Source organism: Anolis sagrei, chromosome 1 (genome assembly GCF_037176765.1).
Source record: "Anolis sagrei isolate rAnoSag1 chromosome 1, rAnoSag1.mat, whole genome shotgun sequence".
Taxonomy (NCBI): domain Eukaryota; kingdom Metazoa; phylum Chordata; class Lepidosauria; order Squamata; family Dactyloidae; genus Anolis; species Anolis sagrei.
Window position 1 is genome coordinate 288300350 of NC_090021.1, and position 144179 is coordinate 288444528.

Below are 144179 nucleotides of genomic sequence, written 5' to 3' on the forward strand. Positions count from 1 at the left end.
ACAGAAATTAATCAGAAACATATGTATAGAATTGGAGAGATCTGGCTTGCTAGAAGTACATACAGAGAAGACCTGGCTGTCCAAATGAATCACATGATCATAAGAATGTGAATGTCATCTTCAGCAAGGATATATAATGCTATATTCTGCATTAGTTGGCATAGGTTTGCAGTACTGTGGCCAGTTAAGACAGTATTGACAGTTAAAAGGCATTCAGAAAGAAACAACAAAGATGTTGAAGAACAACAAGAATATTCAAAGTCTGAAAACAAACTCCTATGAGAAACAGTTAGGAGAGTTTGGTATACAAGGTTAAGGGGAAAGCTGCTAGCACTATTTAAATTTCAAAGAGACTGATAAGAAAATGGAGCATACTTTTCTACATTGCCTCAGAGAGGACGACTGGAAATAATGTGTGGAAATTGAGGGGGAACAGATTTCAGCTAGACATGACAGTGAGAACTATTCATTAGTAGTGCAGGCCAATTTAGGACATAGTGGGTGATCCTATGACGGGAGGTATTAAAGCAGAGACTATCTATCAGAAGTGCTGTAAATGTATTGCAAATCCTGCATTGAGCAGGGGTCAAAATGAAGGCACCTTCCTATTGCACAATTCTATAGTTTGTGACCCATATACAAATTGCTTCTCAGTGTTTCCTCAGTGTGGAAAGTGCTGAATGGAAAGGAATTTGTGTCTTGGTGTCTTTTGTGTCTTTACCTGAGAAAATGAAAAATACAGTGTTACCTCACTTATTGCGGGGGTTCCGTTTCAGGACCACCCGCGATAAGTGAAAATCCGTGAAGTAGGGACGCTATATTAATTTTAATATTTATACATTATATTTTTATATATTATTTTCTTACCTGAGCTTCCTTACCCACCTCCCGGCCCATCCCGAGGGCACCTCCCTCCCTTCCTGGCCTCTGCAGACTCCGGCAGAGCTTCTCAAGCTAGGCAGGCAGCAGCAGGTCAGGGAGGCAGGCCTTACCCGCCACACCTCAGGCTGCCGCACTTTCGGGGTCCCTGGCCTCCACCGGAAATAAATATTTTATATTTTTAATTAATATTTCCAAAAACCCACAAAACAGTGAGTCCATGTAAAGCGAACCACGAAGTAGCAAGGGAACACTGTATATAGAAACCCTCTATTTCCAATCCTGCTGTTAAGAGACATTGGAAGATGTACAAACCTGCCAATGTATGCAGTTTAACAGACCACATTCTGTGTTTCTGAGGCCAAGATAAAGCAAATTGGAATTGAAAGTATCCTCCCTTCTTTTAATTGAAATCAAAGGATGCTTATATTCAGTAGCTTTAAATCCAAGATTCAAAAACTGTGGTTAAAGATTAGATCAACAATTGTTGATAGGCATGTCAGTTACTAATGTTACTACCTTGTTTCCCTGAAAATAAGACATACCCATAAAATAAGACGTAGCATGGTACCTAAGCATTTGCGCAACATAACCATATTCTGAAAATAAGACCTAGTGATAGGCGTGGCTATGCAGCATACAAGGTTGGCTCCCCATGTTAGGTTCCAAGTCATTCTGTGCATGCTGCAAATTGAGGCATAGAGGGAGACATAGAAAGTGAAAGTCTTCTCAGTGAAGTGAGGAGCAGGACGCTTTGCTTTAGCTATTGCGTGTCCTCAGGGGGAAGAAGTAAAATTGTGGCTACCGTTTTACTCAGCACTGTGGGTCTCTCTCCCCTAGCACCAACTAGCAACAGTCTGTGGGACTCTCTCAGCCCTCACATACACCAGGGAAAGGGGAAAAGCTTCAGCAAGCAGTCGGCTACTGAGCCCAGAGAGATCATCCCATAAATGCAGATTGCTGTACCATACTTAATTAAAAGAATAAGGAATCCCCTGAAAATAAGCCATAGTGTGTCTTCTTGAGCAAAAATAAATATAAGACAGTGTCTTATTTTCGGGGAAACACGATAGTATTATTTAAAGTGACTGAAAATGCAGCAAGTTTTTTTTCTTTTTCTGCTAATAGAAATCAATACATATAGTCTGAATTTCTCATTAGCTACTTAGGCTACTTACATGAGAGCCACTGAATGACCTGAACAGGCTTTTGTTTGATTAGACGAGCAGAGCATTGGTTAATGACCTAATTTCAAATCCTTGCTCAGTCCTGGACAACTTTGGATAAATTAAGGCTGATTCACAAGTTCATTCTTGGCATTAGTTAATAGTAGCATCAAGGACTGGGACACAGGTAAGAGTGAGCTATTATTAATTGACCACTGTAGAAAAATATTTCATATCACGACCACAAATGTAGTGCTTCCCAGTGAAATATTTACACATTTGGCTAAGCATAAACAAGCATTATTCAGTAATCAAATAATGAGACAACATGTGACATACACACAAGTGTGAACAAGGGAGAGTTTGAAATTATCCACATATCCATTTCTTATTGCTTTTTTAAAGGCCATAAAGCATACAAGACTCATAAAGCATTTGATCACCAGATGCTGAGCTCTACCAATTATTGTTTGCATTGCTGTATCTTAAACTAATTAATAATACAGATTGAGTATCCCTTATGTAAAATGTTTGGGATTTTGGAATATATGTATTAGCATATATGTATATAATAACAAACATAATGTATGTTTCATATACATACATAACCTGAAGATAATTTTATACAATATTTTAAAGCAAACGTGTCACTATCTCAGCCACCTATATGGACTATTTTGGATTTTGGGGTGTTTCAGAATTCCTGATAATGGATACTTAACCTATATCTACCTATATGGATCATATGCCCCATTAAATCTGTGTTAAATGGGTTGTCAGAGTGAAAACTGAAGACAACTTTAATGGTTGCATAGAAGAAGGAATTTCAGCAGGCGTTGGTAGTTACCTGGCTACGTGACAAGCAAAATTAGCTGAAATTCCCTCATTTACACAACCATTGAAGCTACAGTTTCATTCTGGCAGCCCTAGTTTTAAGTGATGCTGGCTGTAGCCTGAAAATCAGGAAAAGGACTTGATCTAGGTGACAGGTATTCACTTTCTGATCTTAGAAAGCGTGAAAGAACATCTAACAAGCATCTAACAGTGAAACAGAGAGGAGATGGAAGAACAGAAGGAAGAGATTTTTTTGAAAAATAAAGCAGGAATATGATAGCATTAAGAAAAGGGAAAAAAGCTCTGCTAAGACAGAGATGATGTTAGATGTACCTGAGACTTGTATTCTGCTCTCCCTTCTTTTTATTTATTTATCGTGGCAGAAGCGAATTGAGGCAGTTGTAATGTATTTAAAAACACAAACAAAGTTAAAACTTGGCATTATATTAAATGTCCTTCGTCCATTAGCTGGCCACTTGGAGTGCCTATAAGAAGGTCTTCCATTACGCAAGTGACTTGCAGCATGCAACTAAACTCCCTTCTTTTGAGAAACAACATGAAGAGCAAGAAAGCCACCCTCCTGGACTTGCAGTGATTCTTCCTCTTCCCATATCTCTGAGCATTACTGTAAATCCAGGAGGATGACTTTCTTGCTCTTCATGCTGCTATAATCTGGTAAACATTGCCATGGCCCCATTGTCATATGACAAGAGAACAACTTCAAGACATCAGAACAAGTATATGAAGCAGATTAGCTATGCTGTTTAATAGATATATTTAGTTAACAATACTCTAGCAAGAATAATAGTTTAACTCACTTTTACAGTTAAATGAAATTTCATTATATTTTTTCATCAGCATAGTGTAGGATGTGAAATAGGGTTTTCTACTGAGGATGGGCAAGGATGAATACCCATTCTCTTATCAGCTATTCACGTACCTTGCTCTATTTACAGGAGACATGTGAGATATGGGGATATTAGCTTAAAACTGTGGTCTTAGAAGGAAAACCACTGACTTTTTCTATGGCACTGGCTTCATTCTCAGTGTGATGGTTAGAGAAGGTCACACATTAATGATTTCAAACGAGCATGCTTTCACAATTCCAAAAAACAGGAAAGGAAAAGGAGATAGACAATATGGGAAACCAGGGGCCCTTCTACACAGCCCTATATTCCAGAATATCAAGGCAGAAAATCCCACATTATCTGAGTGTGGACTCAGATAACCCAGTTCAAAGCAGATATTGTGGGATTTTCTGCCTTGATAATCTGGGATATAGGGCTGTGTGGAAGGGCCCCAAGATGAAAGGGTATTTCTGGATGAAAGTGACATGAGATTTAGAGAGGAGAAAGTAAGGATAGTTTTAAAGATTGAGTATCGTTTATCAAAAATTCTTGGGACCAGAAGTATTTTGGACTTTTGAAATACATGTATGTGCACATATGTACATCATGAGATATCTTGGAGATGGAACCCAAGTCTAAACATATTTCATATACACACATATTTATATATATTGCTTGAAGATAATTTTATACACAATACTTTATAAGTAATTTTGTGCATGAAACAAACTTTATGTACAGTGAACCATGAGAAAGCAAAGGTGTCACTACCTTAGCCACCCACGTGTAGATTTTTGAGCTGTTTTGGATTTTGGAATTCTAGATAAGAGATGTTCAACCTGTATTTTGTCTGCAGAGCTATACACAAATGTTTTTTCTGTATGGACATTCAATTGAAAAGTGAGCATCGAAAATTGACTACAGATTATAACTAGATAGGACTGTTAGTTTTGTGTGGTGTCGCAATAGCAGATATGTGTGAGCCTTTGAGGAAAGACACTTGAAATCAAATATTTGATCAGTCTCAAAGCTAATAGCTTGGCCTTGGACAAAGTCATTTTAGCTTGCCTGGGGACTGATTATAAGGTGTAGTGACAGGACAGTATAACATCAAAGACAGTACCCTGAACAAGTTGGAGAAAGAGCAGGATATCGGTGTAATAATTTCATGTTAATTTACCCTTCATTTGAGATTTTATCCTTCACAGATTAATGAGTAAGCATGTCCCCTTATTATGGAGAAATGATCAACTGGGACTTGGATCAGTTACACTGTATCACTGATATTGGGAAATAGCTTTTAGGAAGTGATACTGTCCTCATGGTGTTTTCACAATGAAGTCTCCAGGCAAGATGCCCGGCGGAGGCAGAAGTGCCTCCCTTCCTGCCCTTCCGACCGATGAACAATTAGCACTGGGAAAAAACGGGCATCCTGATAAGTCGGTGGGTTTTCATTGACAGCCAGTTGGCTAGAGTGGGAGCAGCACTGTTCGTCCTGACAGCCACGATCGGCAATGCTGCTGCTGTGACTCCTCCCGAGACCTGTCCTGTGAGAGCCATGAACCCGGCACAAGGAGAAGTGACTGGTGTTGAGAGAGAACTGTGAGTTTCCACTGCAGCTGTGGAAGGCATGGCGAGAGAAGATGGAGGAGGTACTAGAGGCATGATGGCAACGCTCATAGCCATGAGTAATTTCACTGTATCTGCACATGGAGTAGCCATTGCACATGGAAGAACTTGTCAAGTTCATGAGCATGGCTTCTGAATAGCTGGGAATGAGCTGGCGATTGGTGCAAATGTGCCACTCAAGTTCAGTGCTGTCCTGAGTGCTAACTCTGGGTATGCGATATCTATACAAGGGCTCCTCTGCCACAGTGGGCACTCTGTACTCCACCCCAAGGAGCTTCTCCACATGGTAGTGTACATATGCAGTCCGATACTCTATGAAAACTCTCAGTGGCCATGAAATCATCAATAAAGCAGCCACCCAGAAAGCATAATGGGAGATGTACCATGGGAGATGATCTGGGTCCCCATAGGCCATCATGAGTTCCTTGAAGTCTATATTTTTGAGCTTCATTCCTTCTCTGACTTCCATGTAGTCATCCAGCCCTTCGATTTCTGTGAAGAAATGAGTTCTCTGTGTGAGGTAAGAATTCTCAGACTCTGTATTGGCAAAACTGAAACACTTGCTGAACTTTAATTTTGTGGCTGAATACAACTCCAAGCCCATTAGTTCCTTAGAGATGTCCTTGAATCCACAGTTGGAATAATCAAATTCAGCTTCAGCCACATGGGTGTTGACTCTTTCGTGGTAGACCTGGGTGGTTGTATAAGCATCCCCATTACGGTATCGGGTCACCTGCCGAGTTCGCCGGACAAAATGGTAGCTTATGGCTTTCCACCATATACACGGGGTTGCTTGCTTCATTCTGGCAATTCGGTCATAGACACTTTCCACATCAGCCTTGTACTGAAGTTCGCTTTTGGTCCGGCAGTGCCAACATTCCACCAGATAAACCACATACAGCATTGTGAGAAAGGCTAATGGGATATACACATAGCCATCAGAGCAAGGACTGTCATGATAAGTCATAGATTTACCTTTGAAAGAGGTATCAAAACTGAGTTTAGTGACTTTGGTGAGTTGGCACCAAGTGACAGCCCCCAAGCACACATACATAAGGATGGAAAGGAGGAGGCACTTCCAGTGGGACTCTCTGCACATGGAGGAACTCAAGGACTGCTTGACAGGCCGCTGCTGAGAATGACATAGGATAAAATGTGGTCAGGGGAAGGGTGGAGAGGGAGAGGAGGAGGAGGAGGAGGAGGGAGAGGAGAGAAAGAGAGAGAGAGAGAGAGATTTGTTAGATCATTCAAAGTACTACCAGTATATTCAGTCCTATAGGAGTGCTACAAATTGATGTCGGGCTTTGTGAAGTGTATTGATATTACTATCCTAGGCAGTGTGTAATGGAGGCTGGTTCTCCATCAGTTCATTCTATATAGTTGTGGGGAGGTTAGCTTGATTCTTAAAGTAAAGTGGGTCACGGCACAACCATTTCTTGAAGTCACATATTTTGTTGTAGGAACATTTTATTTCAGATTGTTATTGTTCATTCGTTCAGTCATTTCCGACTCTTTGTGACCTCATGGACCAGCCCACGGCAGAGCTCCCTGTTGGCCGTCACCACCCCCAGCTCCTTCAAGGTCAATCCAGTCACTTCAAGGATGCTATCCATCCATCCATTTCAGATTACACAAGTTATTTGTTATTTATAGGTTCCCTCCAATTGCTAAAATGAAATGAAGCAAAGAATTGAAGCAATTAAGATTTTATGGGTAGCCACTCCTGGTTACCCCAAGTTTTTTCTTCCTTCCAATAGCCCAACTAAGGTGAGAAAAGCCACTTGCTGTTGCTGTTGACACTGGAATTCAGAAACTGATGCCGATGTGCTTCATATCACCCAATGATCTACCAGGTGAGCCCATTCTACCCTCTGTCCACACCTGGTTTAGAGAACCTGAGGGCCAGAATACTGATTTCACTGATAGACATTCCGAATAACTCCACCCTTTACTAGAATTAGTACTGAACCAGCTGAATTGAGAGATTGTGCAATGCTAAACAATATTTTATTTTTTATCTATAACTAGTATACATTTTCCAGATTTCTTTGTTATGTTATAGCTTAATGAGATATATTAAAGACTTCTTTAATACAGTAGAGTCTCACTTATCCAACCTTCGCTCATCCAACGTTCTGTATTATCCAACACAGTCTGCCTCCCACCCAGATCCACAACTGTTTCAATACATTGCAATGTTTTGGTGCTAAATTCATAAATACAGTAAATACACAATGTTACCGTGTACTAGACTACTTTTTCTTTTGATTTGTTGTAAAACATGATGTTTTGGTGCTTAATGTGTAAAATCATAACATAATTTGACATTTAATAGGCTTTTCCTCAGGTAAAGGTTTCCCCTGACATTAAGTTTAGTCACGTCTAACTCTGGGAGGTGGTGCTCATCTCAATTTCTAAGCCAAAGACCGCCATTATCTGTAGACACCTCCAAGGTCATGTGGCCGGTATGACTGCATGAAGTGCCGTTTTCCTTAATTCCTCATTATCCAACATTTTTGCTTATCCAACGTTTTGCCAGCCCGTTTATGTTGGATAAACGAGACTATACTGTACTATGTTTTATAACTGAGCCACTTAAATCAATATTGTTTCTTAAGAACCAAGTACCCTGTACAGGGATTTCTCTCATGCCTCTGATTTGAAATGCGGGGGCTCAAACCTACAATGTTATGTAGGGCTGTGATGGACCCTTTCAGCCTCACACTGCCTCTCTATCTTCCAAGATCTTGCACTGGGCATTTTTTCAATCTGTCCATTAAGTCATTAACTCAGTGGCTATGACTGTTATTGAACCAGTCTTTATAATAGTAGCTAAAAGGTTCCCGTTGGCAGTTCAACAGATCTGACATCATTTCCCTTTTAAGCAGGCAATTAAAACTGTTCTTTGGAGGACAAGCTTTGGTAATTAGCAGTGAGTTTAAAACTCTGCTGTTTTAATTTACTCCTTCTTTGTTGTATTTTTCATATATCGTGCATACATTGTGTTTGTGCATTTGCATTTTGCCTTGTGAATCCCAAATGACAAAAAGAAATATACACAAATTAATCAAGGCCTATCTACACGGACAACAAAATAGTTTTCACTTCATATTGGACCCTGTCCTGGCACATTATGTTCTTCACAATTTGCATTCCAACTGGTTCTTTGGTCATTAAATCGCTTTCAAAAGAATGGCCTTTTATAATTCATTCTGGCCAAAGATCCAGATGCATTGTGGGTTATTTTCATGCAGCCATCCCCAGTAAGTGGCTTCCCATCGGAGTTGAGGAGGAGTTTGGTGTGGCCTGGACTGATTGGTGAAAGCTGACAAGGTCAGGAAGTCACATGATTATTGCCACCAGGGAAGTGGATTTGGTCACAGTTGATTTTTTTTAAAAAAAAAATGCTACCATTAAGACACTCACAACATATTGGTATATCAGTATTAGTTCACTTCTGTATATCCAGATGGCTAAAGATATTTTAGGCAGAAATATGTACATTCCCATGAATTCCATAAAATAAAAAGTGAAGCAACCACTGCCATGTGGCCACCAATTGTATGGATAAGAGGTGTGTTCCAAAAGCAAGTTTATATCAAAGCATTTTTACCCACGCGTGGCTGCTTAAAAAGAACTTACCACCATATGGCACTAATGAGGAAAATGTGGGGTCTATGTGGCTGCTTAAGATGCACTTTCCACAATATGGCACTAATGAGGAAAATGTGAGGATCTATGTGGATTGGGAAAATGCACTGTGAATAAGGATTCTTTTCAGGTGTAGAGAAGCCCTCAGACACTATTCTAGGATACACTTGGCAGGAAATCCAAACTAGCATCTCATCTGAAAACACTAAAGAAACATTTGTAGCCTGTAACTTCTCAAATAATCCAACCATGATTTAATGCAAAATGATTTAATTACTTGTGCTCACGTCGGGGTTCAAATCTACCCCTGCTAGAGTGGGAAAATTATTTTGAAACTCACTCAGACATTAAAATGCAAACCCATTATTATTCTGTAGGCATAAGAGAAGTCCATAGATACAGGGTCTCCATATGCATGGGAAAGCTGGAAAATAAAGATGTCGTATCTGCATTTCGGCAGCAAGTAATCTTGGCAGAGATCTCAAAGCAACTGTACAAAGGATGGACAAAGAAATCCCTTGGAAATTTCCCAAACTCCCAATGTTGCATCTATTCAGAGCAATGTGAAATGAGTATAAAGGGTCATTACCAACTCTGGCCTTAACTACACTGCTCTATAATCCAGTTTCAGAATGGAGGAACTACAAGCACTTCATAGGACAGTTTTCTATTGGTCAGTCCATCTCCTGATAATTATAATATCGTTGTGTTTATAATTGATCTTTTTTCAAAATATAGCATGTATTACATTCATCACAATGCCTGAAATTTATCTTTTTTATCCTGCATTTACAATATTAGTTTTTGCCCTTAGCAAAATATATAGGGCCCCCTGGTGGTGGAGTGGATTAAACCGCTGAGCTGCTGAACTTGCTGACCAAAAAGTTGGCAGTTCGAATCCAGGGAGTAGATCAATAGGTACTGCTTTGGTGGGAAGGTCATGGCACTCCATGCAGTCACACCAGCCACATGACGGACAATGCCGGCTCTTTGGCTTACAAATGGAGATGAGCTCTCCCCCCCCCCCGAGTCGGACACGATTAGACTTAACATCAAGGGGAAACCTTTACCTTTACTTAGAATATATAAATTTCAAAGCTCTTTATCCTGCCACAGGGGATTGCATAAGGATTGTTACATACTATTATAAAGGTGCAATAAATAAATCCACTGTTCCAGAATCTTATACAACACTTTCTGGGAACAAATCATTAAAATATAATTAATATGTTAATGAGATCACTTTCACTTGCATCACTCATTATTTGTTTACTATGTATGGTGTGAAACCTTTTGATACAGTACATTGTTCAGGTAGATAATTGAAAGTGTAATTGTGCCTTCAATATTTACAAGTGCTCCACAATAGCCAGATTTATAAGTGGAATTTCTGGTACCGCTTCTACACACACTGCAACACTGGCAACTAAACTCAGAGTCTGATGTACATGATTTAGCACGTTAAAGAAAGTACCTCGTGCCCAATTAAGCAACTGTTCTTTCCAAGAAACACCTGTTAAGGCTTAGGCATGCATTCATTTGTAGCTTATACAACATCAAAGCCCCAGATTGCTTGCACAACTCTAGATACTACTTTTCATTATACAAAGTTTCAAAAGACTTATCAAATTACTGGTACCCAAGATCAAGAACAGGAGAGAGTCGCCTTCATTGCACCTGCTACCAGAGCTTGTAAGTGCATGTCTTGCTGAAATACAGCTATGCATAAACAACAGAATATACATGAGTCTTGATTTATATAGAGGCTGCATTACTCAATTTGCAATGTAAATTCCTATTGGTATAAATGGGAGAGCCAGTCACATAGGGAATCACTGGATCCCACCTATATTCTTACTTTTTGCTGTTCTCAAAGATGGGGCTGTTCTTTTTTGAATCAGATAAATCAACTGGGATTTTTCGGAACAATTTTGACTAACATTTTTAGATTTACACATAAAATATACAGTAATCACTGTTGCTGATATTCTGGAAAGTGATCTGCTCTTAAACAGAAAGTGATCTGCTCTTAAATTTTCTGGAGTTAATGTGTAAGAAGTGGATTTCTCTTCCTCCAAATCTCCAAACTTCTTCTTTCCAATCAGCTGTAGAGGAACTGGAAACTGGAAAAAAGTAACCAATTTCTACCTCTGAGTTGGCAGATAGCAGGTGAGGTGGCTTTTACTGCCCAGAAAAGACATTTCTCTGTCTGTCTAGACCAGTGGTTCTTAACCTGTGGGTGATGGACCACCAGTGGGCCGCAAGGACGAAATTCTGGTCCGCGAGTCTCCTTCCTCTTTATTTATTTATTTAATTTCTGCTCCTTTCACGCCGCCTGCCACTCCTTCCCTGTTGCTGACCATGGCATATGTTCTGTATCAGAAACTAGAGCTGATTGAGTCTATCCAATGCAATTTTCCGAATCAGCACCCCAAACCAAACCTGAAGTTGACCAAAAACTGATTTGCAACCCTTTTGGTACTAATGTTGGAGAGTGGTCCCTGGTCAAAGTGGTCACTGGTCAAAAAAGGTTGGAAATCAGTGGTCTAGATTGAGGGAAGCCATAATCCCAATCTCTTTTGCTTTGGTCAGGCCTCTTCACTTTGAATAATAACCCTGTGTCCAGTTCAAGAAGGAGATGGACAAGATGGAAAATGAATTCTAATATAAAGTACTAATATAACAGAAATGTTGAGACATAGGATAGTTGACATTTGGCTTGATAGACATAAATGTGAAAGGGACCTAGGAGTCTTAGGAGATCACAGGCTGAGCATGGGTCAAGTGCAGTGGTTCCCAATCAATGGTGCATGAACCACAGGTGGTTTGTAAGAAACAGAAAAGTGGTCCATTGGTATTTTGCACAGAAAAATGCATGATTGTTGAGGAAGGGGCCCTGCAGGAATACCCCCCCCCCCCCACACACACACACACATCCTTCTACTCCTGTTGGCCCCATCTCCTTCGTCCCAAATAAAGACATGGCACCTGTTAGCAGAGGCGGCCCTAGGTAATTTTCAACGGTAAGCAAACAGTATTTTGGCGCCCCCCCCCCCCCAACCGATCATTGATATATATTTTCTTTTTGTCGTGGGAGTTTTGTGTGCTATATTTGGTTCAATTCCATCATTGGTGGAGTTCAGAATGCTCTTTGATTGTAGGTGAACTATACATCCCAGTAACTACACTTGCCGCACTTGCTCCCTTGCCAGGCCCGCTTTGGGTCCGGAGGCATGCTTGAAGACCCCAGCGTGTGCACCAAAATTCACCTCTTCTCCTGACTTTCTCCTCAGCCATTGGGACCAAGAGAGAGAGAGAGAGAGAGGTGGAGATGCCCACCTTTCCTGAAGGTAGGCGCAAAAACAAAGGAGAGAACGGAGGTGGGAGATACCTCCAGCCAGAGGGGGGCTCTCTCTCTCTCTCTTGGTCCCAATGGCTGAAGAGAAAGTCAGGAGAAGAGGCGCCTTGGTGCACATGCTGTGGTCTTCAGACACGCCTCCGGACCCGAAGTGGGCCAGGCGCGGTGGCTCCGCCCCTTGGCCCACCCACGGATTGGGGAGAGGAGATGAGGTGGGTGGAGCGCCGAGGGATCAGGAAAGGGAGCTGGTCATGGGGAAGGGATCGAACGTGGAGAACGATTGAGCGCCAGCTCTGCTCGAGCACCTGGTGGCCAGGTGGAGCAGAAATGAGAGGAGCGAGGCGAGGCTCAAGGGCCCGGCCCCTTTGGGAAGAGGACCGCCCGGCAGCGAGGCAAGAAAGCCGAGGCTCCCCCCAGACTGCTAGGGCTGTTGTGAGCTGAGGGGGCGCTCCTCAAGTGACGGCCGAGGGGCATTTACAGAGGCGCCTCTGCGTCCCTGGCAAAAAAAAGTGTTCTGCGACCGCTGACTTCGCGTAATGGATGAGCCGCCCCTGCCTGTTAGCCTGCTCACAGTCTCCTTCTTTCAACCCAGTCACTTGCTCCTGTTGCCTAGGTTTGCAAATGAGGCTCAGGTTGCAGCAGTCTCCTCAAGCCCAGGCAAGGAAGGAAGGATCTAATTCCTCCCTTCTCACCCCCTCCCTTTGCCCAAGCGTTGGACCCTTCCTTCCTTACCTGTTCTTGATGAGGCTGCTGCCAGAGTCCCATTTGCACCCTCTTTCTTGCAATCCAGTCCCCTGTCACCTGAGCCTGCAAGGAAAAAGTGCTCCAACATTGGGCAAAGAGAAGAGGCAAGAATGGCAGCATTGGATTCTTCTTTGCATTGCCTGGATTTGAAGACGCTGCTGCCAGAATCCCAGTTTCAGGTCTTGGCAGCAGGGAGCTGGATTGCAAGGAAGGTATTGCAAATGGGTCCCTGGCAGCAGCCTCCTGAACAGCAGGTAAGGAAGGAAAGGTCCAATGCTAGGCAAACGGAGGAAGCAGGAATGGTGATGTCGGATTCCTTGTTCTTTATCTGCTTTTGAGACAAGGAAGGAAGCCTGTTTACAGGCTGGACTGTAAGGAGGAGGAGACAGCCGAACCTCACAGGTTTCTGAAGGCAAGGGACAAGGGAAGCTCCATCACTGTCTCCTCATGAGGAGGGAAGGGAAGGGAGCATGTGGTTTATCTCGACCTTTGGCTGGCCCAACGGGAGAGAGCAACCTTTGTGTGTGGGTGGTAGGAAGAGGGGTGGATTGATCTCAGTGGTCCATGGTGTATCCGATTTTTGCTGCAGTGGTCCATGGTCTCTTATAGGTTGGAAACTACTGGCCTAGACTCTAAACATTTCCAGTTAATTCTAGATTAGATGATATTAGGTTGGTGAGGTACATTAAAAGAAACAACTTCTTTAAAAACTAAAAAAAATTAACACCATCATCAAAATAAAATTCACAATCCAGTAAACTAAAAATGAAGTCATGACCTTACTGGCCTTTAAAGACTTGGACAAACAACTTTTAAACTTGGCGCCAGAATAACCCCAGTGTTGGTACCAGCATCTCCAGGGTGCTACAACCAAACCTTTGTTTTGAGGCAATTTATGCACTTTTTGGGTCTTGCTAGGATATTATTTAAACACAGTCTTTGGACATATCCATTTTTAAAAAACTAGAAGTCCAGATTGATATTTCGTTAGTAATGCTGAAAGGCTCAGAGTTGACATCTGCACCATCACAATTTCACCTAGTGGAAGACTACATAGGAAATTAGAGCAGCTTGCATTTTATCCTGTGACTGTCATTGCTTGTTCCTTATTGGTGATACTCTTCTGTTGGCTCTGTGTAATTTTTTAAATGTATTTCTCTTGTTTGTGATCGTAAGAAATTTGATCTGTTTGTTGGAATTAGTGTGGTGGCATGGGCAGTTCAGTGGCTGAGTGAATCATTTTGAGACAAAGGAAAGTTATCAGTTTAGCTGGGTGAGATGACAACTACAAAGAGGTTTTGATGAACATGGTAGCAGAGTATGGACTGCCAAAATTATTATTATTGTTATTATTGTTGATACATTCATTTATGCCCCACTTTTTCTCTCCACAAGGAGACTCAAAATGCAAGAAGACAGATAAGGGTTTTCTCTCCAGATTCATCCAAATGTTAAAGACTCACATCCTATTTAGCCTGCATTGAAACTAAGAGAGCGATTCACAGAGCAGATTCGATAATAATATAAAGCTATGGTTCTCAGTCTTAATAAAAAACAGTTCATAGATACAAAAAGTCGACATTGCAGTGCTGTGATTTTCTGGCATACTGCATGACTGCAATATCTGTCGACGTGCACAAATACAATTTTTGTCAAAAGCAAAAAGAAAAGAAAAAATAATGATTCCTTGGCTTTGACTGGAGTGGGCAGAACTCCCATAAGAACTTTTATGAAGCTAATATTTCAAGCTCACTTTACATATATTTTAAGATATTCATGAATGAGAGTGGTGCTTTCATGTTATAGATTATAATAAGCTTTGAAGATTTCTGAAGGCCATGTATTGAAATTGAGTATGTATTCATCATGAAGGACAAAGTGGTAACATTTTAGACTTTCCTGATTCAAAGTCAATTGCGGGTATCCACATATTTTTAAGATTTTCCTTAGAAAAATGTCTCTCACTGCTTCTCATTATCTAGCACAGTGGTTCTCAATGTTCCTAGTGCTGCGACCCCTTAATACAGTTCCTCATGTTGTGGTGACCCCCAGCCATAAAATTATTTTTGTTGCTGCTTCAGAACTGTAATTTTGCTATTGTTATGAATCATAATGTAAATATCTGATATGCAGGATTAATTTTCATTCACTGGATCAAAATGGGCACAAATACCCAATATGCCAAAATTTGAATACTGGTGGGGTTGGGGCAGGGGTTTCGATTTTGTCATTTGGGATTTGTAGTTGCTGATGGATCTGGACCAAACTTGGCACGGATACTCAAGATGTCCAAATGTGAACACTGGTGGAGTTTGGGGGAAAATAGACCTTGACATTTGGGAGTTGTAGTTGCTGGGATTTATAATTCACCTACAATCAAAGAGCATTCTGAATCCCACCAGTGATAGAATTGGGCCAAACTTCCCACACAAAATCCCCATGACCAAAAGAAAATACTGTGCTTTCTGATGGTCTTTGGTGACCCTTCTGACACCCTCTTGCAACCCCCCCCCCCCCCGGGGCCCCGATCCCCAAGTTGAGAAACGCTGATCTAGCATGTCAGGGCAACTTTTCTAGTTACTCTCCTGCAATCAAGAATTTTGCCACAACACTCTTCACATTCTGCCTCTCTCTCTCTCTCTCTCACACACACATTACTTTGTTTTGCAATGTCTTGCTCATTCAGTGGCAGAATCTATGGAGGCAATGGAGAAAATTGTTTCTGCATGCTGATATTCTGCTGCTCTGAAAGAATTTCAGAGGTAAGAGGCATGAGTCTCTTCCTTAAGCACTCTGTCTCTAGAATAGCAATCACTGTTGATAATGTGAAACGAATGAATCTGGGCTCATATCCAAGTATTCCAGTCCCTGGCTGCATTAAACTTCAACAATGACAGCAGCAAAAAAAGAGTTTTTAGAAATAGTTGCTTGTCCTTCCTTTAGACAAATATTCTTGTTGCTGTTACAGCTGCTCCTCTGGATGGATTCCTATGGTACTGAAATGCATTGGTGTTTGCTGGCTCCCATAGAGAATAGAGATGACAACTTAGTAAGTTAGTTAGATTTTCTCACATGAGGGAGGCAAATGGACACATCTATTGCAAAACGCTGTGTGCATCCTTCTGCCAGCCTGCCTCCTCCACACAATTAACTGGGCTGCTGCTATTGACAGGCAAAACAAGTCAATAGTAGCAGATCCTTCAATGTTTCTATCACTTCACATGTGCCACAGGGATGTTCTGCTTCTGTACTGTCATGTTGGCACTAAATTGATGCCAGGAGGTAGAATTCATCTTCTCTCTCACTCTGTCCTCTATTCTTTGCTATTCCAAACTAGTTTTGCTTGAATTTATAGTAATCTGGGGATTTTTTAATTAACCACTGCTGGAAGTATATAACTGCTTTAAGGAGGAGGAGGAGGAGGAGGAGGAGAAGCAGGAGAAGCAGCAGCAGCAGCAGCAGCAGCAATACCAGGGTATGCTGAAGTGCGACCACAGATAGTCAAATCGTTGTTGTGCTAATGGAGAATAGGTGCAATAAGAAAATTGCTCATGCTGGAGTGTATCTGCGATCACTGTTTGTGCGAATGGCATGGAATAGCAGCTTCATGCAATAGTTTTTAGTGTTTATTTTAGTATAAAGTACCCTTGAGACCTAGAACTTCTAATTGCAATCAGCCAACTTTATCATAACTACAACAAGCGGTGCTTCTTCTCATGCTACTTCTGGAAGCCAGTGGGCCCTTCCTGTAAACCTTACTTCCTTCACAGTACTGTTGCATGTGACAATGGCAGTGACTGCCAGCCTCTAGAACTCTTGGGGGCAGTGGATGTCAAAGCCAAGGGTTGGAGAAATGAGGTCTTTTCTCTCAGTGGATGTTGCTGCCATAACAGTGGAAACCAAGCTCTAGAATTCTCTCTCTACAAAGCAGTGGTTCCCAACCTTTGGTCCTCCAGGTATTTTGGATTTCAACTCCCAGAAATCCCAGCCATTTTACCAGCTGTTAGGAATTGTGGGAGTTGAAGTCCAAAACACCTGGAGGACCAAAGGTTGGGAACTACTGCTATAAAGACTAATTGGTTCTCTCTGTGGTCTCCTTCAGGCAGCAGGTAAAGGAGATTTTGTTTCATCATCAGGAAATTGGGAAAGCACTTTGACTAATGGGTTGCATTGTTGGTACTAATATTTTAATGGTTGTGTTTTAAAACAGATGTTAATTATATTGATAGTTTGTTTATATTCCAGCTTTTGAATGTATTTGGGGGTGAGAGATTGTATCTCTGTTTTAATTAAACTGACCTGAGCCCTAGGACCAGGGAAAAGCAAACATAACTTGACCACTCCAATCCCACCCTGCAATTCCCTACTGAGCTTATGCACAGCAAACAGGGGGAAAAAATCTGTTGTCACTGTGAGGCAAATGGCTTCCTTGTAGCTTATGGCTCTGTTCTTTCTCAATTATTCTAGCAAATAAAATGAGTGGCATGGAAAACATGATGTTCAAAGTCCTCCCTCCATAACCTAGATAGTTTCTTTTGCTTAGAGATGCAACAGAATTAAGGAAAAAGAATCAGAAGGTGACAGAATGGGCTCTAACAATTCATATCGCAAATGGTTGGCACCATTTTAATGCTCCATTAAATGAAGAATGTGGTCAAATACACAAGCACATGCATACAATTACACCAGAGAGAAATGTTTTAGCCCAGCCTTCTCCCTGCTCTATTTGACAACTTTTAGGGAAGGTGTGTATGTTGGTCTTTACAAGGAACTATTCAAAGTAGTAATTCCTCACCAGTTAAATGAGAAGAGCAAGTCTTCTCAAAAATGAAGGAAAAGGGATGGAGGCATTTGCTCCTCCAAAACAATGTTTCTTGTCCCCTATAACCAGTCTAGACTATAACCAGTCTAGTTATATTGTTCACAAGATCCCACATTTACAGGTCTTTCTAGAAGATGACAGCATGGTCCACCACATTTAGTTCTTAGTTTTGTATCTGCTTTCAAGTTGGCTACAACTTATAAATATCCCTAACAGATTAATTTAGTGGAGATATGCCATTGCTTTTCTCTAAGGCTGAGAGGGTGTGACTTGCCCAAAATCATTCAAAGGGTTTCCATGGCCAGACAGGTATTCAAACCCTCTCTGAAACCTACTTCAGTGCTTAAACCACTATGCTATACTGGTGCTTGGAATCCCTGGACATGGGTCACAATCGCCTCTCTGGTTCTGGGATCTTGTCACATCCATCCACTTGTAGTTATTTAGAATCTTAGGCTCATTCCATGGCACATAATATTTTTCCACTTGAACTGTTATGTCTGCATTCTTTGAAATGCCTTTTTTTGTAATTTGGCAAGAAGCTAGAACTCTGGCTGAGAATTCAAAACACCTCTTCCTAAATTGCAAACTTCAAAATTTCATAGAACGAAATCTTGGCAGTTAAGACGGAATCATAGTGCTATAATTTGTAGAATGAAAGAGCTTAAAGTCTTTGTGCTCATTTCACATTTGGTATCCTACAGCAGCATTCCCTGTCCCAATGACCTTACAGTTTCTACCAGCTCTACCAGCATGACTTATGGGCAAGTATCATAGGATTTATATTCTAAAACATCCGGAGGACATTGGGGAGGAGGCTATTCTATAATGCAGCCTGCAGGACAGCAATCAACCTCCATTCCCAGCCTCATTGTTCATTGTCATCTGGTCGCCTTCCCATTTAGTAATGTAGGGCTGACCCCTGGTGTTCATGGGTACCAATGTGTTGAGACCAATGAAGACCTGCTTTGAAGATCTTGGGAGTGCCCTGCCATGCATCAGCAAGGCACAGCACCTGGACAAATACCATGACTTACAAACCACTGGGTGTGTCCACAAGCTGTTCTTTGCTGCTGGGGTAAGCTTTTAGTGATCATTAGGTGATAATATCTTCAGTAAGGTGTCATGTCAGATACTGAACAGAAACATTGCTGCCTTTGATCTACAGAAGATAGAAATGACAAGCTTGCACACTCTGTGTCTTTGTAGTTTCACAAAGATAAATGCAATGTACTTATTCTTGATGCAACCTGGATCTATCTCACCCCATTCCTTTTCTTTATTTATATCTTTATTTTCCTTATTCCTGAAATCAGGGAAGGAAACGTCTATGGACTGCATGTAACCCAAACCCATTTTATGGTCTTTGGTGCCCACCAAACAGCCACACAAGCTCTAGACCTCTTGCCCTTAAAATAAAAATATTCAGTTTGCTTTTCAGTGCACAAGCTCACAACTGTATTAAAACTGGCATAAAACACATTGATTTTGCTTCCATCACCTGCCCTAATTCCCAGCTTTCACCCAAAAATAGCTGTAAAATGGCCCAAAATGGAACAGGAAGTGACATCATATCACGGTGGCAAAAAAAAAAAAAAAGCCAATGGGATTTTGTCCTGCATAAATAGTATAGTGTCTAGTTCCAGGGAAGTCATGCTCCCACTCTATTCTGCCTTGGTCAAACCACACCTGGAATCATACTGTGTCCAATTGTGGGCACTGCAATTGAAGGGAGTTGTTGACAAGCTGGAATATGTCTAGAGAAGGGTGACTACAATGATCAAGGGTTGGAGAACAAGCCCTTGTGGCTTAAAGAGCTGCAGAAGAGAAGTCTGAGAGGAGACGTGATGGTCATGTGTAAATATGTAAGGGAAAGTCATAGGGAGACATAAAAAACATAAGGGTAGCTTTTCCCATGTCTGGTGGTCATGTCCAATAGTACCACAATTTTGGAGAGGTATAGTCGTGGAAACAAATAACATGCTCACCAATATGGTCAAGAAAAGACAATTACATCCTAGATTTGATGTATTTCCTTTACATCCCAGAGTTTCCGACTCTCTCAATTGGTGTGTTATTTGCATGACCCTGCCCACTACCTCTCCCTTAACCCTATCCTACCCCTTCCTAAGGCACACAGCAAAAAGAGAGGAATTGATCAGCAACTGAATATACTGGAGGGGTTTTGAGGGACTGACCCAACATGATGAATATTGTAGTTCACCTTGCATCAAGACAGACCACTGTGACTCCCACCAACAATGGACTTCGACTACATTTGGCACACAAGAACCCCCATGGCCAACAAAAAATACTGGAGAGGTTTAGGAGGAATTCACCTTGATTTATAGGAATTGTAGGTACTGGGATATGTAGTTCACCTGCAGTCAAAGAGCACTCTGAACCCTACCAACAAAGGACCTGGAACTAAATTGGCACACAGAACCCCCATGGCCAACAAAAAATACTGGAGGTCTTTGGAGAGATTTCTAGGACTTGTAGTTCATCTACATCCAGAGAGCATTGTGAACCCAAAAGCTTATTGATCTGGACCAAACTTGGCATGCATACATGATATGCTCAAATTTGTTTACTGGAGGGGTTTGGGTTTTGAGAGTTGTAGTTTTCCTACAACCAGAGAAACTGTGACCCCCAACAACGAGGAACCTGAATCTAACATGGCACACAGAACCCCCATGACCAACTGAATATACTGGAGGGGTTTGAAGGGAACTGACCTTCATTTCTGGAAGTTGTAGTTCACTTACACCTAGAGACACTGTGACCACCACCGACACCCGGAGATATTGTGACCACCACCGACAATAGACCGGGACCAAACTTGGCACACAGAACCACCATGACCAATTGAACATACTGTAGGGATTTGAGGGGACTGACACACAATGTGGAAGTTATAGTTAACCCTCTAGCTAGAGGACCCTGACAGTGCTGCATCTACAGCAAACTTGCCCAACATGACAAATGAAATACTGATGGAGTTTCAGCCAGTTAAACTGGCATGATGTGGGTGGTAGTTCAACCACAATGTTATGCATTTTGAATTTTTTTTAAAAAAAACACTTTTCCAAATAATCTTGGCAACACCAGGTACCCAAGCTAGTAAACAAATAAAATGAAAAACTGACTAGGGATGGAAACTCGTGGCTGGATTTTATGATGCCACAGAAACTAGTATGGGATAACAAATGGAAAGACATAAATCAGGAAGCACTAGATTCAAATGTGTGTTAAGCCAGGAAACTATTTTAAAACTTTATGTATCACGTGTGTGCAAATGCTCTCTCTTTCATGAAAATTTGTATTATAATCCTAACAAGGACTTTGTGTAAAAGTTTTTCTAACTAATTTAAGTTTTGGTCATGGCACAAGACTGCTTTAGCACAACTGTTTTACTAGCAACCTGTCCAGCCTTTCAAAATCAGATGTCTGAATTCTATTTGTATGGGAATTTAGACCAGTATAAGGGAATGGAGAAAGGGAAGAACTAAACTTTTTAAGATACTAGCTGCAGCCTTTATCTGCTTGCATGCAGTCCATTGGAGCATAGAGAATTTATGTAGCTGAGATCTGCCTGAAGTTTAGTAATGGAGAGATAATAGGTCATTAAGTGAAATCAATCTTAGGTACTAGTGAACACATCTAAAGCCAGTTCTTCTTTCCTGGCTGAACAGATACATAAATAAATAATAAACAAGGCCTACTTTAGCCATTGAAACCAATGAGTGGTAGAATGATTCTGCTGGAAAGGAACGAGGAGATGTTGATTTTTTCTCCCACTGCACAGCCCCAGCACCCCAAAGTCTACATCGGATGGACAGGAAGCCTCTCAAGTTAGCTTTCAGTTGTTGGCAAGTAGGAAAGAAAATTCTGTCTTGCTAGCAATAAGTTACAAGCATGATAGTGAATTAAAGTCAACCGAATCAAAGGCTGTGGTAAATTGTGGTGTGTTGCTGATCTATACAAATTCACTCAAAAGTAGGGCCCCTTCTACATTGCTATATAATCCAGATTATCAAAGCAGATAATATACATTATTTGCTTTGAACTGGATTATAGGAGCCTACACTGCCATATAATCCAGTTCAAACAGATGATCTGGATTTTATATGGCAGTGTAGATGGGACCTATATCTTATTGAATTCAGTGTGGTTTGCTCATGAGTAAATAAAATGGCATTGTGGCCTTAGGCAGTTATTACCTAGTCTTAAGAAATCCACATTATCAGCTTTGAACTGGATTATCTGAGCCCCTTCTACACTGCCAGATAATCCATGTTATCTGCTTTGAAGTGGATTATTTTAGGGCCTATCCAGGCAAGCCTTATATCCCAGGATTCAATCTTAGGTTTTCTGCTTTAAACTGGATCTAATAATAATAATAATAATAATAATAATAATAATAATAATAAACTTTATTTCTATCTCGCCATATCTCCCAAAGGGACTCACTGCCATATGAGTCCGCACTGCCAGATAATCTGGGATAAACAGAAAATCTGGGATCAGATCCTGGGATATAGGGCCTGTCTGGAAGGGTCCTTAGTCTACACTGCCATATAATCCAGTCCAAAGCAGATAATGTAGATTTTATACAGCTGTGTAGAAAGGGCCTCAGTCTTTTTCTCTAAAATAGAAGAATACTGTCCAACTATACTAAGTTATCCCAAAAGAATGTATGTGGTCCATTTGCAGAGGAGACAGAAAATTATATTTGAGTGCTGTTACTATGTCTTTTCCTTGAGTGATGAAAGGAAAGCTATTAATTTTCATCCATACTTTTGAAACATCTTGCATAGGCTAACTAACAGGCTATCAGTGGCAAACACTTCACTGCAGACAGATATGAAATAATGGTAATGACACAAGATATTATGAACAAAGTGGAACAATTTACAAGCACTACAATCAGAAAGAGGGGGAAAATCAGTTCTTGTTCAGAAATAGAAACTTAGAATGTATCAGCTGCAAAAATGTAATCAAGATCTTGCCATTATTGGTAGAGTAATGATAAAATAAATTAGTTCTTCGCTTCCACAAGACACCAAACCTTTCCTACACAGCTGCTGTCCACGCCGTTGTACCACAGGAAATTAATGATCCCCTGCAAACTCCAATCAATCACATATGCATAGGAACACTACCCCAGGCTTCAACTGGTGGGGGTGTGTGAACAAAAATAATTTAATAGGGAGAGAGAAAGTAATTCAGATTCAAAGATCTCTGCCAGCATGAATTTCAGAAGAGATGGTTTTTGTACTTATTGACCTCCGTGTTTGCAGGGCAGTGAACCTGCTCCCAATTTTAGTATCAACTTCAAAGGGTCTAAGAGGGCAAGTCTACACTGGTTGCCCAAGCTAGAGAAAGCCCAGACCACCAGTCTCCATTTATGCCTGGATAAAACCTGTAGCAACTGTGGTGGCCATCACATGCAATCAAACCCACCATGGTGCTGCATTGGCATCCACATAGTCCCACGGGACTGTCATCTTGTTTTCTGTGTCACCAATACTCTCTGCCAGCTACAGAGCTCCATGACAGTGTCTAGCAGTTATCTGTTGTGACTATGATATCATAACATGTTACTCCAGCTCCACTGCCTGCCAGTTTGCTACCGGGCACAATTCAAAGTGCTGGCTTTGGCCTATAAAGCCCTAAGCAGCCCTGGCCCAATTAACCTGTACATCTCCCCCTATGAACCACCGCAAAGATTAAGATCCTCTGAGGAGACTTTGCTCTCCGTCTTACCATTGTCACAGGCGCAACTGGCGGGGATGAGAGAGAGAGGGCCTTCTCGGTGATTCCCCCCCCCCCCCCCCCGGCTATGGAACTCCCTTCCTGGTGAGATCAGATCGGCCCCCTCCCTCTTATCCTTCAGAAGGATGGCAAAAACTTAGCTGTGGGACCAAGCTTTCGGCACAGTGCAATAAGCAGTGATAGGAAACCTTACCAGGCCAATTAGATTAGACACAGATGATCAAGACAGTTTTAAACAGTGTATTTTAATGTTGAGATAAATGTTTTAATGTTTATGTATGCATATAATGAGTTCATTTCCCTGCATGTTTACCATATATATGCTGTGCTCTGCCTTTAATCCCTTTCAGGGTGAGAAAGGAGAAATATAAATGTTTTAAATAAATAAATAAATAAATAAATAAATAAATAACAGGGCATCCGCATGACCAGCAAGGAGGGGCTAGATTAAGCTCCCCCTTTTTCTGGTAGTGTGGATGCTCCATTCTGACATCACAGGCATGATAACTCGCATGAAGCTGTGTGGCTGACAGGGAATGGCGGCATTGACATGAGGCCCAGTTATCCCCTTCCCCTGTGCTGCTCACTGGAGAGACAAGGGATCTCACCAAATGTAGGGAGAGAAGTGTCTTCTCCCTGCTTCTCTCCGCTGCCCGAAGTCCCCCAGAGCCTATTACATGTCACAGGGCTACTTCCAGTGGGACTCTGCGGTACTCCATGCTGCAGAGTTGCAGCAGCAGAACCCAGAGGAGTCAGGTCTACAGCCGGCTCCTCATAGAAAAAAGCCAGAGGAGTTGAAGAGGAAGCAGGGGCAGATTGGGAAACATTGTGGGAAGGAATACTACAAGCCCCAATGGTGGGGAACACAGCGTGATAGTTCCTTCTGCTGCTTCACGATTTCCCTTGCTGTCCCCTGCTTTACAAATGGCCATCTGGTTAGGTTCAGGGTGATGGCATGGTGTCTGTCTGGACAGAGTATCAGGATGAATAAGACCCAATTCAGCTGTCCAGACTGCTGTGAAGTTCCAGGACACCATGGAGTTTCTAGCAAAGTCAGATTAAAGCAGGAAAACCCATGATACTCACTGGAAGTTAGCATATGTCATGGAGAGGGGACAGCCAGTGTTGGTTTAGAGATGAGTCTACTTTTCTTTGTCTATGTAGACTGCCCCTGAGATTAAGAATTTCCCAAAGCTTAACAAAGTTTAGTTTAGGTTCAAACTAAAACCCACACCTGATTCACCACCATAGTGGAAACTTTGACAATTTCATCAGTCCAGAATACACATATTTTATTTATACTTATGGGCGGTATCTCTTTGGTGCATGTAGTTGACCTACAGGTCTACTCAAATGCTGATAAAGTCCATAACAGCCACTTTCTCTGTAAAACTAGTAAAGTGACAAGAAACAGCTTGAGAAGCAATTATACGTAGAGTAACACAGGTATTGTGCCCTTTTTTCTTCCTCCTCTCATCCTCTGAAAATGTGCCTCTCTTCCATAATGAGTGTTAGGTTTCTATGGATGCAAGAGACTATAGTAAAAGGAATGCTTCCTCTCTCTCTGAATTCTCCTTCACCCTCAGAAACCTTCTTGAGAATTTTTGAAACACTTATTCAACTAACAAAAAGAATTAATTGACAGCTCCGTTCCAAACAGTTGGAACACTGAATTGTCTGCAAGTTGATTGGCCACTAGCCATCTTAGCTCTCTAGGACTGCTATTTCTAGGCAGATAAAGGGTGTTAGTATTTTAGGAACAGCAGTCTCCATTTCCCATGTCATGGGTTCAAAGCTCAAAGTGAACTTATTTTGGTTAATTCTCAGGAGCATGAGTTTTTTGTGCCAGGAGAGACTTCTAGTGTGTGAGAGAATTGGCTGTCTGCAAGGACATTGCCCAGGGGATGCCTGAATGTATTTGATGTTTTACCATCCTTATGGGAGGCTTCTCTCATGTCCTTGCATGGAGAGTTGGAGCTGACAGAGGGAGCTCACCCACACTCTTCCTGGATTCGAACCTCCGACCTGTCAGTCTTCAATCCTGCTGACATAAGGGTTTAACCCACTGCGCCACCAGGGGCTCCTAGGGGCATGAGTGGCATGCAAGCAGAGAACCATTTGCAGCCTTACCTGCCCATTTTTGCAGGGCCACCTGCCAATATAATATCTCTCCAAGGCTGCATGTGGAGGATGTGCCCCATTTTTCCAAGTAGAATAATGTTCCCAAAAGCAAAATTACAGTTAGAACCAAGGTTTCACTTTTCATTTGCCCTCTTTCAAAGGATGCCCACCAGATGTTGTTGGACTGCTGCCTTCACTATTAACTGGGTTGACTTAGGCCAATTACAGTTATACTCCAACAACATCTGGAGTATAACTGTATTTGAAAGAGAAATGGGATGATGGTGTCACCAGCTCTGCTTCACCCCCAAAAAGTGGGACAAGAGCAGAGTATGGTAGAGAGTGAGCCCAACAAGGAGGGCTCTAAAGTCTATACCTCCTGAAATGACCCACTCCACCGTTTTCTCCCTTCTCTGTTTGATTCCTTGTCTAGCAATAAATCTTAGGATCTTTTCCATCTTTAAAGTGTGTACTCCAGACATTGTGTTGCCTGATGAGCTCATCAAATGGCACCCCTGCCCCAACTCAAGGTGCTGAAATTTCTACCTGAAACTGCCAACTGGAATTGGAGATAGAACTTGTGCGCCAGTTGCACCCGTACCTTGGGAAGTCAGACTTGGCCACGGTGGTCCACGCTCTCGTTACATCCAGGATAGACTACTGCAATGCAGTCTACATTGGGTTGACTTTGAAGACTGATTGGAAGCTTCAAATAGTCCAACGAGAGGCAGCCAGGTTAATAACTGGGGCAGCATACAGGAAGCACACAACTCTCATGTTACACCAGCTCCACTGGCTGACAGTTTGCTACCGGGCACAATTCAGAGTGCTGGCTTTGGCCTATAAAGCCCTAAACGCATCTCCCCCATGAACCACCATGGAGATTAAGATCCTCCAAGGAGGCACTGCTCTCCGTCCTGCCATTGTCACAGGTGCGATTGGTGGGGATGAGAGTGTGGGCCTTCTTGGTGATTGCGCCCTGGCTATGGATCTCCCTTCCTGGTGAGATCAGATTGACCCCCTCCCTCCTGTCCTTAAGAAGGACGGTAAACACTTGGCTGTGGGATAGGAAAAATTACCAGGCCAATTAGATTAGATGCAGATAATCAGGACGGTTTTAAAAAGTGTATTTTAATATTGAGGCAAATGTTTTTAAATGTTTATATATTCATATAATGAATTTTTGTCCGGGCATTGAATGCATGCCATATATATGCTGTACGGAATATAAACGTTTTAAATAAATAAATAATAATGATAAAATAAAATCTTACTTCTACAATGGAGAAGCCTCCCACAAGGATGGTAAAACATCAAAATATCCGGGTGCAGATGGCCAATTTCCCAAGTCACTCCTGACACGAAAAAAGGGTTAATAAACATGCCATCTGCCTGATATTCTTGGCCTATATAATCCAGCAATAGTCAATGGAAGGTTTTGGAGATTGCAGTACAACTACAAACAACAATCCACATTTCTCACTCTCGCTTCAGCCTTACTCAGCACAGCCTTACTTTGCTTTCCATTGGAATCTACATTCAGACAAGATTTAATTTGCCATAGTTTTGACATAATTCTGTTGGTTTGTTCTGTAAACATGATTTTGGGGGGAAAGGATCACACCAACAGAAATAAATCTGTAAATGATTTGCTTTCCAGTCATAATATGCATTCCGAAATCATGAATCTGGAGACAGAGACTTAAAAGCACTGCTTTGTGGAAGGAGATAATGGTTGCTGTAGGGTTTAGGATTTAGTTTTCTTGGGGTGATCTTTCCCCCAAATTTTGTGTTTACAGTAGAAATCAACAGGATAATCCCAAAACTATGGTGAAACAATCTTGTCAGCGATATTGACTTCATATCTGGGCTTTGCAATACAGCAGGGAGGATTGTTAAAGTAAAATATCTAAGGCATAGCATCTAAACCAGAACTGCACCAGTGTATGCTAACTCAGAAGGAAGCCTTATTTATTTCAATAGGGCTTATTTACAGGAAAATGGACACAGGATTGCAGTCCTATAACATTTGATTGGCTATTGCCCAGAATCTGACTAATCTCACTTCTCTAAATTCCATCTTCTCCAGCTAGTATGAAATCATAATCTAATATACCCTGAGAGTACCAGGTTGGGGAATACTGAACTAATCCTTCTGAGTAAGCAGCAACATTTTGGCAGGGTAGGAGCATGATAAATTCTTGAAGGCAGATGTTTGGCTCAAACAGCCTTTTTGCTCACTGCTGTTCAGAACGGGGACCAAGATTCATCATTCTGTTAGGAAAATACAGGCTTTCACATTGGCAATCAGTATTTCTAGATGTTGGACTACCAAACAACATTTCTGTGTTTTTTATATTAGAGGAAGTACTCTTACATCGTGTCTCCGTATTGGCTATGGGACATGGGCCAAGTTAATTTTAAATTTCCATTTTTCAATATTTGCAGTATCATGCCTGTGATCTTCTCCCATAGGGTAATATGTGTCCTTGGATCCTTGAAGCTATCTCTTGTTCACTTGAAAAGATTAACTAATTAGATTTTGCCGCTCCCATGTTTGTACTGAGACATAAGAGGCAACCTAAAAGCAGCCCTGGATGACAGCCATTCCATTTTGCAGGCAAAGTGAAGAAAATAACAGGATTCAAAAAAGCCAGGAACAAATTTTCTTATTGTGTTCAGGGGTTTGTTTTTCAGGGTTCCTGAGAATTGTATTTTCTGCCTTGCCTTTGCTATTCTCTTGTGACAGTAGGTTTCTCCAAAAAAAAAAAAAAAAGAAATCTAGAAAGCCATGCATCCTTTAGATAAGGTGTTCTCAAATTTTGTTACTCCAGGTATTTTGAACTCCAACTCCCATAGGTCCCAGACACCTTCATCTATGGCAGTGGTTCCCAACCTGTGGTCCATGGACCACCAGTGGTCTGCAAGAACTAAAATATGGTCCGTGGCCTCACTGTTACTACACCATTGCAATGAAAGTGACTGATCTCGCAAAACCCTCCTATAGTGCTGAGGCAATGGGGCTGTCTGGAGGGGAGAGGCTTTTTTTTTTTGGTCATGTCAGGAGCAACTTGCGCTTCTGGTGTGAGAGAACTGGCCATCTGCAAAGACGTTGCCCAGGGGACGCCTGGATGATTTGATGTTTTTATCATCCTTGTGGGAGGCTTCTCTCATGTCTCTACATGAGGAGCTGGAACTGATAAAGGGAGCTCATCTGCCTCTCCCCAGATTCGAACCTGCTACCTGTCGGTCTTCAGTCCTGCCGGCACAGGGGTTTAACCCTCTGCGTCACCGGGGGCTCATAGGGGAGAGGCTGACTCATAGGGGAGAGGGGAGAGGCTGACTACCTATGAAAGGTGCAAGAACAAGCCTCCTAACCACCGTGTCTCCTCCTCCTCCCTCCATTTCATATGGCTTCTGGAAGCAGGGTCACCTTGGTGTCTTCATTTTTAGGCCTGTTCCTGAGGTTATTTGAGGTGCTGATTCAGAAAATTTCATTGGATAGACCACATCAGCTCTACATTATTAAATACAGTATGATTTTTGTGGGTGAGCAGATGGCAACTACTGGGTGGAATATGTTCTGTATCAGAAACTAGAGCTGATGTGGATTATCCAATGTGATTTTCTGAATCAGCACCCCAAATAACCAAACTGAATCTAAAGTTGTCCAAAAACTTACTCGTAACCCTTTTGGTACCAATATTGGAGAGTGGTCCCTGATCAAAGTGGTCCCTGGTTAAAAAAAAAAGGCTGGGAACCACTAATCTATAATGATTAATTATAGATTTAATTACTGAACTCCAAAACACCAGGAAGACCAAAGGGTGAAACTGCTGCTTTAGACTGGACATGGGGCCCATACTGTTTTAGTGTGAATGTACCTTGGGAAGTCTGACTTGGCCACGGTAGTCCACGCTCTTGTTACATCCCGTATAGACTACTGCAACGCTCTCTATGTGGGGTTGCCTTTGAAGACTGTCCGGAAGCTTCAACTGGTCCAATGGATGGCAGCCAGGTTGCTAACAGGAGCAGCTCTCAGGGAACATACAACCCCCCCTGCTGCGCCAGCTCCACTGGCTGCTGGTTTGCTACTGGGCACAATTCAAAGTGCTGGCTTTGGCCTATAAAGCCCTAAACAGTTCTGGCCCAACTTACCTGTCCAAACGCATCTCCCCTTACAAACCATCGAGGACTTTAAGATCATCTGGGGAGGCACTGCTCTCGGTCCCGCCTTTGTCACAAGTACATTTGGCAGGGACGAGAGACAGGGCCTTCTCAGTGGTGGCCCCTCAGCTATGGAACGCCTTCCCTGGGGAGATCAGGCTTCTTCACTCCTAACATTTCAGAAAAAACTCAAGACATGGCTATTCAAGCAAGCATTTGCAAATATTGAGTAACAGACATAGGAAACGGAACAACTACACGATAGGACTGGACAATGTTTTAATGATAATTTATTGAATTATGTTTTTATTGCTGTTGTTATGATTTTATTGATGTTAACATTTTTATATTGTACTTGTGTTTTTGTGGCATTGAATTTTGTCTGTAAACCACCTTGAGTTGCTGGAAGGCTGAGAGGGGTGTAATACAAATATAGTAAATAAATAAATAAATAAATAAGCAAACAAACAATGTGCTGGATATGCAGACAGCATATGACACTCAGATCCTGGAAACATGACTTTTTTTTTTTATCAAACAAGGATTTTCAGAATTTCTCAACCAGCACAGCTACTGGCCATGTTGGTTGTTGGATTCTTGCATTAAAAATAAAAGGGTTGGTTTGACTAAGCTATGAAGCCACTACATACCATACAAGATTTATTGGATGCAAACATGTCAGCCTAAATAAATAAGAATTCAAATAGATCATTGTTCCAGACACAATTGTGCTACACACATGCCAGTACCAACAGAGAAGTAAGTTAAACCTCTAAGGAGTACTCTTCAGTTCAGATCAGTTGTCAAAGTGCCCTGTCGGCCTTTCTCACTAGATTTGAATACCTAGCTCCCCTTGTCAAATATGCGGACAGACTTGCTAAGATAGAACTCAGTGAAATAGAGGACCAAAATTAGCAATGTTGTTTTAGGGAGGCACTCCTTACTTTGGAAACTCTGATCCTGATTGTTTTCTTCAAGGTTGGTAGAAATTTCTTTGAGGTCTGCTGAGTCTTGCAAATCTCGTCAGAAGGGATTTAAACTGTGTTACATGGAGGAGAGAAGTAGTATTTCAGAGGGCACTGTGGCACCAAATATTGAGAACAGTATGTTCAATGATACGAGGGAATTGGATCAATAGTAAAAGAACATGAGTGTGGGCAGGGAAAAAAAAGGAATCATTGGGGAGGATATCTCTGCATTAATGCACAGAGTAAGATAAGCCTGAACTCTTAACAGAAGATGATTCAATAGATGTGCCTCATGATTGAAATGTAACAATTGAAGACATAACTATTTCAAAGAAATAGACCAAACAGGAAAGTACATGAGCATTATATGTTAAAGATGTGTATAAAGCCATGTGAGATACATAATTTAGAATATGGAGAACATATTGAAATCATTTGAGTAAAAATTAAAGAGTAGAAAAACAATAGTGGCCTCACTGGGGCCATATAGGTGTAATGGGTTAAACCTTTGTGCTGCTGAACTGCTGACCTAAAGGTTGGCAGTTCAAATCTGCAGGATGGGGTGAGCTCCCGCTGTTAGCCATAGCTCCTGCCAACCTAGCACTTTGAAAACATGCAAATGTGAGTAGATAAATAGGTACCGCTTCAGTGGGGAAAGGCAAAAAAGCACTCCAAGCAGTCTTGCCAACCACATGGCAATGCAGGCTCCTCAGCTTGAAAATGGAGAAGAACACCTTCCCCAGAGTCAGAGATGAGTACTGGAAATGAAAGGAGAAGCCTTTGGCTTGTCTGTGTTTGTCTGCACTGAATGTTTGCCTATGTCTGCTGTAAATGCTGTAATCTGCTCTGAGTCCCTTAGAGAAGGGCAGAAAATAAATAAAGTGTATTATTATTATTATTATTATTATTATTATTATTATTAGGATGCATTATAGGTACTCCACACACACTAGAGCTTTGAATGATGCCTTCCTAAACAAAATGAATGATTACCATATTCATAAAGGAGTGATATAGTAACAATGGCAAATTTCAGCCATTTTGATATCTGTTAGAAGTTACACTCTGCCAACAATGTAAGAGCCAATAAATTTCTTACTAACCTTGTGAGCCAATACAGGTTAAAGTGAAGATACCACCTTGAGGACAGGACATAGACTGAAATCACGCTCATAATGAATGTTGAAAAGTTGATCAATTCAAAGAGAGTGGCTTGAAATGTGATTGGAAGAGAAGGGTCTGACCTTTCCCCAGTCATAAGTGTCGTGATAATCATATTTCAATTTGAAACCAAACTGGTGGAGACGGTTGTGTATTTTTGCATTTACTTAGTCACATTTAGTTTCACAAGTTTATTTTAGTGTACCCCATAATGGTAATACTTACATGGGTTTTTTTTATAAGGAGTATATGTGTGTGCATGTGTCTTTAAGTCACCCCTGTCAACATATCTTGACTTCATGAATTTTACAAAGTTATTTTTAAAGGCAATGAATACTCACAGATGGTTTTGCCAGTTCCATTTTCTGAAATAGTAGTTTGTGATAGCCTAAGGTTCCAAATAATGATTGGAGTGAGCTTGCTAACCTTGGAGTTTACCAAGCTTACTCCAGATCAAATAAAATATTGTGCCCTTTTCAGATATGTACATTATCTCAATAAAATTGGAAATGGATTGGAAGCACACAACAACAACAACAACAACAACAACAACAACAAAGTATTACTTATAGTATCTGAGTGATGTACCTCTGAAAGAACTTCATTCGTTTCTTCATATTCTCATGCACTAAATCAGGCATGGACAAAGTGGAATCCTCTAAACATTGTTAGATTGCAATTGCTAAAATTCTTCACCATTAATAATGTTGTCTGTTGAAGGCGTGCATCAAATTCTAGGGGTTTATTTGAAATGTACAATATATTAAAATCAGAATATAAGCCATCAAATATGCACGCTGCTTTGTTGACAAGATTTACAATCCACAGATGGAGACCCAAACATATCTGCAGCATGTCTTACAATCCTGGTAAAGAACAATGATTTGCTGAAGTTCATCCATTCAGCTGCAACACACAGTATTTTGAAAATTCAATTATCTTAATGTTACCCAAGCAGCAGCAATAACACTTGTGTGAGAGTATTGGTGTGTAGTGTATGTACCTTCAAGTTGTCTGCTGACTTATGGCAACCTTGTGCATTTCATAAGGTTTCCTATGTGGTCTTGCCAATTCCCTCCTCTGAAATATAACATTTCGCAGTTTTCATTGGCAGTCTCCCATCCAATTACTTACCAAGGGCCCTCTTTAACTTCCAAGATCAGATGGATCCGGTGCCTGTAGGGGCCTACTAATATTCAAGTCCTCTTCAGAACTTCCTGAACCTCTGAATATGTGGCCATATATTCAGTGCTCACTTCCAAAACAAAAGTTCCAGAACCTTGGACAGCTCTGGTGTCCAGCACTGGGAGACTCCCTTGCTTTTGGCTTCCTGGTGGATTAATTTCAGTAAACTGTTGGGTGATTTTAAGGCACACACACACAGAGTGACAGCTCCAGCTAGACCAGTGGTTCCCAATCTTTTTTTTTACCAGGATCCACTTGACCAGGGACCCCCTTTCCAACATTAGTACCAAAGGGGTTATTAATCAGTTTTTGGTCAACTTTAGATTTGGTTTGGTTATTTGGGGTCCTGATTCAGAAAACTGCATAGGATATTTATTTATTTATTTATTTTAAACATTTAAAATAAATGTTTTATAAATAGTTTTATTTGAGTCCCCTCTGAAGGGGACTCAGGGCGGAGCACAGCATATACACGGCAAACATTCAATGCTGGGACACAGATTCACATACAATACATAAACATTAAAAAACCTACAATACATAAATGCAGGACATGTGCCATCCAGGAGTCGCCATCTGTTCACCCACAGAAATCATATTTAATAAGCCTCAGCACTATAAGAAAGTTTGGTGAGATCGGTTGCTCTCATTGCAACAGTGTAGTAATGGTGAGGCCATGGACCATATTTTAGTTCTTGTGGACCACTGATGGTCCATGGACCACAGGTTGGGAACCACCAAGCTAGACTAATGACAGCTTCCATGTTTCTTCTCCTGCCTTCCTTCCTTCCCTTCCTCTCTCCCTTACCTATACAAAGAGGCATTTGTACAGATCTCTAAATCTATGTTTTCCTTCTGACAAAAACAAGCATGTTTCCATCCCCTGCTGCCATCACTTGATGTGACTTATTTTGCCCCATGTCCCTATTTCAAATACTAATTTGTGGTCATTTTGGGCCCTGACTTCATCACACTAGAGAATGAATCCACTTTAAATCCGGTTTCTGCCTCCTACAGCATTTTGGGATTTGTAGTTTAGTAAGGCCGTTAAGAGTTTCCTCCCTGAACTTTAAAGTGGATTCATTCTCTAGTGTAATGAGTAGGAAAGCCTATATGTAAAAACACAACCTGGAGTCATTTTTGCTTCATTGCCTTTCTCAACCTTTGGTCCTCCAGGTCAAGTGAGTTGGAACTCATCTCCCAGAATGCATGGCAGTTAGCCAAGATGGCTGGGGATTTTGGTAGTTGAGGTCCAAGTCCTAAACACCTGGAGGACCAGAGCTTGGGAACGACTGCCTTAGGGCCACACTTATATCTTGTAGATCTCTCTCTCTCTCTTTCATTTGTTTCAGGTTGTCTGCCTGTCTTCTAACTCCCAGATGTGTGGATGCGTTTAGTGAGTGAGAGAGAGAAGGAGGGAGGGAAAAGAGAGAGATAGAGAGAGAGAAAGAGAGAGAAGGAGGGAGAGAGATGGTTGTTTATAATATAACCCCCTGGCTCCTTACAGGCACTTCAATTGCTTCCATTTCCAGCGTCCCATCAGCACAAACACACACACACGCACAAAACATACAGGGCCATGGACTGCATCCCAGGCTCTCGTTTGCCCTTGGCTTCTCACCTCCTCTCCAGCAGCATCAGGAGCTGCAGTTCCTTCTTGTTCTTCATCTTCTTCTGCTGCTGCTTCTGTCGGATTGGCATCGCTTTCAGCGGCGGGGTCGGGTCCCCCTTCCGAAGCCATCCCTGGCCATCCCAGACCCGGCAGCCCACGCCTTGGGGTCAAAGAAGCAGCCCAAGGGACCCAAGGAAGTTCCTCCACCTCCGAGAGGGACGTGGGGCAAGCATCTCCTGGACTCTTCCTCGGGACTGCAGCTCGGGGTCTTTGGCGGTGCTGGGATCCACCCAGAGGACGCGCTGGGCTTCTCCAGATGCGGTGCAATCCGCAAACAATCCGGATCGAGCCCCCAAAAGCCAGATGCGGTCCCCTTGGGGCTGGGAAGGGGATCCTCCGCCTGTTTGGGAAATACTGCAGGAGGGGGGATCTAAAGGAGGGGCGCCGGGAGGGAGGCGATTCGGAGAGACCCTGGGGAGGGGTGGGCTTCTCCGGGGCCCCTTTGGCCAACGCTCGGACCCCTTTCTCCCGCCGCCTCTTCACCCCCCGGCCGCAGCCGCCTCTGTCAACAAAAGCCGCTGCCTCCGCGCCGTTGCAGTCCCCAACTCTCTGCAGTGGAATTAGTTAGCTGCCAACTTCGCGCTTCCCTTCCCTGCCTTCTTCCTATTTTTTTTCCTCTTGGAAGGAAGAGAGGACAGATCTACTTGGTTGTGTGCGTGGCTCTCTCCTGCTGCGGCTTCTTCTTGGGAACATGAGCAGGTTATTCGAGGGTATGTCCTGTGCCAGCCCAGCTCTGGCAGAGAGAAACCCAGAGGCTCTTCCCAGGGCCCTCCTAGGAATCCTCTTGCTTCAGAAGACACACCAGATCCCAGATATCCCGGATATTATTTTTTTTCTTGAGTCCTTGCATGTAGGAAAACTCCCGCTCTTGCTCTGCTCTGTCCAGGGACTCACTTGCTCTCCAAGATGATTTTGTTGTTGTTGGGAGCCTTCAAGTCCTTGGCGACATTTTTGACACCAGAAATTAGGCGATCTCTCGTTGTCCCAGTAGGATAGTCTTCCAGGATCAGTGTCCTGGCGGTGGGTCCGTAGGTGACTGTGGAGCCCTATTCTTGACCTGCATGTTCTCCCGCAGTGAGGGCATTGGTTTCCAGGTGGAAGGTGGTCCCGGCCGTTTCTCGCTTTTCACTCCATTCGTGCCTCTTCAAATTCTACAGCACTACTGGTCACAGCTGACCTCTTGCTGGAGTGCTCAAGGGCCAGGGATTCCCAGTTCTCAGTGTTTATGCCAGAGTTTTTAAGGTTGGCTTTGAGCCCATCTTTTCCTGCCCACCAACATTCCATTTTGCATTCTTGAGTTCAAAGTAGAGCAACTGTTTTGGGAGATGGTCAGGCATCCAGACAACGTGGCTAGTCCAGCAGAGTTGATGGTGGAGGACCATCACTTCAATGCTGTTGGTATTTGCTTCTTTCAGCACGCTGACATTTGTCTGCTTGTCTACCCAAGAGATTTGCAGGATTTTCTGGAGGCAGCACGGATGGAATCATTCCAGGTGTTGCATGTGATGTTTGTAGACAGTCCATGTTTCACAGGCATATAGCAAGGTTGGGTGCACAATTTATTTATTTATTTATTTACTGTATTTGTATACCACCTTTCTCAGCCAATCGGCGACTCAAGGCGGTTTCCAACAAATCAGTACATATAAAAGCATAATACAGATTAAAACATTAAACAATATAAAACACCACAAAAGCAATAAAAACAACATCATTAGTGTCTCATTATTATCAAGCATTGTCCAGTTCCATTGTCAAATCATTCGACAACAGCTTTATAAACAGGCACTTTGGTATCTCTACGGATGTCCCGGTCTTCAAACACTCTCTGCTTCATTTGTAAAAATGCTGCACTTGCAGAGCTCAGGCTCTGTTGTATTTCGGGGTCTATGTTGACTTTTGTGGAGAGGTGGCGGTCAAGGTAGCGGAAATGGTCAACATTTTCTTATGTTACACCATTAAGATGTATTTCTGGCATTGCAGAGGGATTGCCTGTTGACTGCTGGAAGAGCACTTTGGTTTTCTCAATGTTCAATAAGAGGCCGAGCTTCTCGTATGCTTCTGCGAAGGTGTTCAGAGTGGCTTATAGGTCTTCTTCTGAATGCACACATACTACATTGTCATTGGCATACTGGAGCTCTATAACAGATGTTGTTGTGACCTTGGTTTTGGTTTTCAGTCTGCTGAGGTTAAATAGCTTGCCATCTCTCTGACAGATGATTTCCACTCCGGTGGGAAGCTTCCTGTTAACAAGATGAAGTATCATAGTGATGGTTGGGAATATTATCACAAGGTTCTCTTATAATAAATAATAACAAAACTTTATTTATATACCACTCTATCTCCCTGGGGGGACTCAGGGCGGTTTCCAAGCAACAACATCAAAACATACAGAGTCACAACACACACAAAAAATAACAGTAACAGCAACATAAGCATGGAATTACTCAACAACACATAAATATTAAAAGAAAAAAATCCTGCCTGCTCTTCATGTCTGTTTGTTAGGGCATGGAAAAGTAATGGGTCAGGACAATTAAAAAGGCTGGGTCAAGACTGATACAAACTGAAATAAGATGGGATCAGCATTTAGGTACAGTACTGTAATAGGTAAGCGACAAAATCAGGGATGGGCTATTTCCAGGGGCCTGTTAGGAGAATGACCAGGGTAATATATAGGGGTAAAGTCATGACCGGACAGTGTCTGGCCTGAACCAGCACTGGTCACTCTCGAAGATTTGTTGAAACCACCAAGTCTTCAAATTCTTACAAAAAGAGGGGAAGGATGGGGCCTGTCTTATTTCCCTTGGAAGGTGTTCCAGAGGTGGGGGGCCTCTGGAAGATGATTTCCACTCTGGTGGGAAGCTTCCCATCAGCAAGATGAAGTATCATAGTGATGAAGGTGGAAAATAAGGTTGGGGCATTAACACATCCCTGTTTAGGGATGTATAAGGTGCACCTCCCTCCTGTCCTTTAGAAGAAAACTCAAGACTTGGTTGTGGGACCAAGCATTTGGTCATTGAATAGCAGCAAGTAAGAATAAGACGTAAGCAATTCGAAGTGACAATGAACTGACCTGGACTTTTATTTTAACTGGCGTGTTTTTAACAACTGTTTATTTAATGTTTGGTTTTAATGAATTTGTTGAATGTTTTTAGGATTGTGATGGCACCGAAAGGTGCTTGCTGTGAGGCTGCCCTGAGTCCCCCCTCGGGGATGAGAAGGCCGGGGTACAGGTGTACAAAATAAATAAATAAATAGGTGGCAGGACAGATGAAAAAGGTTGATAACGGGACAGATTTTTTTAAAAAAAGAATGGTACAAAATAGCCACATAAATTAATGGCTAGAATCCCATTGGCCATTAGAATACAATCAGTTCCTGTGTGTCTATAGAAATATCCCCTTGTAATTGCTGGTGGCTTTGATGTCAGGGATGCGATGAATTATCTCTGGGCTTTATTCCAGATGTTAAAGAAGCTATCCAAAGTGTTGAAATGCTTTGGGGGATAGATTTCAGTATCTGAGATAGGATCTTAAAAGACACACCACACCATGGCAGGGAGCCCACTGACTGCCATTCTCTCTTTCTTTCTACCCCACAATATCACTGTGCGTTGGTTTTTTTTTTTGGGGGGGGGGTACTTATTTCTTGTCTTTTTGGTCCATAAAAAATAAAATAAAATAAAATAATAAATTAATAAAGATAAAAAGCATATATTTTTATTTCAGCAAAGCATTTGACAAGGTCTTACGTTATATCATTGTGTTACATCACATCTTCAGTTTAGTGTTGTGGCATTCCAGAGAATTTCTATCAAGCAAGATGAACTTCAATTCCTGGCAAATTTCAAACAGTAACTGCTGTGGCAACAATCACTTTTTATATTACCACAGCTAAATGCATACATAGCCCTTTATGATAAAAAAAGTCAATTTTCTAGTCAAATCAATACAACTGTATTGACTCAATGTTACATGACTGCCCTCCATTACTCAAATTAAACTTTCATTGGAATAGCTCAACTAATGATAGTGTGGTGGATGGGCAACAAGATACTTCCATCTTGTACTTTGTCTATAACAGTGGTTCCCAACCTTTTTTTTTTTTGACCAAGGACTAATTTGACCTGGGACAAGTTGACCAGGGACCACTTGAACAGAGACCGCTTTGACTAGGGACCAATTTGTCCAGGGACCACTCTCCAATATTAGTACCCCCCTCGGGGATGAGAAGGCCGGGGTACAGGTGTACAAAATAAATAAATAAATAGGTGGCAGGACAGATGACCAGGGACCACTTGAACAGAGACCGCTTTGACTAGGGACCAATTTGTCCAGGGACCACTCTCCAATATTAGTACCCCCCTCGGGGATGAGAAGGCCGGGGTACAGGTGTACAAAATAAATAAATAAATCAGTTTTTGGTTAGCTTTATATTTGGTTTGGTTATTTGGGGACTTGATTCAGAAAACTGCATTGGATAAACCACATCAGCTCTAGTTTCTGATACAGAACATATGTCATCCAGTAATTGCCATCTGCTTGCCCACAGAAAACCATAATTAATAATTTAGAGCTGATGTGGTAGTAGTAGTCTTTCGTGGGTAGTCAGCCTCTCCCCTCTCAACATCTCCATTGCTTCTGCACTATAAGAGGGTTTCATGAGACCAGTTGCTCTCATTGCCATGTGGTTTTGAGGCAACAGTATAGTAATGGTTCATTTTTGCAGGCCACTGGTGTTCCACGGACCACAGGTTGGGAACCAGTGGTCTATAAGTATACCTTGTCATTTTTTTAAAAAAAAGCTCAGCTTCATTTGCATGAGTCTAGTACCAAGTCTTCGAGTCTTGTAATATTGTACTATTGCATATGCAATATTACAAATTACACATGTCATCTTGGTTCTAATATGAAAGTAACATTAAAACATTCCTTAATGCAATAAGAATCATGAGAAAACAAATGGAATAGCTCTTTAATAGAAAAGGTTAAAGTATCTAATCACGTTTTATTTTATAGTTAACAACTAAATGAAAATTGGCTTTAGAATCACAAAGGACACAAAGCTGTTCTAAAACAAACATTCGCTTTCAAAGTCAATGGTAAGAAGTAATTTTGGAATTCCATCAACAGAATTCCCTGGCATTGGCTGCCTAGGACACCTCTCTCTCCCCATAAGCTTTTCTTCCTATTCTAACACACATTAATTATGTATTTCATGCTAAATATGTGATAAATGCTTCACATGCAGGCATCTCCTACTCGGCTGCCCATTGCTAATTTTACATCTGAAGAGCTTAACATCAGAGGCAGGCAGTTTTTCACATGGGCAGCAACTCAGGATATGGAATTACATTTGGTGAAGCCAGTGTGGACTGTTATCAGCTACAGCTATTTTAAGACCATAGCTGACAACTTAAAAAGGGAAAATCATTCAATTTGTGATTACAAGACTTCCTGAGAGAGCTTCTCTACATTTTTCACTTTAGTTGATGGGAAGATGATCAAAGGGTAGTGTGTCCTATGCTGAGATTGAACGTAGCCACCAAAGTACTTTAATCTTGCCTTTTACCTGTCAAGAGTGACTTACTAAAAGCGCCTTCTTCCACACTAAGATTTTGCAGGTTCTGTTGCCTCAGATTTGCAGGGGAATTTGTGGATGAGAGCCTAAACAAGAAAGATCCTTTTATTGAATTATGTCCCCTTTGCTTAGCAGGGTCATCATTAAATCGCCTGGTTCTAGCAGAGTATATTGCTATATGAGCACAGCCTATCTGCTCTACACAGAAGTAATACTGCTGGTATAATAATAATAATACTCCTGATCTCAGAATCGTCTTAAAAAACAATGTGGATAGTCAATGTTGCAATCCCAGGAGACAGCAGGACTGAAGAGAAACAACTGGAAAAGCTGACACAATATGACGATTTAAAGATCGAACTGCAAAGACTCTGGCACAAACCTGTAAAGGTGGTCCCAGTGGTGATTGGCATACTGGGTGCAGTGCCTAAAAACCTTGGCCTGCACTTAAACACAATTGGCATTGACAAAATTACCAACTGCCAGCTGCAGAAGGCCACCTTACTGGGATCGGCATGCATTATTCGCCGATACATCACACAGTCCTAGACACTTGGGAAGCGTCCGACATATGATCCAATACAACAGCCAGCAGAGTGATCTTGTCTACTGTGGACTCATCTTGTTGTGTTTCAAATAATAATAATAATAATAATAATAATAATAATAATAATATCTTGCCTATCTTCATGACAGCATCTTCCCTTGCGAACTTGCATGATCTCTAAGATCTTCTGGGGAGGCTCTTCTCTCACTCCCAACCCTGTCTCAGGTACGGTTGGTGGGGTTGAGAGAGAGGGCCTTCTCAGTGGTGGCCTCCTGACTCTGGAACTCCCTCCCCAGGGAGATTAGGCTAACACCCACCCTGTCCATCTTCCACAAAGACCTAAAGACATGGATGTTCCACTGTTCTTTTGACTAGACAATTCCCCAGATAGTTTGGCCCCAGTTAAGACCTAAAATCTTACCATTGCACTTTACTATTGTTCTGTACCCAAAGTTATAATGTTCTATCTTACATTGCCCTCTTATGTCTACTGTTGCCATGTGACTTAGGCACTTTATCCATCGGCCCTATCCTCACAATTGATTTGCACCAGCCCGCACACTCGTCCCCAGAAATGGATAGAAACACAGTGATAACACCCTGCCATAAACATAGATTTACTCTGGCAACCCCAAATAGATTCTAATAATGTCACCCACAGTATCAGGAATAAAGGTATTTGTTCATTTTCTAATGTCTTCAGTGAGGGCTTCTGCCATCACTTGTCTTCTGCACTTTGCATAGTACAAACAGTGCACTCTGTATGAGGTATATGAAACTTAAAATGAATTTAATGTTTAGATGTGTCTCCCATCTCCAATATGTATATGCAAGTATTCCAAGATCCAGAAAAACCCAAAATTCAGAACACTTCTGGTCCCAAGCATTTTAGAGAAGGGAAATTCAATCTGTATTTGTATTATTCTTTCCTTCCACTGTGCATGTATTTGTATTACAAGTTGCATGTCTTTGGCAAGGCTTTAAAAATTGTTCTTCTGCCTGTAAATTGCCATGTACATCAATGTTGCTATATTATATCATTATTATTGCTACTGTTATTGTTGTCGTTATTAGCATTGATGCTGTTGCTGCCACTGCCTAGGGACTAATCACAGCCAACCAAAATATATAAACTCTAAAAAGAGAGCACAGCTGCAAGAGTAAGTCCCCTAATGACATTGTAAGGGATTTTCCTCAAAACTAGTTAAGGGTTAAATTCTTCAAGAGCAGATTTTCCAAGTCTGTTCTGCTCCAGAATAGTCCCTCCAGCTGATATCATTGGCATTTTAAAAAAACAAACCCTCTGTTAATGCAAAAATATATCTAAAGTGACTGTGAGTTGGCAGTTTGATGTGTTAGACATCCATATAACTTTCTTGATCTGACTTGTGCATTCAGCCTTCTCCCTCATATTTTCCTGAAACTATTTCTGAAAAAAAAATATTCAGGGACAAATTACAGAGATATAGGTCCAAGAGCCAATTCTGTTTTTACCCAACTATGTTGGGGAGGGGCTCAGTTAAAGTAAAGAGGGAAAACCATTTTTAACCTAAGAGCAAAATTCAATTTCAGAGAAGCATGGTTGGGGAATGAGATAGAGGGCTAAAGGAAAGGAATGTAGTTTTAGCTTAATTATTACTGACAGTAACTAAGCCATAGGGCAGTGGTTTCCACTTTTTTAGTCATCCAGATGTTTTGGATCCAGAATTCCTGACCTTTGACCAAGTTAGCTGGGGTTTCTGGGATTTAAAGTCTCAAATACCTGGAGGAACAAAGACTGAAAACAACTGCTTTAAAATACGAATCTCAGCATTTAGAAAAGAGAAAATGAATAACTTAACCACAGTACTATGGGAAAGGGTGTGTGGCAAGACTGGATTCTAACTCCAGTTGGTGTTGTTGGCATATTTGATTGTAAGGCCAGAGGTTTCCCAATCCTCACTTAATATGTGAAAGATCTTAGTTCTTTGATAAAGGGTCGCCCATTCAGAATAACACACGGCAGTACAGAATTAACATGTTAACACGAGGAGCAGCTTTGTAAACATGGGACTTCAAATCCATTTTTTCACAACTGATTGATTTTTCTTCAATCCGTTTCATAGCTCACCTTGTCTCTCTGATAATGTGTTCTCAGCTTAAAAAGCTATCTGAGTTTTTATGGTATCATCATCTTCGCTGCCTCTTTTGAAGCTGACATTACTTTCTCTCCTGTCACTCAAACTCAGTATTAAGATCTTTGGCTCTTTCTTAACTCTGGCAATTGGAAAGCGCCCAGATTATTCTGCTTTACCCTCTTTTCTTCTGTCTTCTCTGAATGCTGTGAAAATGCAATTTGACATTCAGCAGCACTTGAATTAATTGGTTTAACTTCCACATAGATACAGAGGTATTTAATTGTCCTCAAAGCCAACATCTCACTGGGTGATTGAATCCTAGCTAAATCTGTCCTTCACAAACAACTTGGGGAAATGACAGTTTTTTTATAACTTCCTAAATTACAAGCAAAGATAGAGCCTTTCTTGATAGCTATGCACATATCTTACTGGCAGGTAAGTCTTGCACCAGCTTTGTTTACTTCTAGACACTAAGAAAACATTTTTTAAAAAATTATTCAGGCATTTAAAAATATCTGAGCTGTCTTAAATATTCAGCAGCAGTTTCTTATGCTGATATACCTTTGCATGTTGGCTGGATGTTTGTGTAGATTTCACATGATCTCATCTTCAACGTGCTTATGGGCTGAAATTGAACTGGTTATCATATAAGTTTTTTTCTTGAAGAAAATACAGTTTTCCCCTTTAAAATCTTGACGAATTAAAAACACAGAAAAAAACATAGTGCTTTTCATGAGCTTTGTTATGAGTGGAGCTGTAATGTCATCTAAAGCTTCAGAGGGTTTTCTGTTGGAGAGAAGGATTGCTGAAACAACACTGGCATCCTGCCTATTTTGGGGGCATGGAGGGATGTTCGCATTTTCTTTTCAAAAAACAACAACAGCAGCAACAAACAAGTATAAGAACAAGTATGGAAAAATTGCAAGGAAGAGAGAGATGGAAGGCATTCCAGTTCTGATTGCTGTTTTCTGTACTAGCTTCTCAGAAAAGGAATGACCATGGGAGCGAGGAGGGTGTGTGTGTAGCATTTAGCTGGAAACATTAGAGGAGTGACTGAACACATCTATCTATCTATCTATCTATCTATCTATCTATCTATCTATCTATCTTCTATACACATAATAATAGTGAAAATATGTATGTGTGAATGTCGCTCACTTTCACAGACAGGCTCCCAATTCCACAAGCAGCTATGGTTCCCACCTACGAGGAGCCACCAAAGGCCCTCCTTCCAATGACATTGCAGGTTACAGCGAGCACCGTGAACTTGTACACCCCTGCCAGTGTCCTCCACAAACACAATACTGCCCACCACCCAAGTGAAGGCTTTCATTTGGGAACAATTTCATCCTAGATTTTCTGTTTTTCCGCTACCACAGACATCCCAGTGTTTCTTACTCCCTCCATCGGTGTGGAATTTGCATGTGGAATTTGATCCCGCCCACTGCCTCTTCCTTAACCCTTTCCTACTCTTTTCTGTGGGGCACAGCAACCAGAGAGGAATTGATCAGCAACTGAACATACTGGAGGGGTTTGGGGAGAATTCACCATGATTTAGAGGAGTTATAGGTACTGGAATGTATAGTTTATTTGCAATCTAAGAGCACTACATCAGTAGTGATACAGGATTCTTAACATGTGGAGGATCCAAAAGAGTCCTCTCCAGTCTGGGAAGGTGCCCATCAGGTTTAAAACATTTTAATTCTACAGCATAGGTTTTCAGGATGGTTTACAAAGTTTTATGATGAGTATACTCATTCTAGGTCTTAAAAACTAAAGCCCATGATGTAAAAGGAAAAGGAGTGTGTGGCATAAAAGGGAGCTGGATGGACAGAAGCACTAAATCTTAGCTGTAAATTTCACACACACTTTCCATCACTGGAAGGAGTAGTAAAGCATGCCAACTATAACTCCTTTTAAACAGTCAGTCGTAGTCCAGCCACATTTGCCCATGCCTGGTAGCCTTAAATGTTTACTATTGTAACTATGTTTTTATTATTTCTTCTTTTCCACATTTATATCACCTTAAAATAGATCTTTTAAAGCTTCTCGGAATTTCACTGGACTGAAAAACAGGGCCCAAAGTGTTAAAAGATTTTTCTTTACAATCTCTGCATGAAACAAATATAACATTTCATTATCAGCCAATTGTGGATACATTATGCAGTGGTGTGGTTCCACTTTGTCACAGAACCATAGAGTTGGAAGAAACCAGACGGGCCATCATCCAGTCCAACAGCCTGCCATGCAATACTACATTTGCAGTTAACTTAGAGAGTCAAAACAATAACAATAATTTTAAAAGAGTAAAAACAACAATGATTCAAGAGGCACCTGAAACAATATGTCAGGGTACAGGTTTTGATGGATTAACTAACTTGATAACAGAATTCTACTTCATGGGGTAAACTAAATAGCTTTCAATTTTCTTGTACATGTTCCCCAAAACTTTGAAGAAACAAATAATTATTTTATGTAACCAGGGTAACTACAACGTAACCACAGCTAGAAGCTTTCAAAAGTCAATCTGGTTGTAATTCATTCATAACTTCATTCATATCTTCTCTTTTGTCTCCCATCTCTCAGGCTACACATATTACTGCAATACAGAATTATATCTATAGTGTGATAATCCATAAGTGCTAACATTCAAGGATACTAAAGTGCTCTTTTGGAGCAAAGAGTAATACTCTTGATTTTAAACAAGGCTTTAAAACCTTTTACAGAGCTTGGAAAACCTTTCTAAATAGTTTAATTCTGATTTTGTTAGATATCTTTTTCTTTTTTTACCCAGCATGATGCAATGCCATATATTGTCTAATGCAGTGGTTTTCAACTTGTGGGTCCCCAGGTGTTTTGGCCTACAGCTCCCAGAAATCCCAGCCAGTTTACCAGCTGTTAAGATTTCTGTAAGATTTCGCCAAAACACCTGGGGACCCACAGATTGAGAACCACTGGTATTAATGAATGCTGGAGTTCATCCTACAAGGTAGGCCATCAGAATGCAGCGATGAGTTCACTGAAGGTGCATCTACACTGTAGAATGAATGCAATTTGATGCCACTTTAACTGTGGCCCCTGTGAGGCAGCAGCATTCTTTATCAGGGAAGGTTAAAGACCTTGATTCCATGGCAGTTAGCGTAGTGTCAAACTGCATTCATTCTAGTGTAGATGCCCCCTCTGCCAGGTTCAGAAGGCCTTAGGAAAAGTAGCATTAGGATCAGGACGAGCATTTGGATCTCTACTGGCTTACTTGTTAGTATGGTGTGCAGACTAATTTACCTGTGAAAGCATGGTCTTTTTGGGGGGATGGGGGAAGGAGAGGAAGAGAGTCAGAGAGGATGCCAAGGAGCAGCAGAACCATGAGGCAACGGAAGAAGTAAGAGAACAGATGAACCCTGGATTGGAATGGAATTGAGGTTGAGGAGAAGTTATTGATTTGCTTAGCAAGAAGCCCTCAAACACACAATGTCAAGCATTTCTCCTCCCTCTATATCGGCTTGGTTTATGAAAAAGTTGTTGGATTTTTTCTGAAGTGCAGATACATTGTTATTCTCCTCTTCTTTTTATTGCATTTTGGATTCAAATTTTTGTATGTATTATTAATCGGGGTGAACTGCAAATAATCATTTCTTACTCCTTAGTGTGTTTCCTAGTTATTTATTTATCATGTCAGAAGTGAATTGAGAATACAGTTATGATGTATAAAAAAATGGCAAACTTGGCATTATATTAAATTTCCTTTGACCAGAAGCCAGCCACTTGGAGTGCCTCTGGTGTCACTGTAAGGAGGTCCTCCATTATGCATGTGGCAGGACTCAGACTGCATTGCAGTAAGTAGTCTATGGTTTGCTCTTCTCCACACTCGCATGTCATGGACTCCACTTAAGATTGGCACTGCGTCTCATGGTGCCAGGGCACAGTCTGTTCAGTGCCTTTCAAGTCACCCAGTCTTCTGTATGCCCAGAAGGGAGTTTATCATTTGGTATCAGCCACTGATATAGGTTCTGGGTTTTAGCTTGCAACTTTTGGATTCTCGCTTGCGAGTATCTCTGTAGATCTTAGAAAGCTATTTCTTGATTTAAGGCATTTGCTGATATTCGAACAGAGGATGCGCTGAAGATGTCAAGGCTTTGGTCCTTTCATTACTGGCTGCTACTTCCCAATCGATGTCAGGTGGTGCAATACCGACTAAACAGTATAATTTCTATAGCAGTATAGGGCGTCGGCATCCTGTGATAATGCAGCATGTCTCATTAAGAGTCTCTGTTTTAACGTAGTGAGATATATTCTACACTAGGCATGCATATTCAGCAGCAGTGTAGCAAAGCACAAGGACTGATGTCTTCACTGTATCTGGTTGTGATCCCCAGGTTGTGCGGGCATAGTTTCCTAGTGCTCGCAGAGAGATTTCATTCATATATATGTAAAATGCTTTCTCCAGCTCTCTTTCTCTAGGTATTCCTTTTCAATCATCCTGTTTTTACCACATATGGTAAGGTGAAGTCAAAAGACAATTGCTAATTCATGTTCTCCTGTTTTTGCTTAGAAAAGTAGAATAGTGGGATTATTAGATAACCAATATTTTAAATAGGAAATATCATGGACTGAACTGGGAATTTCTGGTTTTATCGCATATCCGCATAACCTTCGGAAATCATACTCTTTGAGTGGGAGTTTGGGAGGCAGAAGATGATGCACTGGTGCAGTTGTGCCAAATATGTTCAGGGGCCATCAAAGCATATCTGATTAACAATTCTTCACCCTTGATCTTTTCAGCCACTTCTTGCTGTACTTGTCTATCGATCACCATCCTCTATCTGCAATACATGCATCATTCCTTACTAACTTTTATGATCATTCCATATCATCTTTAACAGACAAGGAATTTGGGAAATTACTGAAATGTAAGTGGAAAGAACAGTGGAGAAATGCAAATCAGTAGCAAAATGGAACTGAGCTATTTGTAAAATGAACTCCCATGCAGAAAGGCAACAACAACAATTTCTGACCATGAATCTCTCCATGAATCGAGGAGGGGAACAACAGCATATTAAAATACAACACAAACCATCGGTTATAAACACTTACTATTAATTAAAAATACATCAACCAGGTAAAACACATATCAGTGTAAAAGAACATATAAAATCAATACATATATAACCATTGGTACATAATTTACAATTCATAATTGAACATTGATAGTTTAAAAATCATCTAGATAGGCCTGCTGGAAGAGACTGTTTTAAATTCAGACAGCATATTCAGCTATCAAATCTTTTCTGTTCATTCCACAGACTATAAGGAGCTTTCCCAACTTGACAGTTTACAGACATGATTTTGGAATCTCACTCTCTCCAGGCCATTCTCTCTCTAATCCCATATCTGTTGCCAAAAACAAGCATTTCAAGTAATGGATTAATTAGTGCTATTTCAATTAATCCAACAAGTTCAGTTATTAACCATTGGGATAAGGAACTGATCTAGTCATTTCTCACACTTAATATTAAAATTGATTTTTCAAACCTAATTTTCCAGGCTCTACCTTTTAAAAATAAAGAGAATCCAGTTCACCCCTGATGATGTTAGTAAACAATCAGGGAGACTTTTTGGTCACTCAAATAACTGATAACTTTTTCCTACAGGATATAATTTTATAATACATATATGACAATATGTGGACATGAATTTTGATTAGGTATGTACCATACTAAACACAGAATCTTTGACTATATTATTAAAAATGGCACTAAAATATTACTGAGAGGAGAAATAAGAATACAGGAAACTGAAGGCTTTGATAGGAAGTAGTCTCTGTGAGAAGCACTTTATAACTAGGCATAATACTAGGCTATCAATGTGTCAGAAAATATTACAGTAGAGCTTCTTGTTCTCTTTGTCACTATAACCTGGCATTTCCATTAAAGCTACATGTACCAAAGCTTCACAAATCAAACTTTTCTACAACACTATTTTTCACACTGAAAACGCTGCATTGATTTCAGTTAAGAATAGAGAGCAACAAGATAATGGTTGAAGTGGTTTTGGGGAGATATGTGTAGGTTTTGTGTCTTAACTATCTGGCTTTATTCATAGAATCGTAGAGTTGGAAGAGATCTCGTAGGCCATTCAGTCCAACTCCCAGCCAAGAAGAAGGAAAATCACATTCAAAGCACCCCGGCAGATGACCATCCAACCTCTGCTTAAAAGCCTCCAAAGAAGGAGTCTCCACCACACTCAGGGACAGAGAGTTCCACTGCTGAACAGCTCTCACAGTTAGGAAGTTCCAATGTTCAGGTGGAATACCCTTTTCTGCAGTTTGAAGACATTGTTCCGTGTCCTAGTGTATTCAGGGAAATGTAGTTTAGGGCAGGGCCTTATGAATTATCTGGCATAGAGCTCCTCTCTTCCCAAACCACATTTCCCAGAGTTCTGTACGGTTCCCAGCAAACACTGCTCCCTCTTTTCTCACCAGTCTTAATGGCAAGATTCCATTAATTTACAGAGGAAAGGCAAGGCACTAAAGCAGCCTTTTTGGCTTTGCTTTCTTCTTTGCACTGAATATGAAACTGACTTTGGGAACCTTCCAAGATTAATAAAACTAAAACAAAAAAAGTATGGGGTAAGTTTTGATTCCTAAATTTTTAGCACGGGCCATGCCTATGTATCTGACATCACCTCATAAGTACAAATTTAACGAATTTGATCTGAATTATGATGAATAACAAGAAAAGCACACCTCTAATACCTCTGTGTGTGTGTGTGTGTCTGTTGCTTCTATAATTTCTATATCATTGATATTATGCATTTTTCTATTATAATTTCTTAACAATTGATCCATCAGATAGCATCCATCTCTTAAGTTTTAACATACCAAATACAGAAATTAAACATATATTATTTATCTTATTTTTACAGATGGGGTTTTGAACGGCTTGTCTCTCCAGTTATACCAGGTTGAAGATTTAGAGGTAAGGATTCTAGATCTCTTTGAGATCTTGATGGGAAAAATCCCAGAATCTTAGTCTCTTTATCCAATCTCCCTTGATGTCATTTACTTTGCAATTTGTTTGCATATTACTCTAATTAGTTGTCAGACCTGATAGGCTTCACAATACAATAAAAAGTGCAGTATCTCTAGTCCACTTGTTTCAATTTTCTATGCATAACAGATCTGGGTTTTTAAAAATATTTTCCCTTGGTTAATACAATTCTAAAGTACTTTTGTCAGTTTTACTAAGGGTGATTTTATGAAAAGTACTTGGAATAGGTATCTCAACTCTGGAAGTAGAATAGTTTTGAATGTTGTTGTTCTTCCTAGCCAAAATACACTGATTTCCCCCCACATCTGACATTTCCATTTGATTGCCTTTACAGGAGGAGGAAAATTAGCTGCAAAAAATCCCCTGAAGACATCCCAAAGTCTCAGAGAAACCCCAGGAGTGGAAAACAAATTTGTGATAAACTTTTGGTGTTCTTGTCTCATCAATTTTGCTGTGTTGACTCAATATCTTAAAGACTGCCTCTAGGCTATGGACTGGGTTAGCCAAGGCAATTGCTAGATCATCAGCAAACAAATCTAGATTTATCGTTAAGTTTTTTAAATAGTAGATTCCACTAACGTCCAGATCTCTCTTGACTGCAGACACCAAAGGTTGAATAACAAGTGGGGAAAGGGGGCCCTTCCACATAGTCCTATATTCCAGAGCATCAAGGCAGAAAATCCCACATTATCTGAGTGTGTACTCAGATAATCCAGTTCAAAGCAGATATTGTGGAATTTTCTGCCTTGATATTCTGGGATATAGGGCTGTCTGGAAGGCCCTTGTTTATACATTTATTCTAATGCTGTTGCTCATAGTATTTGGTTTTGGTATTTGGTATTTGCTTGTATGATGGCATGCATAATAACTCTTATATACATTCCAATCATTTTGGTCAATTTCTGGCCATTCCTGTTTCACCATTGCCTCACCATAAGGTACTACCAGTGAATTCTATAAACAGAAAGATGGAATAACCATGGGGAACCAGTCATAGCAAATTTCTACATGGAACACTTTGAAAAATAAGCCTTGGAAACCACAACAAAAAAGCCCACTACATGGTTCAGATATGTGGATGACACTTTCACTATTTGGAACCATAGAAAAGAAGAACTAAACAAGTTCCTGGACCACCTCAACAGCATCCAATTCACCATGGGAAAAGAAAATGGAGGAAAACTGTCATTGGATTGTTGTAGGGTTTTCGGGTTATATGGCCATGTTCTACAAGCATTCTCTCCTGACGTTTCGCCTACATCTATGAGACCTCACAAGCTCTGAAGATGCTTGCCATAGATGCAGGTGAAACACCAGGAGAGAATGCTTCTAGAATATGGCCATATAGCCCGAAAAACCTACAACAACCCAGTGATTTCACCCATTAAAGCCTTCGACCATACATTAAACTGCCATTTTTAGATGTCCTAGTCATCTGTAAACCCAATCAACAATTGGGCTGCACAGTTAACAGAAAACCTACAAATGGATAGATACCTACAAAAAAACTCCAACCATCACCCAAGTCAAAAAACGAAGCACAATTAAAGTCCTGGCAGACCATTCAAAAATAATCTATGAACCCCACCGCCTCCAAGGTGAACTGAACCACCTAAACTGGGTTTTACAGGCCAATGGATACTCAACCACAGACATCAGAAGAGCTGCAAGAGCAAGAACAAGCCACGAGAATAAAGACAAAGATCCACCAAGAGGAAAAAGTGTTGTTGCCCTACATCAAGGGAATCACTGATTGCATTGGGAAACTGATGAAGAAACACAACATACAAAATATCTACAGACCTACTAAGAAAATCCAACGAATGCTACATTCAGCAGGATCCTCTCACTTCTGCAGGAGTCTACTGTATACTATGCAGCTGTGGACAAGTCATAGGGACCACCAAAGGCAGCATTTCCCAAACACGAATCAAGGAACATGAAAGGCACTGCAGACTACTTCAACCAGAGAAATCAGTCATAGCAGAGCACTTGATGAAGCAAACTGGACACACCATATTATTTGAGAACACAGAAATGTTGGGCCACTCTACCATTTCAGGCTATACAGAGAAGACATTGAAACCCACAAGCATGTGAACAATTGCAACAGAAAGGAGGAAACCATGAAAATGAACAAAATCTGGCTACCAATGTATTTAAAAAAACTAAAATCAGGACAGTAAATAAAGAGCAACTCGAAAAAAGCAGGGGACTTCCAGACATGAATCAATCAGGGCCAGCTAATCACCTTCCAACAAAGGATTCTCCCAGTCAGCAACCAGCCAGGCTTTGAAGCTGCAAGGCCATGCAATGCCAATTGCAACATTCACACCTATCTCAAGCAGCCAAGAGTTCTTTCTCCCACCCTGGAAATTCTACAGATATATAAACTTCACTTAGTTTCCAACAGACCTCACAACCTCTGAGGATGCCTGCCATAGATGTGGGTGAAATGTCAGGAGAAAATGCTTCTGGAACATGGCCATACAGCCCGGAAAACTCACAGCAATCCACTCTTCTGCCAAAGCTTTCTGCTGCCTCCCTAAACTACAGATCTCTGGATTCCAGAGCATTGAGCCATGGAAGTTTAAGTAGTGTCAAAAAGGCATTCATTCTACAGTATAGAGAAGGCAAGGGCAAACTTTGGCCTTTCAGGTGTTTAGGACTTCAACTCCCACCATTCCTAACAGCCTCAGGCCTGACAGATATTCTTGATATTTTATGAATAAGATTCCAATATCTCAAATGTCCTTCACCTCAAACACTATACTAGAAAGAAAAACATTTCAAAAAAGAAACATGGAATCACATGTGACTCACTCTTGTTCAGATAAACTGGATTATGAGTCTACACTGTCATACAATCCAGTACAAAGCAAATAATTTGGATTGTATATAGCAGTGTAAATGGGGCCAGTCGGGGCTGTTTTGGCTGTATTTTCTTGCATGTTAAGGGGTTGGACTACAAGCCCCATGTGGTCTCTTTTAACTTTATGATTCTATACATGCCACCTCACAAACTCTGAGGATGCCTGTCATAGATGCAGGTGAAACGTCAGGAGAGAATGTCACATTAATTAATTCCATGAAATAGTTATATCCCAACAGCTTTGGTCCCTTCCACATAGGTGTATAAAATCCCATATTATTTGCTTTGAACTGGGTTATATGGCAATGTGGACTAGGGCCTCTTCCAGAAAGCTGTATAAAATCCACATTGAACTGGATTATATGGCAGTGTGGACTTAAGATAACCCAGTTCAAAGCGGATATTGTGGATTATCTGTCTTGATATTCTGGGGGCACTTCCAGACAGGGCCTATATCCTAGGATCTGATCCCAGGCGTGAGGCTGTTAGGAATGGTGGGAGTTGAAGTCCAAAACACATGGAGGGAGGGCCCATGCTGTTCTAGTCATAGAATCATAGAATCATAGAGTTGGAAGCGACCTCATGGGCCATCCAGCCCAACCCCCAGCCAAGAAGCAGGAATATTGGATTCAAAGCACCCCTGACAGATGGCCATCTAGCCTCTGTTTAAAAACCTCCAAAGAAGGAGCCTCCACCACACTCCGGGGCAGACAGTTCCACTGCTCAACGGCTCTCACAGTCAGGAAGTTCTTCCTCATGTTCAGATGGAATCTCCTTTCTTGTAGTTTGAAGCTGTTGTTCTGTGTCCTAGTCAGGGAAGCAGAAAACAAGCTTGCTCCCTCCTCCCTGTGGCTTCCTCTCACATATTTATACATGGCTATCATATCTCCTCTCAGCCTTCTCTTCTTCAGGCTAAACATGCCCAGCTCCTTAAGCCGCTCCTCATAGGGCTTGTTCTCCAGACCCTTGATCATTTTAGTCGCCCTCCTCTGGACACATTCCAGCTTGTCAACATCTCTCTTCAATTGTGATGCCCAGAATTGGACATGACTTCCCTAGATCTAGACCAGGGGTCCACAAACTTTTAAAACAGAAGGCCAGGTAACAGTCCCTCAAACTGTTGGGAGGGCCAGATTATAATTTGAAAAAAGCATGAATGAATTCCTATGCACACTGCACATATCTTATTTGTAGTGCAAAAACACTTTGAAACTATACAATAATTGAAATGAAGAACAATTTCAACAAATATAAAATTATTAGTATTTCAATGGGGAAGTGTGGGCCTACTTTTGGCTGATGAGATAGAATTGTTGTTATTGTTGTGTACTTTCAAGTCGTTTCAGACTTGGGTTGACCCTGAGCGAGGGCCGGGTAAATGACCTTCGAGGGCCGCTTCCAACCCCCGAGACTTAGTTTGAGGACCCCTGATCTAGACACTATGTTCCTATTGATGCAGGCCAAAATCCCATTAGCTTTTTTTGCTGCCACATCACATTGTTGGCTCATGTCAGGCCTGTAGCCAGGATTTCGATTCGGGGCGGGGGGGGGGGGGGAGCTGAGTTTGTTTCAGGGGGGCTGAGTCTGAGTGAAAGAGGGTCTACCCTAGCAAACCTTTTGTATCGTTACCCCAATATCCCCATGCATATGGGATATATTGAATATGGTGATCAGATCATGATATGAACAAACGTAACAGTTTAAATATAGGGAGCCCCCGGTGGCGCAGTGGGTTAAAGCACTGAGCTGCTGAGCTTGTTGATCGAAAGGTCGCAGGTTCGATTCTGGGGAGCGGTGTGAGCTTCCGCTGTCAGCCCTAGCTTCTGCCAACCTAGCAGTTCGAAAACATGCAAATGTGAGTAGATCAATAGGTATCGCTCCAGTGGGAAGGTAACGGTGCTCCATGCAGTCATGCCGGCCACATGACCTTGGAGGTGTCTACGGACAATGCTGGCTCTTCGGCTTAGAAATGGAGATGAGCACCACACCCCAGAGTCAGACATGACTGGACTTAATGTCAGGGGACTACCTTTACCTTTACCTATCATATCTCCTCTCAGCCTTCTCTTCTTCAGACTAAACATGCCCAGCTCCTTAAGCCGCTCCTCATAGGGCTTGTTCTCCAGACCCTTGATCATTTTAGTCGCCCTCCTCTGGACACATTCCAGCTTGTCAACATCTCTCTTCAATTGTGATGCCCAGAACTGGACACAATATTCCAGGTATGGTCCAACCGCATCTGTTTTTGTAAGCTGCATCGAGTCCTTCGGGAGATGCTAGCGGGGTACAAATAAAGATAATAATAATAATAATAATAATAACCAAGGCGGAATAGAGGGGTAGCATTACTTCCCTAGATCTAGACACTATGCTCCTATTGATGCAGGCCAACATCCCATTGGCTTTTTTTTTGCCACCACATCACATTGTTGGCTCATGTTTAACTTGTTGTCCACGAGGACTCCAAGATCTTTTTCACACATACTGCTCTCGATCCAAGTATTGTCCCCCATTCTGTATCTTTGCATTTCGTTTTTTCCTGCCTAAGTGGAGTACCTTGCATTTGTCCCTGTTGAACTTCATTTTAGTCCTCCAGGTTCTTTTGGCCTTCAACTCCCAGAAGCCTCAGCTGCCTTGGCTTGTGACAAGGCATGCTGGGAGCTGAAGTCCAAAAACTGCTAGATGAGCAGAGTGTGGGGAAAAGAGTGTTTATACTGCAGCAGAAGGGCTGTCATTGGACTCCTCTTTCACCGCCACGCTCAATGCTGTGGAAACCTGGAAGGTGTACTTTCACAAGGTGAGGCGCCTTCTCTGGAGCCTCACCAAACTACACGTCGCTGGGTCCCATAGTATTGAGCCTTGGGAGTTAAAAGGACCTTCGTTCTCCAGAGGGAGGCTGGCTCTGAGTCCAAAATGGCGGCGGGGGCGGAGTTAGGCCTGAGAGGAAGCCGCCCCTTCTCACTGGAGGCGGAAGGAGAGGCGAGGCCTGGAAGAGCCCGGAAGCAGGGACAGAAAGAAGGCGCCGTTTGGCCTCCCAAAGGCTTGCCGTTCCCTCTTTCGGGCGACCTCGAGGTATAGAGACCACCAGGGAAGGAGGTTCTTCTTGCCCACAGAAGGAAAAGGCTCTCGGCCGCCAGAGGCATGGCTGGCTCTGCTGGGAGGGATGAGCATGGCGCCCCTCCTCCTGCCTCATGTATTTCAGCATATGCAAACTTCGGCCCTCCCGGTGTTTTGGACTTCAACTCCCACAATTCCTAACAGCCGGTAGGCTGTTAGGAATTGTGGGAGTTGAAGTCCAAAACACCGGGAGGGCCGAAGTTTGCCCATGCCAGGTTGCAGATAACCTGTGTGAATGTCTACTTCTGGAACTTGCGTTTCCTATAATAGAAACTAAGTTTTCCCCCCCTTGAATTCTTAGAACCCGATTATGTGCTTGTGTAGATGCAAAGTTTGTGAAAATGAAGGATGTTAAACTCTTCCCTTTCTAAAAATGTAGATCAAGTCATCTATACGCTCCGCACAAGAAGGCAACAGGAGGAAGATGTTGTCAAGACCCAAGCCCGGTGAATCGGAAGCGGACTTGTTGCAGTTCCAGAATGAATTCCTCTCAGTGAAAGCTTCCCCAGCAGTGAAAATAGTCAAGAAAGCAGATAAAAGGAAAGGGGATTTGGGAAGTGGAGATGATGACAGACCCCCATTGCAGCATGGCAGAGATGTGGTGATGTTGGATGGTAAGTCTGTTGTAAGTTATTTTATGTTGGTGTCTTAGTATATTGGGAGGTCAGCTGTGACCAGCAGTGCTATAGAATTTTAAGAGGTACGAATGGAGGGCGAAAGAGAGAAACGTGCCAAGAGGAAGGCGCATCAAGCCAACCCTGACCGGGAAATCAATGCCTTCACTGCAGGAGAAAATGCAGATCAAGAATAGGGCTCCACAGTCACCTATGGACCCACCACCAGTACACTGATCCCGGAAGACTATCCTACTCGGACAATGAGCGATCGCCTAAGTATGTAAGTATTGGGAAAAACCAGGAAACCCTTTTGGAAGTGTGACCCTTTTGGAGATTAATTGGCATTCACATTATTTGGAGTAATCATAAGCTTTTTGGAAAGGCATGACCTTGTTGGAGATCGTAACTTTTTAAAAAGTGTGATCTTCTTGAGAAGAGTTAAAAACTTGCTTGAGTCAACCATCTCCTTAGTGGTAAATATCCATTAGTATCAATGCAAGGCATATTAGGTTTCTTAGCTGTTAGACTGATATACCTGATTATCTCTTTGAAATGTTGGCAGCAAAGATATGCCAATGCACAAAATATATAGCAGATCTTCAGAAGTGTTATTTCAGTTGCCGAAAAATATATCTACTGTCCCATAAAATATATTGCTTTTAATCATGCTTGCAAGAGACCAAAAAGTAAGCAGTCTTCATTAAAAGTTAACCTAATTGATTTACGTACGAACTTATAGAATCATAGATTTGGAAGAGACCTCATGGGCCATCCAGTCCAAGCCCCTGCCAAGAAGCAGGAAAATTGCATTCAAAGTACCCCCAACAGATGGCCATCCAGCCTCTGCTTAAAAACCTCCAAAGAAGGAGCCTCCATCACACTCCGGGGCAGAGAGTACCACTATTGAATAGCTCTCACTGTTCGAAGTTCTTCCTCATGTATTTAGCATACAGTTACATTTCTTATTGGTTTCATGTTATTATTATTATTAAACTTTATTTGTATCCCGCTAGCATCTCCCGAAGGACTCGATGCGGCTTACAAAGGCCAAGGCCTCAACACAACAACAATAGACAATAACAATACGATACAAAGCAAATTAAAAACATAAGCAATAACAAAACATTACACTATTACGCAATAAAACCAGGGCCGGGCCAATGAAGGGTCCAGATTAAAAAGTGCTGGGTGTGAGAGGTGGTATGTTGGAATTCTGGGCAAGTGCCCTGTGCAAGAGACTCTAGTAAAGTGCTACTGGGACATAGTGCTGGGGTTTATCCTATTCTGGAAAGGCATATAATGTTAACTGAATTATACTCAAAACTGCTCTACTGGGGGTACTTTAACTGCTCATCTGCTGCAAACAGACTCCTATATTAACTGAACATCTCACTGCAGCATACTGACTATATTCCTGCTCTAACTGACATCAACATACTTCACTGACTTCTAACTTCCAACTGACTCAAGTCTGAACTGACTTAACTGATTCCAACTGACTTCTGATTCAAACACATTCTAAAGTGGAATTTCACTCTGAACATTCTAAGATCCGGGTCACATGGTCTGTAGTCCCTCCCACAACCACTAACAACATAGAGTTAAGGGAAAAACTGCATACCAATACATACACACACTATAGTAAACAATCACAATGATATACATAACAAATAACTAGTAGAGGAGGCTTGTAGATGGTTGCTATTTCCAAAATAGTACAATTTAAACAAAACAGCAAGACCTTATTTGCCTGGAGATTATTATTTATATTGTGACTGTAGCACTGTCTACATGTGATGTGCTATAATGCCATCATGCAACTCAGTTGAAGCTACAGTGGATAGTGCTGCCCCAATGGCATCTGTATTAAACCCTATCCGTATTGTATGAGTAGTGTGACCATTGGGCTATCTCGTTTAGTTTCTGCTATTGCCCTTAATTGGTGACAGAGTTTAACCCTGTTCTCAGTGTAATATCCACACCCTGAATGAAAAAATATAATTTAGGAAGCAGAATTATATCTGCTACGGAATTTTAAATCAATAAGGGTTTATATGATGTTTTATGTAAAATTGTTATGTAAATTCATGTTGTCATTGTTTTATACGGTCATGTACTGTTGTATTTTATGTGTGTTGCACTTTTGAGTGCTTTTGTGAGTCGCCCTGAGTCTTTTCAAGGAGATGGTGGTGGGATATAAATAAAGGTTTATATTATATTTTATATTATACATTTGGCCTAACTCAGATTTCCTGGTTGCATATACAGTTTGTTCTCATATTGGGCTAAATAGATGACAATCATGGCTGTAGCCCATCAGACATGATTCCTGTTCTCCAGATTTCATACCTCTCAGCGCCCTTCCAGATAGGCCCTATATCCCAGGATCTGATCCCAGGTTTTCTTCTTTAAACTAGATTATATGGGTCTGCACTGCCAGATAATCTGGGATAAACAGAAAATCTGGGATCAGATCCTAGGATATAGGGCCTGTCTGGAAGGACCCTTAATCAGGGTGGAAAAACTATACCCTTGGTGTTGCATGTGACCTTGAAGCCAGCTTTCTTAGCTCCCAATGCATACAGTCTAGTTCTCTGCACATTGTTTTTTTCCTGGCAATACGAAGAATTAAGTGCTTCTTCTGGGAATCTCCAGGAACAGCAGTTCATTTTTTATTAAGTCACCTGCTACTTCTCATAAAAAAAAACCTGAGTTTTTCTTCACTAGAAGTGAACCTGTTGACTTCAGGGGTTTTTGATGCATTTTGTGCAGTCCCCCATGATCCTGGGGCAGAGGATTGGCCTCAGATCCATAGAAGCTGATGACATCCTTGGTCTAGATTTTTAACAGACAGGAACCTGACTAATCTTATATCCACCACTGAATTATCTGATGTCTTCTTTCTTTAATAATTTATAACCTCAACCACAAACACAAATGGCCTGCTAGATTTATTTAAGAACTTAGTTTGTGAGTTTGGCAGTAAGCAAGTGACTAATAATGACTATTGAGAATTGCTACAGAGTTTGGGAAGAGTGTCAAGAATCTAACACATTTTTAGATTGTTCTGGTGTGAGCATACAAAAAAGGTAGATTAAGATTTCTCAAAATAGATTTTAGCAATTTGAAGTAGCTGTTGACACTTATGGTTGGGAAGAACAAAAGATCAGATGTCTGCTAATGGTATCACCACTCCCACCAGTGTATATTTCCAAATCTACAGCAGACAGCTCCCTCTGAAATTTGTTCAGAGCCAGATCTCATCTGATTAGGAGAATGGGTCTAGGTTTGTTATTTTTTCCTTTCAAAACTCTGCAGAGGAGACCTGGTCCAAATGAGGGACCTCTTGTTTAGGCAATGTGTTCTCATGGTTATTGAGACTTGTTATGGTATTAGTCTGGATTATACTTTCCCACAATTGCAATTAACATTTCTAAAAAGAGCATGACTAAAAGAAGAAGGGGCAAAGATTTAAAACCTCCAGCTTTCCAGGGTTCAAACCTATGGCCCTGAGCATAATTGGATCAATTGTCTGTAATTTGTGTATGTAACACAAAGAAGTAGTTGAATGTGGGTTGCTGTGAGTTTTCAGAGAAAGCTCCAGAAGCATTCTCTCCTGACGTTTCACCCACAGCTTTGGCAGGCATCCTCAGCAGTTGGGAGGTCTGTTGGAAACTAGGCAGGTGGGGTTTATATATCTGTGGAATATCCAGGGTGGGAGAAAGAACTCTTGTCTGCTTGAGGCAAATGTGAATGTTGCAATTGAATGGCTTTGCAGCTTCAAAGCCTGGCTGTATTGCTGCCTGGGGGAGTCCTTTGTTGGGAGGTGTTAGCTGGCCCTATTGTTTTATGTCAGGAATCTCCCTGTTTGAGTGTTTGTCTTTATTTATTGTCTTGATTTTTGAGTTTTTGAATATTGGTATATTAAATAGTTGTTGTATATTAAAAGTAACATAGGCTTTGTTTGCAACGAGTGTTTACTTATATTTTGCTTACCTTGGAGAGTAAGATTGTCTGGGGAGCCCTGCTTTCGGACTCGCCTTTTTTGAATGGTGGGGACGAGAGACAGGGCCTTCTCAGTGATGGCCCCTCGGCTGTGCAACACCCTCCACAGTGACATTAGGTCACCCCTCTCCCTCCTGACCGTCAGAAGGAAAGTGAAGACATGGCTTTGGGATCAAGTCTTTAGAGAGTAGTTGCAGTGCAATAATAGATATGAAATATGTGCAATGACTATTGGAATGACCCTGGACTGTGATTATGGATGGATGGTGTGATTTTAATATTGAATGTAATGTTTTTAAATGTTTAATATGTATTAATTTTATTTTTTAATCTTATTTTAATGTCATTAGAATTGTTTGTCACTCTAAAGCATTGAATAATTGCCAATATGTAAATCGCCTTGAGTCCCCTTCGGGGTTGAGAAAGCTGAGGTATAAATCAGGTACATAAATAAATAATATCTATCCCTTGAATTGCCCATTCATTTTAGGCCTTCCGGTATCTTTTGGCTTGTTCTTTGAGCTCTTTCCTTGAGTTCAATCCACTATCAGAAAGCATTTGATATACTTATTACATTTTTAATAATTTGAATAATTGTAACAGTGTCTCATTATCATGAAAGTTACTAAATGGAACATTTTCAGCTTTTTCTATGTTTCTGGAAGAGGAAAAGTACTAGAATTGCTAAGGTTGTGTACATGAACTCTTTTTCATCTGTTTTCCAGACTTTCCTGATGAGCCACCACCTCTGACACCTGGTCCTCCAAAGAAATCCAGATTCAAAGGTACCCGTGTTCATTTTGAGGAGGACCCAGGAGAGCAACTGGATCGTGCTGATCAGCACATTACAGCAGTCTTCAACAAAATAATTGTATGTCCCTTATGTAGGAACTATTGTTAAAATGATGACAGCATCACACAGTGTTGATCGATGTGTTCTAAAGCTGAGTTATATGCAATAAAAATAAAAATGAATTCTCTTCAAGAATAACTTAAAGGCCTAAAGTGAGGGTCAAATAATTGTTGCAGTTAATCATTAACTGGAATGCCTCATACTTCTTGTGTTAAGCCTAAATCCATTTGTTAGTCCCAGTTAAAATAGGCCCATGAAATAATAGGAATTTAATTGGACTAAGTAGTGGAGCCAGGCCAAATACTGCACTTTCCAAGAATCAGATTTAAGAAATTTAGCAAAGTTATTCAAATTTGCATATGTTTATTCATTTTATTACATTTATTTTAATTTTATTCATTTTTGTCCTGCTTTTCTCCCATGGGTGGGATTTTCACTGCTACTAATCATAGAATGATAGAGCTTAGTGGTAACAAATTGCACATAGCATAGGTAAGGTAAAGGTTTTCCCCTGACGTTAAGTCCAGTTATGTCCAATTCGGGGGGTTGGTGCTCATCTCTAAGCTGAAGAGCTGGCATTGTCCGTAGAAACCTCCAATGTCATGTGGCCGGCATGACTGCATGGAGCACCGTTACCTTCCCGCTGGAGCGGTATCTATCTACTTACATTTGCATGTTTTCGAACTGCTAGGTTGACAGAAGGTGGGGCTGACAGCGGAAGCTCATGCTGCTCCCCAGATTCGAACCTGCGACCTTTCAGTTAATACGTTTGGCAGCTCAGCGGTTTAACCCACTGCGCCACCGGGGGTTCCCTCAAATAGCATAGCTCTATTTATGTAGTAATATTTTTGCATAATGAGTGACCAAGTCACATTTCAAAAGTAGTGTGTAATGTCTAGTAGTTTAACATTCATAATTCCTCATTACTTTCTGAACTTACTTTGAAAGGTGTTTTTAGAGACACGGTCATGGGAATTTTTCAGGCTTTGGTTCAAATGATGGTGTGGATTCAGTGGTTGGTTGTGAGCAGAACATCATAGGTGGATTCAATCATTTCTTATGTACCTTGTAAAATCCCCTCTGAAAGCTTGAGGGAAGTGTTTGGGGTGGGGAATCAAAGGCATTCTAGGAGGAGAAGAAAGAAGGCACCCTCGGTTACACAAAATTGAAGCGTAGATTTATTCTTGCGAAATGATTATGAACTGGTGCCTGTTTCATTCATATAGGTTGGCCATTATAAATCAAGTGTAACGTCATAACTTAAGGGCTGGGGGGACCTCTACCAGAGCTATTATCTCATAGCTCAGGAGAGATCTGAAGTTGGGCTCAAACTGTTTCTACAGGGTCACACTTGCGTGTAACACTTCAGTGCAATGAATGTTCAAACACTGCAGTCTCTTTGATTTGTGGCAGGAACGTGACACAAGCTCTGTCAGGGTGACCACGCCGATATTCACAGGAGGGCCATTTCCAACAGTTTTTCACAGGTCTGAAATAAAACATGAGGTAAGAAAAGCAAGTATATGTCAACCAGCTGGCTCTCTGTCTTCTGTTCTTGCTCTTTTTAAAAAGGTTTTGCCTTTTAGTGCTGTACTTTATGCTGGATTTAAACATTTGCTGTTGTCAGATTTCACCATATTCTTTTTTATTGCTGTGGTAATTAATAACAGTTTTCAACTAGGGGTTCTTAACTCAGGGTTTGTGGACCTCTAATACAGGGGTCCTCAAACTAAGGCCTGGGGGCTGGATACGGCCCTCCAAGGTCATTTACCCTGCCCTTGCTCAGAGTCAACCTAAGTCTGAAACGACTTAAAAGCATACAACAACAACAACAACAACCCTATCTCATCAGCCAAAAGCAGGCACCCACTTCCCATTGAAATACTAATAAGTTTATATTTGTTAAAATTGTTCTTAATTTTAATTATTGTATTGTTTTAAGTGTTTGTTTGTTTTTTTGCACTACAAATAGGATATGTGCAATGTGCATAGGAATTCATTCATGTTTTTTTTTCCAAATTATAATCCGGCCCTTCAACAGTTTGTGGAATTGCGACCTGATCCTCTGATTAAAAAGTTTGAGGACTCCTTCTCTAGCAGGTTTGTGGATGAATTTCAGGGCATCTGTGAACTAGCGCAATCATGATTTTTTGAAAATTTCCTTTTTTGTTACATTGGCGTTTTTTTGGTAAATGTCATGCAAGTTGAAAAAGGCATGAGTTAAGCATAATTAATATAATTTATTCCTGTGGAAATCTTGCCCTTTTACGGTCCTCAAATCATCAAAAATTGCCATTCTGAAGCAGTGAAGTCTGTTAACTTTCTGAAATGGAAAACATTCAGATAAGCAGATTCTTGGATTAATTACAGAAAGTTATTTTTCATGCATGAGGGTGGAACAAGCTCTCCAGAATTTACCTGTAACCTGGTTGTTTGTTTCTCCAGCTTTGTCAAGAAGTATATGTTGTCAAATATGCTGTTTTTATGATCTAATTTATAGTTATAGGTTATGGTTGCTCTATGGTTGTTATAATTTTATGTGGCTTGTTTTATGCTTTTGTACCATTTTTATCTGTTGTATGTTATATGTGCACCCTGGAGTGCCTTGTAAGCTGCCCTGAGTCCCTTCGGGGAGATAGTGGTGGGATATAAATAAAAATAATGATGATTATGATTATGTTAGGCTTTATATGTATGTGAGGCATTACATTTTGCCATAAATATGTTGAAAACTGCTTTGCGTCCCCGTCCCCCGTCCCCGTCCCCCCCCCCCCCGGGTGAGAAAAGTAAAGTAAGTAAATAAATAAAGATGTTCTCCTTTCTTTTTAGTATACGGCAGCAAAGTAATGAATTGTATGTAGGAGAAAGTGGTTTGCAAACTAAAACACCAGCTTTTTTGTACAGAGTAGTGGTTTAGTCTTTTTTTTAATGAGTGATGCTGCACTGACATAAGTAGAATTGAATGAAAAGGTAATTGAGTATGTTTGCAGATATGTTATGAATAACTTTCCCAAATTGGAAAAGAATATCCCACTTCTGACACCAATTTGTCATGAATGACTTTTCAATAACTTTAAAGCATAAATTCTTTTTATTGCAATTTCCAGTGTGAGAGGGTACATCAGATTACAGAAAAACATTTAGACAGAGAATGACATTAAACATACAGACATATAGATTATATGCAACTACATTGGATTCACTATTGCATTGGCTAACAAAGAAACAAAGGGGATTACATTTTCACTCAACATTCACACACATGTACACACATTCATTATCAGGCATTCAAATATTACCATATCATTTTCTCCCTCCTTGGAGAAGCACCTGTTAGGTCAGACCCTGTTTTCCTGCAGCCTTCCAATGCATAGTTCCATAACTTAAAAACACTGAATGCTAAAACTTCTTTCCCTAAGAACAATGCCAAGGACCACATCTCTGTTTTCCATACAGTAGAATCTGACTCCCTGCACAAAATCCAAGATTCTAAAAGCGCACTTCTTCCTCTTCCCTTGAGAAAGAAGCCCCACATTGTCCAGAATCATGCTTTCCCATAGCATATCTGACACTCTGCGAATACATCATCTCTCTCCTTCCAATGGAGTAGAGCATGGCGGGTGGAACAGACTCCTCAGGTCTGCCACACTTTGAGCATTATTAGATTGAGTCTTTTATAGGAATATTCTGCTGATGTAGTCCCAAAGTTGTAAATTAATGATAGACTTCTTCCATCCTGGAAACATCTCAGTTTCCTGGCCATATATCTTCTTGATTGGTATTGAGAAACACAAGGCTTGTGTTGACTTCTTAACATAGGAATGCTGCAAACATTTCCTTAACTTGAAAGAACCATTGTCACAGTTCTTATCAGAGTTTACTTTTCAGTTCTTATTAGCAACTTTTAATTATAGTCCAGCAAGCAGGTTGTTAGTCATCGCAGGCCTTAATATTGTACTGGTGTCTCCAAAATTATTAACTCCATCCATACATCCTTCCATTCAACTCATTCATACCCACACATCATTATATCATATTAAATTCACATTTCTCAAATCTGCATATTAATTTTTTGTGACAAATACAGCTTTCCAAATAGTAGGATGGAGGGTTGTTGCAGGCATACGTACATGTAAGAACAAGGATCGGTAAGGTGTTTTGGTCCACATACAAAGTACTTATTTGAGAAGAGTTGGAAGGAAGCTGCGTTTCACTAGAAAATAGAAAGGAGTCAACGTCAGTTACACAGTGCAAGATGCAATTCCTACCAGCTTGGTTGCTTTCCCACCCAGCATACAAACCACAGCTCAGTTTTGTGCATGTATCTGTTCTCATGCCTTCAAAGTGCACCTGAGTTCTATTCAGGTTATATCAAATATTTTTAAATAGTATTTTGTTTTAGACAGGATGTAAGAGCAAAAGCAGCATGAGTGAGGAACAATGTGGGCTGTACTCAGCTCATATTGTGGAGGCTTACCTTTCCTGTAGGTTCCATTGGGCACAGTGGGATTTACTTTAAAGTAAATAGGCATTGGATTGTACTTTTAAGCAGAGAGCATATCCAGAGACATGCTGGACTTATCAGAAATTCTGGACAGCAGCTTTTGGCCCAGTTGCCTGTCAGTAGAACTGATGATGTTAAGAAGGGTGAAATCTGCCACAAAATGTTGCAGTACAGGATGTTACTATTCATGGTATCAGCTATGGATGTTTTCCCAAAAGCTGCTCAACTTTCCATTACTGTTGATCATGCTCACTGAATTGCTTAGTGATTTAGTTACTCCTTAGTGCCTCTCTCATCATTTTCTGGCTTCCTTCATTTCTGCCAACTCTTTGGGTTAGCTTCCTTTGGTAGGGAATTCAAGAGCCTGGCAACAGCTACTGAGAAAGACCTTGCTTGCATTTTCATCCAACTGTATGGCTTAAATTAATAACTCTTGGAAGGTATGTTTTCTTTTTGTATATATGATGCAAACCTGAAAAGATAGAAGGATATCTATATGGCCTCTTGTCTTTCTGCAGGCAAAATCAGCACCAGGAAGAAAAAGTATCTTTGCTCAGAAGATCGCTGCAAAGAGGGCAGCTGAAGGGACTCAGATTTCTGTCACTATAGACTGTGATGCAACTGAACGAATGAACGCAGAAGTTCTGGAGGGTGCCTCACATCCTGAATCTTTGAGGGCTCCATTCTTTGGAGATGAAGGTGAATATTTAATTCTGGAGCAGACGTTCTCAAGTGCCTCATGACTTAAACATGTTTGCTGGTTGACAAACATATGGAAACAAATATCTTTAAATGCAAAACCCTCAAGTGTCTTCTGGCATCTAAACTTCTATCCTATGCATGTGTAGAAAGTGGGATGATCTCTGAGTGCATAAAATATTAAATCAATCTAAGAAGTTTGTAACTTTCTGGATTACTGTACGTATAAATTGAAGTGGGGCTGTTACAAATGTCCCAGTATTGCATATCCAAGTTGCCAGGCTATACTTCCTTGCATTGATTGTATTAGCAAGTCTTGTACTCTTCTGTGCTGCCGACAATTCCTGTTGTTCTGTGGAATTACATTTTGAATGCAACAAGGAATTAATTTCCCATATAGACATTTTACTATTCATAAGTTGACTAATAAAATATAGATACTCATGAAGGCATTCTAGTACAGATTGTTGACAATATATGGAAGTACATAATAGCTTTATCCCCCTTCCCTAGCATCCAAAATATTCATGCCCTCTATAACCAATGTTAATTGTAATATTTTTGTTTACATTTCTTCATATTTCTTAATTGAAAAAAAGAATGGGTACAGAGTACTTGATTACCTGTGTAATGGGTTCATTCAAGGGGTCCCCTATATGAATACAAAAGCACTTCTGTAATCTTAAGGGTGGGTATTTGGGTTTTTTCTTTACCGATTACAAAAGGCCATTCCTTAATACTGTTCCTTTTATTATTGGGATTAGATTTTCAAGGCCAGGTGTTCACTCAAACATACTTTAAGTCTTAATACCTCTTTTTATTTTCTCTTCTGTCCTCAACTTAGAGAAACGATTTCACAGGCCTGTTTTGAGTGCTTTGTCTGAGAAATCTGCTAATGAACCACTAAATTATCTACTGTTGAGTAGTCTTTGGGAAGGCAAGGTTCAACAGACAACAAGTGCTTTCCTTGTGGCCCAATGATGCAGATAGCTTTCTGTCATTATCTACTTACTATTTTTGTACATTGCTTTTAGGTATTCACTGTTACTGTCAACACTTTTTAATTGTTTGTACACTTGGGAGGCATGGTCTTACAGTGGCTCTGATCCTTCCTGGTGGGCTGTACACAGAAGTGCTGGGGTACTCCTGTTCAAACCCGTGGCTGTTGACTTGTGGGGTTCTTAGGGTACCGTTTTGTCCCCCATGCTGTTTAACATATAAATGAAACCGCTGGGAGAGTTCATCCAGAGTTTTTTAGTATGGTGCCATGTCTATATGCAGATGACATCCAACTCCTCCTACTCCTTTCCACCTAATGCCAAGGAAACTGTCCTGACCCTAAACCAGTGCCTGTCATCAGTAATGGACTGGATGAGGACAAACAAATTGAAACTTAATCCAGACAAGACAGAGGTACTATTGGTAAGTCGGAAGGCAGACCAGGGAATAGGGACTCAGACTGTGCTGGATGGGATCACACTCTCCCTGAAGATAGAGGCTTGCAGTTTAGGGGTCCTCCTGAACTCGGCACTGAACCTGGAGGCCTAGGTATCGGCAGTGGCCAGAAGGGCCTTTGCACAATTAAAACTTCTGTGCTCATTCCTTGAGAAGCCAGATCTGGGCATAGTGGCACATGCCTTAGTTAAATCCCATCAGGATTACTGTAAAGTGCTCTATATGGGGCTGCCTCTGAAGAGTGCTCAGAAACTTCAGCTGGTCCAAAGAGCTGCAGCCATGTTGCTCACTGGGGCTGATTACAGGGAGCTAGCAACCTCCCTGTTGCAACAGCTTCACTGGCTGCCAGTCTGCTTCTGGGCACAATTTATAGTGCTGGTTATGACTTTTAAAACCCTAGACCAGTGGTTCTCAGCCTCTGGATTCTCAGTTGTTTTGGCCTACAACTCCCAGAAATCTCAGCCAGTTTACCAGCTGTTAGGATTTCTGGGAGTTGAAGGCCAAAACATCTGGGGACGCACAGGTTGAGAACCATTGCCCTAGATGGTTCAGGTCCAGGCTATTTGACTGACGACATCTCTTTGGGCCTGGGCCCTAAGATCCTCAGGTGAGTCTCTTCTCTCGGTCCCACCCCTATCTCAAGCACGATTGGTTGGAATGAGAGAGTGGGCCTTTTCGGTGGCTGCCCCTCAACGCTGGAACTTCCTGCCCCAGGAAGCCAGAATGGCCCCCTCCTTGCTGTCCTTCCAGCAGCAAATTGAAACCTTTTTATGTATACAGGCTTTTAAAGATGAAGGTGTTTAAGATCAGTTCAGGGGGTGCTGTGGTTTCTAACTTTGAATTTGTTTTAATGATGTTTAGTTGGGATTTTTAAAATACTCTTTATAGTCGTCTTTTATTGTTTGCATATTTGTATATTTTAAATGGTTATGCTGATGCTTTTATGTTAAGCCACTTTGAGTCCCCTTTAGAGGAGATAAAACAAGGTATAAATAAATATAATAAAAATGAATAAATTTACCTCTTGGCATATATCAATGTATAATCTTGTATACACTTTCCCATTGATTTGTGCAGGGGAAAGGAAGAAATCACTTCCTGAACTACTATACCTTTTTTCCCTTTTCTGTTATATTTTAATGAGATTGTATGTTTGGGGGCAGGGAACTTCTTTTATTAGTAAAGCACCATGTATAGTAAAGGTGCTGTATAAATTAATGATGATGACAAAGTCCATTAAGCAGGATACTGGTTATGTATTTAAGACAAATGGGTAATGTAGAGAATGCCTCTAGAACATGGCCATATAGCCCGAAAAAACCCACAAGAACCTAGTAATTTCAGCCATGAAAGCCTTCGACAATACAATGTAGAGAATGTTTTCCATTTAGAAATATTTATCAAACTTACTGGCAATGTATTTGTTTTCTAGAGAAGTCTCCTGGTAGCTTATCCAGTGGGTGCCCTCGCATTGTTACTGGCGAGGGACTTAGAAGCCTGGCTGGTGAGCAAGAGGCCCAAAATATTCACAAAGAGAACTTGGAGAGGCTGAAGTCTATGTCCAAAGAACAAATCCTGGAGGAGCAGAAACAGTTGCTGGCTCAAATAGGTAAAGACTACTTGCTGACTTCTCTTAAACTGTAGGTATATTTTGGTGAACCACAAAAAAACTGTGTTTATATTTGTGTGAACGTTTTTAAGTTCACTTTCCTTTTAAAGTCTAGTTCTTACCATTTTAAAAACCCAGTACATAATGGGTTTATGTACTGGGTTTATGTACTAAGCACTGAGCAATGTTTTTCACATTCTGAAAAGATTTCATCCTCGTGTTTTGAAAGATTTGATTCTGGAGGGCTGGGCTGTGTTGTAAAGAAGCCTCAGGTCAGAGGCAGCATGTATGTTTTGCATGTAGTAGAGTCTATATTCAGGACCCTTCCACACAGTCATATAACCCAGGATATCAAGAAAGAAAATCCCACAATATCTGCCAAATATTCCAGTTCAAAGCAGTAAGTGTGGGATTTTATTCATCTGTGTGGAAGGGCACTCAGTCCCTATTTGTTGGATTCGGGCCCTTCTGCATTCAAAACATATACTTTGCCTTTGAGCTATTGCTCCTCTTCAACATTTAATTTATTCTATTTGTATCCTGCCTTTTTCTTGTCAGGGAATTCAGGGCAGCTTGTCGAATTTGAAGTGAAAATTTAGCTAAGAAATGTACTATTACAATAGTTAAAAACTAAGCATCAGTTGTATTAAAATACATCATTAAAACAGTTTACAAAAAACATTTAGAGCATAGGTGAAATCATACAGAGTAAAAACAGGTCACATCTCTTGAACACTATTCTGCCATATGCTTAAAGCCAGTCTAATTAAAAAGATCCTAACATGCTGGTAAAAATAGAACAGGTAGGGGGCTCTACAGGAGGTCTGTCCTTCAGGGAGCTTTATAGGGGCTTTTCGGGAGGTCTCTCCTATAGACCTCCTGAAGGAGAGAATTGAAGAGTCTGAGAGCAGCAACTCAGGGCCCTTCCACACAGCCATATATTCCAAGACAGAAAATCCCACATTATCTGAGTATGGACTCAGATAACCCAGTTCAAAGCAGATATTGTGGGATTTTCTTCCTTGATATCCTGGGACATAGGGCTGTGTGGATGGGCCCTGAGAAGGCTGCAGACAACTTGTAATAATAATAATAGCAATCATCATCATCATTTATACCCCACCACCATCTTCCCCAACGGCGACTCGGGGCGGCTTACATGAGGTCAAGCCCAAAAAACAAAATACAATAAAATAAGATACAAATTGCAATAAAATAAACAACATAGCATTAAAATATAAAACATATAAGCATATAAACAATATACACAAAACATAAAGAGAAGAAAAAAAAAACTGTAAACCAAACAAAATGACAGTGAGTGGGCCGCATGTACATAAAATGATTTAAAAACTCAGGGTGAGATAAAGGAGCAGGATTATTTGTAAGGGAGAAATCATAGAGAGACAGGGAAATAATCGGACCTTCGAACAAGGGGAGGTGTACTCCTAGGACAAAAATGTTGAGGGAGCAATAGCATAAGATTATGTGACTGCTCTCCGAAAGCGCAACAGCAGAGCCAGGTCTTGAGATTCTTTTTGAAGCTTTCTAAAGTAGGGGCTTTCCTAACTTGTATCTGTGAAAGTGGTGGGACTGAGATAAAGCTTTCATCAGAAGATCTCATGTAGTGAGAGACAATGTTTTAGTTAGTTTGGATTCAAGCTGTGCAGGGTTTTAAAGGTCATAACCAGAACTTTGAATTTTGCATGGAAATGAATTCTACTTGGTAGCCAGTTTCAATGGGGGAAATCTATTTATTTATTTTCTTTATTTATATTCCATCTTTCTCAACCCTGAGGGGTAATCAAGGCGGCTTACAACATACAATATCCAACTAAAAACATGGTTTCAAATTAAAAACATAATAAACATAATTAAAATACATTTCAATGAATCACATCATCCAGAGTTAGAGTCCAAGGCCATTCTATAGTGATACTGCACATTTTCCATATGAAAATTTCTGCGCTGCTCTATTTTTCAAAAACATACTCCCAGAGCCAGGTTTTGACTCTCCTTCTGAACACTAGAAGGAAGGGGGCTGCCCTGTTCTCACTAGAGAGGGAATTCCACAACCGAGAGGCCACTACTGAGAAGGGCCTGACTCGTCATCACCAGCTGTGCTTGTGAAAAAGCTGGGACTGAGAGCAGGGCCTCCCCAGACTATCTTAATTTTCGAGATGGTTCATAAGAGGAGATACGTTCATAAGGGGAGATGGTTCATAAGGGGATATACGTTTGGACTATGATCCCTGTAACCAGTTCCATTCGGCAGCCTGGCTGCAGTATTTTGGGCCCATCTGAGCTTCCAAAAGCAGCCTCATGTAGAGTACATTACAGTAATCTGAATGGGATGTCACCAAAGTATGTGTTACTGTTGTGAGATCTTATATCTCATGAAATGGGCACAGCAGGCACACTCGTTTAATTGTTCAGATGCAATCTTGGCCACCGCTGAAACCTGAGCATTTTCAGGTTAAGCTTGAACAGAATCCTGACTTGAAATCCTAGAGGATTACTGTTGGTAAGTGTCAAAAGTTCAAATAGACAAAAAGGAAAAGTAGACTTCTGTTCAAAGGCCTTTGGCAAAAATAATATCCTCAGTACATTTGATTTAAAAAATCAAAATATAAAAAATGGACAGCGTTAAAGGAGACTGTTAATGTTGTTTGCAATTTGTTTCATGTTTTTATTATCAGATCCCAATTTACTGGCTTTCCTAAAGTCACGACATAGTACTGCTACAACTGAGGGAAGAGAGGAAAAAAGGGAACATGAAAAGCCATGGAAAAGTATGCATTCGGAATTACAGCCTGCATTGCAGCAGGAAAAAGGAGAAATTCTGAACGCTAATTTATCTCAGGAGTCAATCATTGAAATGCAGCCAGACACAGAAAAGTCTCTAAGGACTGAAGTCTCTACAAAAATTAATGTCACAGGTAATGAAGTGTGGAGCTATTGGTGTGATAAATTGCTGGCTTGAATCCAATTGTTAGTCCCAACTAAATTAGACTTGTTGAATCGATGGGATTTACATAATGGTTGATTTACCATTCAGCAGGTCTACTGTAGCTGGAATTTGCAGTTTCACTTTGGCTTTCAAATCTAAAGCAGAGCTACCAGGGAGCAGATCACATTGTGGCTCATTTTTGTAGGATTTTCATTGCCCAGTTTTTAGAGACCACGAAATCTCAATTCATATTTATTACCCAAAAGCATTTTGAAGATTATGACTTATCCTGGCAGTAATTTAGCGATGCAGTCCAGTATATCCTCTGAAATACCACTGGAAAGTCATGGAGGATGTCTCATTGCCTTCTCTTCCACTGTGTTTTCACATCTGTGCTGGTCAATAAAAGGGCGTGATGTGGTAGAAGGGTTGCAGTAGGTAAAAGGTAGGTTTAGAGATAGCCGAGCCAAGAGATGTGGCCTAATTCCTCTCGGTAGAATTTATGCCACATCACCCTGATCCTGAATATTGCTCTGTGTATTGTGATTTGCCCTCTAAGGAGAGAAAGATTGTTTCAGAATAAGAATGGAGCCAGCTAGAGTTGCAAGTGCTGATAGAGTAAATTTGAATGGCACCTTCACTTCTTGGTGGGTCATATGTCCTTTGGGAACAATCACTGTGTTTGAGGTTTTTCTGCTGATTCACTCATAATGTTACCTAGATGGTTCCAAATAGCAATATAACCTGCTCTTTGTAAGTGTGCACATGTTTGGGGAACACTTTTTTATACATGTGTTCCTTTTGAAATTCGTGTTTCTACTCTGTGAGAATCTAACAGAGAACTCATCAAGAAATCTATAAATCTCTCTCTCTCAATCATTGTACCCTCTCTACCCACACCCCAATTTCTGGATTCTTTAGTAAAATTAGTGTGTGCGTGTTTATACATATATATCTCATAAGATCATCTTATGAACAGTATTAACCCAGTCAACATAAAACTATCAAATCTAGCAGAAAACTACTATAAAGGTAACATAAAAAGAGAATTCTCAGTTCATTATAGGTGAAAAAATCTTGCCAGGAGATAGGTTTGCACTGTGTATATAACTGGGAAGCCTGGGGGAAATAAGATAAATATTATATGGCACCAGAAAGCCCAGAATATAGTAATCAAGCAAGCTTCTCGTGGGAGAGTATTTATTTGGGTACCAGCATAAAAATGCCTTCTCTCTAATCTGACTTTCCTCATTTGTGTGTGTTTGGGGGAGGGGTATCTGGAGAAGGATATCTAAAGAAGATTGTAAGAATTGGATGGGTATATATATATATATAGAGAGAGAGAGAGAGCAGAAGGTAACCCTGGCTCAAAATGTTTCTGGTCTTTAATGGCTAATACCAGAGTTTTGAATGAAAAATCTCTGGCTTCTGAAAATCTTTTTTTTTTGGCTCTGTTTTTTGGGCTTAGCTTTATCTCTGATCCCCAGCAGCTGTGTGTTTGAAGTTAATATGAAGCTGTCAAAATTACATACCCAGGCAGCAGCTTCGGAGGAACGATCAAACACTTTTCTGCATGCAAGCATAAGGGACTGGCCTGTGAAATGGAGGAACTGCATAGGAAATTGGGCCAAATTCGAGAAATGTGTACGTAGTGTGGTGGTGGTTTGAGGTGTACTGACAGCTAGTCATATAACTGCCATTCGCAGTGCTGTTTGACAATGGAAGGGGAAATATACCCGAATGAATGACTGACATAACTGGCTCCCATTATGGCTACTTCAATAATGTAGGATTTCTTAAGGGTGAGCTGTGGCAGCAGCAGGTTGGCTGGCAAACTGTGGTGTTCCCCTCAGACCTAACGTGCTGTGAACATAAAGACCTTTCAGAGCTGCTTAAAATTAGCAAGATAGATGAAGCTTACAGGATATAACAATCCTGTATGTTTAAATAATATTTTCCTTAGCCAGGGTTACTTGCTTATGCTTGAAGGCATGTAATGTGATATGTCAGTTGACAAAAAGGCTGTAGTTATTCATGCTTTCCAACTTCTCCAGATTATATAAAGGGAACTCAGTAAAAGCCAAATACATGTCATGTGTGAGGTCAGATATACTCTTTTAGGTTCAAGTTTGTGTGTGAAAAACCATGAACTCATGCTTGATTTTGTCTTCCTTGCTTTAGAGTAGAATTGGCAAAATTTGGCCACTGTGTCACTTGCATGCCACAGACATTTTTATAGCATTCAGACTTTCAAAAGTCTTCCCTTTTTTTTTTTTTTTTTTTTTTGCAAAGGCAGACAAAAACTACAGAGGGGCATTTCCCCCATTGTGTACCTCAGGACAATGTAAGGTTAGAGCTGTCCTTTTTTTGAAATAGGAAGACCCTATCCTGGAATTAGAAGCATTTCAATAATGTTCTCTTAGAGCAGTGGTTCTCAACCTTTGGGTCCCCAGGTGTTTTGGCCTATAACTCCCAGAAATCCCAGCCAGTGTACCAGCTGTTATGATTTCTGGGAGTTGAAGGCCAAAACATCTGGGGACTCACAGGTTGAGAACCACTACCTTAGAAGGTGCTTGTGGGCAGACTCCAACATCTTGTACAGGCAGGGGGCTCCACAATTGCCTCTCCTTGTAGAAGGTCAAATCAAAAACCTTAAGATTTTGGTTGTGATGTAATTAAAAACAAAATAGAGACACAGAAACATAGAGTCATATGATTGGAAGTGACCACAAGGACCATCCAGTGTAGCCCCCTGCCATGCAGGAACACACAATCAAAGCACTAAAAACCCTAAAGAAGGAAACTCCACCACACTCCGAGGCAGCTCTTCCTGTCAAAGACATCTTACCATAAGGAAGTTCTTCCTAATCTTTTTCTGTAGTTTTAATCTGTGTGTTCTAGTCTCTGGAGCAGAAGAGAATAAGCTTGCTCCATCTTGAATATGACATCCTTTGAAATATTTAAACAGTTTGCTGCATGTTCATATTCTTCAGTACTCTGCATCATTCCAAATAAAGTACAGGATTTCTGCCTAAGCACACAGATATGTTGTGAATACCAAACTGAACACAGCCATTCTAGCCATGTACAGTGATGTCTCAAAGTGTGAGAAACCTCTGGCTTTCAAAGCCTTTCTGACTGTGACATCAATGAGATTGTTAAATACCTGGTAGTTAAGAGTAGACCAGTGGGTCATAGTGAATACTCCTGGCTGTCTGTAGCTCAGTGGGTCACAAAGCCCACTATTTAGCTCCAGTTTAAACCCTATAGCTTAGAATTGTTTTCCCTTTTTCCTTACACTTTTTCTTCCTATCTTGTTGCCTACCTTTCCCTATGCATCCTGCACGTCTTCTCTTCGGATCTTCAGTCCGTCTCTACTTCTTCGTTCTGCTGTATTACCTGGATCTCACTTCTGCATGGAGACTACTTAATGAGATCTTTGAATCATTTTTGGATTTGAGTGGTGTGGTTTAGTGAGATAAGACAGTGTTTGCTGCTTACTTTTTAAGAGAGCTGCTTTAGTGTGTAAGAGCAGAGAAAAGGTGGATTAGAATTGCCAGAAGAGCGTGTCGCCAGATAACTTGTCTCTGCCACATTTCTTTCACATCAGATTTAATTATTTAATCAATAAGATGCTTCTTTAGGGAAAATGTTAATGTTCCCTCTCCACCAGGAAAAAAAAAACATTGTTCTTTGGGCCAGGCCATCCTTCAAATTGTGGAGAGTGACAGAGAACATCAGAGATTTGATGAGATTGTATATTTGGAAAGGCTGTATACAATGAGACAAATAGAACTTGCTTCCAAGGAATGAAAGGTGTGTTGAACCAGGAGGACAGTCTCTGTGAGATGACTTAGCATATCACTGCACAAAAGAGGAGCAATTATAAAAATCAATGGTGCTTTTCAGATTGCCTAATGTTATACATGCAGCACATTGCGCCTAGCAGGAGATGTAATATTTATTTCCTTTAGCACTTCACATTGGAAAGCCGCCGCTGTTGATGTCAAGAAATGTATAAATAAACTAACAGCAGCCATTGCTCCAGAAGGAAGAAGTTAGTCTGCTCTTGCAACAGGAGGAGACTCAGACAGTCAGTAAGATAGATGACTTTAGTTTTTAAAGTGTCATGATCCTGTATTTCCCCTCCCCGATGGAACCAACCTATGTGCTGTGCCTTTCTCCACTTCCGATTTGAATCCAAAATTATCTGTTCTTACTGGTTTGAATCCATGGCTTAGAGGTGAGGGGACAAGGTGAGCTCCCACTGTTAAACCCAGCTTCTGCCAACCTAGCAGTTTGGAAACATGCAAATGAGAGTAGATCAATAGGTACCACTTCGGCGGGAAGGTAGCGGTGCTCCATGCAGTCATGCCAGCCACATGAGCTTGGAGGGCGTCTACAGATAACGCAGACTCTTCAGCTTAGAAATGGAGATGAGCACCACCCCCCATAGTCGAACTCGACTAGACTTAATGTCAAGGGACAATCTTTACTTTACTTGAGAGAAAGATCTATGCTTTTGTGAACAGATGTTTGAATATGTGCTTTGCATGTAGAAGGCCCCAGATTCAATTTTGGCATCTCCAACTAGGACAACATAACTTAAAACTACCTCTGCTTGATTTCATAGAGGACAGTTACAATTGTTCAGTAGAAGACTGAATAATTCACACATGCATGGTATTTGCTTTACAGCAGATGTGAATAGATGGAATGTCTCAGATGGGTTTTTGATATTCTTTCATTTCTCTTCATTTGCTGTAGTTTTCAAAAGACACTTCACACTCTAGTTAGGTTTGCGTTATAACCATTGCTTATTGTGAGCACTGGGTCCTTCTTATTTCCTCTTTCAACATGGCTACAAGGAGGAAAGTTAAAACATACATTTGCATTTTTGGCAAAACAGATTGCTTCTCTTCTAACCAGAAAAACTGTTGTTATTCTTAATTGAGGTTTATTGGAGATAAGCCAACTTCTACATCTCAGATCAGAGTGCTGTCTTTTTAGAATAAATCCTAGTTAATGTTATCCACATTTTAAAGTTTAGATTGTGTATTTAACTTTGATTAATGAAAAATAGTGGTGAAAGCTACTAGTCTCATCCCAGCCACTCTGGTGAGGTGTGGTGAACCATAGTTTATTGTGATGACAAGTATGTAAACTGAAATTTGAAAAAGATTGCCTTTAAGGTGATGCTGCATAGAAATTGTCCTAGGACTTATTGTTATGATATAATGTTGTTAAAATGAGTGATATTAAGTGTGAAATAATCATCCAGGAGGTATATGTTGGGCAGCCCTTATCTGGAATTCCAAATCGTCCCCATGAATGACTGAGGTAATGGCTGAGATAGTGTAACATTTACTTTTGGTTCATGTGGTGTACACAAAGTTTGTTTCATGCTCAATATTCTAAACCTTCTGTATAGAATTATATTCAGACTATATGAAACCTAAGTGAAATTCATGTTTAGATTTGAGTGCCATTCTCCAAGATATCTCATTATGTACAGACATAGTCCCCAAATTACGAACAAGATAGGTTCTGTAGGTTTGTTCTTAAGCTGAATTTGTATGCAAGTTGGAACAGATAGCATAGGGAAGGGTTAACACCCCTGTGGGGTTTGTTTTGCTGCCTGTGCCCCTATTCAGAAGATTTCACCTCACTTTCTGTCCCTCTGATAATTGGATTTTGAAAAATGTGGCTTGTTGTGGAAAGCTTCAGTGGAGACACCTTTTACACATGGTAACTCTTTCAGGAGTGGATTTCCCTTCCTAGGGCTAGATATCTCTCACTTCTTCTTGTCTCATCCCGGTTCTTTACTATGAATCATTTGTAATTCAGATGTTTGTAACTCTGGACTGCCTGTATATGTAAATACTGGAAAAACTGAAATCCGAAACAGTTCTGGTCCTTGGCATCTTGCATTGGGGAGGCTCAACAATCCGTGCTCCCTATGTTGGATGATAGATTGATTTATGACACTTGTATCCTGCCTCTGCTTGAGAGAATTCAGCACAACAATCTTCAAAACAGCTCTGTGAGACTTTTCCAGGGCTTACCAAAAGTCAATGAGGCATTGAGTAATGGATCTGGATTTCATCCTCGCTTCCCCATGCCAAGGTTTTTGTTTCATTCATTGCATCCCACTGGCCCAAATGTGCATGTGAGGAGTGTGGTAGAAAACAAGGTAATGAGTTGTGTGTCATATTTTTAAGGGTTATTTTGCTGCCACCTCTTCCTCCTGTGTGCTTTATGTCACTGTTGTGGAGGAGATGAGTCTCTTGCTGACTCAAAGATCAAGGGGCCTAGAACTGTGATGATCCAGCTTGGCAGGCTATCTTTATCAAAACATCAGTATATGGGAGAGCCAAGCTGCAGGAACTGGTACTGTGAAGCTGATTGTATGTTATATTGCCTCAGTCTGTCAAACAGAACGTAAGCTTGGAAATAGGCAGTGTATACCCACTTTCAGCATCTGTTTCTGTAAAGGAGGTTTTCAACAACTGAACAATCTGTTTATAACCCTGGAATAGACATCAACCGCCTTCTCCCCTTCCTGTTGACAAGATTGCAATTCTTATATCTGATGATGCACGTTAGCAATGTAACTCAGCTTATGGTTCAATCAGCCATCTCCATTAATGATTAAGGGAAATGAAAAAAACAAATGACTTACAACACCAGAGGAGTCTAGTTTTCCGCTAACTGTTGCTTCTTCCTGCTTCACACCCACCTCCATCCTGGTGCATTCAGTCTTTTAGCATTTGGAGAGAGAAACAGGATGATCATGGAAATATGTATGAATTAGGCTAAAATATAGGGATTTTTCTTCTAGCCACAGCATTTATGTTTAGATTGGTTCTTCTATTGTGTGTGTGAAACTTGAAATGGGAAGAGTTGGGGAAGTTAAACAGGTATGTGGCTTTAAGTACAGAGAGTTCAGAGGGCCATTGTGTTCTGGAGGTTTAGGTTTTACAGCAAGAGTTGATAAATATCAAGGAGTTGGAGAGCCATATTGAACTCTGAAGAGCCATTAGGGCAGTGTTTCTCAACCTTCCTAATGCCACGACCTCTTAATACAGTTCCTCATGTTGTGGTGACCCTCAACCATAAAATTATTTTCATTGCTACATCATAACTGTAATTTTGCTACTGTTATGAATCATAATGTATCTGATATCCAGGATGTATTTTCATTCACTGGACCAAATTTGGCACAAATACCCGATATGCCCAAATTTGAATATTTGTGGAGTTGGGGTGGTGGTGGTGGTGTTGATTTTGTCATTTAGGAGTTGTAGTTGCTGGGATTTATAGTTCACCCATAATCAAAGAGCATTCTGAACTCCACCAACAATGGAATTGAACCAAACTTGGCACACAGAACTCCTGTGACCAACAGAAAATACTGGAACGATTTGGTGGGCATTGACCTTGAGTTGTAGTTCACCTACATCCAGAGAGTACTGTGAATTCAAACAATGATGGCGCTGGACCAAACTTGGCACGGATACTCAATATGCCCAAATGTGAACACAGGTGAAGTTTGGGGAAAATAGACATTGTCGTTTGGGAGTTGTAGTTGCTGGGATGTATAGTTCACCTACAATCAAAGAACATTCTGAACCAGGTTCGCAGTTTGGGTGTGATCCTGGATTCATCGCTGAGCCTGGAGCCCCAGGTCTCGGCGGTGACCAGGGGAGCATTTGCACAGCTTAGGCTCGTGCGCCAGCTGCGCCCGTATCTTGGGAAGTCTGACTTGGCCATGGTAGTCCACGCTCTGGTTACATCCCGCTTAGACTACTGCAATGCTCTCTACGTGGGGTTGCCTTTGAAGACGGCCCGGAAGCTCCAACTGGTCCAACGTGCAGCAGCCATGATACTAACAGGAGCGGGACATAGGGAGCATACAACTCCCCTGCTGTACCAGCTCCACTGGCTGCCGATCTGCTACCGGGCTCAATTCAAGGTGCTGGCATTGGCCTATAAAGCCCTAAACGGTTCCAGCCCAAAATACCTAACTGACCGCCTCTCGGCCTATGAACCCACGAGGACTTTGAGATCTTCCCGGGAGGCCCTGCTCTCGATCCCGCCTGCCTCACAGGCACGGCTGGTGGGGACGAGAGATAGGGCCTTCTCGGTGGTGGCTCCTCGGCTGTGGAACACCCTTCCCGTGGACATCAGGCTAGCCCCCTCCCTGCTAATATTCCGCAGGAAGTTAAAGACCTGGCTATTTAAGAAGGCATTTGATCAATAAGTGCAATGACTGGCAATTGACCATAGGAATGGAACAGCGGAAATGATATCGGATTATGGCTTGATGATGAGACGATTCGGAATGTAGTAGTAATTTTGTAGTAATGTTGTTGTCTGATAAGATGTTTTTATGATTATGACGAATTGTACACTGTTTTGCACTATACTTTGTAGATTGCACTTGTTGTTCTTCATGTTGTACACCGCAATGAGTCGCCCTTGGGGCTGAGAATTGGGGTATATAAGCACAGTAAATAAATAAATAAACCACACCGATGATAGAATTGGGCCAAACTTCCCACACAGAACTCTCATGACCAACAGAAAGTACTGTGTTTTCTGATGGTCTTTGGCAACCCCTCTGACATCCCCTTGCGACCCCCCTCAGGAGCCCCGACCCCCAGGTTGAGAAACACTGAATTAGGGGGTTAGTCTCCCTCAGCAAGCCTCTCAAAAGAAAAACATTATAAAAAATACCCCATTCACCTGCTAGCTCTCTGATAACTGCATGGGAAGGCATCTTGCTATAGTTTAGGCTCAACATAAGCCTTTTAAACAATTGACTTTTAAACAATTGAAACAATTATGGAGTGGCAGTTTAAAACATGGCTTGCCACATTTTATAAATAATATAAATATAACATTTTGATAGCACTTTCAAGTGTTCAGAGTGTTCCATATACACTATATAAATGTAATATTTACAACAATTTTGCAAATAAGCCAATGTTATTTATTCCCCATACTAACAGAGGAAAGTGAGACTGGATAAGGAATAAATCTTTTTCAAACTTGGGATTTTGTGTAGAAATCTCTTAGCCAAATAACTATGTCTGCATTATTAATGATACCAATTTCTTCAGTTCGTTTTCAGGGGGATTTTGTTCTGTCTGCAGTTGTAAGTAAATTGACCTAATACACAATTCCTAAGCCAATAGGCAGAAAAGGCATTTATTGTAACTACTGTGAATTTTGTAAAAAAAAAAAAGCCTTTTTGTTATTAAATGTTTTTATGTATATTAAAATAAAATTTACTGCAGATTTTCTATCCCTTATCTGAAATGCTTGGGACCAGAAGTGTTTTGGAATTCATTTTTTTCCAGATTTTGGAATACAGGCAATCCCTGAGTTACATCTGATTTGTAACTATATGACTCATAGTTACAAACGGGGATGAGACAACAGAAAGTGAAAGGCCCATCTAGACTGCCATATAATCCAGATTATCAAAGTAAATAATCCATATCTGCTTTGAACCAAGATTATATGAGTCTACACTGCACCTCTAGCATTCCCCTCAATAAGATTGATCTATTTTAGGTTTCTTTGGAGTTATGTAGCTTTTGTGAAACATTTTGTACATACTTCCTCTGATGGATCCGGTTATTGAAAATTTAAATCCTTTTTTTGCCATAGACGCTTGATACTCAGGTGTCAGCAGTGGCCGGGAGGACCTTTGCACATTAAAGCTTGTGCGCTAGCTGCAACCATATCTCATGAAGTCTGACTTGACCATGGTGGTTCATGCCTTAATTACCTTCAGACTGGACTACTATAATTGGCTCTATGTGGGGCTGTCTTTGAAGACAGGCCGGAAATTGCAGTTGGTGCAAAGGTTGGCAGCCAGGTTGCTGGCTGGAGTGAATTACAAGGAGTGGTCAACCTCCCCCCCCCCCCCCCCATTTAAACAGTGCCACTGGCTGCCAATAAGTTCTGGTCTCAATTCAAGATGCAGGTTATCACCTACAAAGCCCTAAACAGTTTGGGACCTGTCTATCTTTGAGATCGCATCTTCCCCTATGAACCTGTGACCAAACCTGTGACCTGTGACCAATTTGACCAAACAGTTCACAAGATCATTCTGCCCCCTCAACCATAACTCAATATTGTTTCCTGTATATAGTGTTCTAACTGATATTGCTCTTCTAGACCTAATTTATCATCTGGCTCCTGCACTTTTTCCCAACTGCCCTGTCCTTACAACTTTATTGCACAAGCTCCTGCCTGCCCGAGTTTAGTATTTGATTACTTTGTCAGGCTATCAGCTGCTGTTGATGATATTTTATGTTGCTTGTCTTGTTGCTTTTATAAATTTTATTGTGTTATGTTTTTATGTTTTAATCTATGTTTGACCAGGCTAGTCTCCATGTAGGTCGGCCTGAGTCCCTTCGGGGAGATGGTGGCGGGATACAAAATAAAGTTATTATTATTATATTATTATATTCTCAATTCTCCACATCAGTTTTTCCCCTAGATCTTTAGCCCATGGAACCATAGCTGTTTTTATTCAGTTATCCTCAAAGTTTTATTCTAAGATGTATTTATATAGTCCGGAATTTAATCATTTATTACCCTTCTCAAAATGTTCTGCAATGCTGATTTCCTTTTGGAGAACCCTACAGTAGCATCTATATAAATAAAAAAGTAATGTTCATTTGTGGAATTAACATAACTCAAAAACCACTGGATGAATTGACATCAAATTTGGACACAATACACCTGTCAGGCCAACGAGTGACCATCACGCATAAAAACACTGAAAAACACAGCAGAAGAGACTTAAAAAGAAAAGAAACCCCCCCCCACAAAACCACATATATACGCAAACACACACATATATACACATATACACAAATATATACACACATTATATACACACATATACACACACAAAACACATATACACAGACTGGGCCACAGCAACACGTGGCAGGGGACAGCTAGTCTTTTCATAATTCGATCGACAGTAGTGAAACCAGTAATTTATCCCCATCTCTTCTCTCTCTTTTAATTTCCATTGCTCTTTTTCTTTGATTAAGTACTCCCTGTAAGTTCTTATTTCTTCATTAAACGCTGCCAATGGATGCAACCATAGAAGGGGGTTTGGGTTTCATCCCCTCCCTATATCTCTTCCAAATCATCAGAAAATTAGCTCTTATTGGGTGTCTATTAAATTCTTTATTCCTCTTACATACCACAAATGGGGAAATTGCATACAATTTCAAACGTTCAAAGTTAGATAGTTGCAAGCTGAGTTACTAAAATTCAGTGGTAGCTGATTGCCTCACCCCCAGTCACTTGATGAATCAATTCCAGGTTTTACTCTGGGTTTTAAATCAGCTTGAATGCTGGACTGTCTACTCAAAATGGGTTCTTCACATGAGAGAGGAGCTCTTTTTTTTTTTTTTTTACAGTTCTTCGTAAAGCCCTGAGCAGAATTACTGCCTTGCTAAATGAAAGATGCCAGCTGCCACCCCCAAAATCACTGTATTAAAAACACTGAGATGCATGCTTCATTAGTCATTAAAACTATGGAAAATGGAATGCAGTTGTCAAGAGCTGAGTTTTAAAAAAGAGTATCTGTGACAGTAAATAACCAGTAAGGGTTCTTTTATGTATTAAAACATTTAGCCGTTGATGGAAGGACAATGGGGAATATATGTCTTGATTCTTCTCAGTACATCACTGCAAACATTCAGGAAGATTGATTGTAGAAGCACTATTGAGGCTTCAGTCTTACACACACTTTCCCAAGAGCAAGATTAAAGTCAGTGAGGTTTCTTTTTAATTAGACATGTCTAGGTGCACACTGTAAATCAGAATCTGGGCACTTGTTAGAACATTCAGTCAGACAGCTGCTTTATCTTACCTGTTACCCAAAATAACCAATGTGGAAGGGTTGAAAATAAACCCCAGGATGGTTGTGTGAAGTGTCCATTACTATAAATGTACTAATCCATTGTTTTAACATTGCTTAGATACTATTCTTAGAAAAGGTTTAGAAAAGGCAGAGGAACGAGACCAAATTGCCAATATCTGCTGGATAATGGAGGGAAGTAGGGAGTTTCAGAAAAACATCTACTTATGTTTTATTGACTAGCCTAAAGCCTTTAACTATGTGGATCATAATAAATTGTGGCAAGTTCTTGGTGGTATGGGGATTCCAGTCATCTTGTCTGTCTCCTAAAGAATCTGTATAATGACCAAATAGCAACAGTAAGAACAGACCACGGAACAATTTATTCATTTATTTACAGTACTTGTATACCGCTTTTCTCACCCCAAGGGGGACTCAAAGTGGTTTACACATAAGTAATGGCAAAAATTCAATGCCAGTACAAACAGTTACAATTATACACTGTGATTAGACATAAATCAAATTAAAAAATACATCCATGAACAATAAAACAATCATTAAAACAATAAAACAGACTGGTTCAAGATTGGGAAAGGAGTACAGCAGGGCTCACCCTACCTATTCAACTTGTATGCATCATGCAAAGTGCACGACTTGATGAATCCAAGATTGGAGTTAAAATTGCTGGAAGAAACATTAACAACCTTAGATATGCAGATGATATCACTTTGATGGCTGAAAGCGAGGAGGAGCTGAGGAGCCTTATAACCAAGCTGAAAGAAGAAAGTGCAAAAATTGGGTTGCAATTAAATATAAAAAACCAAGATTATGGCAACCAGACTGATTGATAACTGGCAAATAGAGGGAGAAAACGTGGTGGCAGTGACAGACCTTGTATTTTTAGGTGCAAAGATTACTGCAGACGCAGACTTCAGCCAGGAAATCAGATGTTTACTTCTTGGGAGGAGAGCAATGACCAATTTCGATAAAATAGTGAAGAGTAGAGACATCACACTGACAACGAAGATCCGCATAGTTAAAGCAATGATATTCCCCATAGTAACCTATGGATGCGGGAATTGGACAATGAGGAAGGCTTAGCAAAGGAAAATAAATGCTTTTGAATTGTGGTGTTGGAGGAAAATTCTGAGAGTGCCTTGGACCGCGAAAAGATCCAACCAGTCCATACTTCAGAAAATAAAGTCTGACTGCTAATTGGATGGAAGGATATTAGAGGCAAAGATGAAGTACTTTGGCCACATAATGAGAAGACAGGAAAGCTTGGAGAAAAAATTGATGCATGGGAAAATGGAAGGAAAAAGGATGAGAGGCTGACCAAGGGCAAGATGGGTGAATGTTATCCTTGAAGTGACTGGCTTGACCTTCAAGGAGTTGGGGATGGCCACGGCTGACAGGGAGCTCTGTGGGCTGGTCCATGAGGTCACAAAGAGTCAGAAGCAACTGAATGGATAAACAATAACAAAGATACTATTCTAATTACTCCCCCAGGAGCCTTCATTTTCAGATAGCTGAAATTAGTAATTTACTTTTCTATCTGTTTTTCTTGCTTGCTTGCTTTCTTTCTTTTCCTAATCTGTAGGGCTAAATAACTAAATCCCTTGATGTTCAATGTATTCAAGGACTTGTTTAGCTGGTGCTGAGCTGAAGAGCCTCTTCATTTTGATTCTTTGCATTTTCTTTTCATTTCTGGCATATTCATCAAGGGTTTTTAGTAGGAACAAAATGACATCTCTATTTAAGTAACTCACACAAGTTTAGCTTTTTCAACATTGCTTTTTTGTGAATTGCCACTTCTCTCCTTGGTATCTTTATTTTCAGGTCTTTTTGTTTTGCTTGGAGTGTTGTTTAAATCATTAATCTCATTTTTGTGATCTGCTCCTGATGTTTTAATCTCATATTATTCCACATCCAAATTGATATTCTTCTCATCTTCATTTTATCTGTGAATTTCATTACCACGGTCCACTTTCCTTCTCTAGATCTTCTGGAAGATTAAATTGTAGGAAGAGCTTTGATTTTTATGTTTTGTTGATGAATCAGTTTTGAGTTGTCCCCCCTGCTCTTTCTCCTTGTTGTGCAGTGAAAACAGAATTTGAAGTGCTTGGCAAATCCAGAAATATCAGCAAAGAAAGTGATGTGTTCTCTTCTTTTGCATGCAAAAAGAATAACATTGTCTTCTGTTTTCCAAAAAGATGATGACCTTCCTGTGAAGCCTCAGAAAGAATGGCTCCACATGGACAGTGTAGAGTTTGAGAAGCTGGAGTGGATGAAGGACCTTCCTCAGCCTCGACAGAAGAAAACCAAAAAGGTCGGAGAATAAAATGCAACCTTTCTTGTGTTCAGATTATGTTTTCATAGGAGATCCATCCTTATCTGTTGTCCTCTGTCAGAGTAAAGCTCTCATAACCCTCAGCCAGGATTCTGACTCTTGTTTGGGGATGATGGAGCTTTTATTGGTAGCTCAGTATATTGAAACAGTGACAGATTAGGAAAGGCTGAGGTCAAACAGTAATTTCAAGAGTTCTGAGGTCAAGCAGTAATTTCAAGAGATCTAAATCCTACTAAATTTGATGTATCTGGATAACATAATCAGCAAAAATGATGGTCTTTTTTTTCTTCTTCCCCCCTTATAGGGTATGCAGGCACGCTTCAGTCTGAAGGGAGAACTTATTCCTCCTGATAAAGATTTACCTACACATTTGGGCCTTCATCACCATGGAGAGGAAGCAGAAGTAAGAAAAATGTATATTTGACACTGTCCTAAATCCTACTGATAGTTCCAGCTGGTTTAGATCTATTGACTGGTGTCAAAGTGGAATCCTCGACATGCGAGTGTGGAGAGGAGCAAACCACTGACCACCTGCTGCAATGCAACCTGAGCCCTGCCACATGCACAATGGAGGACCTTCTTGCAACAACACCAGAAGCACTCAAAGTGGCCAGATACTGGTCAAAGGACATTTAATCAACTATCAAACTCACAAATTTTGTATTTTGTCTGTTTGTTTGCTTTGTTCTGTTAGAAATGTAATATAATTCGACTGGTTGTCCTAAATAAACTGGTGTCTTAATATCTATGTAAATCCCATTGTGCCAAAGCATCTAGTTGGGACTATTAAAGGGATCTCTAATTCTGTCATTCTTTATGTAGTCTTGGACTAGATAGGCAAGGTCTGATGAATGAATCTGAGCTAGAAGTGAAGAGCAGTTCTTTATTTTGTATATATTAAAAGAAGAAGCAAACAAATAATTACTGTAAGAGAAAATTATTTGAATAAGAAAAATAAATAAAATAAAAAATTCCTTACCACCCTACCAGCACTTGAAATAGTCACTTTTGTAAGTCCCTTGGTGTTTCTTACATACATATAATTTCAACTGTAAGAAGATGTCATGCAATGGAAAATAATATTTTTTTTAAAAAAAAATCTTTTTGATTAATTTTTATTTTATAAAAGTGTCTTTGTGACATTCCACATTACCTCCTGGTGGGTAAGAAATAAAATTGTTATTATTATTATAGCTTAGAAATTTCGACACACTTATAGAATACAATATATATAGTCATTTGTACCATATTGGGCTTGCTTAGATATTTTATATATTTATCTTTTACCGCAGAGGGCTGGCTACTCTCTCCAAGAGCTCTTCCATTTGTCTCGCAGCCAAGTCATTCAGCAACGGACTCTGGCTTTACAAGTGCTGGCTTGTGTTGTCCAGAAGGTGAGTTAACTGTGAGATAGAATTGTCTCTGTGTTTGTTTGCCTTTTCCTAGAGGCATGCATATCAATAGGATCTAATGAATATCAGTGCATAAATACATTAGTTATTCAATTAGCCTCATTGCAAAAACTACACGAGATTGAGGGGAAAAAATACACACATCTGAATTCAGCGTGAAAAAAACTATAAGAATGATCTAAAATTATCTCTGATAAAAAATACTTGTTGCCTTGCGTTACATGAATATGATATGAAATGTACAGACTTTACAGTAGTTCGCTGTAATTCATCATATTTTAAAAAGTTGATATGATGGAAAAAATAAAGACTTATTTAAAATCAGCAAAAAAATTGATTCTAACTGTGCTACTCTCATTTCTGATTATTACAAAAAGTTTGATTTTGTTGGCTTGTGTAATTATATGTTGCTATAAATCACTATCTTCGAATGTTAGTTGCTTCAGTGACCATTCGTAGACTCCCATTATTAGTTCCGATTATAGAAAACGTGAGTGACGGTAAGGCCTTCTTCCCTATTTCATTTGTGTGTACTTTGCGAAAAACATAGTTTTCCTTCAATGATACTTATTTCATCAAAGAGCAGAATGAAAAAGAATTTTTTTTACAAAAACTGGATTATAAAATGGAGGGGATGTAAGAGTCCAGCAACATGTTTGAGACTAGTTGGTTTATTTTAGCATTAGATTTTGTGGGTATAAATCCCATCACGTCATTTTTTTAAAAATGGTGAAACAGACTGACACATATTTCTCTATAAAATCAGAAACACCAGATTTGCTTTGGTTTTGTTGTAATTGTTTTCATTTCAGCTCAAGGTAAGGTTACCTTTTAATGGTGTAGGAGGTATTGTTGAGTAGGAGGTGCTGCCATTAGCACAGGGAGGAGGTGCTGTCGTCACTGTGCTAATGGCACTTTAGTTTCCCAGTTATTAAGAGGCTATATTTCAATGGCTCCACTGCTGATAAAAGTAATAGTGGAAGAGGTTAGTGTGCTATACTGGTGACTATCCTCCAAAATAGCCACCCCCTCCTCCTCTTCCTTTTTTTTAAATGACTTTTATCATATGTATTTCAGGCCAAGGCAGGGGAGTTTGCCACCCTTCTGAAGGGAAGCGTCCTGCAAGTCCTGCTTGATGCTGGTTTCCTCTTTCTGCTCCGTTTCTCCATAGATGACTCAGTGGAAAATGTCGTTGCAGCTGCTATCCATGCACTCCATGCTCTTCTGGTCTCTTCAGAGGATGAGGTTATATTTCTTTGAATCTATTTGAAAACTACTTGTAAACATTGGTATCTATAGCAATTAATTCCTGACTTTCCACTCAATTTTTTATGTGTCCTGCATTGAATCCATCCTTAGGGATAGGAAGCATATGGCCATCCAGATATTGGTGGATTGTAACTGCTGCCAGCTGTCATCATCGGCTTCTATAGGTAGGGCTGATGGGATTTCTAGTCCAAGAACATTTGGAGACGCACATGGTTCCAAAGCCCTGCTTTGTTTTCTGTTGGGCTTGTATTTGTTCTCACTGACACTCCATGTGCCTGTGCTTTCCTTTATGTGCTTGAAAAATGTTACTTTATATTCCTGTCATTCTACTCATAATTATTTTGGACCCATGCAGAGCACATAATAGATGGAAATGACTACTTTTAAGGACCTGTTATATTTCTCATATTGTGAAACTTGTGAGGAAAAAACTGCTGATTAAAGAAAATAGCTTGAAATTGAAATTGAGGTTTTTGAAAGCTGTTAAATAAATGAGACCACATACATGCAATTTATTTTCAGCTAGAATGGATGAGCTTTGTTCAACAAAAATGTAAAGCAAAGGAAGTAATAACTATGGTGGCCACATTCAAATCCCTTCTTAGAATATGAGTTGCTTCCTTTTGTGTCATTCTGCTGATAGAACTGTCTCTGCCAGTGCAACCATGAGGTGGATTGTCTCCTAGCCTGTCGCATTCAGAGCAAAATTATTTCTGGAAAACATGCCAGACCAGAGTTTTGAATAGCAGAAGTCAGCCAGATAAATGGAGAAAAGAAGAAAATCCCATCCCATTAGAGTCTTTCTATTAGTGAAGTGGTACCTTTAGTCCCATATGTCTCAAAGAATATTAAAAAAATGTTCAAAAAAGATAAATTAGTAACATTTTGCAAGCTGTTTTCACCCATTTGTTCAATAAGAGACTTACATTTATTATTCTTTTTGTTCAATAATTTTTATTCAGAAAAACTAATTTACAATGATAGAAAGCAAGAATGCAAACCATAAGACGAAATCAGTAGGAATACATTTTCTTAATAGAAAAAATATACTACTACAACCACTAAACACTGGCAAATCTAAAGATCTACAGATCTAAAGTACATGGTCTAAGGGCTTTACTTTCTCTGCCTGATGGTTTTATCCAAGCCCATTAAAAGAAGAAACATCATTTATACATCCTTTCCCTATGAGATGACACTCTTCTAACTATGGTTTCTCCTCAGATCATATAAATCTTTCGACATTTACTTAAATGTATTATTCTGTAGCAAAGCCATGAATCTCCATCAAATGTATTTTAATGGAAAGGGCACAATCTAGTTTATTTTATTTATCTGATGAATTTGTACTCTGTCTTTCCTCCAGTGATCTCAGGGCAATATTCTCTGAACGTGGTCCATCAAGATCTATCTTTGATTCATTTCTAGAATCATAATGTTGGAAAGAGACCACACAGGCCATCCAGTGATTGCTTCTTGGAATTTTCCCCTTCCAGGAATATCTTGACAAGACTTTTTCATGGTATCAGGGTATGACCTTTCACCCTTTCACCCCCAACAAAGAGGAGGAGGAGGATGAAGAAGAGGAAGACAATGAACTTAAAACAATCCAGAAGACAGTCGGGAGAAAATCAAAGGATGAAAACAAACCAGATCCAGAAATTGCACGATATGATGTTGTGAAGGTAAGTTTCTCAATTCCCCCCCCCCAAAAAGCCATATATATATATATATATATATATATATATATATATGAATGAATAAATAAATGAATGAATGATAAGTAGTCAGAGCTTACTTAGCTAAAACCCTTTCAGATCTCACTTTCCCTTATGGCTCAGTGACTCCTTTTCCTCTCTATCTGCTTAGGTGGAGGTTCTTTTGAATACCACTTGAGCAGATATGGGGCTTGAAGTGCTTGACCCACCCAGTCACAGGTCCATGGCAGAGAGACATTTTAAACGAGTTTATTATTTTATGATGTCAGAAAACGAAACAAAATAAATTGAAGAAGAGTGAGTAGCTGTCAAAACACATAACTTTTGTCCTTTAAGTCCTCGGGAGAATGTGAATGTAGTTTATTAAGATTAAAAGAAAGGCCCTTGTCCATCATCATATTTTCCATAATATCCAGCCAGGTGCCTGGGGGAAAACTACATGGAGGCCATGAGAGCAATAGTTTTGTCCTGTTATTATTTCCTAGCAACTGGGATTCAGAGACATTTTGCTTCTGTTGGATATATCTGTTTTATGTCCATTGATAATCTTATCCTCCATTAATTTGCCTACTAGAATTGACCATCTTGAAGTTCTGAATCCTACTGTTTTTAACAATGCACTGTACAAAGAAATAGTCTTTTAGTCTGGCTTGAAAGTCCTTTTGTTTGGCTTGATTGGGTGTCTGACCCTGGGTTCTCATATTTTTCAAGAGGGGAAATATTTATCTCAGCTATTTTCTCCATACCTGAAAATAATTTTATACATTTAAATGGCCTTTCAGAAGAGTTGGCTCTATGCTTATATTATATTTTGGTCTTCCTTTTCCAGTTCTACAATACCCTCCTGCCTTCACTTTCCTTTACTATTGAGACAGGAAAACTGGAAAGTTAGCTTGTTTTGAATACTTAACTTTAAAACATTTGGCTGAAATTGCAGATAAGCAAAGGGATTTGATTAGCTTAACTAATAACTTTATATCAGAGAGATCATTAAATCGTAAACAGAAATCCAGATGATGGTAATGATAATGATTCACTTTTTTCCAAGGGGCTTCTGAAGACCAAAATTCTTCACCGCTTTAGGTACCTTCTGGAAGTCATGCAACCTGTTCCTTTGGTAGTCCTGGAAATTCTAGATATCCTCACTTTCATCACAAGGCACTCCATTGAAGCATGCAGCCAGGTAGGTGCTTGTGTATGTCTTGAGACTTGGGGAAAAACAAATGGAAAATTGTTCAAAATGTTTATTACTATAATACATAGAATCATAGAATCAAAGAGTTGGAAGAGACCTCATGGGCCATCCAGTCCAACCCCCTGCCAAGAAGCAGGAATATTGCATTCAAATCACCCCTGACAAATGGCCATCCAGCCTCTGTTTAAAAGCTTCCAAAGTAGGAGCCTCCACCACACTCCAGGGCAGAGAGTTCCACTGCTGAACGGCTCTCACAGTCAGGAAGTTCTTCCTCATGTTCAGATGGAATCTCCTCTCCTGTAGTTTGAAGCCATTGTTCCGCGTCCTAGTCTCCAGGGAAGCAGAAAACAAGCTTGCTCCCTCCTCCCTGTGGCTTCCTCTCACATATTTATACATGGCTATCATATCCCCTCTTCATATATCTCTTCTTCAGGCTAAACATGCCCAGCTCCTTAAGCCGCTCCTCATAGGGCTTGTTCTCCAGACATTTTATCATTTTAGTCGCTCTCCTCTGGACACATTCCAGCTTGTCAATATCTCTCTTGAATTGTGGTGCCCAGAACTGGACACAATATTCCAGATGTGGTCTAACCAAAACAGAATAGAGGGGTAGCATTACTTCCCTAGATCTAGACACTATGCTTCTATTGATGCAGGCCAAAATCCCATTGGCTTTTTTTGCCGCCACATCACATTGTTGGCTCATGTTTAACTTGTCCACGAGGACTCCAAGATCTTTTTCACACGTACTGCTCTCTAGCCAGGCGTCCCCCATTCTGTATCTTTGCATTTCATTTTTTCTGCCAAAGTGGAGTATCTTGCATTTGTCACTGTTGAACTTCATTTTGTTAGTTTTGGCGCATCTCTCTAATCTGTCAAGATCGTTTTGAATCCTGCTCCTGTCCTCTGGAGTATTGGCTATCCCTCCCAATTTGGTGTCGTCTGCAAACTTGATGATCCTGCCTTCTAACTCTTCATCTAAGTCATTAATAAAGATGTTGAACAGGACCGGGCCCAGGATGGAACCCTGCGGCACTCCACTTGTCACTTCTTTCCAGGATGAAGAGGAAGCATTGGTGAGCACCCTTTGGGTCCGTCCATTTAACCAATTACAGATCCACCTCACCGTAGTTTGGCCTAGCCCACATTGGACTAGTTTCCTTGCCAGAAGGTCATGGGGGACCTTGTCGAAGGCCTTACTGAAATCCAGGTACGCCTATCGAAAAAATAGATCAGATTAGTCTGGCATGACTTGTTTTTGATAAATCCAAGTTGACTATTAGCGATGACCGCATTTGTTTCTAAGTGTTTGCAGACCACTTCCTTTAGAATCTTTTCCAGAATCTTGCCTGGTATCGACGTGAGGCTGACCGGACGGTAGTTGTTTGGTTCATTCCTTTTTCCCTTCTTGAAGATTGGGACCACGTTGGCCCTCCTCCAATCTGCTGGAACTTCTCCCGTTCTCCAAGAACTCTCAAAGATGGTTGCCAATGGTTCCGAAATGACTTCCGCTAGTTCCTTCAATACTCTTGGGTGTAGTTGATCTGGCCCTGGGGACTTGAACTCATTTAGAGCGGCCAGGTATTCCTGTACGACTTGTTTCCCAATTTGGGGTTGGATGTCCTCAAATCCCTCATCCACTCCGTCTTGCTGAGGTTGAAGATGACTTTCGTTTTGTGAGAAGACCGAGGCAAAGAAGGTATTAAGTAGTTCTGCCTTTTCCCTATCCCCTGTCAGCATTGCCCCATCTTCTCCTCGAAGAGACCCTATCGCCTCCTTGTTTTTCCTTTTTCTACTGACATAAGAAAATAATCCCTTTTTATTGTTTTTAATGTCCCTGGCAAGCCTGAGCTCGTTTTGTGCTTTAGCCTTGCGGATCTTTTCCCTACAGGTGTTGGCTATTTGTTTGAATTCTTCTTTGGTGATTTCTCCCTTTTTCCACTTCTTGTGCATGTCTCTTTTGTGTCTTAGCACAGTTAGAAGTTCTTTGGACATCCATTCTGGCTTCTTTGCACTTGTCCTATTTTTTCTCTTTGTTGGCACGGTTTGCAATTGCGCCTTGAGTATTTCACTCTTGAGAAACTCCCATCCATCTGTAACTCCCTTGTCTTTTAGTATCTGTGTCCACGGAATGCTGCTCAGTGTTTCCTTCATTTTTTGGAAATCAGCTCTCCTAAAGTCCATAATGCGGGTTTGACTTGTCTTAGTTTCGGCCTTCCTTTGTACCTCAAATTGCAGGAGCACATGGTCACTTGCCCTTAAGGATCCTACCACTTCAACCGCATCGATCAGGTCCTCCGCATTTGTTAGGATGAGATCAAGAGTAGCCAATCCCCTTGTTGCCTCTTCTACCTTCTGGACCATGAAATTGTCTGCAAGGCAAGCGAGGAATTTGTTGGACCTTATGCTCTTGGCCGAGTTTGTTTTCCAGCAAATATCGGGATAGTTGAAATCGCCCATGACTACTACATGACTGCTAAATACAGTTATTTAGATATTCTGAAAGGTCACCTAATACTCTGGTAGCTTTCACGTTCTCAACCAAGATCCTATACAAAGTAAAATTGGGGTGGAGGATGGGAACACGTGGATTATTTTAATTTATGGAGTCTTCATCTGGTTGCCAAGAAAGATTATATAAAGTATATCTGGTGTACTGGTATAAACTTGTGTGTGCGTTACTTGCTTTCTGTAGTTGCCTGTAATTAGCTGATAATCCTTAAAAAGGAGCAGCTTCTGTAACCTAATTACTCGCCAATGGAAGTCAATAGTATTCTACCTTGTGTTGAAATCTCGTAGCAGAGCCATTTGTTTAGTAAGTGGAAGTAAGTATGTTATTGTATCAAATGAGTTATATAAGGATTGTCATATTGTAACTGGGTGCTGGTTAGCGTATCTATTTTGTCCTCTTTAAATTTAGTTTATAAAGCCTCAGAAGATATTATTGCAAATGAATGAATGGACCCTTTAAAAAAACCTGAAGAAGAGATACTCCTCTTGAAACAAGGACACAAAAACACCTGGGAACCTTGTTGTATTCCCAAGACTGTTTATCACATTTTGAGTTCACATGGGACAATATTGGATATGTTGAAGTTTGTCCACACGACCTTTGGAAGATCTGACAAATAATTTAGAAAAACTTGTATATTATGTTTGCTACATTGTTGTAAATTGTCCCTGAAGGTTTGCTGCCCATGCCTGTGTATTTTATGAGTTAGTTGGGTATTTTTCTCATTACTCCAGTTGGTATTTGTGCTGAAGTTTATCGTAATAGGACATTTGTGTATTAACATCTCTGGATCCTGGATCTGTAATTTCAGCTTACCTCACACTGTCAGGCCTCATATTTTTGAATGGTATTGATGTCAACATTGACATACTGAAGCATTCACTGATCATCCATAGTTTTTCATATCCAGTGTGTCCTGGAACCAAACCCCCTGCCTGCACAGCAGTTTTACTGTATGTGTACAGTTTACTATATACAGTAAAATTGCTGTATAGGCAGGGGTTTGGTTCTAGGACTCATTGGATGTGTGCATATTTGTGTATTTATTGATCAAACCAATGTGTATGGAGCTGTAGGAACAAACAAGCTTTGAATGAAGAAAAATGGGAAACATGAAGCCATTAAAATCAAACTAATTGGTTGCAGTTATAAGGATTGCATTACAGGTTTAGTCTCCTTTATCTAAAATGCTGGAAACCCGAAATTTGAGGTTTTTTTATTTTGGAATATCTGTATTTGCATATAAATGATGAATGAGAGATAGGAGGAAATTGGGTTGTCACACATCCAGCACCTACTGAGTTCCCCACCTTGAGGAGCCTCCACTCCACCACTGATAGAAATCCCAAAGGGTAAAGAGAAGAACAGGAAGTTAGGGGACTCCACTTACATAAGGCCCCTGAAAAAAGAAGGCATCCCACATCCCAAACCCTCTCCCATGTTCCCACCAAATGTGCTTGAGCAGGTGGTGGGTAAGAGAGAAAACCTTCCCCAGAGGATCATAGATTTCTAACAGGTTGGTGGTTAATGGCCCTTTGCCCTTATGTCCTATGCTCTTGCTCACCCTTTCCACATGCCATTGTTGGCTTAGTGGAAGGTGATAGCAGAATTGTCTGGAACGGCTTCCTCTCTTCCTGTATTTTCCCTTCTTGTTAATTGATACAGTTCTTAGTTCCTTGGTCCAAATTGGTCAAACATATCTCTCCAGAAGTATGTCTAAGAGGATATTATGCCAATTTACATGACCTGCAAAAGGGTTACAAATGGTAGAGGGAATTCTTTGGGTATACTTTGGCAGATTACAAAGCTTTGTACCACTATAGACTCCATGTTTCTCACTATTCATTTTATTCCAAAATGTGCGTTTTTCAGGTCTTGAATTGCCCTCGTCTGATTGAAACTGTTGTCAGAGAGTTCCTGCCCACCCAGTGGAGTCCAAGAATAGCTGAACCTGGGCAACTTCTTACAAGCCTTCATGGAGTTCCATGTGCAACAGCCATGAAACTAATTCGAGTCTTGGCATCTGGGGGGCGAAACGCAGCAGCCAGGCTGGTGAGGACAACAATTGGTCACAAATCTCAAACTAATTAAAGTTAAATTAAAAGGGGAAGAAGTGGAATTTGTAAGACATTATAGTTGATTTCCAGGACTACCTAACAAACAAAAACACATTTAATAAATATCCCCACAGTCTAGTTTGCTGCCATTCTTTCTGACTTACGGACACAACATTTAGATTCTGAACAGTGGAAACAAATGGTAGACAATGCAGATATTTATGATAAAGGTTTCCAGAAAACCTGCATTCAGGTTTTTTTTATTGTGTCAGAAGCAACTTAGGAAACTGCAAATTTCTTCCGATGTGAGAGAATTGGCCGTCTGCAAGGACGTTGCCCAGGGGATGCCCAGATGTTTTGCCATCCTGTGGGAGGCTTCTCTCATGGAAGCTGGAGCTGACAGACAAGAGGTCACCCCATTTCGTGGATTCAAACCACTGACCTTCAGGTCAGCAGTCCAGCAGCACAAGGGTTTAACCCATTGCGCCACCGTGGTTCCATTCCATTCAGGGTGGAATTCTAGAAGGCAAAGAGGTTGGAAGCACGATGACAGTGGGTAGTATGTGAAATGGAAATGCTGTTTTTAACTCTTAATCCTTTGGCATTTCTTTGGCTTGTTTAGGAGACATAAGAAGAATCCTGCTAGACTCTTGTAGACCCAAAGGTTGTGACCTCAAAACCTCTCAAGATGTCTGCCATAGATGCAGGCAAAACACCAAGAGAGAATGCTTTGAGAACATGATCATATAGCCCAAAAAACTTGCAACAACCCAGTGATTCTGGCCATGAAACCTTCGACAATACAAAAGTAGTTTTTCTCAGTCTGGCTGTTTGATAGATATATCCTGTTTTCAAACTATTTGATGGTCATAGCTAGGTGTTCTTTCTGTTGTCCATGAGGTCTAGATAAGTTCCCCTTCTGACAGGTCTTGCCACTTGTTCACCTATCTACTTATTACTTGCAGCTTAATAAGTTTGAGATGAAGAGTCGACTGAGCCGTTTCATTGCTGAAGAACCTCAAGACCTTCCTCTGAGAACTGAGGATGCCATGAGGATAAACACCGAGGCTTTCCGCTTATGGGCTGTGGCGGCTGGCTACGGACAGGCCTGTGACCTCTACAGGTACACTTCCAACATTAAAAACACAATCTCATGTTTCTTCCTGTATAAAACTCACCATTGCGTACTGTAACATAATTTCAGTCTTTATCCAGGGAAATATTTTGTATTTTTAAAAAGCCACTGTGGTGGAAAGGAGATCTTCTTGCCCCCACCCTTTTCCACCTACAAAGAAGATTTAGATTTGTCATGTTGCTTCTCAACAAGCTAAAAGGGACAAATTGGTTAAACTTGTAATAGATTGCTGAACTCTTCTTCTATAGTCAAACCTGCAGCTAAATTAAGCCAGAAGCAAGTGATGTTCTATTTCTGTAAAAACAGCTGATTTTTTTTTATCACCACTACCACCCCAGCATCAGCAAATGTGTCATTCTAATGTATGTTCATGGAATTTTCCATCGTGGGATTTTGGTTTTTGTTGAGAGTAAACTAGGAATTTCGGACTGTTAGTTAATACCTCTCCTTTCTGTGATGGCTGTCCCCACCATACTTCTCAATTTACAGGGATCTCTATCCTGTGCTAATGAAGGTGGTCCCTTCTCTGTCTCAGCTGGCCAGTGATTTTCTGATTAATAAATCTACATTTGAGGTTTCTATCCAGCGAGCTGCAGCTGTCATGACTCTGCTTACCCAACTGACACAAACAGCAGGCTGCAGAGCAGAACTACAGGCCCAGTTAAGCAGGTATAACCACTTTTGCTCATTTGACGATTTGAAATATATAGCCCTCTTATTTAACAATTCCAAGCTGGTGTGCAACATTTGTTAAACTAAATACAGGTTGAACATCCCTTATCCAGAATCACAAAATCTGAAATACTCCAAAATTCAAAATTACTCACATGGGTGGCTGAGATGTCAATATCTTTGCTTGATAATGGTTAATGTACACAGACTTTGTTTCAAGCAAATTTTTCTACAGATATTGTGTATAAAATTGCCTCAGGCTGTGTGTCTAATTTGTGACTGAGATATCAGTGAAGTTTGCATTTAGACTTGGGTCCTATGTTCAAGGTACCTTGTGAAGTACAAATATTCAAATACATATATTCCAATATCTAGCAAAAAACAAACAAAAAAAAAAACTTCTGGTCCCAGGCATTTTGGATAAGGGATACTTGATTTTTGTTACGCTGAAATACAGACCTTCAATAAAAACTAAAAGTCATGAAGCTTGGTGCTATAATCAGCAAATGCTTGATTAAACAAGTAAGTTTCCAGTTGTGTTCTACAAATCCCCATGCCACTTATTTGTACTTTCTGCCACAACAAACATTATGAAGTTTGTCTGTCGAAATTCTTATATTCTTAACATGATTTTGATTATTTGTCTGAGTGGTTATTTTATGTACCAGATTCTGTTTGGAATGTTTTGCATCATGTTTACATGTTTAAAATAATTGCAGGGTGACTTGCAATATAACAAGCAGTTAGAATAACAATATAAATCTAATTAAAACAGATAATAGAGGGAAGAAAGAGGAGATAAGACTCCAAAATCCTTATTTATACACAGTCCGACCCTTGCATCCATGGGATCGTTATCTGCAGTTTCAGTTATGCACATCCAATAAAACATGTCCTCTCTAGATATTTTCTAAGTCCTCCTGGGAGACTATGTGGTATTTTGAGGCCAGAAATCCTTCATTTCAGTAGGGTTCCCATTACCTGTGGTTTTGTGAATCCAGGCAAAGTCAGGGAATGTATCCCCATGAATACAGTATTGTATGAAAGGAAATTGAAAAATGTAAAATCTCACCAAATAATGCCCCTACAAAGGTTTGCAAAATAGTAGAAAGCAATCAAATAGTTTATTCTCTGCCTTTTTTCCCTATCAAGAAATTATGGAGTTGGAAGAGACTGTAAGGGACAATCTAGTCCAATGCCATTGTCATGCAGGAAAGCACTCTGAAGAAATGGCCATCCAGTTTCTGTTTAAAGATTTCCAAAGGAGGGGAGTCTGTTGCCCTCTGAGGCAGACTATTCCACTTTTTGGGGTTGCTGTGAGTTTTCTGGACTGTATGGCCATGTTCCAGAAGCATTCTCTCCTGATGTTTCCCCTACATCTATGGCAGACATCCTCAAAGGTTGTGAGGTATATTGGAAATTAGACAAGGGAGGTTTATATATCTGTTGAAGGTTCAGAGTGAGAGAAAGACTTCTTTGTCTGTTGGAGGCAAGTATGAATGTTCTGATTAATCACCTTGATTAGCATTGCAAAGCCTTGCAGGTTCAAGGCCTGGCTGATTCCTGCCTGGTTGAATCCTTTGTTGGGATGTGTTAGCTGGCCCTGATTGTTTCATGACTGGAATTCCCCTGTTTTCAGAGTGTTGTTCTTTATTTACTGTCCTGATTTTAGAGTTTTTTTAAATACTGATAGCCAGATTTTGTTCCCCTGAAAACATCTTAAACTTGCCTAGTGTGGAATGTTAGCTGCCTTGAGTCCCCATGGCAAGAAAGGCGGGGTATAAATAAAGATAATAGTAATAATAATAATAATAATAATAATAGTAATAGTAATAATAATAGCCTTTCTGGCTTAATTCTACTATCCATGTTTGGACAGGAAAATGCCTGTGCCAGAATGACTATCATTTGTTTTGCTGCACTCCCAGTATGCATTATTGAAAGTTAGTTGTTAGCTGACTTGAGTCCGTATATTGGGAGAAAGGCGGGATAAAAATTAAGTAAGTACTGTATTGTGAATAAATAAATAAACAGCTTTGTGCATTGTAGTTTAGTCAGTATTTCTTACTACACATGTTGTTGCAAGGATAGGCAAATAATACATTTATTATTATTATTATTATTATTATTATTATTATTATTATTATTTTACTGACACAAAAACACAGTATGTCAGAGCAAACGAGATCTATATGCTGGATTTCGTATCACAAAATCACAAGTCGAACATTTCCCAAGCATCTAGGACTGTGATGTATTTTCGAATGATTCGTGCAGATCCAATTAAGGTGGCCTTTTGCAGTTGACAGATTGTAATTTTGTCATTGTTGATTGTTTCCAAATGTCGGCTGAGATCTTTTGGCATGGCACCCAGTGTGCCGATGACTACTGGGACTACCTGTACTGGTTTATGCCAGAGCCTTTGCAGTTCAATTTTGAGGTCCTGATAACAGCTGAGTTTTTCCTGTTGTTTTTCCTCAATGCGACTGTCACCCAGTATGGTGACATCAATAATCCAAGATTGTCTTCCAAAATCATCATCATCATCATCATCATCATCATCATCATCATATGTTCAGGGGCAAGGGTTGCCTCTCTTCACAAAACCATTCACTAGAACAGTTTTTTCTTCTCCCCTGATAGATAACTAGAAGGAATAAGGAGTGATTAAATACAGCCTTGTTTTCTTTTTTATATTTGTTTTCAGACATTTCATCTTTGCCCAAAATTATGACTTAGTAGTTTTTAGTCTCTAGATTGCCATCTTGTTTCATTTCTGTGTAATGCTTGAATGACATCTTCTATAAGTGTATGCTTTGCAGATTTTTTCTTTGAACAGCTGTATGATCTAGGAAAAAAGTGCAGTTTGTTAGCATAGGTCCCTTATGTGACTGTGGGTTCAGAATTCACAGTCTTTGTTTTGAGGAGAACCCTTGAAATAGAAGAAGAGAGGATTTTAAAATGTCTCCTATATATGATACCTGCGTAGCTTTGGTTTTCTTTTTAAAAGAAAACCGTTAGTAGTGATAACGATAATGCCCCAATTGTACAAATGTTGGTATAGGACTAATGTACACAAGTTCCCCATGAGATTGCCCTTGAAAATGGTTAAGAAATTGTATCTGGTTTGTTGCAACAAGCAATTCGATGGGCTATAGCTTACTCTGTCTGTGCCCAAAGTGATATCTATTTCTTGTTGGTTATAAACAACTTCCATTTCCCAAGATATTGTCACTAACCTTAGATGTGTCAAGGAGATTGAAACAGCGGCCTCCTGTAAGAAAGAAACTTCAAAATGAGATTAGAGTTGCTGAGTTACATTTCATCAAAAGCTCCAATCCATTTCCAAAGGCTTGACTCAAAATAAAGGCTTCTTATCACATTGCACATGTTTATCCGCTCACCTACTTTTAGGTTTATTGTGTTATCAGCAACAACACTTTGGGTGAATGGCCACACTAATAATGTTGTTGGCAGTAGTTCATATGATTTTCTTTACACATCAGTAAAAAAGTGCCATAGATCTTATTTTTGCAACAGATTATCATGGCTATCATGGTAGAAATCCCTTTTAAAAACACACTCCTTCATTCTTTACCTCATCGTAGAATGAGTGGGCTGAAAAGTCTTTGTAGAAGAACAGTTAATAGTGGTATTCCTTAGGGATACAATATTGAGGCCAGCAAATGTCAGTTTTTATTCCTGCTGTAGAGGCAGACAGTGAATCTGACTGGAAAGATAATCAATCAGGTGGGTGTAAATACCCAGCTCAGTCGAAGAGTGGTAGGTTGATCTAATGAAACTGTGACTATGGCAAGTGTGGGAGCGTTTTGAGGTAGAACAGATAAGAACAAGTAGGGGCAGAATGAAGAAACATTTCACTATTATGCCGGACCAAGCAGCAAAGAAACTTTAATTTAGCTTAAGGTCTGCTTTGTACACATGACATCCAGTGATGATTTGCATGTATGAGCAGATATAAAGCAGTTGATGGAACCCTCAAGCATCTCAAACTGTGATTTTCAGTGGCGTTTATTATTTATTTATTTATTTGCTACATTTCTATACCACTTTTCTCACCCCTGGGGGGACTCAAAGCGGTTTACAACATAATAAATGGCAAATTCAATGCCTCACATATATATAAAAATATCACATATCTAAATCAATAACATATAACTGTAGATAAAAACTGTTAAAACTATAAAAACATCAAACATAGACATAAGCATGAAACACATTATTGCTGCAATTAACAATGTAGGCCCTACTCCCCAACTTTCTTTCCATAGCGTTTCAGCCCTTCTTTTTATACCCTCCCTGCTTCCCCCACATCTCAACAGACACAAAGTTATTTAGGTACAGAATGAATACAAAATGGGGTGGGTAAAAAAAAAGTCCTGGGCCTTCTTGGGGGATGGTAAACGTGATATGAGGTCCTTGGGGCAGGTGAAGGTAGAATCATATCTGATGATGGTAGTAGGCTACTGATCAGTTTCGTAAAAGTCCAGAGGAACATAGATTTTATCAGTTGTGGTGTCATAAGTCAGGTGTGGGCTATCACTTGCCAGTAGACTGAGGATGGGGAAGGGCAACAAAGTGCAGCAGCCCCTGAGGAGAGTTGGTGTGTAGACTGCGCCTTCCACTATGGAGGAGCTGAAGTCTCCTGGCTGCCTTTTCACTTCCTCCTTGCTGGGTTATTAATGCGTTGCTTTGTATATAGAAGAACTTCAAATCAAACTGATATAGCAGCTTGTGCGATCCAAGGACTATGGCCTATTCCTTTCCTTTTTTGCAAACATCTATTCTGCTTGTTGTACAATCTCTGGGCACCTCATAAAACAATGGGAAACATATAATAAAGGCACATAATAGATTGTGGTTATTACTACTTAAACTAATTAATCCACTAAGCTAGTTTAACCTTTCTGAAAATAATACATTTGATCAAGGGACCAATCAGGTTCATCTGGTCATCCATAGTTCCCTGTCTCAAGCAGTAATCGGTGATGATGCATAATTATCTCCCTTAATCCTACATTCTTTTGCAAATTCAGAGGTTGCAACAAAACACACAAGAGTTGCTGCATATTTAAAGCAGCTCTTCATATGTTATTAAACTATAATATCCATCAGCTTGTTTCTTAGCTAGAATGGAAAGAGAAGATGGGACTTCCAACAACATCTAGAGCTTCTCCCACTCAGTTCTGGGAAATTGTGTCTTGCATTTCCCTTGGTTATTGTTGTTGTTGTTATTATTACTATATTATTATTATATTTATTTATATCTCACTTTTTCTCTCCATAAAGACTCAAAGTGGCTTACATTAAAAGTATTTCAATACAATTTAAATTCTTCAAATATATGAATATTAAGTATCAATGGTATTAAAAATTCACAGTTTAAATCCATAAAAACTGATTAAGACATATTCAAAGATAAAGCTTTAGTACTTTAGTACTGTAACTTAGAATTGGTGGGCAGGCATCATTCGTTAGAATAAGTAGGCAAGTTTTAAGAATGTGACTACTTATTTGAAGAATTTACATCTTCAAATAAAAAACCCAATCCAGAGCTGGTTAAGCCTAAACTTACTCCACTGCATGATGGAGCATCAGAACTCCCGCAGAAGGAAATTGCAAGACTCCAAGAAGAAAATAAAAAATCGAGGAGCAGATAAAAGACAATAGGAGTTCAGGCTACCAGTGCACTGGATAAAAAAATCAAAGTTAGAGAAAGCTCTTCAAAAGCTTGAGATTGTTCAAGGAGATCTCAAGTTAAACCCTACACAGGATCTTTGTGAACTAGAAAGTAATATGGCTGATTTGAAGTACAAATTCAAAAAGACTTTGCATGATAGTACTGCAAGCCAAAAATCCCTGGAAGAGAATCTGGTTTCAACAAAGCATGACCTGCTTAAGGTTCAGGTCCAGCTGGCTGTGGCTGAAAAGGAACTGGAAAAGAAGTTCCAGCAAACAGCTGCCTATTGCAACATGAAAGAGATTCTGTCCAAGAAGAATGACCAGGTCAAGGAGCTAATAAAAAAGCTTTCAAAATATGAACCAGATGATTAAGATAAGAAAACATTGGCCATGTCAAGGCACTGCCATATTGGATAAGCAGACAGTTGAGGAAATAAGGGATCTATTTTTGAATATGTTGCAAGTTACACTTTTCAAGAAGTTTGTTTCTAATGTTCTTTTTCTCTTTTTTGGGATGAAGTCATAGCAGAATTGAGAACAAAGAAAAGGGCATAGTCTTATTTCTGTATTTCAAGCCTTTGTTTTAATAGTTATTACTCTATCTATTGCCTATAAACACAGAGCACCTATAGTAAAAAATATTCTTATTTTAAACAAAGGATAAATTTTTAATTCCTTACATATTTGTAAGATGCATGCCCAAAGAATCTATTCCATGCATCTATATGTGTCCTAAATATGGTTTTATTTTTACAATTGTAGTAGCAGCAGGAGAGAAAAAAACAGTTTTGTACAGTAATAACAGAAACCCATTGACTTCTCAATTTCCAATAAAGTTTCATCTCCAAGGGAAAAGGCAAAAAAGAAAAAAGAAAGAATGTGGCTACCATTGCTTCCAAGATGGCATGGAAATTTTGAGCTCTGAAGTTAATACTTGTGTCTAACACTTATTGTACTCATTTGGATATTTCTCCTTTCTCCTGTTTTTGTTGCTTTTGTTGCTTTTTTATTATGCTTCTTGCTTCCTCTTTTATTTGAGGCAGTGCCCCATTTTATTTTGAAGTGGAGTTTCATATTATAGCATTGTGCTTTCCAGTTATACCATAAGATTTAAAAACCTTAGGAAAAAGCACCAATTCTGCTTGTTTATCTAGACATGTGCTTATGACTGAAATCTCTGTTTTGTTTTGGATATTTCAGTGTTTCACATTGCAACAAAAGGACTTCAAAACTGCCCAACATACTAAAAGTGACAGACAAATAAATCTGTCTAAACAATCTTTACAAGTTCTCATGTTCATTTTCCTCTATTATCTTTAAGCTTCACTGGCCTGTTACATTAGCAATTTAACACTATTCTTCATATTTTACCTTTGGTTCTGTTGCAGGAGTGATCCAGAAGATGGTGACCCAATTCCCCCTCCACCAATCACCTGGAGCCAGGTGTCAGGTTTCAGAGCCATCATTGAATCTGTCTTGAAGCAATGCCTTAAGGATCTATCCCATCTGAGTTCCTGGCAGGCACTGCAACCTCTGAGTGCAGCCTGCATGCTCTACCTGGGGGTGTATTACAGTCATTGCCGTCAACAGGTGAGCCTAGCAGAAACAAAGCAACATCTCTTCCAAGTTTCTTGTAAGTTACGTATTTAACTTTTCCTTCAGTGCAGCTATCTTCCCAAAGAAGACTTGAAGCATTGTCAAAAGAAGGTTGTAATAGAATGTAAGGGTCTTTTATTCTGGCCTTTTTTTAGTCAAGTGCTCTGTTAAAAGAGTTTTTTATTAAGTGTAAGCAAATTTCAAAGTTAATATCAGTGATTTTGAATGTTATGATTTGCCCAGGATTTACATATGAAATTTGCCCAGAAATTACATATGAATTCCCCATCTTTGTATAGGTAATATTTGCTGCAAGTCATACTGCAGGCCCAGAGTAGATTCACCGTAAATTAAGGTAGGCCCTCCAGTTGTTAGATCGCAGCTCCCAGGACATAACTGTCCTACTCAATTTAGCTAATTGTGAGCAATGCTGAAAGTTGCAGCCCAATATTTGGAGAATCCTGCCAAAAATCCTCTCTTAATAATCTTTAACCCCATAGGTTGGTGTGGTGGAGGGGTGTGTGGCCTCCACGTGTTGCTGAACCGTAACTCCTACCAGTCCTTAGCAACATAGCAGGGGTGAGGGCTGATGGTATTCAACTGAGTGACACCTGGATTATGGGAATTGCAGTCTAACAACATCTGGACAGCCACAGGTTCCCCATTCGTACCACAACACTGCATCAGGATAACTGGAACTTGCCCAGAGGAGGGTGGTGAAAATGCTGGGGGCTAAGAAAAAATAAGTCTTCTGGGGAAAGGCTTGAAATAGTTGAATATTTTTGGTAACAATATTACTAAAAGGCAATTGTATAATCAATCAATTATCCTAAAGGACCAAGAAAAATTAAAAATTTAGTATTGTTAATACCTGGGATTATATAATTTGCTGATAGCATCTGAGTCTTTGCAGTACAGTGGGGAAAGTTCAGTCCACAGGCCACATGCCTGTGTGGTAAAAAATGCTTACTTCAAAATACTTTGTGTGGTGGAGAGCCTACATGGGTCTTCAAGGGATGAAACACATTGTTAACAACATTTTGCCATTTTTCTTTCCAAAACATTTGTCTTCCAAAACGTCCTCTGGCATTGGAGGCATGAGACAGGTCTCATTTTTCTGAAGCAGGACGTGAATAGGAAATGATGTCTACCTTGTTCCTGTGGTTAAAAATTATCTCTGGGGTGTTAAATGACCCAGGAAAGGCCAAAAACATAAAACCAGGATCACGTTTCTTTGTGGGGATTAGTATGGCTCTCCAAGGTTTCTTGAGGGGGTTAATGGGGCACCTGCCCTTCCACCTGTGCTGTACAGAATAATAAATGCTGTCAATCTCTGCTGTACAGAAACATAGCAATTTCAGAAAGATTTATTTCTTCTTGGAAGGAGCTGGAAGGAAAGTCAGGTTTTATTTGATAGGAACATTGATGGAACTTTGTACCAGACATTGCATTTGACATTAAAGGCCTCTTGCACTAGTTCCTCACATTGCAAGCCCAGCCATTGTTGGAGAGGACAACTTGACCTTCATTGCTTTAATAAGTACCCCAGGGGTAAACATATTTGTAGGCATTGCCGAAGCATAATGAATATTGGGTTTTATCATCAATCAAAATAAATATCAATGGCACCTTGAACTGAAAAGGAAGACAAATCAATTGGTCTTACTCTTGCTGGACATGGATTGTTGACTTCATTGAAGTGTTCATAGACTTCCACCCCTTGTCCCATTTTCTCCATAGCCCTCAGTGAATGCTGTTGACTGCTTAGAGGAAGTGGAGCATTTGAGCTCTTCAGTCCTTTTACCTCTCCTCAGCCAGCCAGCCATGCGGACTCTGTGGGAAATGCTAAGGTAAAACTATTTCCAGGCATGTAACTATGTCAAGTCAGCAATCTAGACTGATAATCAGACTGTGAAACAGTTACTTTCCCAAGCTTTGGTATTTCTTTATTGCAAAGGTACTGTAGCATAGCTTTGAGGAACAGCTGTGGGTGATTGACATTCATTTGAATTAACAAGTCTGGGAGTGTGTGTTCTTGATTCTGTTCCAAATCCTGCTTTTCTTTCCCCATGACAGTCTGCAGTCCTCTATGAAATCAAGCAAAGGCGGTTTTAAGTAATGTTCTCCTAGTAGGAGATGCCAACATTGGATCTGAGGCCTTCTAAACACAAAGCACATGTTTATTTATTTATTTTATTTATTTCTGGTATTTCTATCCCATTCCTTTTCAACCCCTGAAGGGGGACTCAGAATGGCTTACATTTGGCAGCAATTCGATGCCAATACATATATAACCCAGCAATATAATAACAATTAAAACAATGAGTAAAACATTCATTAAAACAGTAAAAAACAGTATTAATAGCCGTAACATTATTCCAGTCAATTCCATATTCAAATACATGTTCAAATACATGTTCATAAAAGCATAGCCTGTTCTTTCTCTCCAGTAAAGCAAAGGTAAAAGTTGCCCCTTGACATTAAGTTTAGTTGAGTCTGACTCTGGGGGGTGGTTCTCATCTCCATTTCTAAGCCAAAGAGCCGGCGTTGTCTGTAGATGTCTCCAAAGTCATGTGGCCGGCATGACTGCATGGGGCGCTGTTACCTTCGCACCGAACTGGTACATATTGATCTCACATTTGCATGTTTTTGAACTGCTAGGTTGGCAGGAGCTGAGCTAACAGCGGGAGCTCACCCCAGTCCCCGGATTCGAATCTTCAACCTTTTGGTCAGCAAGTTCAGCAGCTCAGCGGTTTAACCTGCTGCACCACCAGGGGACCCCAAGACATGGGCATTTAATGCTAACTCTCCACATCTGAGGATCTTAATTAGTTCCTTCATACCTGTTCTTCCAAAACTCAATCTTGGTTCTGTAGCTGCTGCCTCCCCTTTAATTGATGACTGAGCCAAGTTGTAGAAGATTTTTAAATATTTCCATGATTTCACCATTGACTTTAAAGTTAGGTACTGTAAATAATTAAATTGTTTTTACTATTCAACAGTAGTCCTGCTTTTGCAATATCTCTTAATTTTCATCAGAAGTTGTTCCAAGTTTTTGCTGTTTTCTGTTAGTCATATGTTGTCATCTGATATCGTAAAGGACTGACATTTCTTTCCTGAGTTTTCATGCTTCCTTTCTCTGAATTTGATTCTTATCTGATTCTTATCTCATATGATGTTCTGCACATAAATTAAATAAAACCCAGCCTTGTCTGACTCCCTTTATAATGGGAAAGCATCCTGTTTCTGTGTATTATATGTTGACAGTGGCCTTTTGTCCAGTGCATAGATTAAACATCAAGACAAACAGATGTTGTGATACACCAATTTCTTTTAGAGTGAGCCATATTCCTTCATGATCTACACTCAGCAGCTTTGTTATCATCTATAAAACATAAGTTGATTTTCTCCTGAAATTCTATTGCTGGTTCCATTATCTAGCATAAGTTTGCAATAGAATCTTTAATCATTCTTCCTTTTCTGAACCCACCTGAAACTTCTGGGAGTTTTCACTCCTATATAGTGAAATTATTTATTGGATAATATTGAGCATCACTTTGTTTTCATGGGAGATCAGTGCAATAGTGCAACTATGATTCTTGGTGTCCCCTTTCTTCAAAAAGTATCCCAAATGTTTTTATTCTGTGGGCTATTGTTTCCTTTTCCTTATTTTGGGGCAGATCTTTATTAGAGTTTGAATGAATTCTGTCTCTATCATTCAAAACAGCTCTATTGGTATAATATCTGTTCCTGGAGATTTCTTTCTCGAGTGCTCCCTTTAGTTTTACTTTCTAAGATTTTGGATTCATCAAAGAAAGATTTTTCTTTGAAATAATCTATCAGTGTTTTGTCTCTTTTATTTAGTTTCTTAGTATATCATTTTTTGTAATGTGTCCACCTGTTCATAAAGCATCCTTACTCTTAATTTGAATTTCCCTTCAATTACTTGGACCTTGTAGAAGAGGTGTCATGTTCTACTTTTGTCTTGTCTTCTGTTTATACTGCTTATTATTATTATTATTATTATTATTATTATTATTATTATATTAAAAACAAGGGTGAGACAACAGGAAATGAAAGAAATCTACCCCTAGGAAGGGAAATTCACTCCTGAAAGAGTTATCGGGGGAAATGTGTCTCCACTGAAACTTGATCACCAATCCTTGTTTTCACAAGAAACCAAATTTCTCAGATTCCAGGGACAAAAAGTGAGGTGAAATCTTCTGAACACAGACAGCCAAACAAACACAAGAGGAGTGTTCACCTTTCCTTATGCGATCCAAAGTGTGTATATGTGTACGTGCACGTCTGTGTGTGTATATATATATGGATGGAGATGGGCTTTAAAATGTACAGGTTCTTTTTTATTAAAAATTTTTTAAACCTAGAAGGATATATACATGTTCTGACTTGCATACAAATTAAATTTAAGAACAAACCGACAGAACTTATTTTGTTCATAACTTGGGAAGTGTCTGTACTGCACTATATTACTGATGGGCCCTCAATCAATTAAATACCTATTTTAATTCCACCATATGGCGGGATTTAATTTAATTTAATTTAATTCCATTCTCCCATATGGCATATTTAAAATACAGATTATAGTGCAGTTCTGTAAATGAGACTAATAAAACCTTCTTCATGGTAGGTATATAGAAGGTTGCTTATTTATGTTCCTCACTGCATTTAAGTACACATTTTTGCTTATCTCACAATAGATTCCTTGCTTAGATTTTTCGAAATGACTTGGGTTTTTTACTATGTAAAATGAATGCCTGTGGTCATATCATATCATATCATTAGAAATTAACTTTCTCTGTCTTTCTCTTTGTGATGCAGGCCATGTTCGGCTGTGTGCAATCCTTTGTCCTGCTCTCAAGCACCAGAATCCCTCCCCAGCATTAGTTCTCTGAGCTGCATAGGAGGCAAGCCCCCAATGAGCTTATTGGGCTCTAAATCGCCTTTCCCTTTTCTTACGGCCCTCCTGGTCCTGGTTAATAACATCACTCACATCCATAAAGGACTGGTCGGCAAGGTGAGAACAGGGATCTCCTGTTGTATATATACAGCCAGGTTAGGAATCATGCAGCCTGCTAGATGTTGTTGGACTGGGGCGAGGTGGGGGGGGGGGGGGGAGGGTTACAGTCCAACAACATGTATGGTTGTCAAGCCTGATGTAGAGTGTTTCTGCAGAGAACCTGTTTTGTTTGCCTGAAAGCAGAAATAAACAGGGGGCTACTTCTGCTGGTCATAAGAATTTGACATGATGGCAGGAGCCAAGTGCAGGAGATAATTTTGTGATTGCCAGGTGTTAATACCTGCCTCTTTTTAAACAGTATGCTGCTATATTTGATGAAAAGGGTCTGGAAAACTATCTTGTCCAGTGCTCAACCAGTGGACCACCTTATCTAGCCCCTTCTTCTGCATGGCTCTTGCGACTTGAGTACCACTTCCAATATTTTGTACTTGCACTGGCTCAGAAAATGGTAAGCTCTCTGCTTCAAATATCTCCTGTGGGTTGTTCAATTCATCTGCTAATTATAGAACCTGTGGGGGAAGGAGGGAGATGGGGAAGATGCATGTGACTTGGGCTTCTTTAACAGAATCTGAGGCCAACTGTTGCACTTTCCCAGTGTACAGGCACACATGTGTGTGGCCCTCTTTTGATATAGGTATTGAGAAAAGAACATGTGGTAATGGTATCTCTGACATTAGTCTAAGTCTGTACTTTATTATGTCCTAAACTATGCAACCTCTGAGCAATGTATAATGTGTATTGAGTTAATGCTAAGTTGACAAAGAGTTCCTTCAGATTATTGAGGGACATTCTGATGTGGTGGTCACCAGAGAGACCCTTGATTGGTGTGATATCAGAGGTATTACAAAGGTTAAAATGGTGGAGAATTTTCTGAATCGAAATACTCAGTGAGAACAGGACCGCTGTGCAAGATGAAGAAATGAATAGAGCAAGAGTTAGCAGCAGAACCTGGTACTCCATTGAGAATAACTGAATCTCAGCAGCAACAGAGACACCCTTCCTTTTGCCAGGAATGAACATGTATGTGATCTGTAGATGTATTCACCTTACATGGCATGTTTTTGCATTATAATTTTGAACTAAGACAGATTCACTTGATATGCACAAGATACACAACATTATTATTATTATTAGGGTATCAATGTTAAGCCTACAAAAAGAGATTATCATTTATTTAGTTTATCAAGTATTCTCTTCCCCTCTTTCCCTATTAGCATTGTTTTTATAACTAATTTTTCTTCCAAGAAACAAACGTACAGCCAAACAAAGACATATACAGCAAGACAGAATTCACAAAACAAAAGAACCAGACTCACCTTACAAAACTAAAACACACACTTTTCATAATATAAAACACTAACCTACAACAACTCACAAATTCAATCTAAAACAATCATCCTTACCATTACAACACATACCTACTAAACACATCCTACATTTAGAACAATTAAAACTAATCTATAAGCCTCAAACTCTGCCTATTAGTCTTAGGCCCCTTCTACACTGCCATATAATACGGATTACCAAATCAGATTATCCACATTATCTGCTTTCAACTGGATTATCTGAGTCTACACTGTTATATAATTGAGTTCAAAGCAGATAATGTGGATTGTTTATAGCTGTGTAGAAGGGGCCTCAGTTTCTCAATGTACTGTTCTCTTGAAATATCCCTATATGGCCACCTTTCTACTTTTAATAACATTCTAAGGTCCCATCTACACTGTCACATAAAAGGCAGATTATGTGCTTTGAACTGGATTATATGGCAGTGTAGACTCATATAATACAGTTCAAACTGGATAATGTGGATTATATAGCAATTCAGAAGGGGCCTAAATCAACATTGTGAAGCAACCAGATATTAGGGCATATAAGTTAAGTCAACAAAAGTAGACTGCCATTTTTTTAGTTTAGTATACATCCATTCCCCCCCCCCCCCTTCCCCATCGGCATCTCTAACAGTGATGAACATTAGGATCTTTCATTTTCTCACATTCTTCTTGACAGAATTGCTTTAACTCTTTCTAGTTGAATAGAAACTTGGACCTACTCTTAGGTTTTGCTGTAGAATCATCGATGGGATTGAAGTTGGGTTTTCTGAGTTATTCTGAAACATTTGTATTCTTATTTTTAAGCTTTTCCAATATTACTTGGGTCGCTGTCCTACTGGAAGGTGACCCAGATTTTGGTGGACAGCTCTCTCTAGGTAGAACCATTGTTTAGTAACATTCTTTCCATTTTGTAATGTTAAATGTAATAATTCCCAAAGGGAAGTTCATTCTTTGGAGTATTTTTTAATAATCAAGCTCTGAGTGGTGCTTATAATCAATCATTGCCTTTTTTGGTCTTCATGGTGTTAAAATCTGGGACCTTCTATAAACAGGTTTAATCTGAAATCATGTGGCACTAAAACTGCACACAAATTAGACTCCATTCAAATAAACTCTGTTGCAACCCAATGTAGGCACTGGGTTGCAAGTGTTTATTTACCTACATCAAAGTAAAAGGGGTGAACTCTGGGAATCAAAAAATGTTAGTTTGACTGTGTTTACATCACTTTTTGGCACAATAAAAATACTTTATAGCTTGACAGCATTGGGTATTTTGTGTCTAACATGTCATAACTGAACAGTTCTAGATTGGAAATTTCATTGAGACCACCCAAGCCTCTCAAAATCTTCAGCATTGCCACCCCCCTAAAACCTTTCTGTTAGAATATGCTAAAATGTCTTGATTGGTGAAATATACTGATAAAGGAGACCCACATCCTGTTTGGGGGTAATTTGCAAAAAGGAAAAAAGCATTCAAAAATAGTAAAGCAGCAACAACAGCAATAGCAGCAGTTTGGCGGATCAGAAACAGACAAAAAGGCCAACAGACAAAGGGCTTTTCCCTACCGTCTAACTCAGTGGTTCTCAACCTGTGGGTCCCCAGGTGTTTTGGCCTACAACTCCCAGAAATCCCAGCTAGTTTACCAGCTGTTAGGATTTCTGGGAGTTGAAGGTCAAAACATCTGGGGACTCACAGGTTGAGAACTAGTGAGATTCTAACTCATCTGTCTATCCCAGTCCTTGATGAGGACTGTAACCTTGTGCTGGATGTGGTTGAGTTCTAACACATTCCTCATAATAAGTACTGATGGGACTTGCAAACTAGCAGCCTGTGGAGTGTGGATGTTGGTGGTCAGCATGTATAAACCCCACATTACGAAAAATCAAATTTTCGATCCAGTTTTTTCTATCACCACACTGAGCATCCAGAGTTGGAGTTTGGGTAGAACTATTAAAAGCTGTGGGGCATGAGTGCTGAGGCCACATGCACCTGCACCAACACTGTCCCCTGTTGCAGCTTCCCATAGATTCTGTAATGTTTTCTCCCTGCATGCCTGTATGTCTCTGTCAGCAGAAAGGATGGTAACACTATTATGTACTGAATGTTTGTTTCCTCTCCAGGCAGATACTTGTCCAGATTACAGCCAGCATGCTTCGCTCCATCACTGTGTTGCCATGGCACTGTTAAGTCGTTTGTTGCCAGGCAGCGAGTACCTGGCTCATGAACTCCTACTAGGCCTCATTTTCAACCCCAAACTGATTCCGTAAGTTTTGTTCACACCTCAGCCCCCATTGCTTCAATTGAATAACCTTTTTTTAGAATTCAGGTAGGATGTGGAGAAGCTATTTAGGAGAAAAAAAAGAAAGAGAATTTCTAAAACAAATTGTTAAAGTGGCCTAGTGGAAAAGCAGGCCTGGCCTGTTCTAAGTCTCTGCTCTTGACTTAAAAAATATTATGTTTCGATTCCATTATGCTGAAGCATATAAATCTTGCTTTTTTGACCTTCCCAAAGCCATCTAAGGATTTTTATACATCTCCAAGCCTTCCTTACTGCTTTTCTGTTTGTAAGCTGTGTGTGCTGTGTGAAAGCTTCCATTTTTTTCTGGGTGTTTCCTATGATAGTGGTGTGTCACTGTTATTTGCCCCAAACTGGGAGTTTGGAAATACTCCTGGCAACATAATGAGCTCCTGCTGTTGCCAGTACTATTGGAACTGTACTGTACTGTAGTGACAATATGAATTATGGATGATGGGGTGATAGTTGAAGAAAGCCATCCAAACATTTCCCCCCCCCCCCATGCACGCACACACGCAAATCAGTATATTATTTTTAGTAATTTATGGCTTAGAAAAATGATGGCTTAGAAAAATTGAAATAGAAATTATAGTAAGCTTTTAATATTCAACAATGTGGAGGTAAGTTGAGGAAATGATTTGATCCCAGCATAAGGACCACGGAAGATTTAAATGTTGCCCACACTCAGCATTTCTCTATTGTCCAGCATATGAGTCAGTCTTATCTGAAATCTGGAAAGCTGAGTTTCATTCTGGACTATACTGAAACCCCATCCTTCAGCTCTGTCCTGATCATGTAGCTTCTTTTTAGCATTTCCCTGGGGTTATGCTGTACCTGTGTCTGTCTGTCTATGGTTTGTAAACAAAGTATTAATGCTTATCATATATTTCCTTGTTTTTGTAGAGAAGGCAAAACAGGGGGACCTGAAGCTGCTGACTTGTCAGATCTTCTGCACTTGGATTCAAAAGCAAAGTCAGCACAACCGGGCTCAGCAGCTGTCCTTTCTTCACTCCCTAGTCGTGGAGCTTTACTGGAGGACGCATTTAACCACCTTCCACTTATCCAGTCCTGTTACCGCTCTCATTTTGTTTACTTGGAGCCGGCTCTTGTTCGTTCCAGAAACCTTTATCAAGGACGAACGCACCTTGTCCAGTCCATGCTTCTTCCTGAGGCCAAAGGACCCATCTTGCCTTCTGATTGGCCTTACCTTCCTCTTATCAGCCTCTATAACAAAGTGACTAGTACAGAATCACAGTGGGCTGTATTGCCCTCCCTTCCTATGGATTTAGTGAACACTGTAACTCGGAACCTTCAGTGGGCCCTCCTCTTAGAAACTTGGAGAGCCAGTGTCCTTCAGGACATTTCAGCAGCAGCCAGACTTGCAAGGCTCATGTGTATCTTCCTCACAGGCAGCAATTTGTTCCTGGAAGGGCCTGTTCATTGCTACACTGCTGCCCTCCTTTCACTTTACTGCCAGTCTAAAGTGTTAGACTCCTTAAACTTGGATGCTGCCCTCCCTGGCTTAGCTTCTTTCTATGACCTCTACATCAACCTTCTGGAACAGTTTGAGAGTGTTTCCTTTGGAGACTCTCTCTTTGGAATCTTTGTGCTTCTTCCTCTGCAGAGGCGGTTCAGTGTTCAGCTGAGGATGGCTGTCTTTGGAGAGCATGTGGGCACCTTGCGGGCACTAGGAGTCCCATTCCAACAGGTCAGTCCCATTTCTGCCACTTGAGGTTCCCCCAGTTGTGTCCATTTTCAGTTTCATCCAACTGGTTACACACATATAATGTTATGAAAATTGTGGGAATGCATGGGCATCTTTTTACTTTGTTCGAAAAGGCTTCAGTCTTCTGCGCATTGGGAATGAGTTTCATTCAGACCAGAACTTAGGAAAGTTACTTTTTTGGATTGTAACAGGAGGAACATGATGGCTGGAGGATTCTGAGAATTGTAGTCCAGAAGATAATCTCTGTAATCTGGCTGCTTCTCGGCCCTGAATTTAAGCAGACTAGCATACTTCTCTATCCAGTAGGGGCACTTTAGTCCTCCCAACCAAGGGCATTCTTCCTCACTCGCTCCTCTAATAAATATGGATCAAGCTCTTTGCATAACCTGGTATTTTGATTACAATAATTTTGCTTTCCTGGCTTTGTTTCAGTTCCCCTTACCTCTGGAAAAGTACCTTTCTCCCCCTGAGGACAATCTCAGCCTCTTAAGACAGTACTTCCAAACCCTGGTTACAGGTATCTTGCAGCAGAAGCGATGCCCTATTCTTTATGTGGTTGCTGTGGGCCACATCAACAGCTTCATTTTCTCCCAGGACAGCACTACCCAGGTATGTGATCATCTTTCAAAGTTGGGGCATAATGCATCCTATTTTTCCACCACAATATCCTCCCTGTGTTGCTATACTCCACCAGTAGTAGTGTGAACACCAGTTGAGATGTCTGGTGAAAGATAATGAATCATCCTATCTTCCAGTGTCAACAAGGTTTACAAATGGATTTTGAAAAATAAACAAAATGGGCAGTATCATTGTGAGATCTTCCTTTGAAGAAGGCCTGGGAATTTCTCTTTGTTCAGGATACATTTCCCAGGGCTTTGTCCAGGATCACCAGCTCAGATTGCATTATGTCAACCATATGGTTCACTGATTGAATTCTGGAATCAGTTAAAGGCTATTTAAAGCTTCAAATAAATTGATGCCTTCTTCATGAATATGCCACAAAAACATTTTCTCTGCTTCATAGAGCTCTGCATTATGACTTTTCTGGTCAGAATAAAATGCATTATAATGTTTGAAGATTTCTGCTGCATGACAGCCTCTCTGGACATTCAGTGGTTCTACAAGTGAAAAGTCACTAATAGAAGTGATCTCATTTTTGGCATCCACTGTGTTTCCCCAGTCTCTGGAGAGTCAGGCAGTTTTAGCGCTTGTTATTGACTGTGTTGTAGTAAGCTGTACTGGAGGGGAGGAAGTATCAAACAAGGAATGGAAGCACAAGCAGAGCTTCTAATTGGTTTTCATTCACTTATCTCTCCTGGGAACATACAATAGTGCCAGTCCCTGTTGTGTAACTTAGCATCCCTTGGAACATTCTTACTGTGCCACTGAAACAAAGAATGTGTGGGCAAGTGCTGTGTTCTGCACAACTTTGCCCATAGTAAAATGTGAAATATTTCAAGGAATCCTGAGTTACAGCTTCTGGCTTTCTTTAACCATCATGCCAGTAAACTGAATTCTTAGTGGACCGATTGTGTCACATTGTCCTGCTCATTAAACATGCCAGCAAAAGCTAACATGGAAAGAAATTGTTCCAAAGTAGCAGTCCAAGAAACAATATGCTCAAACTTTTCACTTTATTTATTTATTTAAAACTTTTATATCTCGATCTTCTCTAACCTCCGTAGAGGGACTCAGACCGGCTCACAGCAAGGATTCAATGCTAATAATACAGCCTAAAAACATCATACAATAACAACAAATTAAAATACATATAGATTAAAATTACAAATAAGCCAAATTGCCAAGATAAAAGCATGTCCTACTCAGTCTGTATGTGTGGTCGATAACTTTGTTCTGTAGCCGGTCTCAGTCTTGATGGTTCATAGGGGAGAATAAGTTTGGACATGTAAAGACTAGTAAGAGGTTGATATGCAGGGGTTGGGTATTTCATAGAATCACAGAATAACAGAGTTGGAAGGGATCCCAAGAGCCATACAGTCCAACCCCCTGCCATGCAGTAATACACAACCAAAGCACCCTTGACAGATGACTATCCAGAACCTGCTTCAAAACCTCCAGAGAAGGAGACTCCTCCATGGTCCGAGGCAGCATATTACATTGCTGAACAGCTCTTGCCATCAGGAAGTTCTTTCTAATGTTTAGGTGGAATCTCTTTTCCTCCAATTTGAATCCATTGCTAGTCCTAGATTCCAGAGGAGTAGAAAACAACCTTACTTTCTCCTCAGTGTGACGTCTTTTCAGATATTTAAACCTTTTTTTATCCAGACTAAACATACATAGTTCCCTAAGGCATTTCTCATAGAGCTTGGTTTCCAAAACTTTGATTATTTTGGTCATCCTTCTCCGAGTTTCTAGTTTGGAAGATTAAAGAATTAGCACTCTTATTCTTAACAAAGTTCTAAAAATACTGTACATCTGGTGCCTTATTTTCTTTTACAGGAGATTGATGCTGCCCGAAAAAATATGCTGCAGAAGACCTGGCTCCTGGCAGATGAGGTAGGCTGTCTGCCTCAACCCCTGTGTTCTTGTATTTCCAATGGAATACTGAATTGTTACATCTCCCTTAACAACACCAACTCTGAAAATCTGTCCACATGGAATATTTGGTTGGGGGTTAGATACTCTGAACTGCACAAAATTCTGCTGATTTTCCATACTTAGCCGATTTTCCAGTTCAAAAATGAAAGAGCCATAGTTTCTAGGGGAATAGTACAATCCAAGTGACAGAACATTAAGCAAAATCCTAACCAGGGCACAATTCACAGTTCTGGTTATGACAGATAAAGCCTTATATGGCTTGGATCCAGACTATTTGAAAGACCATTGCTCCCAACATTTCCAAGGAAAGTTACCAGCAACTCAGTATTGCTGTTGTTACAGCACTGCTATGATGGAAATACTCCTGGCAACATAATGAGCTCCTGCTGTTTCCAGTACTATTTGAACTGTACTGTACTGTAGTGACAATATGAATTATGGATGATGGGGTGATAGTTGAAGAAAGCCATCCAAACATTTATCTCTCCCCCCCCCCCCATGCACGCACACACGCAAATCAGTATATTATTTCTAGTAATTTATATTAATATGAGGGCCAAATATTTTTCTTGGCTGAAAAGCTTGTCGTCCTTGGATTATACTGCTGGGGAAATGTGCTTTGCTTTTCAGTTATACTCAGTTTCTTCTTACTCTTTTCAGGTGCTGAAGCGACATCTTCTCTACTACAAATTGCCAAATAAAGACAGCCCAGTGGGCTTTGACCTTTACAAAGAGCTTCCTGCCATTCGAATGAAATACCTATGCACTACGACTAAAAAGGAACACAGAGGGGATGCATCTGTATCAGATTCATAAAGAAGAACCATGGCAGCTGAGTGGAGAAAAGAGAGCCAGTTATGTGATTTTTTTTTTTTTGCATGGGTCTACCCAAAGCACCAGGACTGTTAGCCTTAGAATGGCCTGACCTTGCTAGAACCTTCAACTATCATTTTATTGCCTCTTTCTATGTAGGTTTCATATACATGAAATTACAAAAGTGGAGGAAAATATGAAAAATGATTATATGTATCAAGATGGAGAACTATTTTTTTAATAAAAATAAATTATGGTAGTAATGATTGGGTGTTGGTAGCCTTTATTAACATTGATATCCCATATTGGAAGAGAGATAATAAATAGGATACCTTATTTATATTCCACTCTATTTCCCTGAGGGGACTCAGAGCAGAATATAGAACACATGTATGGCAAACATTCAATGCCGATGTACAATTAAGAGGGACAACAATACATAAACAGAGGTATAGGCTTTCCCATCTTTTTCCATCTCCGGGATCTGGCCATAGGGAGGTGTTCCATGGCACTTGGTTGTTCGTATATGTCCTCCCAATCAAATAGCCGGCATGTCCTTATGGGTGGCTTTTATTACCTCTCCACTTAAAGCGGGACCTATTTATCTAATCACACTGCTGTTTTCGATCTGCTAGGTGAGCAGAAGCTGGGCTGACGGCTGGGAGCTCACCCTGACTCGGGCTTGAACTGTCAATCTTTTGATTGGCAAGGTTTTCTGCAGTTGGCGGTTTAACCTGTGCTAAAGCCTGCCCCAGAGATTATCTTCCAGTCTGAACACTTAATTGCCACCGTAACCAAAATGCTAACCTGAAGAGAATTAAAGTATCCTGGAAAGAGTAAAATCCAGTTGTTAGTCCAAAATAGAGTAAATCCAATGAATTAGTGGGGAGCTTAATGACATGGGGATTTATCGAGTGCCCATTGATTCATTGGGGCTGTTCTAAATGGTGCTAACAATCAGCTTTAAGGTGCGACTCTCCAGAATTGTTCTTGGGGGAGTGATTTAAAGCTTTATATGTACTGGATTGCATTTCATGCATGTGGAGAGAGACTCCTGGTCACCCAAGTTCTATGTATGTTGAATGCAGTGCTAATAACCCAGAAAAAACCTAAACCTTTTGACATGACTACTTACATGATACAATGGGGGAAGTGTAGAGAGTATGTCTTGAATCCTGATTCAGCCACCTTGACTCCTACTTTTGGAGGAAAGGCATGCTGCAAACAAAAGTTCAAGAACCAATGTGATAAAGTGGTTTGTGTGGTGGATTTGGACTCTGGAATACAGGGGTTCAAATCCTTGGTCAGCCAAGAAAACTGACTGGAGAAAGGCAATGGTAAACAACCCTGAATAAACCATTCCAAGAAAGTGCCAGCATATGGTTACCATAAGCCAGAGTTGAAATGAAGGCCCATAACAAGTCTACTGAATGCTGCAGCTGTTCTGTGCCAGACATTTCATGAAACACCATTAGAAGTTTTCATCTTTTTATAAAGCCACCTGCCTCTCCCTCCTTCCCTGTCTCTCTGCATTAGCTGCTGCTTCTCTCTTTATTTTTGTAACCTTATTATTTTTAATAAAGTTATCATGTGCAGTACAGGATGTTTTGGCAGCTGCAACCACTCTATGGAAAAGAAAAGGAAACGTGTATGCTTGGTTTTTGGAAAGACAAACTGCAATAAGTGGAGCTTCCACAATCTCAAAGTATGTCTAAAGCTGCCAACTTTTTGTTGGGGAAACAATTTTTATTCAGGCCAAGATTCATAGCCGGGTTACAAGCCTGCTCTTTGATCTTTCCACGATTCAAATGGAGAAAATGTGTCAATGACTTGTTTTGTTTTTTCAAAGCCCCAGCTTATTGTACTATTAGCAGTATTTATTTTGCACAGTTGTAAGATGTAAGTTGTCCTGCTTCTTTGTATTTCTTCCTAGGAAATGCCTTAAAATATAATTCTTTTGTGTGCTAGAAGTAGGATCGATCAATCTGGTATCAAGACTGAAACACCAAGCCGTCTTCATGGTCATGATCTTCTATAAAACATCCTAGAAATGCTGGTTTTCTTTTTCACTCTTTAAGCTCCTGCATTATGCTAAACGTTAGCAGAGCTGCTATGCCTGCAAAAGTCTTCCGGGGCTGCGAATCAAAGCTCATTTCACTGTAAAATCCTCCTAAGCTTTAAAGGTACTTCTCTCTATAGATACTAGCCCAAGTTTCAACATCTGCTGGGGAAGATGTATGTGCCAAAGAGCAAACTCAATGCACCATGTTGAGTCCTGGCTGTTGGAACAGGCGTTCGGATAAATAGTGCAATGAACACGATGAATATAGGAAACGGAATTATGGATGATGAATTGGATCACGATTTTAGTTACGAGACGTTAATGTGTTGTTATTGAGATGTCATTAGTTTGTATTTTATACTGTTAATGGTTTTAATACTGTATGTTGTTGGACTGACTTTTGCTCTTGTGAACCGCGTTGAGTCGCCTACGGGCTGAGAAACTGCGGTATACAAGCAAAGTAAATAAATAAATAAATATAACAGTGATTCCCAACCTTTTTTTGGCCATGCCCCACCTAAGCAACTCTAAAATCCTGATGCCCCCCCCCCCCAGTGACATATTCTTATTATTGAAAAAGTGAACTCTTATTCACACTGAGAAAGCCTAAAAGGTCATTTACTTGGACTAAATAAGCTTCCAAAAGCATGGCATCCATGAAAGAGAGAAACAAAAGAATGAATTGATTGAGAAATCTGCATCGTATTCAGGGTAACAAGTGTCCAACTTCATTGTGTATATTTGGTGAGAACATGCAAGGATATACTGTCACCTGATGTCAATTTTCTTGCAGCTAACAATATATATATATATTTTAATTCATACAAAAATATTGACTTCCCTATAAAAGTAATAATTGTGCTTTGGATTTTGTCCAAGGACCAGGGAAGTGCCACCCAACTCCCAAAAGGACCTGTCATCATGACCAAGGACAAAGTAGAGACCACCATAACATGGAGGATGGTGGGGACCTCAGGGAGGTTGACCAATTGTGTTGGACCATGTTCAGCACCGTCGGGCAGTAGGGACTCTCTCCCACTTTTTTTGGCCATGCCCCACCTAAGCAACAAAGAACAAAAAGACATTTTAATGTATTTTGTATAGCTTGCCATGTTAAAAGAATACTGAAAGGAGTGGGATGTTTGGAATGAAAGTGTCCTCCCATTTCTGTTCTCCTTCACTCTCTTCTTAACTCCATGCTCTCACCACTCCTCCATATGAAGGGATTTTCCTCCTCTCTGTTTCACCAGCTGACGGGCCTGTACATTCTGATTTTGATTCTAAAAATGTCTATGCCACAATATATATTTATACACTGTATATGAAGCCCCTAGAACCATAAGAAATGCAAAAAAGAAAAAAAAAAACACTGTTAATAACTCATTCTCAAATTGCCACCCTTAAAAATTAAATTGCTCCTGTGAGACACATGCTTGATGTTGGGAACCAGGGGTTTAGAGTGAACCCCTTTTCGCTGAGGTATTCTGCTCATGGAATGCAATTTCTAGAGGTCCAATTGGCACTCCACTAGGTATTTTGAGGTGCAGTATCTCAGAACATGGCATAAAAAGGAAGAAATGAGAGGGAGAGGAGGGAAAAAAGAAAATACATGTAATAGCTTTAAATGTTTTTATTTTAGAGTAAACTTTTTTGATGCAAGTTCACTTTTTTAGAAGCAGTTTGTTGTTGTTCATTCGTTCAGTCATTTCCGACTCTCTGTGACCTCATGGACCAGTCCACGCCAGAGCTCCCTGTTGGCCGTCACCACCCCCAGCTCCTTCAAGGTCAATCCAGTCACTTCAAGGATGCCATCCATCCATCTTGCCCTTGGTCGGCCCCTCTTCCTTTTTCTTCCATTTCCCCATGCATCATTGTCTTCTCTAAGCTTTCCTTTCTTCTCATGATGTGGCCAAAGTACTTCATCTTGGCCTCTACTATCCTTCCCTCCAATGAGCAATTGGGCTTTATTTCTTGAAGTATGGACTGGTTGGATCTTCTGGCAGTCCAAGGCACTCTCGGAACTTTCCTCCAACACCACAGTTCAAAAGCATCTATCTTCCTTCGCTCAGCTTTCCCTAAGGTCCAGCTCTCACATCCATAGGTGATTATGGGGAATATCATTGCTTTAACTATGCGGATCTTCGTTGCCAATGTGATGTCTACACTATCTTATCAAGATTGGGCATTGCTCTCCTCCCAAGAAGTAAGTGTCTCCTGATTTCCTGGCTGTAGTCTGCGTCTGCAGTAAGAAGCAGTACCAAATGATATTAAAGGTGTCGATATAAAGCATATTTATACAACTGTATGCTTGTTTTGCATGACTCCCACCATTTATAGTGTCTCCTATTCGTTTGAGACCCAGAGAAGGACAAGTTGCTTGCAATGGGCCCTTAGTATCTGCTGGGATTTTAGGGAGGGGATATTTTCAAACCAAGATTGATTGAATCCATGGGTGCAGATTCTGTATATATGGAGGACAACAAGTTCTTTGAGGGGTCATCTGTGAACGCACAACACGCCACCCGCCCTTCCTCCCTACACTGTTTTGTCCTGCTCTCCCAAGATGCTACTATCATGTTCAGGAAACGGGAGGGTTTGAACAGGAATCATGCTGGTTATATGCACCAAGGTAGGGGGGCTACTGCCAAAATGCTTACATGATACTGCCCAACATACATTTTGGAGCCTCAAATGATAGTCCAGTTTCTGGATATATTTAATCTGCTGATTCCAGTTCCGTCATCAGCTCTTGTTTTTGAGATACAGAACATATGCCATCTACAAGTTGCCACTGGCTCGTTTATAGAAAATCATAACTATATCTAAGAAACAACAGCTGATGTGATCTATCCAATACCAATTTTTGAATAGTTACTCCAAATAACTCCAGGAATATGTCTAAAAATCAAGATACCCAAGAAATTATTTTAGTTTGGCTAGAAGGTTCAGAATGGTGCACTATGTAGGTGCAGAAAACACAATTTGTGTAAGTTCAAGGGGATTATTCAAAGAATTTCAATTACAAGTAAGTAACTCTACTAAGAACAACTCTTGAGTATGTGAATATTCATGCAATCAAAAAATGTCAGTTTGTTTTTGTTTACTTAACTGTTGTCCCCCAGTAGGGCAACTGTTGTTCACAGACCTGAGCATCTTGCCTATCTGAAATGGTAATAATTTCAATGAAATCAATTTGAAAAGCAAAGTTAAAATGAAGCAAAATGTCAAAGGTGTGTTTGTATCTACTTCAACAAGGTCTGACAAATATTTCAATAAAACACACCAAAATAAATTAGTTCCTTATTTCCAAGCACCGGTCACTGATGGAAGAACTTCCTGATCCCACAAGCTGTCTCTGCCTGGGAATGTGGTGAAAGCTCCTTCCTTGGAAACTTTTAAACAGGGGCTGGATGGCCATCTGTCAGGGATACTTTGTCCTTTTCCTGCATGGCAGGGGATTGGACTAGATGGCCCAAGTGGTCTCTTCCAACTCTATTTTTCTATGATTCTATGGGAAATAAAGGCAGAAGAGGCTGGATCATCAACTGTTCCCTTCCTCTGTGTTAGGATTTAGTAAATGAGTGAGACTCCATTTTGGTATAGGTGTAATAAGGTATGATTGGGGGGGGGGGGAGAGTTTCGCAATGTATTCTTTCTGTAAATCACTAGAGGGTGCTGCTGAACAAAATATTCATAACAATCCAAGGTGTAGCCTCTTCTGGATTCAGAGAAGTTTCAAATCATTGCAAAACTTTGCTGAGAAAATAAGCATTTAAAAGTTTTAAGTCTTAATAATTGGTAGGAGAGTGATCTTAGTAATTGTTAGGAAGTGATCAGTGTCTTTGCCTATGTAATGAATATCTTCAAATCACTTTTAAAAAAGAAACTTGAGTCAAAATGTTTTCACTAAAATATTGATTGTTTTCATAAAATTAACAGAGTGATTAGATATGTGGCAGGTGTGCCTTTTCATTGGGGTAGATGTAATGGGTTATGTTAGATGACAAGAGCTCTTAAGGACTTCCATTTGTAGAATTGTTGCCAGACTAGACCTAATTTGTTCATCATGTTTTCTGCTGAGGATTTTGAGTTTGAAAAATTCCACAGGTGATAATATCTTAGAGTTCTGTTCTAGATGTATTTTAAAAAAATTGTAAACAACTCACAAAGACAATTCTAATGTATCTAAGAGTATAAAAATGGAGCACAAAGCAAGGTTAAGAACAAGATTGCACCCGCTCTCATTCCAAGTACATATATTATTGACTTCATAAGTAGTTGAATCATCTTGCTTAGAGGGATCTGCATTGCCCATGCGACATGCATAGATCTATCCTCCAGCATCTTTTTGTCATTTTCTGTCCTCTGCCATCTGCCGCCCGAGGCAGCTGGCTTTCATTGTCTAGTGGCGGTGTCACCTCTCTGAGTACCTAGTATCTTCAAATATTCATGCATCATTTCCTCTTTGGTAAGATTTTACATATTTATTTACTTATTTTACATATTTATTACTTATTTAATAAGTAATATATATTATTTATTTAATATCCTGTCCTTAATCTGCAGATCTGAGGGTTGCTGTATAATAAAGCTAATCTGACAAAGTTAAACATTGTCAAAATTAAAATTATTATTAATAACTGAAAATATATTAAATATCTTAAGAGAAAAAGAGAGACTAAAATCGGTTAAAATGCTTTAATACAATTTACACCCAAGTACATGAGAGATTTTTGGTAAACAGCCATGTTTTCACTTATGCCAGCTAAGCCAGGAAATCCCAAATAGATGGCCCTCCACGAGGGTCTGCCTCCAGGGGCAAACCAAAAATGAGCAACTTGGAAGTCCCTGAACAGACTCAAAAGTTGAGTGGGCAGATCAAAACACAACCTGGCAAAATGGCACTATCTAAAAGAATCCTCCACCTTGTGCAACTGTGGAGCAGAATAGACAACTCTGCATCTGTATGCTTGTCTGCAATGTCCTGCCTCATGTACATAGGAAGAATTGTTTAAGGCTACAGACAATGTGGTCGCTGTTGCCCATTTTTGGTCAAATGATATTTAGCCACTTGTACTGCTTCTATTTTTTTCAGTTTTATACTAATTTATGCGATGTTTTGATACTAAATAAATAAATAAACTTGTGCCAGAACGTTGGTAGCATTGCTGGTGATTAGGCTTCCAGGGGTGCTTTCTATTGTGGCATCTGGAATGGAATACCCTCTACAACATCCTCCCGTAGGATATTGCTATGACTTGTTGAGAACTGGGATCCAGAGGACAGCCCTTCCACCAAATCTCAATTCTTAGGCAGGCATATACACAAAGAGCACCTCTTCAAAGTATCATGGTCCTAATCCATTACACTTTGAACCCAGACCAGAAATATATTTGCAGCTAATACAAATTCTTTAATCCAGTGTTACATCGTTTTTGTATGATGTCCCGGATAGCTATGTAATTGCATGGAATACTGTGATTAACTTACTGCTGTCCAGGAAACTCTGTAGGTGTCATACAGTACTAGTAAATCTGGCCCCAATCACTCCAAGCCACATAGTCCACCACGATCTCCAATGATAAAGCTACATACCTGCTTTTGCAGAGGGAGTGCAACCCTGTCCAGGACATGTTGCCTATTTGCTTTACAGACCTGAGGAACAAAAGCCACATAGCCTCTCTCTTTTGAATTTATAATACATGTTATAATTCTGATCCAGCCCATTACAACATCTAGACACTGATCCACCACCTGCACAGTCACAGCCAAGTTCAATGACATAGAATTTGCTTAGGAAAGAGAAAAGGACTGTAGTTCACGAAATATTTAATTGAAGGTAAAGTTCAACAGCAGGGTGATGAAAAGGATTGCATCATCAGTGTTTCAGAGAAAAAGTCAGCTTTATTTAATGTGCTTTGCCATCTAAAAAGATGATAGTAGCCAACTACAAGGAATACCAGAGATAGAGAAAATAAAAGGGTTAATTTGTTTAGATAATAATGAATAATAAACTGAATATCCAACTCAATGTCATTTATGCAATTGCAAAAGAAAGCCGCTGTGATTGGTTCATTTTAGGATCACTATAGGGTAGAAGTAACCTGAAGGCATAGAACAACAACAAAGAAAACATCTGTGGTCATTATTTTTGTTAATGTTCAGCTGTACTTTCTTCATGTACCACTCCAGGACTTTGTTTTTCCGTGTTAGTAGTATAGTGTGATCAATAGACCATAAATTGTTGAAGTTTTTCATGCTTCCTTTCTCTGAGTTTAATCCTACTTTACATTTTTCGTATATGTTCATTGTACAGGTTAAACAGATAGGGAGATAAAATACAACTTTTCCTGACCCCCTTTCTTCTGGACTTCAACACAGAATTTTTCAATTTCTTCTTCTGCCCCTGTAGTTGGAGCATACATTTGAATTATGTTTATATTGATGGGTTTTCTCTGAAGTCTTATTGGTCAGTCTTTGCATTATATCATTTGACTGCTTTTGCTACACCCCTCCTCACTGTTAATGCCACTCAATTTCTTCCTAGATATCCATTTTCTGAGAAAGAAACCTGATTTAGAATGCCCCATTGCTCTCTCATCCAAAGTATTACAACATTTATATGTTCAATTTCATGTTTTACTATGTTTAGCCTCCCCTGATACATACTTCTCACATTCCTTGTTCTTAAAATGTATTGTACAGTTTCAAACATTCAACAGCTGGACACCCCTTTGACTTGAGTCCAGTTGCATCATTAGCTCCATCACTACTCATAGTTGTCATCTGCTTTACTCCAGAAGCTTGTTGAGTACCATCTGATCTTGTAGTTTCATTTTGGATTATCTCATCAAAGGGTTTTGGTAGTAAAGGTATTCAAAAAGGCTTACCATTCTTCCACACAGTACAAATAAGTGTTGGCTGTGCTACCATTGTTGTTGTCTCTGGGACATCCTCCACCAATGTCGTACATGCACACTCCCACTGCTATTGTTGCCCAGTAGAAATCACGCATTTAGTGTGGTTTCTCGGATGACGTAGAACATCAACTGCCATTCAGGCAGTTTTCTGTGCAGGATGGGATGATGGTGATGTGGAGGAACTTGCCACAGTCCCATTGTCATAGACTGATCATTACCTGGTCAGGTTTAGATTCACTGGACAGGTTTATACTTCAAACCTCTCCAGGGGTAGGGGACCAAGTAAGATGATCTGCCTTAGGATGTTGTGGATCTCGATGGATTCCTGACAGCTCTCGGGGATTTTCCTGTCACTTTGGCAGGCAATTCTGTTGAAGCTCCAACTAACCTTTGGAATGGGGAAATGGCCAGGGCAGTAGACACAATAGCTCCTGAGCGTCCCCTCTCATGGAGCAGAGACAAACCAGCCTCTGGTTTTTCAAGGAGTTGGCAGTGATAAAATAAGTGAGACATAGACTAGAACAACATTGGTGGAAAACCTGAAGCACATCTGACCGAGCATGCTAGCATGTTTTGAGTGGCCAGAGGGCTATTACATACTGGTCCTCAAGGAGAAAATACTGATCATTCAACAGCCCACTGTGAAGAATTTGCATAGCACTTAGAAGATAAAGTTGCTCAGATCTGTTCTGACTTGGATGCTGTTATTGATACAGTCCCAATGGATGTAACTCTGGTTCCTGCTTATCCAGTGTTGATGGATACCTTTTGATTTGTGCAGCCTGGGTATGTGGACAGGGTCCTTGGAAAGGTGAGAACTACCACATGTATTCTAGATCCTTGCCCTCCCTGGCTGATCAATCAGACTAGCGGGGGACTGGCACAGTGGGTGAAGGTGGAAGTCAATATTTTAAATTGTATTGAAATGCTTCTAACGTAAGCTGCTTTGAATCTCCTTGTGGAAAGAAAAATCAGAGCAATAATAATAATAATAATAATAATAATAATAATAATAATAAATCTATATAGCCTCTTGCTTCACAAGTTTATGCAATCCCACCCCTACAGAAAGGTAGTGCCATTGATGGGATCCATATATTACATTGGCATATGTAAATATCAGTATTCCTTTCTATATGGTTCCAGTGATATGTAAATGCCAAACCAACTTCAGATCCTACAAAGCTGAATGATCAGTTTGATTCCATGATTGTCAATGGCTCCTACCCAATATTTCAAGATTTCCTTGTGTTTTATCTTACATAATATTTCCTCTTTTTTGATTTGGTGTGGCACCCACCAACAATTTCAAACTCCTTCCTTTTATGCTGTGGCTTTTGGTTTGGTTTTGAATATAGCCATGCCAGGACCAATTCAGATCAATGCCCACAAGGATGGTTTGGTTTTCTCTTGGGGTTCTTGCTTTCCTTCTTGATATAGTTCAGCTTCATATCATAAATAATCCCCTCTTCTGTTTCAATATTTGAGGTTTAATGAATGTATAATGTCCATAAATGATATACACAAATAATGTAGGCTAAGGCATGTATTGGATTAATAACCATGTATATATCATTTAGATCACCAAACTGAAGCAGAGAGATCAAATGAGCTGTATCTGCCATGGTTGTTTAATTAAATCTTATTCATGAACTCCATCCTGTTCAAAAACATCAGACTTATAATCAAATTTAGTTACAAAATATATTTGTGCATTGGTTATACAATCTTTCAATTTATAGGCTATTGTGTGTGTCTTCTGATTCCTCTCATGTAAATAATTTAATGCCATCCACTACTTATTATTATTATTTTTTAAAACAACACTTGCCCTTGGTCGAGTTGTCAGGAGGCTTTGGTTCAAGCTCCCCTTTCCCCAATTATTCCTTAATTCTAGCTCTTATATCCTGCTCTGTGTTCATTCTTTTCCCACATCATGAAAAATGTATGTTTTGAAATTACTGTTGCAGGTTTTTTTCCAGACATTAGCTGAATAATCAGTTAGACTAGGAATGCCCAATATAACAGGTTGGATATCATAGCAATACTTACAGTAGATACAGTGAAACAATTGTGCTTTAGCCTAGACTTTGGCCAATGGTTAATTTTTCATAAGATCTGAACATGGCAGAAACGTGTTTTGCTTGTTTCAAAAAGCCAAGAAAGAAGCCAAGGAAAAATCCTGAGTTCTTTTTCTGGCATGTAAGTAGAGAGACAAGCCAGAGCATCAGCTGCCATTTTGGTTTGATGTCATGAAAAACATGAAAAGCAAATGAGAGAACAAAACTTTGATTATCTTCGCCTACTGCAAGTGAGGGTGATTATTTTAAAAAATGGGAACCAACAAGCTGGCTCATCCCTTTCAAACTTAGCAATCTACTGAATTTTAGCTTGACTTGTGGGAATTTGACTGAATTTGTAATTCTTGTCTATGTGTTAAGAAATATAAGGGTCATGGTCTATATTAGAAAACCTGGAAGTAGGAGATTTTCATGCTTTGAAAAAAATAAGAGGAAAGAGGGCCTCTCTCTTCTTTTCTTTTTTCTTTTTTTTTTGGACTTTTTGGACATTCCTAGTTGTGTTATTATTAGATTATGAATTTTGAACCAAGAACCTGTAACATGCTAGTGAAACATAACATGACATGACTTACCTGTCTGAACGCATCTTCTCTTATGAACCTGCTAGGACTTTAAGATCGTCTGGAGAGGCCCTGCTCTCGATCCCGTCTGTGTCACAAACACGTTTGGTAGGATGAAAGACAGGACCTTCTCAGTGGTGGCCCTGGGCTATGGAACACCCTTCCTGGGCCTCCTCCCTCTTAACATTTCAGGAAAGAGTCAAGACTTGGTTGTTTGAGCAAGCGTTTGAAAATGCAAGGTAAAAGACATAGGAATTGGAACAACTGGACAATGAGATGGGACAATGTTTTTTATTAAGAGACGCAAATGATCTGTTTTAATATTCTTTTTTAAAAAAAATTAATTTTTTCAATGCACATAAAATTTTGACTTCATAGGATACAGGGAAAGTGTGGGAACAATCGGTTATAGGACAGTAGGACAGTAGGAAATGGGAAGACAAGAAAGGCAGAAGGGAGAAGGGGAAAGGGAAAAAAATCAGAAGAGAAAAAGGAGAGAGAGAAGAAAGAAGAAAAAGAAAAAAAATGGGAAATCAAATCAAATTGGGAAAAATTCACGGAGTACATTAAGAACGAGAACCTAGAAATGATCCAGCAATAGGAAGAGTAATAAAGATAAAATAAGAGACAAGACAACCGGAGTCATCCTGGAAGTCATCACAACCTCCTCACTGTTTTTATCTCCCCTGTCACCTTTCCCATCTTTTTTCTGTCTTGCTTCATTTCCCTTTTCTCTCTCTCTATGTTTTAATATTCTTGTTATGGTTTTATATTATGTGTTAACGTTTCTAAATGTTTTATGGTGTTTGGGGGCATTGAATCACTGGCATTGTAAACCGCCCTGAGTTGCCTGAGGGCTGAGAAGGGCGGTATACAAATACAGTAAATGAATATAAATAACATAACATAACATAACATAACAATGTATATAACAGTTAGCCCCAGGTGAAAGAATGGAGGCAGCTCCCCTTTTCTTGCTGTTCATTGGGGGTATGTTTCTGGGAAAGTATGTTTCTTTGTCCCCAAGGACAAAGGATCAGCTTCCAGTCTCAGTGTGGCTCTGCTAATTCAGAACTGTTGGAATATGTAGGTCACACCATAGGGTTGAAATGTAGTGCTGGAGATGGTTTTATGGATACTGTGGACTACAAAAAAGACAAATAAATGATTACCGGAGCAAATCACGCCTGAACTCTCTCTAGAAACCGGGATAGTGAAAGTGAGGCTGTTGTGCTTTTGACATCTCATCAGAAAACAGAACTCTCTAGAAAGGACAATAATGCTTGATAAGATAGAGGGGAGCAGGAAAACAGGAAGTTTGCATTGCAGATGGACAGACCCAATCATGAAAGCAATGGTCCTGGATCTGAAAGAGCTGAACAGAGCTGTTGAAGATAAGGTGATTTGGAGAACTTTCTTTCATGTGACTGCAATAACAAGTTCTTTCTCCCATCCTGGACATTTTACAAATATATAATTCCCACTTTCCTGGTTTCCAACAGACCTCACAACCTCTGAGGATGCCTGCAATAGATGTGGGCGAAATGCCAGAAGAGAATGCATCTGGAACATGGCCATACAGCCTGGAAAACTCACAGCAACCCAATGATTCCAGCCATGAAAGCCTTTGACAACAACTTGAAATCAGTGTGAAAGAAATTAACAACAGCAAACAAATTATGAAGGAGAAGGAGAAAACATGATTCAGGGAAACGATTACCTGTTCCTGTCCCAAGAGACACACAATGTTCAGTTCTGGCTATCAGAACAAAATGTCATGTGTTGATTAAATAAAGGCTTGGTTCTTCCTTCCAAGCCATGTGTGAGCTATTCCTTTATTTTATGGAAGAAGAAACTCCCTTGCTCCCCAATTGATGGAAATATTACCTTGGAGACGAATGCTGGGCCCTTAGGGTAAGCTGAGCATGGAGTAGGGGAAAAAGATGGTTAGTTAATGGTCCAGTCTCTGTGCACAGTCTTCCTAATTTTAACAGGGCCCATGCACTCTCACCTTCCCTGTTTTCTCATTCTCAATGGAATTGTATGCAGGCTCTTCAGTTTTACTTTGTGAACTATCCTCTTTGTGTTATTCATCTTATGTAAGCTCTCATTAGTGCTCAATAAATGATTCAAACCTTGATACTCCATCTCTTATAACTCCAAATTATCGTTATGCTTTTTATATTAGAAACTTTGTGAAACTTTTGTGAAAAGTCTTTGAAAATGTTGCTTATAGAGCAGAGATAGACCTAATAAGTAAAATTGCCTTATACACTATTCATTTCCTTCCAGTAGACAGTCTTTGTAAAATTTCTATCCAACACCATCTTCACTTCCGCCTCTGAAGATGCCTTCATTTCATTACAAACTAAATGGCAATATCCAAGTGGCAATCATTAACTAAATTGTCCATTACTCTCAAAGGCTACAATTCTATGCATGTTTTGCTGCGAATAAGCCTTGCTGAACCTTGTAGGTCTTGCTTCTGAGTAAACATGTATAAGATTACACTATACAAGTGGCTAGCAAATTAGTTATATGGCAAGCAGGCTACCTGAACATTATGGGTTTCACTAAGTAGTGCCAAGCTTCATTAAAATTGAATTCTTTGGCAATATCTTCAAGCAAATACAGAAAAGGGATTGAAAACAGATTGGGGTGTAAATCTTCTCTTATTTTGCTCTTGCATGAAGGAATTCATAATTTCAAAAGTTTTTACGCAACTGGTTGGGCTTAGAAAAGCTTTTGTGCCTATTTTATAATATTATTCACTTTGAGATTCCCTCTGCCATAAGTTCTTTGGGGAAAAAATAGCAACTGTTTTACACATGAAGCAGTATTTTGTTTTTGTATATTTTTTGGCCTAGTCACATATTGGGGGGGGGGGGGGGGGGACGGACTTGCGGCAGTTGACCATGTTCCCTCCCAGGTGTCTCAAAGTGCCAAATTGTCTCTTTATTTATTTATTTATTTATTACATTTCTATCCCGCCTTTCTCAAGCCCAAAGGCGACGCAAGGCAGCTTGCGGATTGGCAGCAATTTGATGCCATAACAATCCACAATATGCAATTAAAATATTTAAAACAGCATTGTAAAATCAATATAAAATCAACACAATACAAAATCCATTAAAACCATATAATAACCAATGTCTTTCTGTTAATCTCACTTTCCAGTAGCAATACATGAAAATCCGAAATGTATTGACATAACTAAAGGACAGATTACATCTCAAAAGGTATTTCACAAGTATCCAAATGATAGATCTCTGGTGCATGGCAGTGGAGCGTTTATCTATCTGAAAATCACAACACTGAAAGAAATAACTTATGATAGACTAATTAGTATTTGCTTAGAAAACATGAGCAACAACTGGAGCCACACGATTCCTATCCTAACACAGGCACTTCCAGACAGCACCAAAATATGTGTTTTATAACTGAGTCAAAAAATCTCAGGACCTGATACCACATCCAGACACAGACCTGTCAGTACCAGGATATGGTCCACCATCCTCACAGCCTTCCTCTGTAGTGGATCAAGATGAAGTTTTTAAAGTTTTTAAAAAAACATTCATTCTATTATACACTGGACCTTATATGCGCACATGCGAATATCTTCATACAAAAACAAGCTGATTCACATGTGTCCATATGAAATCCAGCACATAACTGAGGGATTAAAAAAAAACAACTTCTAACGGATCACTCTCTTCCCCCAATTTTTAACTCAACTCCTGTTTAAGATTATAAAGTATAAAATAAAGAGTTTCAGAGAGTTCTAATTGTGCTTCCTTTGAACCACCCGTGTGCCCATTTGACAGCCCGATCAGCTGATCAGTTATTTTGGGCATTTAAAAAGAGCGCATGAGCTTGAGCAGTCTACACATGGGGAGGGAAGTAAAGCACATGTTTTACATGAGTACAGGTAGATAGTCATGCAAAGGTGCACATTTTCCAGGCGTAATTGGGTTTTAAGCACACCTTTTAAACTCTTAACCCAATCTCTCCTACATTTTGGTAAAATGTTGTTTAACTACCCCCCTCCCCCCCTTTTTTTACCTGATTACTTTTGGGTTTTACAGCATGTGTTAAAGGGCCCACAGACTAGCTGAGAAATTAGGCTTCTTTATAAAAATGTTTAGGTCTACTTACAAATACTAAAGCTTTCATAATACATGTTGAGAGCTTTGTAATGTGCCCTTCAAACATGGAGGAGAGAGAACGGTGGACAATACAATAGAGGATTTACAAACTCAGATTGAGGAGTAAATGATGCAAAAGAGATGGTGTATTAAGACAGACAAACAGAAAATTGCATGAATATTTCTCTATACACTCAGAGAAACACGCAAACTTCAGCAACTGAGTATAGACTAAATTTTACAAAATATAAAATATATGTGCATCTCATTGAGTGAAAATATTGGTATTAATAACCCCCTGGTTGTGTTCTTTCTTAGCATCATTCTGGCCTACGCTTACCTAAGCCACTTTTACCTTATATCCCAGGTTATCTGCTTTAAAGTAGATTACCTGAGTCTCCACTGCCATATAATCTGGGATAAGCAGATAATCTGAGATCAGGTCTTGGCATATAAGAAATGTGTAGAAGGGCACTAGTCTAAACAGCCCCACTACATCTTCTGTTTCATTGTCATTTCAACAACAGTGAATATGGTGGGATGAGAACTGCACAGCAAACATAATTTTCTGATGTCGAATATTCAAACCAGGGATTGAAGTGCTTGGATTTCTCCATCCTACAAGGACCAATTGTGCAATGAGGGGGCCATTTCCATTCTGTGCAACAGTTTGCAACGGGCGTAACAATTTGCAGCATTGCAAAGGTTTTTCTTTCTTTCTTGCGGTTACTTCTAGTCTTCCATTAGGACACTCAGAAGTAGACCCCTGTGCACCCATCTTCATAATCCTCAGGTCAATGGAGCTGCTTTAAAAAGAGCTGGCATAACTTCTTTTTAATAGATTTCCTCCTTAAAACATTTTCTGAAAAGATATAGGTAGCAGTGGGGTGAAGGTAGGGAAAAGGGTGAAGAGCATAGCAATTTAAGTGTGCACATTTTTAATGCCTCTACTGCTTAAAATATTGATAGAAAAACATTTTGGCCTGCTGACCAGGCTGGTTTGTTTGGCATGCCTATCAGTGACAGCACACACTGTCCCACATTTAATGTGAAACTCAGCATAAACAGGAAATGAGTTAATTCACTTTAGATATGTAAGAACCTGTCAGCAGATACATGCGCAAAGTCTTTCTTACCCTTAACAAGACCTTTATTGGACTAGTATTAAGTCAGTTGCAAAGGTCTTCAGTCATCTTTGTTTACTAGAATGATGATTAAAACTTGATTTAAAAAATAATCTTATTTATTATTATTTCTGTCACTTTTACCCCGCCCTTCTCACCCCCTAGGGGGGACTCAGGGCGGCTTACAGAGAAAGGCACAATTCGATGCCTTATCACATATACATACATATATAAAAACAATTAAGCAATTACAAATTAAATTAAATCATCAATACATAGTAACACCATAAACACAATAGTAGGCTAATCCTGAGCTCAGAGTTCGGGGTTCCGTAAATCCTCTTGTCCAGTTCCAGCTCGTCATCAAATCTTTCTTTAACTGCCTGAGTGTCCAAACGCCTGGTCCCACATCCAGGTCTTCAGCCTCTTCCTAAATGAGAGAAGGGACGTTGCCGATCTAATCTCCCCGGGGAGCGAGTTCCACAGGCGGGGGGCCACCACCGAGAAGGCCCTGCTCCCCGTCCCCGCCAATCTCACTTGTGAAAGAGGCGGGGTCGCGAGCAGGGCCTCCCCAGAGGATCTTAGGTTCCGAGGTGGGACGTAGAGGGAGATCCGTTCGGATAGATACACTGGGCCGGAACCGTTTAGGGTTTTATAGGTCAAAACCAGCACTTTGAATTGTGCTCGGAATTGGATCGGCAGCCAGTGGAGCTGACACAACAGGGGGGTGGTGTGCTCCCTGTATGTCGCCCCAGTGAGCAATCTGGCTGCCTCACGCTGGATCAGTTGGAGTTTCCGAGCAGTCTTCAAAGGCAGCCCCACGTAGAGTGCGTTGCAGTAATCCAATCGGGATGTAACAAGAGCGTGGACCACCGTGGCCAAGTCCGACTTCCCAAGGTACGGGCGCAGCTGGCGCACAAGTTTTAGTTGTGCAAAAGCTCTCCCGGCCACCGCCGAGACCTGGGGTTCCAGGCTCAGCTGTGAGTCCAGGATCACTCCCAAGCTGCGAACCTGTGTCTTCAGGGGGAGTGTAACCCCGTCTAACACAGGCTGTAACCCTATACCCTGTTCAGCCTTCCGACTGACCAGTAGGACCTCTGTCTTGTCTGGATTCAATTTCAATTTGTTAGCTCTCATCCAGTCCGACACAGCAGCCAAGCACCGGTTCAAGGTCTGGACAGCCTCCTTGGTGACAGGTGGGAAGGAGTGACAGATTTGGACATCATCTGCATAGAGATAACATCTTAGTCCGAAACTCCGAATGATCTCCCCCAGCGGCTTCATGTAGATGTTAAATAACATCGGGGACAGAATAGAACCCTGTGGGACTCCACACAACAACGGTTGTGGGGCCGAACAGGTGTCACCCAGTAATACCTTCTGGGATCGACCCTCAAGGAAGGATCGGAGCCATTGCAGAGCAGTGCCTCCGAGCCCCATATCCATGAGGCGCCCCAGAAGGATACCGTGATCGACGGTATCGAAGGCCGCTGAGAGGTCCAGCAGAACTAACAGGGACACACTCCCCCTGTCTAGCTCCCTGCGCAGATCATCTACCAAGGCGACCAAGGCTGTCTCAGTTCCATGTCCCGGCCTGAAGCCAGACTGTGCCGGATCTAGATAATCAGTGTCTACCAGAAACCCCTGGAGTTGTGCTGCCACGACACATTCCATGACTTTGCCCAAGTAGGGGAGATTGGAAACTGGCCGATAGTTGTCAAATTGAGTGGGGTCCAGTGATGGTTTCTTCAACAGCGGTTTTATAACAGCCTGTTTTAGACTCGCTGGAAATTTTCCTTCCTGTAAGGAGGTGTTAACCATCACCTTCACCCACTCTGCCAAGCCCCCTCTGGCTTCTTTTATTAGCCAGGATGGGCAGGGGTCTAGGATGCATGTGGTGGGTCGCACCTCTCCAAGGATCCTGTCCACATCCTCAAGCTGAACCAATTGAAACGAATCCAACAAAGCTGGACAAGCAGATGTTCTCGTTACATCCCCAGAGACTGCCGTTAACATGACGTCAAAGCCTGACCGAATCCGCTCAATTTTAATCTTTTTAACAACACCAGTGGTCCTGATGGCTGAAGGATTTTGGGAGTGGTATTCCTAAATATTTTTTTTCCTGAGCTCTGGATCTGAAACACTTCACATATTATATGAGTCTACACTGACCATAGATCGATCTTCTACTTGCTTAACAAGATTTCTGAAAATTGTTCTTGTAAACTAATGGTTCTCAACCTTTGGTCTTTCAGATCAACTCCCAAAAGCCCTAGTCTGTTTGGCCAGCTGTCAGGAATTTTGGGAGCTGAAGTCCAAAGCACCTGGAAGTCCAAAGGTTGGGGACCATTGTTGTAGAATAATGCTGATGGGGTGGATTAGAGAGGGATGATGAATGGGATGAGTTCATAATTTATATTTATAGATGAATTGTTTTAATTTCCCATACTCTTCTTGTGTGTGTGTTTCTTTTTAACATCAGTTATTCCCTTTTGATTACTTATTTAATTATTTTGTCAGAAATGAATTGAGAATATAGTTATGATGTATTTCAACACACTAACAAAATTAAAAACCTGGCATTATGCTAAATTTCCTTTGACTAGTGGCTGGCCACTTGGAGTACCTCTCGTGTCACTGTGAGAAGGTCCTCCAATGCACATGGGGCAGGGCTCAGGTTGCATTGTAGTAAGTGGCCTGTGGTTTGCTCTTCTCCACCCTTGCATGTCATGGATTCCACTTTGTAGCCCCATTTCCTAAGACTGGCTCTGCATCTTGTGTGCCATAGCGCAGTCTGTTCAACGGTTTCAAAGTTGCTCAGTCTTCATTCCCTTTTGATGAATGTGTGGGTAAGAGAAATAGTGTTTTCCCCAAATTCATTGTTGCTTCCTCCTTTTTCAAACTCAAAACATAGATGAGGTAGGGAATAGGCTTGGTTGATTTAAAAAATGGTTCAAAACTCGTTTCTGATGTAGGGGGCACTGGTGGTTTGATGCAGAATTGAATTCCGAATTTTTCTTTTTAAAAAAATTGGAACTTTTTGAACTTTCAGAAGTTTCCAAATCACTTTGTTAATGGCGGACGTAATTGAGCAATATGCTGGAAAGTATGAGATTTTAGTGTCTCTTTAGGCAATACACAGCAAACAAAGGATACAAACAGCCAGCCCTGAGAGCTTTTGGGGCCTTGGAAGCTGATTTCACAAGTTAAGTAAGGAGAGACTTGAAAATATGGGATTGTAGTATTTTTTAGGCAACTCACAGCAAACAAAGAAAATAACAAACAGCTTCCTTTTTGCCTTGGAAGGAGGGTTTGTGTTCAAAGTTGTGTTCACAACTTTAGGAAGGAGGGTTTGTGTTCAAAGAGTGGCTTGAATTGATGGGAGATCTAGCTCTTTTCAGGCAATGTTCAACACAAACTAAAAATATATTGAGGCCAGAGAGACCTGCTACAATGTTGGCTTTTAAAAATGTCGGTAGTGAGTGCTTTGGTTCCTCCATGTTGCTCTTTCCACACACGCCACTCACCCACACACTACCCTTGCAGTACCCACCCATCCCAAACCCCAACAGCAACAACACCCAAGTGGCAAGGCAGGCTGGCATGGCAGGCAACAGCCCTTCTCCCGGCCCTTCTTTTCTGCTTGCTTGCTTGTCTGCCATCCTCTTCTTCCAACCTCCCTTCAACACAGCCTCCCTTCCCTTTGTCTTTCTCTTTCCCTTCTCCCTTCTCCCTTCTCTCTTCCCGGCTCCAAATGAGCCTCTGAGCCATGTGCTCCCCCAAAACTTCTCCCCAGTTGGCTGGGAAGCAAGGAGCTCCCAGCATGCAAGCTGCTTGCCTCCCAGCAGGCTAGTAGAGGGCTAAAATCACGTTGAATTATTTCCGACTCACTTCAGGAGTTGTAACAAAAATGGAGGAAAAAGCTTCGGAAGGGCAAAAGGACTTCAGTTTTTTTTAAAAAGCTTCAATATTACTTTGAAAAGGTAATTTTAACAAAATTATTACAAGCAACGGGTTATCCGACGTGACTCTATCCATGCCTAATAGGAAGGAATAAAACAATGGATGCCATTTTCTCCATTTTAATCCAGTTTTTAGTGTACTAATATTAAATGTAAACTTCAAGTTAAAAGCAAGATAATAAAAATAAATGTCAACATAAATATAATAAATGTATGATTTCTGTAGTTTTCTTTGTGTGTGTGTGTGTGGGGGGGGGGGGGGATAATATGATTACACTTGTCCACTAACTTTTGTATGTCTAATGAAACATAAAATAATCTCATAGTCCTTTTGAAACTAACTAAGGGGAAAGAAAATCTAGGATAGTCTTTCATGGACAGAGATAATTTCATTACATTCAGATATCGGCAGTCCCCAGGTTACAAACAAAATAGATTCTGTAGATTTGTTCTTAAGTTTGTATGTAAGTCAGAACAGACACATTTTTTAAAGTGTGACTCCAGCCAAAGATATATATATTTAGCTTTTGATAGCATAGGGAAGGATGTTTGTGTTGCCGTCTGTGCTCCAGTTCAAGAGATTTCACCTCACTTTCTGCCCCTGTGATAATTTTGAAAAAATTGGCCTCTTGTGGAAACAAGACTTTGTGAGAAAGCTTCAGTGTAGACACCTTTTCCTCATGATAACTCTTCCAAGCGGTAGATTTCTCTCACTTCCTGTTGACTCACCTCCATTCTTAAGTATAAGTTGTTTGTAAGTCAGATATTTGTAGCTTGGGGATTGTGTGTATATAGATATTCTGGTGTATGAATAAGCTGAACACTAGGCACATTCAGTCCTGATGAAGTGAGAGGGCAAAAGATCAGTCATTGTCAGCTACTTCCAAAACTGCTGTAGAGGAACACTATGTTTTTCTTACTAACATTTTAAATCCCTGAACAGATTTATCTCAACTAGTAGAAAAAAGGAGAAGTCATCACTGGTTGTACATGGGGAGGTGAGGAAAGAGGAAGTTATTGAAAAAAGTTTCTAAATTAGCCTTAGGGTGGTAGACGATGGCATTCTATTGCCAATAATGAAGAAAGAATCAGCTGCCAGTCTAGTTGGCTTTTGTACAGTTGAATGGGTCAGGGTGCCCTCTTGTTCTTTGCCTTAGGAAAGAAAATATTTTAACCTAATATTTATTTTGTCCTCCATGGTGATTTTCTGCACGCATAATTCCCATTAATTTGTTTTGCTTTCCTCACATTCTTGGATTAGCCTCAGAGCAAACGCTTGACTTGACCAGGTAAAATATATCTACTTCTTACCCAGTCTTTTAAAAGAATATTCAAATCTTCTAAAAGAATTAGCACTGCTACAATACTATTTGGGCCTTGCTTTTTTAAAAAACCAACAAACCTTCATATAGTTCTTACATAGTTGCACATTCTTTCCCCTCTTGGGTTGCTGGGACCTAGCTGGGATTGTCCCAGCATGGTGTGACAGGAAACAATCTACACATTAGAGTAATTTAAAGAAGATTTTATTACAAGTGGCAGGAGAGATTATAGCGATTACAGTAATTTCTGATCATTCCTGCATCAAGGTTCATTAATCACATCCCTTCCAACCTAACATCACATTCACAAGTTTTAGAGGACTAGTTGGGAGTGATGTCATTAAATCTGCATTTTAAAAAAGTATATCCTAATACTCACTCCAGGAAAAGTAGTTTAAAAATGGCCGAGAAAGCCAGGTTTCCAGCCAGAAAAATCAACAATAGTTAGAGACCCATACTATTAGAATTGTGATGCAGTGCAAGCTGAGTGTCCATTATCCAAAGTTTTTTTGGATAATGAAGGTTTTTTTTTGAGTTTTGAATACTTGCATTTGCTTATAACAACTAATAAAATACCTTGGTGATGGAACCCAAGTCTAAGGGTGCATACAGATAGCGCCTTTATTATGGGAACTTCTGCAATAAAAGGGGGCTGTCCAGATGATGTGGGCAAACCACAATTAATTCACCATAAACCAGGAAAATCCTGGTTTGTGGCAAATAAATTAGATAGTGGATTTATTCCGTGCCTTCATGGAAGGCGCAGAATAAATCCACTACTTCCGGTGTCTGGACTGCAGTCTAGACACCATTCCCACAGTTTTCCAGACTAAATTAGTCCAGAAAACTGTGGGAAACCCAACCTACTACCCCAAAGCCCTAACCCCCCTCTTAAAAGTAAGGAAAACATACCTGGCCTCCAGGATAGTGTTGCCGGAGTTCTCCCAGCACGTAGAAATGACACACCAGGAGAGTGGGGAGGGGGTGCAAAGGGGTTTTAGGGCTTTGGGGGAGGGGAGTTGGGTCTCCAGGTGTTCTCCTGGGCCAGTCCTGGGACAACATCTGGACACCCATCCCAGAAAGTGTGTACTTTGTGGTGTGTGTGGATAGGGACCCAGGAACATCTGCATTTTTAAATGCGAATGCTCCTGGGATAAAGGACTGCGTGGAAGCGCCCAAAGACAAAATTCATTTTTGCTTTATATACACATTCTGCATGTAGCCTGAAGTTAATCTTATACAATATTTTAATAATTTTGTTCATAAAACAAAGTTTGAATATTTTGAACAATAAGAAAATTATGGTGTCACTATCTGAGTCATTCATGCAATTTCAAATTCTGGAATTCAGATAAGGAATACTCAGCTTGCACTACATCACAAAGTGTTTTTACTGCGATCTTTTAACTTATTAGGATACTTTAACTCAGGACACCACACAGAGAGAAGAATAAAACTAACCAGAGAGAAAATGTCAAAGGACAGCAAAATGTACTAACGGTCTTGATCAGTTGATTTTATTTCAATTTCTGAGTCAATAGCAATTGTGGAAGTGAAATTGAAATCAGGAGATTTTAATTTTGAGAAAAATAAAGGTCTTTTCAGTTCCCAAGTCACCATTTCCTTATTTCTGTTATTGAATTTGAAAGATGTTTATATTGTTCACATGGCCTCCCAGTGGTCTGTATAACCTCATGGTTGATAACTTGTGATAAATAGTGTTTGTAAAGTAGTATCATCATTGTTCTAGTATCAAAC

General features: G+C 40.2%; 2 protein-coding genes, 1 long non-coding RNA gene and 1 pseudogene across 4 annotated transcripts; 3 read left to right on the plus strand and 1 right to left on the minus strand.

Annotated features, from left to right (window-relative positions):
* Nucleotides 1-875: 875 nt before the first annotated feature.
* LOC132766358 (transmembrane protein 151B-like) lies at nt 876-35478 on the minus strand. 2 transcript variants are annotated; one of them, XM_060760771.2, is made up of 2 exons: nt 34933-35478; nt 876-6485 (listed from the first exon to the last, which is right to left on the minus strand). In XM_060760771.2, exons 1-2 carry the CDS (start codon nt 35050-35052, stop codon nt 5058-5060), a joined length of 1548 nt encoding a protein of 515 aa, XP_060616754.2. In that variant the 5' UTR covers nt 35053-35478; the 3' UTR covers nt 876-5057. The 2 variants fall into 2 exon arrangements, with proteins under 2 accessions (XP_060616754.2, XP_060616750.2); XM_060760767.2 differs by having other exon boundaries at nt 876-6488.
* A 12218-nt stretch (nt 35479-47696) lies between these two features.
* LOC137095959 (uncharacterized) lies at nt 47697-51463 on the plus strand. The gene is made up of 4 exons (XR_010909104.1): nt 47697-47725; nt 49330-49530; nt 50152-50204; nt 50611-51463. It is a non-coding gene; the product is annotated as an uncharacterized lncRNA (long non-coding RNA).
* A 4604-nt stretch (nt 51464-56067) lies between these two features.
* RPAP1 (RNA polymerase II associated protein 1) lies at nt 56068-120508 on the plus strand. The gene is made up of 25 exons (XM_060760761.2): nt 56068-56220; nt 56645-56879; nt 61613-61758; nt 63154-63246; nt 66763-66943; nt 69831-70007; nt 72707-72946; nt 87070-87185; nt 87511-87609; nt 88499-88600; nt 89696-89863; nt 91384-91572; nt 92654-92788; nt 97185-97364; nt 98335-98492; nt 98994-99173; nt 106268-106469; nt 108216-108325; nt 111318-111513; nt 111815-111964; nt 114972-115114; nt 116051-116855; nt 117306-117482; nt 119334-119390; nt 120093-120508. The coding sequence occupies exons 2-25, from the start codon at nt 56690-56692 to the stop codon at nt 120246-120248; spliced, it is 4350 nt and encodes a 1449-aa protein (XP_060616744.2). The 5' UTR covers nt 56068-56220; nt 56645-56689; the 3' UTR covers nt 120249-120508.
* On the plus strand, nt 103758-106261 carry LOC132761764 (leucine zipper transcription factor-like protein 1; annotated as a pseudogene).
* Nucleotides 120509-144179: the final 23671 nt, after the last annotated feature.

Coding starts and splice junctions, on each gene's coding strand:
- RPAP1 (XM_060760761.2), top strand. CDS start 56,690: ATGTTGTCAAGACCCAAGCCCGGTGAATCGGAAGCGGACTTGTTGCAG. Junction 106,470..108,215: donor ACAGTCATTGCCGTCAACAG/GTGAGCCTAGCA, acceptor TTTTCTCCATAG/CCCTCAGTGAATGCTGTTGA. Junction 117,483..119,333: donor CCCAGGACAGCACTACCCAG/GTATGTGATCAT, acceptor TTTCTTTTACAG/GAGATTGATGCTGCCCGAAA.
- LOC132766358 (XM_060760767.2), bottom strand. CDS start 35,052: ATGGCTTCGGAAGGGGGACCCGACCCCGCCGCTGAAAGCGATGCCAAT. Junction 6,489..34,932: donor CTGATGCTGCTGGAGAGGAG/GTGAGAAGCCAA, acceptor TGTCATTCTCAG/CAGCGGCCTGTCAAGCAGTC.